We start from the raw sequence: 130,543 nt of genomic DNA on the forward strand, positions 1-130,543 counted from the left end.
CAAATCCCGGGAGTGATTCTGCTCCATTGGGCCTCTTGAGCAAGGCCCTTAACTCACAATGCACTCCAGTCACTGGAAAAAACTTCACACTGTTTCGCTCCATTTAAACTAGTGTGGGGCTGAGGTATCATCCACTGCGTGGCTGCACTTGGGTTCTCATCCATGAGTTGATTTGCTGTGTGATGGGTGCAGCAACATGCTGTATCACCGCATGCTACTTACCCTCTGCTTGCCAGGGGTGACCCTGACAGGAGATAAAAAAAACTTTATATAGCAATTTAGCCCTTACCCTCCCTGATGTGCCCAAGCCTTCTCACCTTTCTCAAGGCACTCTGCCATGAGGAGGGTGTGGTATTAATGTGGCATATTTGTTAGCTGCAGTAAATAAAGTGTATTTCAGGTATAAAACTGGAGCTGATGACAGATACCAAAAACCATGAGTGAGGAGGCCAGAGTGATTTTTATTGTTAGTAGAATACACCAGAAAACAGGTATGTAAATTGCAAGTGATTACTTAAGAAAAATATATACTTCGGGTTTTCTTCAGATGCCTTGGAATGATAAGCTACTGATCGTATCAGCCTTTCATCACAGTGAGTCAGCATGCCCTTTGCCCTCTGGCCTTCCTCTGCACACCACTGCCTTATCTCAGGCATGCGTTCGATCTGCCGTCCAGCCATCTCATGTGTTCAGCTCACGGATGGGCACTTATAATCATAGTCATGGAAAAACACTTCAGAAGACACCTGCAATGGAAAATGTACAGTAAACAGGCTCCGCTCCCCCTCCCTCAAAGGGGGCAGGGCATGGCATCAGTTTCTGTCTTTGTGAATGGGAAGCTGCACTTTTTAAGCAGTCATGACAAAAATACAGACCATTAAAAGCATAAAGCTTCTTAATAATAACTGCATGCTAACTCATTTTTAAAGCATATTTTAAAGCATTTAAAATATATATCTATTATAAATATCCAGGCTGTTTTCACAACTGGGATTTGTACTGTAAGCAAAGAGTAACTGTCAGGTAATTTACTCTTTTATCTGTCAAAAAATGCTCCCCAAAGATATCAGTGGGTCAGATCGGTGATGATGGCAGCATTTACAGGAAAGGCAGCAGACAATGTGCCCACAGTGTAACCTCGAGGCTTCGCCATCTGTGTCCTTCACTGCCCCCTGCAGTCATTGCTACTTATTTATGTGCTAATTATTTGTTCGAGTTCTGTTTTTCTGGGAATGCCATCAGAACAGTTTTATGATGTGGTTTTCAGAATTTCCCCAAAGCGATCTGTGGAGAAGCGAAGCACTTTTCTGAGAATGAGCGATAAGCTTGATCAGTGCCGCAGCAATACCGCGGAGACGATGCAACTGCACGTGTGCTCACTGAAGTCGAGGTTCTGTTTCTGATGACCAGTGAAGCTTCTGTCTCCTGCTTTGAAGCCTGAATGGCGTTTTTGGACAAAAAAGCAGCTGATAAATATATAGAGAGAAAGGGAGAGATATCAAAGCAACATGTTGAATATAATGCAGAATGTGGGAGTGTAGATTATTGGGTGAGGCTTTTAATTTTTAAAAGATAAGGTTGATTAAAAACAAAGTTTTGGTATAACACTATCAGTGGATTTTTTTTAAAGTAATTTGTGTATTTTTCTGTAATAGTTATTCGACATATTTTATGGCTATGCTATTGACTTGGGTCTATCTATAATGCCTACCATAGTCCCGTCCTTCATCAGATTGGGGTCAGAAACACCACAGCCTGCTTGAGCAGTTACTGAGAATTGATTGGTTGCATTTTCATCATCGCTGTTCTCTTTGTTAGATTTGTCACCCACTCCCTCTTGAAGTTCTGCGCTCTTGTTTAGCGAGTCGAGAAATACACCTATTATATCTTGTCTTTGCAGCTACAAAATGAATGAACCCTAAGTAAACCTGATTTTAAGTATGCCACACTGTACCGTTGCTTCCTTTTAGAGGAATGTATGTCTTGTGTTGCTGCAGGACTGGTTGTCAGTGAGACTCTGTGACTCACTCCTAGGCTCAGATAAGCCTGCATATCTCATTACTTTGTTGTTGCATTGCCGATTGAAATTTCAAACTATTATTTATGATACATCTCGGCATAACAACCTCCATATTAATATTCATTGTGCATAAGTAGCTCACAAATCTCACTACTGATTATGTGGTAAGAGGCAACAATGGCAATGAAGTGCCCTCAGAGAACTCTATAAAACTACCAGCAACAGTACTGCGGTAGGCTGTGATGGCCGGGCAGGGGCCGGCCAAGCTACAGGAAATGTGGGGTGAGCTGCAGAGGTAGCTGGGGAGGGCCTTGGCTTTAGCTCTGGCTACCAATACAATTTCCCTCTCTGCCAAGCTGTCCATGCCATGCCGGATGGAGACCTTTGTGGAAGAAGTCTATCTGGAAAGGGTGCACAGCTCATGCCTGCAGCCTAAATGTCTAGTGCATAATTCTCAGTGCCAGCGTGTATCGTGTAAGAAGTTCTGCACCAGGCAGTGTCCAAAGCTTTAAAAGATCTGGCAAGTGTGGAGTATTACTGACGTATGCACTTTCTACTAACGTGTAGATCAAAAGCTTGTGTGTGAGTGAAATCTGTTTGGAAACGCATATTAAATACCCCTGATGCAGGGTCCCAAATCTGTTTAATCTGATGGAAGGCATTATTCTTTCATTGCATGTCTTGTCCAGCTAAACAGAAAGTCCAGTCAAAATCTATTAAAACTAGGTCCCAGTTAAAATTCCCCAAGGTCTTTTCAGCAGAGCCAATGGCACTATGCAGCAGAAATGCCGTCTGCCCATGTGTGCGGCACTGGTGTGTCCTGGAGCGTATGGCCAGTCTCTGCTTCCTGGTACCTGTAATGTGTGTAATGAAGAGCTGGTGCCTGTACTACAAAGCGGGGTTACTGGCTTATCGGGGTAACTTGTCGGATTTAAGGTAGTCTGGGCAAAATGTAAGTGAACGAATATGAAGTCCATTTAAACTGTGGCACCTTAAATCTAACAAGTTAGCCTGATAAGCCAGTAACCCCGCTTCGTAGTACATGCCACTGGTGTGGCGTAAACAGAGAGGTGGCTGACGTTTGGTCAGTTTGCTTCTGGTCTTCTTATGACGTAGTCTGTATGGGGTGCAGGATGTTCACTTCTGCTGACTTCCATTACAAGGGCACCTGTACTACACGTCACAGTAAAAAGGATGACAGAAGTGACATATTCTTATGCAGGGCAACTTAACACAGCTTGGTTGACCTTGTAAAGACGCCGCATGACAGTGCTGGGCTTCTCGGGGCAGCTGAGTTTTCATGTGGGCGGCATGGTGGCTCAGTGGGCAGCATTGGCCTCACACTTCCAAGCAATTGTTTCATTTCCTGTCCCCAGCTCAGTGTGCGGGGACTGTGTGGTCTCCCAGAATTTGGATGGATTTCTTCTAGCTTCGTCTTGCAGTCCAAATATATGTGGCTCATGCCAAAGACATTGTGTACTTTAACTTCCCATAGCGTGTTTCCTGCGATGAACTTGAAGTGCTGTGAAGTGGTGAAATGATTATGGATAATTTCAGGGGAGCTACATGACACTGATGCCCTTTTTAGGTATTATCTGCAATTTGTTATGCTTCCTATGCATGAATGCAAAGCACCGAGTAAAAGCAATACATTGTGAATCCTTTTACGTTAAGGGAATTTTTGTAGCTTAGTGAGAAGTGGTGGACTTACTGTGTCAGCATAGCTTATTGGCTACATTTCAGTATATCGAGTTCTTGATTTTCAGAACAATGAATTTAGCCACAGCATTTTTCAGACTGCTAAAGGGAATAGTGAACAGCTGGCCAATGTTTTGCATTTTCTGCACTTCTAGCATAGAAGTATGGGTTTGCTTCCTCACTGACACATTCATGAATGTCAGTATAACGTTGTTTACTCCTTTACTGTCCATCTGAATACGTGGTTAATGGGCAATCAGAGTATTATATGCATTCAGAGTATTACCCTAAACATATAAAAGATGATATATCAGTAAGGCATCAAGCGTATGGGGCCGGGGGGGGGGAGCTGGGTTATCATGTGTCAAGCCCTATTCTAATAATGAATCATATTGTGTTAGTCGCTCACAGGATACACATTCACACATTATGGGCAGTTCAAGGTTTTTGTTTTTTTTTCTTTACTGCTAGAGCAAACACTGGAAAAACAAACACGTCCTACATACAGTGAACTAGGGCTGGGAACCAGATCTACCATCATAGAAGTGGAAGGATCTTCAAAACCCAGAGCTAGACTGTTTCCCAATCTATGTCATATTGACCTATTCCCTATCTTGTCTAAAGGAAGTCTTGTTAGCTAAGAACGTTTCAGAAGCAACAATACATAATTAATAATTCTCTCGCTATCCCATACATAGTGATGATGTATAACATATGTAATAGTACGACTGTTACTTTACTTAGTATTAGCTAAACATCTATGAAGGTTATTTAGTTTTCTGAGTTCAAAGTCTTGTGCTGCTGGCTTTGCAGTAGGATGACATCATCTCACAACACTTTATTATATGTTTGTGAGGGGGTTTTAGTGGGAAAAAAAATCGGCAACACGTCCACAGCATTAGAAGCTCAGCTCCACAAGCGTGTAAAAAGAGCAATCGGCCTGGCGAGATACTGACGGGAGGAACAGACACCCCTCACCTCTGAGACTTCCTGGCGGCTGTGGAGGTGTGTGTGTGTGTGTGGATATCGAGTAAACTGGAATAAGAATCCGAGGAAAGGAGAAACTAAGCACTGCATGAACACCTCCATGAATTTCCACTACATACCCTAGGATCTGCGTTGGAAGGCCATTTGGTGTGAGGGACTGCAGAAGGTTGACCTGCCATGTGCTACTCCTTCTAGGGAGGCTAGCGGTCGACGGAAGCCAAGGCTTCTGCGGCCTGGAGCGTGAATTCAAATACCATGAAAAACTGGAAAACATGAACAGAAAACATCCGGGGGCCTGTGCTATTTTGTAAACAACCTCTCTCTTGTTTTCTTCTTGGACACACAAGCGATGTAAGTAAAGGGTTACTCAACGTGCATTTAAGGTAAACTGGAGTGTACCTTCGACTGAATGTTCCCTTTATACATTTTTGTCAGTTGCGCAAATGATAGCAATTATCCAAAACAAGCTATGTAAATGAATCACAGTTTGCCGTTGTATGTGCAATCATCGACTGAATTCTACTTGATTTAAACATCGTCTCTTAAACACAATCTCTAAATGACCCCCCACCCCCACGCTATACTCCTCATACTTTCGCATGTTTGTTTGCACTCATGCCTGTGGTACAGCCGCTCTGCAGGGATGAGGCAGGCAAGCTTTCGGATAGCTCCAGCCAGGCCCTTTCTGATTCCGCACACCTCCCTCTCAATCCCTGCATTTGTCGGACCACCATGTTACCATGGAAACATCCAATGGTTATTTAGCTGCTGTAAAATAAATGCTAATATATTTTTTGTGCAAATGCTTTACTGTGTGTTTTCCTTTGAAATTATAAAGTAGGATGGAGGATTTTTTTTTTTCGTGAAGTGGCCTTTGTTTAAACATTAATCAATAACCCCCACAACCTTAGATGATGATTATCATAATGATGAGAATCTAGACACCACTTAGACATTGGGTATCAGTAAGTTTTTGGGGGTTTTGTAATATGAACTTTCAAATAGTGAAAATTAGTTTCTGCTAATTAAGTATACATTTGAACAAATAATCTGATAAAAGAGTAACTCTACTAATGCTGCATCCAACTGATATTAATCCAAAATTACTAGACTCCTGTCTAAAACCACACAAAGCACAGAACTTACCAATTTTCCATCACAACAAAATTGATTGTGTTATATGCCCACCCCCTTAGAGATAGACCTGTACAAAAATATAAAAAATCATTTCAACTGTGTTTATAAAATGTGCGTCAGTAGTTTGGAAATCGCTCGGGTCAGTTATTACCACAGTAGGCACCATGAGCCCGCAGATGAATGCAAAACCACTGCAGCAGGAAAACCACACCTTAATTGACTTTGAAATTCAATATCACTTACAAAAAAAATGCAAGATATCATTATCTTTATATTCATGACTGCATTCATGTGGAACAATCAGGATCATCAGGGTTTAATAAAGTGGGTGCTGGTGAAGCAACACCCATCACTATAAGTGATGAGCTGATGTGGAATTGAAGGGGACGCTTGGAATAAAGTCATAAAATGGAAGAACTAGTGCGTCTCCATTTTCCCTCAGTGGCCTTTCCTGGCACGTGGAACCACTGGAACAGAGGCCAGCAGGCAGCACCGTGCTTAAAGGCACTGGCCCCTTACCTCAAAGTTACTGGCTCGGTTGGCCAGAACGTTTGCCGCTGTAGTACTCTGGAGCAAGTTGCTCCACCTAAATTCTTCCAGTGGGATGTCCAGCACTGTATATGCCTAAAAATTTACAGACAGTTTAGGTAAACACTTTAATAAGAGTGCCAAATTAGATGTATCTAAACAGACGTTTGTCTGTATATTTGTTTAGATGTCGAACAATGATTACAGCGTTTGAAGGGTTATTTGAAACTTTATTCACAGTTAGATTATTTGGCCCACTTATACGTTGATTTTATGCATACATTATTAGTTTGGTATTGAATTGATCTTCAGTGGTTTGCTTATACGGCATACATTGATTTTACGACCTGATAGCATAAAATTGGGCGACGTATGGCAACTTCCCTGTATACAACCAACACTTATTTCTCAGCACCCTTGGAGGTGCATTTGGACAGCACTGTTATAAACACGAATTTATTTAATAGGCATTTTCCATAAATTCGACTGTGAGGAATGTAAATCATATGTGCCCTTCGACCACAGTAAAACCGTAGTTTATGTTTGAATCGTGATATCAGGTAGCAGTCAAATCCAGCTGAAGAAAGGTATTACTCCACAAATGTATTTGTACAGCTCTTTCCGCTGATTTTAGCCTTTGGTAATTGTGGCTTTTAGGGTCCCTGCAAGAATAATTAAGTAGGAAATATAAAATGCAGGGGATCTCTCCTCTAACTTATACAATATTGTCTGTAGTCCTACATGCATAATTTTTAAATGTAGTTTGTTTACGTAGCATCTACAAACATGGCGCATCGGTAGGGGACACTAAGACGCAATCAGTTATATTCTTAATATGTCCATGTCTAGGGCTTTGTCTTTGGACGTAACATTAACATGTTTGGCTTCATGCGATTCTGCATTCGGGGCATGAGGAAGACGGGCACGTTTCAGTGGGGTAACGGTATTTAACAAAATTTCGGGATAAAGTGCTGTCGTTCCAGCTGATTAAACGTCTCATGAACTGGCTCCGAAGCGGCGGACTGTAAAGCGCCGTTTTGACTTTCCGGCATCCACTCGCAATCGTGTGTGTAAATGTCCCAAAGGCCCAAGGACACACATGCTGGGTGTTACTGCTCTGAGCACCGTCCCCCTTCCCATCTGGAAGGCGCTCAGGTGTATTAACAGGCGTAGGGTGCCGCCAGTTAACGCTGGGCCCTTCTTCCTCACTCTGCGTTTTAAGACATAAACCGCTTTTCATATACTGTAGCTGTGTGAGCTTTTAAGATAAGTAAAGTAAAATATATGCTCATTAATCAAAAATGATTTTTTTTTATTAGAATCGTTAAGGGTTTTCTGAAACCACGGTTCAGTAAACTTTTTCTGAAGTATTCGTTGTGTATTGGTGTTTTCATTGCAGTTTACAAACATGTAAACATTTTACATGCCTTTTGAGTCATTTTGCACATTCGCTCTTTTGCACTTCCCAGTACATATACATTTTATTATGATTAGGGTTAGGAGTTTTAGCGAGTTTGAACGACAAAAAATTATGTAAAGTAGACTTCTGTGCTTTTGTATATCGTACCGCTTCCATCCTGATCGACCGCGCTGGATGTGGTTGATAACCAAACAGCTGTTTTATTAGAGAACTGTCTCTCCGCATGACGAATGCTGTGTCGCCTCAGATAAACAAATGCATCGCATGTTTGACAGCATAACAGAGTATTATAGTTGGGTACCGAAAGGAACCAACGCGACCACATTTTTTATGCATTGCAAATGTCTCTGGATAGCAATTCTATTAACACAGCTACATAAATTATGCCCACAGATGAGAATGTTAATTAGTTCTGTTCACTGCCCGGGACATTAACTGGGTTGCCAAACCTTCAGCCCTGCCATCTCCTCAGATCATAAACACTAACCTTTTCGCGTGTGTTAATGTTATCTAGCTGTGGTCAATGATACATTCGAGAATCCTGACCGTGAAGAAACATGAAAGTAACACAAAAACGTGCCCTGGGAAATTACGGTCGCGGGAACGGCATTGGGGTAACATTCAGCCAGCTTTTTAGGGAATGTGTTAATGGAAATAGCAGTATACAGTCTAATATTTTTCTATGGTATTATTTACATTGAGGACATCGATATAATTCACAAAACAGACTGTAGACGCTGTGGTGTGTGTGCTGTACATTATGATATAGAGACAGAGCTATGTATCAACCCCATTCAGCTCCCATGCCATAGAAAATATCATAATGGCAGCTGGGTCATCCTGGGATTGTACTGAACAGCCGCGGTATTATAGACACACATTACCCAAGAGAATTTCTCTTTGCACAGCATACGAGCCAATTTGGGAAATCCTGTAGAGAATTTTTAGGATGCAGATCACGAAATCGTTCCCGTCTGCTCACATCCCCACATGTGCACATTAAGGTAGACCTTCACATGGAGATGCATGTTTACCAAGTCCGTCAAGTTGAGCCATATATTTAGTTGTGCTCGTAACCGTGAAATGTATATGTTATGTAACTGTAAGGGGTTTATAATAGATTGACTGAAATAGGGCGATATTCAATGGACTTCATCATTTCCCTGTTATTTTTATTTTATTTTATTTTATTTTTGGTGTCTTTATTGAAACTTCATCTGGCCCTTTCTGAAATCTCTGGAAGTTGTACATGCCTAAGGCTATGTTAAGCAGGTGGTTTGAAAAAGTTACTGCCTTCAGATCCAGTCAAGACTGTTGTTTTTTCCACGTTCTGCTGCAGAAACACCACCCTCTCCCAAGTAACATTTCTTACTTGACTAGGATGGGCACCCAATCACACAAATTAGCTACATGAATTTTATGTACTTATCTGTCAGGGGAAAGCTCTCAGACCTCAAATGTGAAGGTTATTGCCCTGGATGAAACTGGTTTAGCTTGTGTGTACTGGATAGGTTCCTGGAGAATGGCCTGTTTTCTTTCTTAATAAAAAAAAATATATAGCAGTCCCTGCAGAATTTCATTCCAGTGTTTTGTCATTTTCAATTTTCAGATTCAGCAATCACCCACACCTCCATATCTGCAAGGAAGTGGGAGACAGTCTGGTTCACGGCTTCGCTGAACTGCTCCCTTAACAAATGCTGCCGACACAACATCTTCAGGAGAGCTTAGCATCGATCAAGGAACCTGGTGAACTCCTGCGTTGGTCACCACCAACTTGTGAGGGACATGTCCAGGAAACAACCTGGACACCCTGTATGATTTATACCTTCCCAGAGCAAAGCCCTGACACTGCCATTGTTTCTGTTCCGTTTACTGTGACTGGAGATAGAGGGATGGCCCTCGGGAACTGAAAGAGAACCTTGACTGTCCAAGTGACTCCCCAGAGCCAAAGTTTTGCTGTGAATTTTAAATAGCCACATCAAAACATACAGTCATGGCTGAAATTATGGGCAACCCTGGATTTTTTTCCTGAAAATGCACCATTTCTCCCAGAAAATTGTTGCAATTACAAATGTTTTGTTATACACGTGTTTATTTCCTTTATGTGCATGGATCAACACAAAAAAAAACAGAAAAAAGCCAAATTTGACATAATTTAACACAACTCCAAAAATGGGACGGACAAAGTTATTGCCACCGTTTCAAAATTTTGGGTAAATTGTTTTATTACAAGCATATGATGCTTGTTTGAACGCACCTGTGGCAAGAAACAGGTGCTGGCAATATAGCAATCACACCTGAAGCCAGTTAAAATGGAGAAAAGTTAACTCAACCTTTCTGTTATGTGTCTGTGTGTGCCACACTAGAACAGAAAGAAGAGCAGAGAATTGTCTGAGGATTTGAGAACAGAAATTGTGGAAAAACATCAACAATCTCAAGGCTACAAGTCCATCTCCAGAGATCTTCATGTTCCTCTGTCCACTGTGCGCAACATAATCAAGAAGTTCACAACACATGGCACTGTAGTTAATCTCCCTGGACATGGATGGAAGAGAAAAATTGATAAAGGACTGCAACGAAGGATAGTCTGAGTGGTGGATAAACAGCCCCAATCAACTTCTAAATAAATTCAAACTGTTCTGCAGACTCAGGGTGCAACAGTGTCAGCTCGAACTATCCGTCGACATCTGAACGAAATGAAACGCTATGGCAGGAGACCCAGGAGGACCCCACTGCTGACACAGAAACATAAAAAAGCCAGACTGGAGTTTGCCAAAATGTTTCTGGGAGAACATCTTGTGGACAGATGAGATCACGGTAGAGCTTTTTAGTAGAGCTCATCATTCTACTGTTTACAGAACACGGAATGAGGCCTACGAAGGAAAGAACATGGTACCTACAGTGAAACATGGTGGAGGTTCTAAGATGTTTTGGGGATGTTTTGCTGCCTCTGGCACTGGATACCTTGACTGTGTGCAAGGCATCATGAAATCTGAAGACTACCAAAAGATTTTAGGGCACAATGTAGGGCCCAGTTTCACAGCTGGGTCTGCGTTAGAAATCATGGGTGTTCCAGTAGGACAATGACCCCAAGCATACCTCTAAAAGCACCCAGAAATGGGTACGCTGGAGAGTTCTGAAGTAGACAGCAATGAGTCCGGATTTAAATCCGCAGTTATTTTTTCCAAAAGGCGTGCAACCAAATATTAAGTTGAGGGTGCCAATAATTTTGTCTGGCTTAGTTTTTGAGTTTTGTGTGAAATTATGTCAAATTTGGCTTTTTTCTTTGTTTTTTGTGTTGTTCCAATGCACATAAAGGACATAAATACATGTATACCAAAACATTTGTAATTGCAACAATTTTCTGGGAGAAATGGTGTATTTTCTGGAAAATTTCGGCCACGAAAATTATTATGTATCTCGCAAAACAAAAAGCAAATTGCGCCTCCTTAAAACAATGGTCATTGTAGGCAATTTAATGCAGTATTGATTTCATCCAGTTGCAATATCCTTGGAATGGGGTTCACAACGTTAATAAGCAACCCACGACTCAAACAAATGCGGTGGAGCATTTTAGGACATGAGGTCTTTGAGTGCCAATCTCACAGTCAATAAGTCATCTTTGCCAGATGAGTGGAGATAATAAAATGGAGGAAATATTGAACAGGACAAACTCATGTTTCTTCACGAGAAACCCTTAGACCAACCCAGGATTCCAGTGTGGATTTTGTGACCAAGACAATGGTTTAACTCAGTTACAGAAGACTACCAGTTAACCATAAAATAACCAATACCAATGTTTAATCCTAGGTGAGCTCAAGTTCTGGGTTAACCCTGGTACTGTGACTGACAGTTTAATGGAGATTAAGTAAAATCTGAGTGAACTGGTCCTAAGGGATTAACCTTAACTGATGCAAGACTAAGGGTTAACCAAATAAAAAGCACATTCCCATGCCAGTAAATTGAGAATAACGGTTCTTAAAATAGATTAAATATTAATAGCTACATGATAAACTGCAGTTATATATAGCAAAGGAACACAAACTTGAATAAATTAATTATGTTTGGCTATTGGCATTTTTAGAATACATTATCATGTAGATATTTTAAACTAGAGATTTGAATAATCTGTTGCAAAAACACCAGTAAAAACTTTAAAAAGCATGGGGGTGTGGCATTCCATTTTTCATTATTTTCATTATTCATTATTTAGGTGAACTGTGATTCTATGTCTTTGCCAAAGTTGTTCACGGTATTGTTGAAGTAATGTCTTCACTTTTCTGAAATCTATTGTGACTGTGTGATGTCCCCTAACAATAGGGTAATAATTATGTCTATGAGTCTGTTATTAGTTAATCAGGATGCAGCACAGTGGTCTTTTGCTGTCTCAGAACAGAAGATTAGGTGATTGTGAACTTTAGTTGGAGGTGCACTCCCTAGTCTACTGGGGAACCCGTAGTTCTCTTGAAGAGTCGTCAGTCCCACCCACAAACGGCCACGTCTGTGGCAACTGTTGGGTCCTGACAGGAATGAGGAACATGGACAAACCTAAAGTTAAGGAACGTGGAGGGCAGAAGTTCTGAGAGACCTAGAAGATGGAGAACCTTTAATGTAGGTGCAAACCCAGATGCTGTAGCAGTGAGAAGTGTTTTCAGCTGGCAAAAGTCACTTTGGGTATAAGTGTCTGTTAGGAAATGTAGAGATAGCAAAGAACAAGGAAGAGGTGCTTTGGTGTCACAAATGAAACTGCTGTGAGAAGTGTGAAGGTCTTTGGATTTATTCGTAAAAAATTCTGTGCCAAGGCCACATTACACTGCACTGCTGCCTTATAAGTAATGCGCGCTGTCAGTTTACGGCTGAGTGAGCAGATGGCAGAATGGTTAAGAACCTGGGTTTATCGGGAGGTTAAGGGATCGCATCTCGTGGTCTGGGGCCTGGATTTGTTTTCAGCCATAGCTTTATACAAGTTGTGATGTTAGTCATGATCCTAGTCGCTCTGACCTTGCCAGAAACATTATCCAGGTTGAAGATAAATAATAAAACAATTATTCAAGTAAGGAAAAAAGACAAGAAACCACACACATGTCATTGCACAATTCCATCTTTGGTTTAATGATTTTGGGTTAGTCTTGAATACCTTCATATCTTGTTGATGGTGATTTGTATTTATAATCTTTAAATAATGCTTCAATTCTGATAATTATAGGAAGATTCAGCTATTATACCATTTCCTAGAGATGGTCTATATTCAGGATACTGTATACTGAATCCAGTGGTCTTTCCTGTTGCCTTAACCACTGTGCCCCTGCTGTCCTGCTCATGAACATTTTTCTTCAGAGGCAGTAGTGGATTGTTTCCATAAAGTAAAAGGGAGTAGCGTCACAAGTGACTGGTCTGTTCTTCTTTCCAAATCCCATTAGATTTACTTGTGAGGCTTTAAAACAAATCAGAAAACTGTTCAGGCTTAAAGTTTGATGCACTTGTTTTTCTCTTTCAAATGACATCCTTAAAGCCACATTTGAAGGTCTTGGAATCGAAATCCCTTCCAGTATTGACTTGTTTTAATACTCAGTTTTTTGCTCTGCTTCTGGCTATGCAGTATCTGTTGTTTTTCCACATCCTGTATTCGGGAGTAATGGAAATGTATATCAATGGAACCGCGCTGACCACGAGTCCTCAGGGTGACCGCCACATTAGACAAACGTCTGATCTTGGAACATTGCCCAATGAGCGGTTTAGGGCAAATCCTGACATTTTCTTGTTTCACTTAACCCGTCTTGTTTGGTAAGCTCTGTCCTCTGCTGTTACTGAACAATTTAGATGGGCAGAAAAAATCAGAATGAATGACTTTTTTTTGGAGGGGGGGGGTGAAAGATCTGTGTTTTTTTTTTGTGTCTTGATGGATCGATGACCATGAGTCTTTTCTAGTGACAGACACACTGGCCTGCAGTAGTGGGAGCGCTGCTGATGGTCCAGTCCGGCCAGGATACGCAACTCCTGCTGAGCTGAGTTTGGGGGTGGTGCAGGGGTGGGGGGGCAGCTTTGTTGTTCTACAAAGCTCTTTCATTGGTCTTTTTCATGGTGTTATGAGGGTGTAACTGTGGAAAGGGCATAAACGGTGGGTAACCATTGTGTTCACATTCCAATCTAAAGGAGGCGCTGTTGTTCTTTCCATGAGATTAACTTTTAACATGAATATCTCCTGTAAAATATGCAGAAAGCTTTTTTTTCTAAAAACAAAACACTTTCTTAGTTGTATATTAAATTGTGATTTCTGTCTTAATAACGTAGTCTAAATAAAACCTTCACACAAATAGGTGTTTCGGCCCTGAGACGTCTCCTAGTTCCCCGATTTCTTGTCTACGCTCATCCTTAGACTGCGTGGGCCCACTGTGCCGTCTCTCTGCCTCCAGTCAAACGCTGGCAAGTTCTCCAGTCCTGTCATGTTCTGTCATGTACAGTCCTCACATCTCCAGCAAAACACGTGTTGTAGGTCTGTAAACGGGGGCGGGGGCTGACCTCAGACCCTCCCACCCCCACCCCAGGTAAGCACCACCTCGCGGCTGCCGGCGTTTCTCGTTTATTATTATTTTTTTATTCCTCAGCAGAAGGCAATCACTGCTGTAAAGCTGCGGAGGGTGTGACAAGTGCCTGGCTGGGAAGTATCTGGCAGTTTCAGGATCTTTGCGCTCGTGACTGAAGGAAGCTCACCCTGCGTCAACATTTATACTGACTGCTTATGAAAACTGAGGGGATCTGAAGCTGGACCCAGCAGACATTTTAGTGCTTACATACATCCACCCAGACCAAAAATAATTTAACATCACAAAATCAGCTGAGCTCCCTTTTGTATTATATTGGACTATGGGACACCTGGCAAACTGGTAGATATGCTACAGTAGGGAGCTCAGGTATTTTTCATAACTATTCAGATATATGCATTAGTTTCTGTGTGGTTCACTGGGAATTTGCGTGCTTGATATCAGGAAGCAAACAGACAAAACAGTGATTTGTGATTATTCACCCCCTGAGCTGGGCAGAGAGTTTAAAAGGCTTCACTCAAGATGATTGATTGATCTACTGACCTTCAGAGGTTTTATTTGTTTATTGGTGTACATACATACATACAGCGGGTTGTTCCCACAGGCCTGTGCTTTCAGTGTGGGACAAAGAAAAAATACTCAAAATATTCTGTTGACTTTTTTTGGTCCAGAATACATACACCAGCACAGACATAAGGGGAGCGTTACTTCCTTGATTTAATCATTTCTGTACAACATGACTGACCATGTCATTTTAATCAAGGCTGTATGGTCTCCGATTGAGCAGATGGAATCTCATAAAAGGCTCATTTTATTTTACCCCTTTAAATATAAGCATCTGATAAGAGTATCTGGGGGACAAATTGTAAGCAAGCACCGTAATGTACACCATTTAGCTTCTGAATGACACAGCCAGCTGTGCTGTGATGGTTATTATTATTACTGTGCTTTGTAACTTGAAGCGTGAGCACCACCTATGGGCGATGCTCCTCTTCCATCGTCTACTAGAGGATGATCACCAAAGTTCAAATTCCATAGACACACTCAACGCCGTCATGAAAGTCTGAGTACAACTGTATTCTTGGTGAACAGGTCGGAACTATTTACATAACCTTGAAAAAATCTATATATGCGATATCAGCTACCGAGTGCCTTAATCTGTTTTCATTTCCTCGTGAAGCAAATTGGAAATAGCTTATTTGAAGTTTTTCCCCACACATGAGTATCAGCAATGAGTCTGTTGAATTGAAATTTCTAAAACCATAATGCCTCTTTAATGGCTTTCTTGTTTTATATTCATCGTTATGAAGCGGTTTGGAAAATGGATGGATGGATGGACATTATAACTGTCTTTATTATCGTGATATTTACTGCAACTCTGCTTTTCTCAACGCAGTGTGGTTTATAAAAATTGGAAGTATATAAAGTTGCTTTTTAAAAGATTCATTTACACTTTTTTTAACAGGGTTGACTGCCAGGGGAGGTTTAACGCCGGGTCTTACCCAGGCTGAAGCTCAGGGGCATTTGATAAAAATGAGCCTCGGCTAAGTGTGTTTAAAATTCTTTAAACTGTCTCGTATTTTACAGGACAAATAAAGTGTGTCCTGTTTTGGACCAATACAGGGTGCAGTTTGTCCTTTTTAGTCCGGACAGAAAAACCGTTTAATCCAGAAAGTGCAACCAACGTGATCACCCCCAAGCATTTTTCAAAATCTTTTCATCCAGGGACCCCCCCCCCCCCCCTTCCGCCTCAGTTGACAGCCAGCTACCCCATAGTAGAAGGCCCTCTGATACTGTTAATGCACCTCTGTGATTAATATTGTCTGCAATCTGAAGCTAATGCTGTCTTTCCGTCTCTCTACAATGCAATACCAGTACAGAAAAGTGACCGTTTAGCCATGATGTGAGGAAAGATCGCCATCTTCTGGTAGACACTGCGAATAGCGACATGCCAATATTATTTAAATAAATGCGTGCATAAATGAAAAGAACCTTTGGCCTCCATCTTGGTTAGCATATTTTTCATAAAATAAAAGTATTAAGTATTGAAATATACATTTTTATATTGCCATAAAAAATAGAGCAGAGACAATGTGTTGACATTGAACTGCACCTATTGCCCTTTGGAAATATAATCGGGTATAAGAACAGCCATGGGCTGGATAGCCTATATAATTTATTAATAAAAATATGTATGATTATACATTTATAAATATTTTAAATTAATTTATTTGGGGAATCTGTGGGGAGTGGAATTCCACGGTAGGAATACTCCATTTTAAATAAGGGTTCAGATGCGTTTCTCTAACGGTCCCTTCACCTCCAGGTTCTACTTCATCCACGCAGTTGATGTTATCCACACCACATCCATGTATGGATATTCTTATTTTGGTCACTGACCTCTCTCCTTGCCTGCTACTTGCACTGGACATATTCGTTCTGTTATGGGGACTACGTCCATGTTTAAATATTTAAAATGTACTTTTTTATTCCAAGTGTCCTTACTAATGGCAAGTTGTACAGTATTAAATATATTGCGAATTGTCCATCCAGATAAATCAGTTTCAGGTTAAGTGCTTTCCTCAGCTTGACTTGCACCTGAAACCTTTATGTTATAGCATCTCTGCTCACTTTATTGCAGTACTGCTTTTTATGCATAAAACCAGATCACAAGGCAGTGTCCATACCTCTGTATTATCCTTAATTTGCAGGAGGACAAAGATACTGAGACAGAAATATGAAGATCATCTAGTTCCACATCGCTGCCCTCTTGGGTCCTGCTTGTCCTCCAGTTACGCATTTTGTGAAAGAGTGGGAGATTCACCCGCAGGTCATAAACATGTGACATCACGGGTTTTTCTTACTGTAGTATACTCTCCTCTTTTAGTATACCCAAAGTCCAAACGTTTAGGGGTTTAGGGCCCCTCCCTCTTGGCTAGGCCACCACCTTTAAAACCGGTCACAGTGAGATGTTTCGGCGTGAAACCTTCACATCCCCAGCGCTCATGTTTTCTCCTTGTGTCCCAGTTCGAAGCCTCGGCATTGAATTCCTTAAACTTGTCAATTCCTTCAGGGTATGGATATCACCATCAAGCCCATATGGAGCCTGAGGTCACAGGCAGCATCACACTTTTCATTTAACAGGAGTTGAAGTTGACTGATAAGTCAAAATTTTAAGTATTTGGTTCCAAAAGCTATGTATTTGTGAAATGTGACAGAATGAGTTTTGTATGTGTGGTTCTTCCTTTTAAGCCTGGTGGTGGCAGTCCCATCTATTAGGGTTGCTTTGCTGGTGACAGATCTTTGCGAAATTCATGGCTCTTTGTAGCGTACTTAAAAGGCATACCACTCCATCTGAATCACTGCTGCTTCTTCAGTACAAAAACGACCTCAAAAATTGTACAGGGAACTATCTTGCAAAGAAGGAATGTGACTGATCCTATGCACTAATGGCCATTCTGCCCAGTCTGCTTGGTCTCATAGAACTTGTGTGAGACAGATTGGACAGAAGAGGTGAAGCGAAGCATCCCACAATCACTCTTCAGCTCTGGGAATTGCTGCAGAGAAGTTTCCAGACTGTTAACAAGATAAATCTTCCTAGTCAACCATTTAGGCACAATTTTGTATATTGGCACAGATTTGTATATAGTGATAAATTCATAGAAAAATATGCAAATATATACAGTAACACCTTGGATTGCAAGTAACTTGGTTTGCGAGTGTTTTGCAAGACAACCAACATTTTAAAATAAATTTCAACTTGATAAACGAGCGAGGTCTTGCAATACGACTATTACGTATACGCTTTGTCAGTCGAGCATCACGTGATCACAACGGAGCTGCTCTCTCTCGCTGCGAGGTTGTGGGTAATCGTCTCCTTTGCTCAGTCTCAGTTGGCGTGCCTCACACGTGTAGTCAACGTTTAGTAGAAAAGCACCACCTGAATAAGGGTGTAGCAGTGCAAGCAATGAATTTGTTGAACGACAATGCAATGTCCACATTAAATCGAAAAGGAGGCAAAAGCAGCTGTCAATGGAAAAAGATTCCAGTGAGCCAACAGATAGCAGTGATTCCGTTAGTAATAGTGTCCTGCAGTGTAATAGTATTCCTATAAAATAACCCTCCTCTTCTCCTCTCTCTCGTCTCCCTCACACCATCCACGATTCTTTTCAAAGGTAAAGTGCAGGTTAATTTGTTTTATGTATTTTTATTTTTAATTGTGCACTAATCATATTCTTTGAATATTTTTGGGTTGTGGAATGAATCATCTGAGTTTCCATTATTTATAAAGAGAAATTTCGCTTTGATATACGAGTTCTTTGGATTACAAGCACGTTTCCGGAAAGAATTATGTTCGCAGTCCGAGGTTTTACTGTATAATATATAAGCAAGTGTACACGTTTCTGCAAGTTTCTGGTACAGTACATTGAAGCCTATATTTCCCTCCCCAAAATGTTCTTATTTCAGGAACAGAACCATTACCACACCTTCTCCAAAAAACGTATTCCGTTCCTTGAACACTCTTAGACTTTCTGGATTGTTTCTGCACAGAGCCTCAGTTTTCATGTCTCCTTGGTTTCCTTCCAGAACAGACCCAGGTTATCCACAAGAAGACCATGGTGGATGTATGTAAGCAGTAAAATGTCCGCTGGGTCCAGCTTCAGATCCCCTCACTGGCAGGGGGCTGAACTAGTTTGCTTTTGCTGCGTCTCTCGGGGTCACTCCTCTTCATCTATTCCATTTTCAAACAATCCGAATTACTTGTTCGGGTCAATAGTTCTGAGTGGTGAGAAGTTTCAGCTGGGTGCTCACTATTAGTTATAGCAAAGCTAACTTTGCGTACAGTATGATCCCAGTAACCTTTAACTGAGGCTTACTAAGAGGTGCCGTCACCTCACTGTGCTTTAACCTCATTGTAAGGGTGTCCTGATCACAGAAAATAAATGGCTGAAGGGTGGGGGGCATTGGTAGTGTGATGACCTATACAGGGAACCACTTGTATTTGTGACATTGCTCTAATAAGTGGCTAGACTCAGGACATTAATACTGTTTCACAGCATGAAATACTGGTTCAGCATCAGCACTGCAATGTTTTCTGGTTCAAAGCTATGAGGCCCTTAAACCTTTTTACATTGTTACCAAAATATGTAAAACTCTCTGTAGCTATCTGAGCCTACTGGTGAACTGCTAAGAAAAAAAAAAAAATAGTTATAGGGGGAATACTCTGTACAATATTACTATAAGTGAATAGTGGAGGCAGCCAGGCTGGGTACAAAAGAACAGGATCAAAAAATAGAGTGTAATGCTTTATTCATACACTATAACGCTCCGTTTATAACTTACATATGATATGCAGGTCTGGGTTTTTTGTAAAATCACACGGAATTGCACAGCACTAAAGCAAACCAAAGGAATAAGCACACTTTAAAATTTAGCACCAACAGGAATGATTCATGTAGCAGCCTTCAAGGTAACACACCTCAAAACTCCACTGCAGCTACATACACTCTTTGCTTGGTTTCCTCCAGCCCTGGCTCACGTTTAGTTCATCGTAGAAAGCAGCATTGGGATACACTGATGAGAAATACACAAATGCAATACACAGCAACACGCAAGCAACGCCGAATGCTTCCGTACAGACTAGCATCGTATGGATGGAGAGGCCGTGGAGGACCGAGGCGTCTCCGATAAAATGGCAAAGCATTTTCCCAGAGTCACGACGCGTGCCTCTCGTGTTTAAAGCTAGCTGGAAGAATTCTGAAATAGCGCATGGCGGCTCATAGCTGAAAAGCCCTCCAAAACCATACATACAAAATATAGGGGAAAAAAAAACAAACATTGCTACTGTTGATGTGTTGATAGTGTTCAACCCTGTGAGTTATTATGATTGTTTTTGGAGAAGTATGGAGGATGTCAAAGTAGCTACGTAGGTGCCCCAGGTGTACCAGAACGGCCCGCAATGAATTCAATTACAAAAAAAAAAAAACGCAGTTCACATAGGCGAATGTAGATATCGCACGGAAACATCTAACAGTTTAGGAGCGGTACCTGTTTTGTTTAAAGTTAGGCTTGTACCATATCTTTATGATTATACATTGTCAGTTTAAAATGGTGTTATATACAAGTGTACTTGGATACAAAGGAACATCAACCTCATATATACTGCATATGTTATAAAAAAAAACTAAAGTACGTTAAAAATGCTTTCCTCGCCATCTTCCTTGTCACCTGGAAGACAAGGAATACTCAAACATGAAATACTTAATATTTTTTTTTAAATGTATACCATTTTCAAAATTCAAAATATAGTAATAATAATAATTGTTATTATTATTATTATTAATAATAATAATAATAATAATAAACAGGTACCAGAACATTTTTGTGTCTAAAAACTACTCATCTTACAAATAAAATCATCCACTTCAGTGATTGTTTTCTTGAAATGGGCCGGCGTACCTGGACACTGTGGAGTCTGTGGCAAGCCTTGGGAGGCTTTTCACATACATCTATAGCCAGAGAAATGGCACAAGGTCCTAACAATGACCGCAGCGACGACTTTGATGTCATAAACCGCATCTCGCACTGGCTTCGCGATTCGTTATCTTTCACACGTCTTTATCTTCCTGTTTCCAAGAGAGGTCGCCTATGGGAAACCAAGCAGCTCAGAATAACTATATGTACATATCAGATCAGGTGTGTTCTTCCTGTAGCGGCTTTGTGAGCTTCCCAGCTGATTCCTGTGAATATATTTACCCATTTCTGCTACTGCTGGGCTGAGGCTAACTCATCTGTCGGACAGATCTCCTGGTAGGCCGTGTGCCGCCCTGTTACAAGTCTAGCTGCCTTACGACAGTGGTCCCTGCTGGTGAATACGAGAGGTGACCAGCTGCTGGTGAAAGAGGGACAGTGAGCCTGAGCAGTTATGGCTTACTGAGCCAGTAGGGGGTAGCAGAGAGGCAGAATAGGAAGCCTCTTGGAAAACATCCCAGATACAAGGGCAAGGAACATCTGTGTGAAGCTCCTCTGGATTCAGGCAGGAGGTCATTGCGTTAGTTTTGTGTATATTTAACAAACAGCTTCTTCTCTATATTGAAACTTCCTCTGAAAGTTGCCATTCGCTCTTACCCTCTTTTTAATCCCAGCCTTTTGTCATACTGTGATCCCATTGTGAACATGGTTCGTCACCACTGGCAGCACCATTGAAATCCCCACCCCAGGACATGGCGAGAGAATGTTTGTAAAATTCTGTGTGTTGTGTGACAGCCACCGAATTTACCATCTGCAGATTCTATAAATAAAAAGTACAACTTTTAAAAATGTTCTCCTTCCATAAAACATAAAAAAACAGTACATATGCATTTACTGCACCGTGAATTAATGCTAGCGATAGAGGATTTCTCCAGCACCGGGGGTAGACTCAGAACTTGGCCTGTTTTAACTTGTCGATGTGGTAGCACAGCTTCAGCGCCGGACCCAGCTTCAGCCCCAGATACTTCATGATCATGTCGCTCTTCAGGAGCAGCAGTGCGTAGCCGTCGATCTCCTGCCAGAGACACAGGGGCGGGTCACCGGACAGAAGGAGGAAACCAGAGGCAAGCCAGGAACACAGAGGAGGAACATCCAGGTGATCAAGCAGGAGCAGATGGAAATGGGGGGGTTAGAAGGGGCCCTCTCCAGGGTAAGGTGCTTAACATAGATGGTTCTAGCAGAAAATCCAGCTATATCAATGGATTAAAACATAATATGTTTTTCATAATTATTATTATTTTGATTATCGATTAATTGTGATGGGAACTACAATAGATTCGCTGCATTATAATTTAGAATCACAGATGGCGTCTTGGCGTCATACATGTTTTCTGAAGACCTCCACGTGTGGGCCTAGGGCGAGCGGGTCGGCATCCTTGACGAACCACACCACGTCCTCCACCGTCCAGGTGGAGGGGTCTTTACTGGGAGGGGGCTTGGACTCCTGGGACTCCGGGGAGGGGCTGTAGGCTGCAGAGAAGAGAAATGAGCCCATTGATTCATTCAGGGTCATGAAAGAATTCCTAGGATCCGAGATGAGCTTGGCTGCTGTGTTCAATCCCAGGAGAACAGAAGTGCTTTTGTACCTCAGTTTCTTAATAATGTGATAAAGATGGACAGTTTCTTCAATAAATAAGATTTACAAACACACAAGCAGTCAAAAGTTACCCATGGGAAGGTTTAACTGTACTATACTCTACATTTTAGAATAATCATAAAGACAATAAAACTATATCATAACATATATGGAATAATGCCCTTACCAAAAAAAGTATTTAAAAAAATGTATTTGTTGGGTGGGGGGGCTCTGTGGGTTCTGACTCAGAAGGCTGCTGGTTCAAATCCTGTGGTTGGCAGATTGATCCCACCTTTGGGCCCATGAGTAAAGCCCATAACTACAATTACTCCAGGGGCAACCAGTTTTATAAGGTGGCCTCCTGGGATGCTTTTCCAGTTGTCCTGAAGCAAGTCCATATATGCTGAGCACGCTTTGGCTGCTATTCCTCCCATCTCTAGTCAAAGGTCTCCAAAACCATTTCTACAATGTTTCGGCCAGTTGGCCAAGTCATGTGATGCAACATATCTCACTCACCTTTGTGTCTTGACGTTTCCAAACCTTTGACTGGTATTGTGTGTTGGTGTGTGTGTCTATACACAAAGCCGTAATCTATTAAAGTTGTGTGTATGGTAAGAGAAACAATGTTATATTTTATAAAATATTTAATTTTATTGTCCAGCAGGGGTCGCTATGAGACACAATGGCTCGATTGGCCTGTTCATCTCACCACTTCTGTTTCCTTCCTGGAAGGTGCTGGGGCTGGCCGTCTGTCTGCACAGGCCTGGGGGGGCGGATCCTCCTGGGAATGGCTGGCACACACGGTAGCTGTACGGCTTGGGCGGATACGGTGAATTCATGGTGTTGAAAGCAGAGTCGCTGGGGTCCACCGAATACCGCTTGGAGTCGATCGGGTCAACCAGGTAGTCCTCGGGCATAGAGGTGTCTGCTGTGCGTGAAACAAAATAGGGGAGGTATGAGGCGGGGTCTGTAAGGTCTGACCGTGTTTTCTAAGCCGGTCCTCAGAGACCCCCAGACAGAGCTAAAACATGGACTGTCAGGCTGAGAGCTGGGAGGGAGCAAAAACACGGACCATCTAGGGGTCCCTGAGGACCGGGTTGGGAAACACTAGTCTAACAAACATAAAGGCCTGGTCCTGCTGAGAAGAGCTGCCATTAAAACTAATAGTTTAGCCAGAGGACTCAAAATGCTATTAGGTTTTTAGCTATATAATTAGATTTTAGCTGTTATAGGATAAAGGATACAAAGAATGTAAGAGCCCAAACAGTCAATGGCTTTGCCGACATGGGTCATGCATATCCTGCTCGTTTTTTCTGTCTTGTATGGATATTAGAACTCGTGAATCAGGTGGTGTGTGCGCTGATTCATTTAATTTTACTAATAATCTTCGATTTACCTTTAGTTGCCCATCTTTTCAATGTGCTTCCCATATTTAGTTAACCGTATTTTGTGACGATGACCTTGATAACATTTTAAACAATTATGAACCAAGCAGATGTGTCTTAATTAACATAAACCATTTGCGGCACTAAAACCCTTTTGGCCTTGTGGAATGGTTTCGCTTATTACATTTTCCAGTAAATAGAAACATAGGTGTACGAGAGCTAATGATAGTTTTGTAACTACTATCCTCCGTACCATATTTAAATAATTTATGCTTAACCTACTTAACCTTTCTTTTCAAAACTCATTTAAAATTAAATGAATCATGTAAATGGGGGCAGTGTACGTGGTTAATTTTAAAAACATGCATGAGCAAGAAAGTTTCTATATTAAGCACATTAAGGCAGGCAGACAGTGCAGTTCAGGTACTTAAAGGCACAACAAAGGTCACATGCCCTCCCTACAAGTCTGGTCTTAAGGGTACATTTTTCAACAGAAGCCAGTGTTACTGAACTCAACACTATCGAGTGTTTTAAGCATTTCACATATGTGATGGACATAATTGTCACCTTCTGCATGGACAGGAGCTCCGCTTTTAATCCCACTGCCCACCTCGACCCAATAAACAAACGAATGGTTATGAGAATCAGCTTAGTCTTATATCCCTGGCCGCTGGACTTCAGTCACGCAGATGTCAGGTCATCAGCGCAGGTGGCCCACGGGGGCTATCTGCTCTCCCTGCATCACAAATAGTTTGACATCTCAGCGCCATTAAAATCCCCAAATATGTAGATAACACCGTCATGTGGCTCATCTCTGGTAATGAAGAAGCATAATACCATCTGGAAGTAGACAGAGCAGTCACCTGGTACGCTAACAGTGACCTCTAGCTCAGTGCAGTTAAAATACTCAAAATCGTAGTGGACTTCGGGCACCTGCAGAATACCAAATTCCCCATCTACATCAATGACCAACAAACAATCATGAATGACTCTTTTCAATTCCTGGGAACCAATATCTGCAGATCTCTAAAATGACTCAATTATCACTTCATCATGAAGGCTTATCAATGACTACAGCAAAGCATTGTAACAAAGGCCTCTAAGATAACTGGTACTGTCCTCCTCTCTGCTGAATCCCTGTGCACCCAGTGTAGCACCAAATGTGCCAATGGGAGGACCACAGACACATGTCAAGGGCTCTTTCAGCTAATTCTAGTAGATCTTTTAGATCATTCATGTCGAAAATTAAGAGCAGACCTCCTCCTGTGCTTTGTATTGTGTCCCTTGTCTTGTGGTAGAATTCATTTGCACCGATTATCCCTATTTTTACATTTACTGAGCACCTACTCCACAACTTATTCCATAACCAGTATTTGACTTTTTATTTGCACGTTTGAACCATACTACTGTGCATTCTATGTTGGGGATCGATTCTGCATTCCGTTTGATCTGTTTATGACACGTAGCCTTATTCTGAATCACATTTAAATTGTGGGGGAAAAGCATTCTTCTGAATTTTAATGATGTGCATGTGAGAAAAATAGTTATCTGTGATTGTCACTGAGAATTTTCCACAACCAAAATCAGTCACTCCCTCATTATTTCCGTTTTGTGTTTTATTTCGAAAATCAGGTTCCAAGTATAATTTAGCCACTCTTAATTTTCACCTAATATTTCTATTATGAAATGTATTAAATTCATATTGAATACAGCACTGAAGTCCTAATGTTGTTCCCGTACTTAATTACGAAGTGTTACCTTGTTTCTGCGTGCAACAAGGAAGCCATCTTTGTTCAACCGATCTGGTAAACACAGTAGCAATTATTTTATACACTGTATTTGGAAACTGCAGCATTTTGTGTATCACATTTACTGGAGCTGCAGGGATCTGCATTGCTGATAAAGAACCTAAGAATGTATTAAACACACCTTTGCTCTCCTAAACCTTCTTTTTTAGCCCACCGCTGCTTGAAACGGAAGTAACTATTTGTCAGCTTCACACTGTGCTGGGTGCAGTTAATCACGGGTACGCAGGAACACTTGTGGGTAAGAAAAGTGTTTAGTAGAATTTCCAGCAGAAACCAAAGATCAAACATGTGACCTATAAGTGAAAACCTCAAAGCAGGGTCCCATAGTCAGTCTGTAACACATGCAACATACCTCCGTATGTCTTTGAGCTCAGACAATCTTTGTCAATTATTTACTAACTCAGTCAATACTTTCCTGTCCATTTTATTCCAAGGAACAAAGTAGTAAGCTTGATTTTTCATTAATTATCATTGTTGGTATATCTCAGCGATTCTCTCATTGTTACAATACTATCTTAGCAGAGAAATAAAAAAAATTACAAGTAAAATGCTGTGTGCTATGGAAATCCATCCATCCATCCATTTTCCTAACTGCTTATCCTACTGGGTCACGGTGGATCCGGAGCCTATCCCGGAAGCAACGGGCACGAGGCAGGGAACAACCCAGGATGGGGGGCCAGCCCATCGCAGGGCACACTCACACACCATTCACTCACACATGCACACCTACGGGCAATTTAGCAACTCCAATTAGCCTCAGCATGTTTTTGGACTGTGGGGGGGAAACTGGAGTACCCAGAGGAAACCCCACGACGACATGGGGAGAACATGCAAACTCCACACACGTAACCCAGGCGGAGACTCGAACCCGGGTCCCAGAGGTGTGAGGCGACACTGCACCACCATGCCGTCTTGCTATGGAAATGATACAGAATAATTTAATTGTTTCATTGAAGGATGTTGTCTCCGTGCCTCTATTAACCCCACATACACACAGAACAGAACAGAGGCTGCAGTCACTAAGGTCCTCTCCCATGAGATCATCACTGCTGCACAAGCCAGACTTGATCTCCATGGAAACTGCTGCCAAGGCAACGAAACGGCAACAGGCTGCAGTCATCCAGGGTCATGCCTGGGTGCTGTCTACCCAAACAAACATGAACTTTAAGGGCATGGCTCTGTCCTCAAAAGTAGCTCTATCAAAATATAAAAAAAAATCTCTTGCTGCAAGTGAATTTCCACTATGAATTTTTAAGTCAAAAGATAGGATGCACAACCGGAAACATGCAGCTGCATGTCCTGATCTGAAAACATGCGTGGCACAGAGCTGCCTCCTGCATTTCACCCTGTTGCAAACCAAACAGTCTGAGACAGCAATTTTCTGACTTATGGAGTGACAGGTCTTACGGCCCCCCGAGTTCCACATCATGATTTCAACATCCCCAGAGAGCCGGCAAACTGATCAGAGAGTGCAGCAAGCCGCATGCAGGGTGCGGCGCATTTCAGCGGTGGAATGCAGACCACTCTCGTCGCGGTGCCTTCATTACGTGCTGCCGGCACCGCAGGGTTCGCCATTCCTCGGTGCATTAATTGCCGTTTCAGATTCAGCCCAGGAAGTTTTACTTAAGTCAAATACGAGGAAAAAGCATGGTAGCAAGGCTGAATCTCAGCTCAGGGTATACCGTGATGAACAGTACACGTTTAATGTCAATACTCCTCTTCAAACCTCCATTTAGCTTCAGGAGCCTCTAATGCAGAGCAAGGGCACAGGGAACAAGGCAGGAGACACCTGTACAATTTACTGACACTAGTTCACCCAAGCATATATTTTTGGACTGAGAACCCGGAGGAACCTACGATAAATGCAGGAAGAACATGCAAACACCACGTGTGCAATTGCTGGTGGGTATCGAACCCTAGTTCCTGGACTCCTAACAACCAAGCCACCATGCCGCTCTCCTGCAAACAGTTTTCATTACCCCCCCAGGACCCTCACAGACTCATAACCTGAACGGTTTATATAAATAAATAAGTAAATACAGGCACAGTGACACCGGGACAGTTATACACCCACGCATACGAACATCTTATGTCAAGGGCCATAATTCACCCAACTCAACCAAGAACACATGATGAGAAATAACCACAGACTGCAAGTCTAGGAACCAAACTAACAGTATTTTTTACAGCTGACAAAGGATCAACTCAGGTGACTACGTTCAGAGTGGGACGCAGCAAAACCACTGATGTTAGCAAGGCTAGTAAGACCGCTCTGTACACAAAGCTACATCATCACAGCTATGACCAGACCTACATCATTCCACAGCGCTGTCACTATGCTCAGAGAGCTAATACCACTTACAGAGCACAGTAACAGAAAACTCTCCAGCTACAGTTTTGCAGGAAAACATCTACAATAAATACATAATATAGTACTAGCTGATGGACTATTATGGCCAAAAAGTATTTATACTCTGAAATTAGGTATGTTACAGTATAAAGAATAGATGTATTTTTTAATGTGTATATATCAATGCGTTTATGGACGCTCCCTGGGCTACGTTCTGATACACCTATCGTAAGGCAAAAATCTAAGAAACATCATAGCCTAGCCTAGCCTAGCTTAAACATGCTTACGACACTTACATTAGCCTGCAGTTGGGCAGAATCGGTAACACAAAGCCTAATTTATAATAAAATGTTGCATATCTCATGTAATTTATGGAATAATGTACAATGGAAAACAGAATGGAATTAGAATATCCATCGTAAACTCAAAATATCGTAACAAGGACCATCGTAACCTGGGGAGCGTCTGTATATTTATGTACATGTTATGTTATTTTTAATTTTTTTTCTCTCTTCTTCTCCCCCCCCTGCAGGTGAACACGCGAGGGGGAGCGGGAGGCCGGAGCACGTACTGGAGGCCGCGTTGCCCTCACAGCCCTTGTCGGCATGGTGCCGCACGAACTGCTGGTCGCTGAAGAGGTTCTCGCAGTGCAAACTACGGCACAGCTTCTTCAGGAAGCGCAGCACATAGCCAACACTGTTCACCACGGGCAGACTGAGAAGGTGCTGCTTCCCATCAAATGTGGCTGGAAGCAGAACGACAAAATAAATGATGAAGTGAGTTTCGGGGGGGGGGGGGGTTACTGGAAAATACGCACAGAAAAGTGAACAGTTTCTCAAAAACATGATTTATGTACGCGTCCCTCGCCCCAAACTGGTAAACAATGCAACTTGTTTCTTGGCCAACAGGTGGTGTAGTAGTTAAGGACTGGAGCTGCACACCGTATATTGCAAACTCGTCTCTGCAGAGGATTGAAATGTCAGCTGTGAGATCGGTGATTAAGCATGGAATTAATATTGTGACAAAAAAGCAATTAACTGAACACTTAAACACAAAACACCGTTAAGAACAGAAGACCTCACAAGGTTCAGAAAGGGTGATATTCAGGCATCCATTCAACTTCAGTAACCGCATACAGCCCAGTTATCTACATGGTGGCTCAGATCCTCTCCCAGGAAGCACTGGGCGTGAGAAAGGGTCCATCAAAGTCAATGATTTGCAACTTTCAGCTTTATTTTAATAAACAATTCAACTAGTAATAAGAATTCAAATCAATTCAAGTTAGCATTTTATACCTGCTTATATCTACTCATTATATTTATTTTCAAAAATATTGGCAGTTACAGAATGTCAGCATTGACTGAACTTTTAATGTCAGGAGCCCATCAATACTGGATTATCAGGAGATAGCTATCATGCTTCTAAATATTCATAAGAAATCCCCTGTACTGAAATATTAACAAATACATCACATTAAATAAATATAGAACTGTTCATAATTACGTCAGGAACGACTGGCAGTTCTTAATAAGAAAATGTTATCATCGAGGCTTTAGTTGGCAAGGGTCTATGCTTATTGTCGTAAGATTCCCATGAAGCTAATCTTACAACCCAACCTTTACAGGATAAAACTGCTGCCTGACTCTTAAGACTCGCAGATTTATCTAAAACCGGCTTTGCAACGGAATTCTTGTGTTACGTGGGTGGATTGTTTTTAGCATAGCTACCAGTTGGCTGCCAGGTGCTTAGCTTACCCAGCGAACCTGCAGGATGCAGGAATGACCCTTTGGGATAGAAATATAAAAACACACAGCTCCTCCGTGCCTCCTGTAGATGGTCTCACGTATGGGATTCTAGTTTAATGGTTGTTTAATAATGGCCTCCATCACTGTAACCAATGAGTTTTATTTAACTACAAGTAGGGCTGTAACGGTACACATATTTGCTGTGTAGCATTCAGTACATCATTTTCGGTTCGGTACACACAATGAAATGAATGTTTACTGACATAGGTGAAACCTAAATTCACAATTAGATGTTCAACACAAAACAGCATGCTAATTGTCGCTATCAGTTGGCTACAGCTAATGTTTGTTACAGTCAGTCAAAAACCATTGATTTGGAAACGTACTGGTTTCCAAATGAATTACACCAACACTGGAGAAAGAGTAGTTAATAAGACCAAGACTGTCTGTCAGCTCTGTTATACCAAACTCAGATATGTGACTGGAAGCACATCCAATATACAAACACATTTGAGACGACGTCATCCAAGAGTGTGTACAACCAGAGCAAAGCAGAGACAGGTTCCTGTCCAGGTGGCATCTAATGCACCAGTGGCAGGAAGGGCTGTATATATATACACATATATATACACATATATATGTTTTAATGATGTACAAATAAGCATCTCATTTTTTATTCAGACACGTCGTACACACCTGCTTTTCACTGTGTTTGCAGTTTTACCAATAAATTTCAAAATAAATCTGGTTTCGCAGACGTACTGAAACTGCGCCGAAGCACGAACCCAAAAGTGAGGTTTGTACTGAACCGTGAATTTTATGTACCGTCACACCCCTTTTTACTAGGGTAAGAAAAATAGCCTAACATGAAAAACACATTAAAAAAATACTTTTGAAAAGTGCATATAAAAAGAGGCGATTGTGCCTTTGGCGGAGTAGCAGGGGGGGGCGGGTGCGTACCTGAAATTTTCTCGCCACCGTACCCCTGCGTGAGCAGCGAGAACACGGCTTTCTGCTGGAAAGCACTGTCAATGCAGCCCTGCACCGCCTGCTGCAGAACCACGGAGGGGCGGTCCGGCCCAAAGTGGTCTGGGAGCTGCTGCACTTTTTTCCTGTCAAGATTAGGACCTGTGTTGGCTTGCTTGTTTATATAAATGCAGACTGCGGACACAATACAAGGAGGGGAGAGAACGCAGAGGCATTAGAGGTCAGGCAATGGACAAGAAGCCACAGTAGCAGTAAAAATACTTAAGAATCACAAACGTGCTACCTTGCTTGTGCATGAAAAAATCACACATATTTTACAGATTTACTAGATTACCGCCAACAGACATCTCCACCAGGTTAGCAAAATTTAACAGCAGCCATACTAGGGTTTACAAAAGGACGAAATGCAATAAGAACGAAAAATTTGTGCAATTCCATTGGACAGAGTCCGCTTATAAAAATCACAAACAGAGTTTAGTCAGGACACCCGCAAACAAATCAGCAGTGGCTTGTCTTGCGTTTACAGCGGTATGAGCTTTGCCCCTGAAATTCACACATTTTCACAATTCAGTCGTCTTCTATAAGTATACACCAGCGTTTATTTTAACATCACCTCTGCATTCTACTTCAGCAACGTAGGAACTGCTCTTACGCAGGACAGAAATAAACAATCACATTTCACAGAGGTTCCCACAGACAGCAGGGCACTGCCTTGTGCTCCAGCTGGCCTCTTAAGTAATTAACCATTTGTTTTGTTAAAACTGCTGACTAAACCAAACAGAGAAAATCCTGCTTAACTGTGCAATGTGATTTCTCAATAATGCAAAAATCAAAAGTGTGTAATGGTGTAAAGATGAACGCATCATCTCAGTTAATAAGGGGTCCTCGGCCATTTTTAAACGAAGTTCAAAAGGTTAACTAGCCTGATCAAAGTCCGATTCCGGATCCAGAATCCAGGCGATTAGTCCAATCAGCAGCTCAATCAAACCAAAAGGCTTAATTATTGCAGTGGGTGCAGAGTAGCGAAAATATAACTAAGAAAGTGTACAAGAGTGCAGGAAGGGAAAAAAAACAGTTATCAAGGAAAGACCTCAGTTGGGCTGAAAACATGGACCATCAGCCTGTAAGGACTAGAGATGAATCCCTTTGTATTTCCACAAACCTCCTTGGGTACAAATTGCCTTTCATATAGACAGACTAACTAATAGGGCCTAAGAAGGCTATAGCAGAATGTTCCAGAGAGGCACCTTGGCACCCTCCAACAGAGAACACTCATAGCCATACGCAACATCAGAGCGAGATGAGAGGGTAGATGGGAAGGGTGTCGATGAGCTGAGACCCGGCAGCCCGAAAGCAGCGAAGGCTCAGGAGACCACAGCCCACCCCCATCGCGTTTACTGGGATGAGCGGCTCGGCAAGGTGGGGAGGATCTTAACAGACTGATGTCTATCGAGCGTGCTCCTGCCACTGCCACATGCTGTCTCTTTAAACGGTTACCCCCACCCCCCCCGCAGAGTGGCCTCCCCACGGCACAGATCAGCTGCCTTTAATGGCCCCCCTGGGATGGGATATGGTGACCTTGTGACCTGTAAACACTTAGCTTTGCGGGAAAATCACGTTTAAAGAACATGCATCGTATTACAGGGATTACGTTGCCATGTTTGGAGTCAGTGTGAGATCTAAAAAACGTGCACTGCTGGTATTTTTCTATACATTTTATTTATATACACACATACACACACACACACACACACACTGCAATGGGGTGGCCCCCCATCCTGGGTTGTTCCCTGCCTCGTGCCCATTACTTCCGAGATAGGCTCCAGGCCCCCCGCGACCCAGTAGGATAAGCGGTTTGGAAAATGGATGGATGGATATATATATACACACACACACACATTAGATATTTATATTTGTATATGACTTGCTGATACCACAATCAGTGAAGCCGATACTTATTTTATCATCTTTTGAAATCGGCACCCCCAATTAACAGTCCCACACTGACTAAGGCTTATAGGTTCAAAGCAGACGCCCAACGATTCAACGTGAATATGATGGTTCTGCATAGCAACCTGCTGGAAACAGCACGACATTATAACGGCATATCACCCTCAAGTCGGACAAGGTCAAAAGGTTACGACCTTCATCCAAGAAACGCGACGCTGTCAACTCATGAAAGCCATTCGATCCCTCAGGCTGATCTCCAGTTTTTTTTAAATGGTGTAAATTTCAGAAATGCACTTCAAACATGACATGTAAAATGAAACGGGGGGGAACCTAAGGCAGAATCTGTAGGACAGAGAAAGTATTTCTGCACCAGCTACATTTATACAATCTTCAAACATACTGCGATTCTGCCAAATTCTTTTATATTTCAGTCCCGCCTGCCTTAATAGGAGCCAAAAGGGAGTCTGCAGCATTATTTCAAAGGTCCGTAATTAATTTGCGAATGCTGGAAATTCCCCAGTTGTTATTTTAAATTCATTCCCAACTTCAAATATTTGTGACGGACATTCAAATATTTGAGCATTCATGACCGGTGCTCAGAAAATGCATTTTTCATGTCTGTAGCGCAGAGATGACTTCTGGTTTTGCAGCTTACAGCCCATGAGAGAAGGAGGCAAACAGACAGATGTGAAAGCGAATAGAGGATGGAACATTATCAGCCCAAACCGGGAGCGGAAAGCACAGCCTATCGGCACGCTACGGGCTGCTGAGGGACCGTGCCCATGGCGTAACACCGCTTCCCAGTATGTGCGATTTACCGGGACTCTTAATTTTAAATTCAAGCACATATTCCCGAGAAACAAAGCACCTTAACTAGCGCCAACAAAGACAATTAAACTGCAACCCCCATGGAGGAAAACGCAGACATCTGATTTATTAGTATTCAGACAAGAAAACAGGCCTTTTGTTAGGAACACAAGCGCAGCCCCTCCCCCAGGACAAACCACCCGGAGCGACTGAATCAATGCTACGGCGTAAAATTCCCGCTTGCACCCAAATGCCAGTTCCTGCATACATCTGGCACGCCGGCACTGGACTGAGAAGCTCAGGAGATGGAGAGCAGGAAGACGGGAATAAGGGCGACCGGCTGCCCCTCCCCCGTCAGGCCTCTCAGCATCTCGCCTTCAATGCTGATTTGTTCCTTCCATACTACTGTTCACTCAGCAGGACTTCCTCCTGCCTGTACTGATGCATGCAGCGGTTATGCAGGTGACCACAGGTGGCGCTGTGCCTAGCGACTACAGGGGCCCAAAAAGCAGCTACACAAGCAGACATCCTCAAGACACATATCAGACGACGGTCATTTGCGAGTGACAGGGCCGCTGTGTGTGGATTATGTTTATATTACATTGTGGAGACCAAATGTTCGCCACAGTGTGATTAAAGACCTGTTATTTTGACGTTGTGGGGACCATTCTTCAGGTCCCCACAAAGATCTGTGCATCCAATCAAAAAAGTAAAAATGCCAAATGTTTGGTTACTTATGGTTAAGGTTAGGGCTGGGTAGGGGTTACGGTCGTCATGTTGGGATTAGAGTTATCCCCATAGAAATGAATGGAGAGTCCCCACAAAGATATAATTACAAACCTGTGTGTGTGTGTGTGTGTGTGTGTGTGTGTGTGTGTACGTACGCCTTCCTGAGTATATGTACACGTTCCTCTTCTGGGACTGGGAGGAGGTTAGCTGCTCCCATGAGACAAAGACAAATTGTTTTACTTCTTGTTGGTGATATTTTCTGTCATTGCTCTACAGAGCTAAGCGGCCAGGTTTTGAAACCCAGGACCGGCCCGGAGTTCAGCATAAATGGTGCAATCGGGTCATGGGCCCCACGGTAGCGGAAAAACGAGGGGCGGAGCGTGAAGGCAGGAAACACGCTGCCTCGGCATCAGACGCTGCGCCCTCCTCACTCGGTCGCGGGACGGCAGCAGACTCCATTCCCTTGCCATAAGCAGCTGTGCAGCACTCCGCATCCTCCGGCATGACGCCGTCTCCAGAGTTACAGCTCTGCAGTAATAGTTGCATCAGGAGACGCCTCTCAGTCATGGACAGAGATCACTCGTCGTCGTCGTTTAGCTCCGCGTTTTAATTACTGTGCAGCACTACTGCTGCTGATCTCTGAACGGGCCTTTGTGCCCTTGATGGTAATTCATCCTAAAAACTTAATTATATCCTCCTGCGGATGGGGACGGGCGCTCAGCCTCCTTCGATATGACGGATAACAGCGGAGGGGAGCGACAGCCACTCTGACCTTGAGGTTGAAGTCTCTTGTAATCATTTGGTTGAGCTTTAATTAAGCCGACACCTTCTGGCTGTCCTTCATTTTAACAAACGGATGGACAATAACACATAACACCTCACCCTCGGCAAAATAGCAAAAAAAAAAGCCAATGTAACTCTTAACACTCAATGCCCTACGTGACGCCTTCTGTGTCTGCAGGGGCCAGACTTTTCTGAGACCGCGTAAGGCACGAGCAGGGCGAACAGCAGCCACGCCTAGTGGCAGGAAGGGCCCCCATCTAGATCTCAATGTGATGAGGCGCTTGAGAAAGCAGAAAATAAGCATCACGGAGACACACAATCGCCCATCACCGAGGCCAGGAGTCGACGCCTCTTTCAGCTTAATGCATTACTTCACGCCTCTCTTAATTTCGGATTTAAGGCTTGGCGACATAACCGTTGGTCCCACGCCAAGTCCAAAGTCAGACATCACAATATCATTTTTTTTCCCCAATGAACACAAATGAAACAGAGAAGTACTGATGTCCATAGTAATAACTAGAGAGAATGTCTTATAGCACTAGCAGTGTTTGTTTTGGAATGATTCAGAAATGAGATTTTTGCTGTCTGTGCACAACTTCTGTTCACAGTCCGGGCTTGAATGACTGCACAGTCGGAGGAGCGGAAATGGGAGGTGAAGGAGGACAGTATGAGCGCTAAAAGGTTTGCGGTAAATGACCAGCTAACTCAATATCTGCATTTACTGTATATACTGCATAGTTTAAGCATCTTTCCACTGCAGGCAGAAATAACCTACATGCTCCCATGCAGTGAAGCCCACTGTGACTTGACAGAACATGACAGCCGACGTCTGCCCTCTATTTCCGACCCTGGAAAATGACAGGCCTGATAAATGTGTGTTTTTCTCAGTTCCTCTCAGCACCCTCCATTTTCCAAATATAAAACTGGGTTGAAGGTCAGGCGATTAAATTTAATCTCCATGCCGGACGACAGGATGGATGGCGGTCAAATCCAATATGGGGGTGAGTTCAAAACCCCTGCTAGGGGTTTTTAAAGCCTACCCCCTAGAAGGGAATCTCACTGTAAGACAGAGGCGGGGTTGTCATGCTGACATCACACTGAAGTCACAGGGCTTCAACGGGTCGCTGGGTGGGCGGAGTCAGGCGATCGGGGGCGTATCCTACCTGTGAGCACCTGGGGTGTGGCTGAGTGGGGCACTGTGGCAGCATCCTGGGGGATGGAGCTCATGTCCGGCTCCGGCGTGCTGCTGGGCGGGGAAATGGCCAACGGCGTCATCACCATGCGAGACTTCAGCTGCGGGTGGGAGCACATAGGAGCTGCCTGGTCAAACCAGTCCCACCAGTGGAACCGGTGATGGCAATGGAAACTACCCGCGTAGGAATTAAAGGCCGGACAGTGAGGCTGGGAGATTAAAGAGGGGATTGAAGCAGGAGACCATCCAGAGCTGAATAAGTGAGTCCGCTAAATCTGGGCGTCAAAAGTAGGACAGTGAGTCGAGAGACTAATTAGAACGTTTGACTGCCGCTTCTCAACTTCCCTCATTTTAAAGAAAAGAGAAAAAAAAATGGAAAAGAAGCTAGCAGCCGTTCTCGACTTTTGTCAGAAATGACACAAGCTTGTGCGGACCAGGAGAAGCTGCTCTGTAACAGCTGGGGGGGGCGGGGGTAGCCGGCACACAGTCATCTCTCCCCGGCTGCATATCGACGGCAAACGAAAAGCAAAACTGGAAGACACACGATGGTCGCGTGCCCTCGGCGCCTTTCCGCTCCAGCGCACCGCGCCTGCTTCCTTTCGGTCGACCGCCAGCGTGGGGGTAGGGAGGGCTGACGCTGAAGCCGAACTGTTTCAGGATGTGTCGACCTTTCGCTGCGAGTAATGAGCTGCCAAACTACGGCGTGGAGAAAAGAGGTTTCGTTTCTGTGTGCCACACCAATTAACTCGAAGAGGGAAATGAATAAACACAGAGAAAGTGTGCACACTGTCGCCTGCGTGCTGAAAAATGCCCTCTCAGGGCTACACAGCCCACCACAGACAAAGGAGTGCGATTCCAGAATCCTAAGGTGTGTGTGCTCAGTATGAATAACATTTCCAGGTTTGGTCACCCAAAGGAATCAGTTTTAGATATATAGTATAAAAATACAGCAGACCAAAACTACCACAACTATTTAAATTCGCCTTGTATCTACAGGTACCACACAGCACCATACTGTTAGGGTATCTCAGGGCACAAGCACTGGGAAACTGACACCGGTTTCCAGGTAGCAGTTGCTATGGCACTTCCACCCCACCTAGGTTACTAGGGGGTTGTAACTGTACCCAGTTTTATTGGGTTTCATAAAGAGTATACTCTACATCAGCAGGCCAAGTGTTTCCCTGCATATCGGACCATCGATTAATGTCGCCTGAACGGCCTTTGGCTGGAGAAACACAAACACACTGCGAGTGATTCAATGATAAATGTGCCCAACGACGTAAACAGGAACGGAGATTCTAAATACGACGATGTCACAAAAAGAGAAAAATAAACAACACCCGCTGGCAGGTGGGGGCCAGGGGGAGCTCCGTCTGCTGCGATCGGTGTCTGCCTGCCGCCAGCCCAGGGGAAACACAACACTCCAGCCCCCCCAGTGCCCCCCGATCATAAGCTCCCCCAGCCTCACACTGACCTTAAATCCTGGCTTGCGTCCCCTCTTCTTCGGCACTTTTAGGGGTGACAGCGACTCTGTGTACCGGTTGGGAAAATCCATTTTGGGGACATTGCGTAGGGGGGGCCTCCCCCGCTTCCTGCCTGGTATCTTCCCCCTCTGGCCGGGGATGAAGGAGGGACCCACTGCCGGCGCCTGCATGTCACCGCCGTCAGCTTTCTGCATGGAGGCTGCGGGAATGCTCATCGAACCTGGAGAGAGAGGCGGGGGCGGGACACCTGCGTAAGTGAACCCAGAGCGCAGGGGGAGGGACGGGAGGGGGGGGGGGGGCTGACATCAAATCGCAGACCCTATGGGTTGAGACAGGAGAGTGACAAACACCCAGCAGCAGCCAGGGAAGCGGCTGCATCGATGCATGGCCCCCGTGCATGTCGCAGCTTTACGGGCGGAGAAACGGCAGCCTTCACGTCTGCAGAGAGCTTTAACGGAAATGGCGAGAGAGACAGCAAAAGAAGGAGCATGCAGGCGAGGGTGAGAAAACGCACACACACACACACACACACACACACACACACACACACACACACACACACACACACACACACACAGAAACACAAACCCTAAGCATGCCATAGCCACGTTTCAGCAACACCGCACGTATAACCGTGAATCAGTCTGAAAGCAGCCGATACGGTGATGTGGCACAGAGCACAGAATCATCCCAGAGTCACAAAGAGAGGTTTGCAGACCAACCCATCAAAGGCGACCCCCTTAGCCAGACTAAAATCTCTAGAAGCTGCCTGCCAAATCTATCTGAGCACCCCCCAGCGCTGCCACTGTCCAAGCTGGTGTGTAAAGGCAGCCCCCCCCCACCCCCCAGCAGGGGGCTGAGTGAGGGCTCGTCTCGGGCTCCTTACCGCCGTGCAGACCTTCACCTTCCCCTTCTGATGCCTGTACTCGGGGGGGGGGGGGGGGGGGGGTCTCCCAAGCCCAAGCTTGGTCTCCTGTTAGCCAACCCTTAAACCCCCCACCCCCACCAGGCCCGTGACTCTAAACCCAACCCCCCTCCCCGGCTTCCTGCAGCTCTCATTAGGCTAATGCATTCAACACAGGAGGAGGGGGGTTGGGGTTGGGGTGGGGGTGGGGGGGGGGGATTCCATTTACCATAGTTACATCCATGAATTTCCATTACGGCGACAGCTTTGACCGCATCGCGTCTGGAAAGGCGGCCAACAGCGGGCTCTTGGCGACCCGATGCGCGACATCGACGGAGCAATTTTAATAAAAGCGTCTACATGAAAGAGTGCCTATGTGTGTGCGTGCGTGCATGCGTGTGTGTGAGTGTGTGTGCCCGTGCGTGAGAAAGAATGTTTACATGCGGCGCTGCATAATACAAGGCCATTTCCTTCCCTTTAAATGTGCTGGAGAAAAGCCTAAATTCTAGATCTTAAAATGGAAAGCAAAAACAAACACATACCATTTAAAAACGAGAGCCCGAGGAGAAAAGGAGGACCGTAAATCCCGCTTGAGGTCCCTTCTGCGTGAATCCCTTGACGATCGCCGTGGAGCACGCGTCGATGCTCGTCCCGGCCTCAGCTCTGCACAGTGGGGTCTAGAGCAAGCCAGCTTCCTCTGTCGCCGCCGCGAGCGTTCTGAGAGCTGTCCCTCTTCCGTCGTCATGGCAACAAGCCTCCAACATCCTACCGCCGCTCGTATCCCGCTACAGTGTGGTCTCGTATGCAATTTTGCACACAGCACTGAGGAGATAATTACACTCGGAGACGAGGTCCAGGGCCAGCTCAACAACACAGGATCAATCAAAAAAAAAAAATCAAGATTTTTTTTTTTTTTTTTTTAAGTTTTGTTCTATTTTCTTTGTCAGTAATTTTTCAGATGATCAGCATTGGTTATAATTAGCTGTAAAGCTTTCGGTGGCATTAGATCAGAGCAGCCCTATAAAATGCACATATTTATCTCATATTTATATGGGCCACTAGGAGGCTTCTGTCCTCAGCTGAAGGTAGCGATGTTAACAAAACAAAATGTCTACGTCGCCGGTTTCCGCTGTCTTTCTGTGTGCCGAATGAGGGTGAGAATGCTACTATTGTCAGGAGCAGGGGCAGCATCCTGCTACCCGACGAGCACAGCGCACTCCTGCCACAATCCATCTTCTTTTGTTGCGGCTCAGATAACGATCAGTTGTTTGAATGAGGGGGAAAAAAGAGAAAGGATATCACTCAAATCGATGATTAACTCCCCCCTGTAAACCACTAACAAAAAAAAAAATCGCACATATTCACCAACCCCCGACCCTCTCTGCACCCCCATATTCACAAAATAATTTTTGCATGGCAGCTTATGCAGCAAATGACAGCGAAATGACAAAGGATCTGCTCTTCGGCAACAGTGAATCTCCGTCGAGACAAGATGGCCGAAACAAGACCTTTAAACAAAACAAAAAACATTTTACAGGCAATTTCTACAAATGCTGTCATTATCTGAATCATAGATTAGACAAATTCGGGGGAATTACCATAAAATCAAAGATAATGCTATGACCGTATGCTATGTTGGACTAAAATTCATTTAAAAATCAATTTTCACGAAAACTATAAATGCGCAGACATATTTTTGGCCGTATTTTTCCTTATGTCTATTTATATAACTTTGAAGGATGAGAAAATAATCACAATGATTCTTCAAAGCAGGCACATGTCTGGTGAAAAAATAAGCCGGTTTCTGCCAAACAATAAAATTTAACTCCGGGTCAGCTGGTCTCTAAACCTCTTTGAACATCCTCGCCAAACTGAGCCCAGGAAACTACACAGTATGAGCCGTTTCATTTCAGACTAGAACGTCTGTGTGTTTTTTGAAGCGTCACTTGACTTTATATGTAAACACTGAGCAGCGACACAAAACCTTTATAAATAAGCGGCAATTCAGAATCAGTGATTCAAGTAAAGTGTGGAAGGAAGGAAGAGTCAGACCACATCTGCCATCTGGAGAATTTAGCACACGTGACAAACTAAAAATAAAGCACGTCAAGCGTTGCGGGTGCATGTGTATTTTGCTTTTAGCGATTCTGTCCTTGCTTCAAGTGGGATAGCAAAACAGGAATGGAATGGGAGTCTCACAGTTGTGAAGATTTGTTGTTGTTTCCAGTACTGTCTGGGTACATTTTCTAGGACTACAATGGGGCACTCGCCTATCCAGTACTCTCTGGGTACATTTTCTAGGACTACAATGGGGCACTCGCCTATCCAGTACTCTCTGGGTACATTTTCTAGGACTACAATGGGGCACTCGCCTATCCAGTACTCTCTGGGTACATTTTCTAGGACTACAATGGGGCACTCTCCTATCCAGTACTCTCTGGGTACATTTTCTAGGACTACAATGGGTCACTCGCCTATCCAGTACTCTCTGGGTACATTTTCTAGGACTACAATGTGGCACTCGCCTATCCAGTACTCTCTGGGTACATTTTCTAGGACTACAATGGGGCACTCGCCTATCCAGTACTCTCTGGGTACATTTTCTAGGACTACAATGGGGCACTCTCCTATCCAGTACTCTCTGGGTACATTTTCTAGGACTACAATGGGGCACTCGCCTATCCAGTATTCTCTGGGTACATTTTCTAGGACTACAATGGGGCACTCTCCTATCCAGTACTCTCTGGGTACATTTTCTAGGACTACAATGGGGCACTCACCTATCTAGTACTCTCTGGGTACATTTTCTAGGGCCACAGCAGAACTCAGTCTTACAGGATGGATGATAAGACACAGGTGGAGAACATGAATGTGCTGATTACTTGACTCCGTCCTGCCCCAGGACATCCACACGCAGCCCCATCTAGGCTTACAGATATTTAGAATAACCCTCATTCTGGTTGATTATCCCAATTTACTCTCCCTCTGTCACCCAGTAAAATCACACATCTGGGATCTCCTTACACTGCTAATGGCTTGAAGCACAGAACCATTTTCTGCATCAAGCATTACAGGCCGGGCAAAACATAAAACCTCTTTTAAATGACCTGTCTAGAGATCAGCTGCTACTAGAAGCTTTTGATTAATTAACCAAGTAGGAAATTAAGTTTTTTATTTTCTTTTTGCACATTTGCCAATAAAACTGTTTCGACTAACAACACATGTGATGATACTGCATAGTCGACGCTCTAAGAAAACATTTAGTTTAGCTCTTTTTGTCCTGAAGCCCTTATAAAGATTGTGGCTAATTTATTTTAAAAGCCTATCCGATAAATAAAATATTCCAATTTAGTTTCATTCATTAAATGGATATATGTAAAACAAAGTGCTGAACAAACATGCTGGGGACAGTATTAGCTTAATTTGATAGGGGATTCTGGTTGAAACCATCGCTAAAGCTGTTTATAAAGGCACGTGTGCATTCTTCATAAAAACCGCTACACATGGGAAGGCATCAAGTTCTAAGGATAGAATAACGTGAAATTAAATTATAAAGATTAGATTTCACGGAATAGCGCCGAAATCCTCCTGTCTGAAGGGTGCTGACAACAGCCAGGGGAAATAATGTCTCTGCTTAAGATTATCATGTTAAATTAACGTTGCCTTTTGCTTATTTGTCTGTTTAATCTATTCAGGTTGCTGTAAGATCTATATAGCATTCAGTTACTTGAAAAGAAAAAAAATTAAATTAAAAGATTCATAGATTACTCAAAATATGTATCTCTGTCTATATATATATATAAAACATCTATTGTGTTTTTCTCTAATCTGATTAAGACAGATCTTTCAGAACACCATATTCACATATTCCAGAACCAGATGTCCTCAACTGAATGGATCACAACTGACGTTCAGTCTGTGTTCCACAGATGAACCTCTGTTTACTTTAACAGACACCCCTCCTCCCCAAATATCTGTCTAATTACCAGCGATGGGAACATCACAGTTTACTCAGCTGTGCGATCATAATGAAAATGTCACTCCCTTCATGCTAATTGAGTAGTTTTGCATGTATTCGTATTTTCTGAGTAGTTTTGCATGTATTCGTATTTTTTGAATAGTTTTGCATGTATTCGTATTTTCTGAGTAGTTTTGCATGTATTCATATTTTCTGAGTAAATTCTCGCTTCTTCTGCAGAAAGTGAACACAAATAATTTCCCTCTTCAACCTCACCTCAACTCCCAACTCCTATATATTTCCACCTTGGTAATTAAATCACTCAAAAGGACAATTCTTCTTCATCAGGGACTGCTGTCTCTGCCATTTTAAACAGGACAGTTTTCCACTTTCAAAACCGCTCAGAATTACGAGACTGGACTATAAAGGAACAGGTCACAGTGTCACATCCCAGGGGGCCTCCTGATTTTGTACTGTAGACAACAGCACACATCTAAACTCCATTTGTGAAATACCCTGCTCCACCATTAATGACAGATAAATGTACCTTTTAAAGTGCCTTTCAAAACACCCATGACTCCCCCAGGGAACAGATGAAGATGTGGAGCCGAACTGCAAAGGAATCGAAATAGAAAAGTATAAAGTACCAAACGAAAGGGGTTCAAAAAGAAACAAAATCCAGAACGGTTGGTAACTGGTTGGAGGTACAAAGAGTCAGATTAATGGTGTCGGCAAAAGGGAGACCAAGGAGCAGTTAGGAAGAGCAAGGTGGACAGTGACACCAACCGGACATGCAAACGGTAACCAGAAAGGGACAGAAGGAGAGGTGAAGGAATCGCATTGTGTAATCTGAGTAAGTGGCGACATGGTGTAATAATAACGATGTAAGCATGCCCCCTAAATAATACATAAACAATAAAATGAAATTCCACTGAAAGTTACTACAAGGTTACTTTAGTCCATCTAGGAATAAGTAAAGACCTCCTCCCGTTGAGGTTAGGGGGGGGGGGGGGGGGGGGGGGGCGCTCACCAACAATCAAGCGCTGGTCAGCCGTTTGTCTGGGAAGGACGAAGGATCTGGGAACAGCTTTAAAGGGTTTCACTGACTAGCTTTATGTTCACCACGAAGACACTGAATATAACAAACCTCTTCCAAACAAAAAAAACAAAAGAGATTCAAAACCAAACAATTACACACTCTAATTTCAACATCATTAATAGGAAACCCTGCAACTCAATGATAACTGTTGCCTAGGAACCTCCAACAATAAATTACCCAAAATAGCAGGTAGAAAAAAACGAATTACTATTAGTCCCATGTGCAAAAGGACAGCTAACAGAATTAGCCAATCACATTCAACCACTGACAGTAACCCAGAAAAATGCAAAAGGGGCAAAAATGTAATAACAAGGACATCCATTCAAACTCATTTAAATATAAACATCTGCCAACAAATCGATGCTATTTAAAATATGTATTTCATAGCAGATACTCCTGCAGTCTGCATGACAAGATGTAACCAGGGTGAGGGGAAGGATCATGCTCTCTGAGGTATTAAACACGCAACGTAAGGTTTAAAAAAACAGCATTAGCAAGCTTATTTATATCACACATTTTCAAACATAGAGGTCATTCGGAGTCCTTTACGTAATACGATCAAATATAAGCAATCATTAAATGGAGTAGAGTGAAGTGAATGTCAAAAAAAGAGTCATTAAAACCAAAAATAAAAAGACAATTAAAACAAGAGTAAAAGAAAAAGCATCGACACTAATTAGCAGTGCTAATCAAAGGCGCTGAAATAAAAATGTTTCACGCCTGGTTTTAAACGTGGCTGAATGGCACCCTTAGCTGACCAGCTAAGATCTTAGGTTCTCTGTTAGGTTACATATTCAGTCAGAAGGTCTGTAATTTGGACTGAGAACATTGAGTTGCTTGTAAACAATCAGCAGCATCATCCAATCTGGGAACTCTAATTAGCTGTAGTATGTTTGGACTGTGGGAGGAAACTGGAAGAAACCCCATGATTACAGGGGAAGAACATGCAAGCACACATGGATCCATGGCAGAGACTCAAACCCAGGTCCCAGAGGTGTGAGGAAAACAGTGCTAACCACTGCGCCACCCCAGCAACAGCACAGTGAAATGGATTATAAAGGCAACTGGAAATCAGTATAACGATTAAAAGAATGGAATAATGTGTTCACTCTGCTTGTTCCCAGTTAACATTCTAGCAGCAGCATTTTGAATAAGCTTGAGGTGTCTAATGGATTTTTTTTTTTGTCCATACAGGACAGTGTTGAAAATATCCAAGTGACTGGAGATGAATAAGACGTGAAGGCATGAATAAGTATTGCAAGGTCATTGGTCATTACGCCTCTGATTTTAGAGATCTACTGTATGGCCTTGATATGGAAATTGAATATGCAAATATACACTCTGAAATCCCACGAAAACTAGTAGGAGAAGGAGACCCTGGGGGGACTGATGGCATGTGCCTGAATACCTTTACGTACGCTCCACGCGGTCACCATATCGGGCTCAGGGTAGCTCTGCAGAATCACACATCTCACCTGAACACGCAGCACACCTTTACGTACGCTCCACGCGGTCACCATATCGGGCTTATCATGTATCTCGCCGGTCTTTAATTCCCTTTCTTACTCGATTACAATCATGTAAATTATGAAAATGCCCATTAAGTGGTCATTAAGCCTTAATTACAGGAAGCATGCAAATAGGTACAGGAAATGGCAGGTGCCAGAGGGCATAATCTAGGGTGGATGGGGGTCGTGTACCCTCCCAGTATTGAATTTGGCTTCACTCACCCATTATACAGACCTTTTCGTTTACATTATGAGGTTGTGTAACCCCCCCCCCCCCCCCCCCCCCCCCATAGCAACAAACTCTCTCCTAAGCCATCGGAAGAAGGGGAAGGAATGTCTTAAGTTAAAGTGACAAGAAAGCTGCAGATAAAAATGTTAACAAAATAAATATCTACACAGTTAATTGAAGATCCGCCGGCCCCCCACAACAACTGTATATATCACCATGTGCCAATCAATAGGCCCACTAACAAGATATAGTGTACAGTAGAGAAATGGTCAGATATCAGGTTTTATTATTTATAATGCTTTTGAAGTCAGGGAAGCAGAACATGCCCAAATAAAAACAGAGACCTTTTAATGCTGGACTATAAAACCCAAAGCAAACTATATTTCAAATTATATTCAATATTTCAAATCAATAATTCAAATAATTTTCCACCGACCTCCCAATCCTTCTACCAGGCTAATATACTTTCACCTACAAGTTTAAGTTGGCATTTACAGTGGAGATTTAAGTTTTGCTTTGACCGCTCTCTTCTATAAATATATAAATGATGAATAATGGCTTGATTCTAGTAATTGACCAAATTTAAATTCAATACAATAAGGCATAGCCTTGTTAGCATCAGCAGCTCACACACACAAACCAAACAAAATACACACAGAATTCCAGCAACGATGTTTTTCATCTTGTTATTTCAAAACCAGGTTGCCAGGTACAGAGCCATATTTGCATTTCTTCTACTGCAAAAACATGTGAAACCAAAAGATATCCCCCCCCTTCGCCAAAGTGGTCTCTTCCTGCCGGGTCCCACCACACGATTGGCTGGCACTTCTCCATCTTTATACCTGTGCTTGCTGTAGTAGTAGGGTTCAGCCTGACCACCTGCTCAGTAGGGAGGCATAAAGAGCCACAGCTACTGCTGGACATCACACAAAGGCCTAAAAAAAAACAGGCAGCTCAAAGGGGTAAAAGGCACATGAAATATTAAGACAGCCGCCCTTAAGAGAGTGTTTACTGAACAAGCACAGCGTAGGTAACGGGCTACCTGCTATCGGCTTGCATTGTGCTCCATTCTGAGCAGCATTCTGGACTCTTCTGGTCTTTTTTCTCCTCCCATTACAATGAAAATGATTATTTCTGCCCATTTTCCATGCTAATTTATTTCAGAGGGGCAGTCGTGCTGTACATTTAATTGCACAACCCCCCCCCCCTCCACCAAATGCAACGTCAATCGCCAAGACTCCAGAGGAGCAGCCTCACGGCTATCTCCACTGGGTCCATCGCAAGGAGGCATTTTGCCGTTTGGTGTGGGGGCCGCACCCCCTCCCCCTTAATGTTGATTGACACTGCGGTTGCGTAGCACTTTAGAGCAGAGCGCTCTGGAGTTGCCGGCTCAGAGGGTCGTCCCGGGGGGGGGGCGGGAGGGATTCCGATTAACATGCAATAGCCAAAAATATATTCACATATTTGATTATGCCGTAGATGAATTCAAGCTGTATTAATTCAGACACGACGGGAACGTAAATTACCCAGAAAGTCACACATACAAAGGTTTGCCTCACACAATCTAATTCCCTCTTCAAGCGACAATGTCTTAGAGATAAGACTTTAGTATGCGCTGCATCGGTTTAAAACGAGCAATGCAACTACATTTGGAGTATCCACAAAAGGTCAATATTTCATTTAATGTGCAGGCTGATCCATAACGAGCGGTAAATGTCAAATCCACAGCCCCATTCCATGTCTGTTTTTATTAATCCTGCTTTTGGAAGAGACATCTAACCCCAGACTGAATCTTTAAAGAGAATAACAAACGCTTCACATTAAATAAACTAAAATGAACTACAATGTTCTAATTTCAGTCCTCTGAACACGTCGCATCTGGCTGATGCTGGTTTGCTCCTCAGCTCTGTGGATGTCTATTTTTTAAGTTTAAACCTTAAATTTTAGTCGTTCAAAGTAAACGTGCGCATCAAACCACCAATATCCCAAGTGCATTGTTTGTTCGGCCTTTTTTTTTATATAAAAAAAAGGAGAATAGAAAAAACCCAAAAGTAACGTAAGAATAATACTCTGTAGAATAAAAAGAACATATTTACAACTCAGACCGTGTCACCATGGCAACAGACAGATAATCCAATACAGCAACAGACCGCACTGCCAGGTGATAGAAAAACGCACCGTGTGTGGACTCAAATCACATGGATCGAAGAGAAGCTTTTTCTCAGAAATCCTGAACTTCATTACATCGTCTGCTGCCTGTCACATTCGATTTTCAGATTTGCGATGAGATACGACTGAACATACAATAAATTTGACCCCAGTTAATGAAATGTGAAAACAGGGAGGTGCACTTCAAAGACCAGGCATTTCTGTGAAACGGTACTGTGGTCATCTTTTCCATTTTGTAACACAGGTGCCCTAATTCACCTGTATTTTAATGCATTAATTCTGATTATCCATTCATTACATGCATGAAAATTCACCTCTGAGGGAATCCCCTATCTCACTTGTATTATATGCGATTCATTTTTTTTTTTATTGAATCCCTACTGAATAATTCACTTTACTGAATTAATCATTCACAGAAACTTAATTATACCCCACGCAGATAAACTCTCGCACATGATCTTTGCTTTTACAGCAATAGCAGGATTAAGGACATTCCTGGTGTCCAAAGCAGAAACACACCACACAGGCAGCAAAGTGCGTCCTCAGCTGGAAGCATTAAGGCAGTACAAAGCCAAACTAAAGATGCGCGTGACCTTCTCCCAGAGTACCAGACTTCTACAAAGACAGACTGCACACATAACACATGCAGCCTAAGATATCTGATTACACCCGACTGCCTATGATCCCTCCAAATGTATCTGCAGGTCCTCTGAGGCTGCTTCCCGCAAACAGGTTTATAAACGTCTCGATTATTTGAAGTAGGTGCTTTATGTTGTGAAAACTGTGAAAAAAGGAACTCACTTCTTTAAAAAAACGTTATAGTAACACGAGCTTATCTACAACAACAACAAAGTGCTACAGTAATGAGCCAAACTAAATACTGTCCTCAAAAGAGACAGGGGGAATGGAGGGGGAGAGGATATAAAATATTGAGGCGGCTAGCATCACGCAGTCCGGGAATCCATGAATACTCTGTTCTGGTTACTGCTGTTACCCTAATGACAGTCAGTAACTACAGGTCCTGGATCCTACAATCTAATAAAGCCAAACAGGGTAGAGGACAAGATTCATCCCATGTCAGAAATTTCCATCATGTCAGTTTACATAAGGGCTTTCCGGACATCTGGCTCTGAATGTAATATACCATTTATTTGCTGAACCAGCCCCGGACTTTCTCTTCTGTGCAGTTCCCGCCTTTTTCAGACGCAAAATGCCAGCAGATTCGACAAGGGAGTTTCCTTTCCCCTGGAAACACACTCACATCCGAAGACACTACAGGGAATTCCTACCTAAAGGTCATGGAAGAAGGACTCCATGACCATAAGGAAAGGGAGTGTCTTTAGGTGGTGGGGGGTGGAGGGCAAAATGGCCACACATCACAGGCCAAGAGCTACACTAGGGCTGCGTTTCATTTACAACCGAGTTAATAAACATGTTCCAGTCCAAGTCAGAAAGCCATGCAGCAGTAAAAGGGACCTGTTTCAAAAAGCTGTTTCTTGCTTAGGACAACTTCTCAGATTGTCCAGACAACTTGTCAGATTTAACTTATCCCAGTTTAAATGGCCTTTATCTTCCAATTCCACTTGAAATTTCTGCCTAGAAACCAGTCATTTCTGAGTTGGAAGGCAGCATAAGCAGACATTATCTTACCCAAACTAAATTTTCACTTGCATGACCGTGTTAAGCGTGCACCCAGAGAAGATCGCACCTGTCCGTCACCAAGCAGGGAGTCTAGCAGTAGAGGCCTTCAATGCTCACTCCTGCATTGATCCATGAGTCACGCAAAGAGACGTCTGCGGATCCCAGGGACAGATAAGCCTTCTAAGCCACAAAGAAGAGCATGAATTTATCTGAAATTATTCCTCTTAGTTTGCTATGTGAAGAATTACTCTCCGCTTGGATAAAAAGTGCTTTAAAAGGAATTGTTAACAGCTCTAATTTGAATAATTTGTTTCCTGTTAACAGACATTCTGTGCGTCTGCAGACATGGGGTGCAATAATTCAACCGTCATATAGCATTAGTTGTGCATTTCCACTAATGGAACCATGTTGCTTAACAGGTGAAAGGTCTGTTTGTGAGGCTTCTATTTGTAGTGCATATCGTTGTTAAGGACGTGTGAAGTGCCGGCCCATTAACACCGAACGAGGTGTCGCTACATCCACTCCAGTGCATGTTCTGTGGTTTTTTAAAAAATTAACTTAAAAAAATGCATGCAGCTCTCTTTCGACAGACTGTCCATCACACTTCCGCATGCCTGCACAGCTCAAAGCTCAAGTTGCAATTAGAACTTTTCTTCTGGTATTTGCGTTCTTCACTGAAGACCGAGCGTTTATACAACAGACCGGTTTCTGCTTCTAATGGCTAAAAGTTAAAGCCAAGAAAGTTAATTTATAAAACAGCAGAACTTCTCCCCAAAAACAAGACTGTCCAGGAGCAGAGCATGTATGCAACACAAATATGTTTTGCATACCCAACTAACAGGGAAGGTTCCTAGTACTTTAGCTGACGTTCTTACGGTAACATTAGTGAAATGTTATTGCCACGTTTTAATTTTTAACAAAGGTGCTGTCAAAGTCAGCACGGTAAAATTATTACCTGAACATCCTTTAGTGACACTGTTACCCACTGCCCCACAATGAGCTTCATGGGCTTGAGTCCTAGCTGTAGTAGTGGGCCATTGCTCAGGACCATGAGGAAACCAGGACACTGAATTTTTCCACACATTAATCAATGCTCCTATAACAAAAAATTGTGGTAACACTTTACTTAAGGCTATGTTTTTAGTCATTTATAAACACATTCATAACAAATAATAATACATTCATAAAACATTATAAACATGGCTACATGCTTTTATATTGCATTATAAAGGTATCTTTAGTGCATTATTAATGAGAGCTTCACAAGGCATTATAATAATGGCTATAAATATATATAAAAAAGCATAACACATTATAACCATGTTTATTATGCATTATGGCTGCCTTATGAATCCCTCATCTATAATGCACTACAGATACCTTTATAATGTAGTATAAAAGCATCCTTAATGCTTATACTGACCATTATAATGCATTATAAAGGTCTGTATACTACATTATAGATAAGAGTGATTTCATGGTAATTATCCTCCAGGTCCAAACGCAGAAGACCAGCTCCACAGAACGATGCACACACCACAATACTGTACATGCTGAGTTACGTACACTGATCAGCTGCAATACACCAGCAAGGAAGTGCTTCTTAGATGTGAACCTGTGTTTCCTTCGAACAACTAGAACCACTTCTCTCAGTGGGAGTTTTCACGGTGTTAAATTCCCTCCGTTAGTACAATGTTCATTTTAAAGTCAATTGACAAACACTAGCATCCTGCAATACTTCAAAACCTTCTCCAGTTCGCTAAGCATTCACAGCACTCTTCCTGTATCCTTCTGAGGTCTTTCCAGGTATTATTTGGTATCCTAGAAGTCCAAAGTGACTTAAAGTTCCTTACGCTTGTTATATCTTCACAAATATTGGCTATTTCAAATGGAAAATGTCGTCTTGAGGGTTCACAAATCTTCCAGCAAATCTAATTGGTTATATAAAAATGATGCCAACCATGCAATTAAAAAACAACAACTGCTCATCACAAAAAAAGGCCACCAAACATGAAAACAATCGCACAACACATCGAGAAACATGACTGGTTACACACCCCTGTCAGTGCATTGTAGCGATGTGTTTCCGTAAAGCTTATTTTTGTGAATGGGGTTAAAATGAAGAGAGAGAAACGCTAGGCAGTAAGACTAAACAGATCTCCACGGCACAGGAGTGGACTGGCCAAGCGTGGGCCGCAGCGAAAAGAATCGGAACTGGAATTCTGGGCCTGTGTTATCAGAACAGAAGATACTGCAGCCTGCCATTGTATGCGGTGGCAAGGTGCGAGCGCAAAGCTTCAAAGAAAGCCGCAAAAAGCTTCAAAAAGCCCCTTTGCTGATATCACAAATTCTGGAAGCTGATAAATGTATTAAAGGCAAGAGAACCAGAGTTCAGTGAATCCCTTCAATTTCAGCCATTTCTATAACGTTCAAGCCACTCCCACACTGGGGATCCACGCTGTTCCTTAATGCCTGTCGTCTCCAGATTACCATATGAATCATATTTTAAACCAAGGTTCGACGTTGTGTGTGTGTGTGTGTGTGTGTGGGGGGGGGGGGGGGAGGGGGGGGGTTACTGCTCACTCAGAATTACATTCGATAGAGGCATTTATCTTTCATCTGACAGCAAATCTCCTCCTGCACCTGTACTCGACTTATGACAGCGAATTTGTCTGCTTGGTGTTTTGGTTTCATCTCCCGCCGTTTGATCTCCTGGGAAAACGAAACATGCAGTGGCGTCACTGTGTCTGCAGCAGCGCCCCAAACGGATTAAAGCGTAAAGTGTGTTTACTCCCTCGGGTCTGCAGACGGACGGGCACAAGAAAATAACACGTTTTGGAGGGAAATAAAACTAGCTGTGAACAGAGGGGAAGCGCTCCTTCTTACTCTGCGAGAACGGCTCCGTCACCTCCCCGCATGGATTGCTCCCGTCCTTATCGCCGCCCAGGTCGACCAGCTGCCAGCAGCCCCGGCCCTTGTCGTCACGGCGATCCAGTCTCAAGCGCAGCCTTACACTCTGCACGCCCAGGATGCTGGATATCCAGGACACTGTGGGGTCTTGAATGTCCCGGCCTCTGAGTCTCATTCCAACGGCGTGTAGTATGGAGAGTGAAGCATTCCACTGCAACACAGACGGTGAGAGAGAGGGGGCCAAGCCCTTATCTGGGGAAATCGCTGGGGAAGGTCGCAGATAAAGTACACAGATAAACGTAAATAAAAAACTATACATTAATCAAACTACAAAAACCTAAGCACACATTCCACAGTTTAACTGTTCAACTGTGCATGCAAATCTGGGCACAAATTCAAATTAAATGAGATTATTTTGTGATTGCATGGTTGTGAAATTCCACAGTCCAAAACACTCAGTGCTCATCTGGATCCTGCAGAATGAATCCAGAACAATCTGTCTGTGCTGAAAAGACTCCAACAAGCAGGTGTCTGTCAAGACACCCTTACAGGGCCTATTCGATATGATGTGAAAACATTTGGCACGTCATGAAACGGAAAATACCACAAAGGAGACCACGAATGGCTGAGCAGTTAAAATCAGGCAAGAATGAGAGAACATTCCACTTTCAAAACTCCAGCAACTGGTCTCCTCAGTTCCCAAACGCTTACAGAGTGTGGATAAAATCGGTTAAGCGACACAGTAGTAAACAAACCCCAGGCCCAACTTTTTTGAAATGTGTTTGTGTGATTGAGCATATATTTGTCATAAAACAATAAAAGTTTCTGACTTTAACATTTGACACATTCTTTGTTCTATTGTTATGGATTGATATGATTTAAAAATTATTGCATTACATTTTTATTAACAGTTCACACAGCATCTCAGATTTTTTTTAAACAAGGTTGTATACTAAATTACATTGTGCGATACAATACAATAAAATACAATAGAATGTGGTACAACACTGCACTATATTATACCACACTAAATGAAAATGACCATACAGCCCTTCAAAGCAACAGGCAGACAGGATATGATTCCAACAGGGTGTTTTCACAATATGAATAAAACCACATCTATCACCATAAAAAGGCCCGTTATAGCCAAGAAAGCTCAACAATTATACAAATAATAAGTGAAAAGATTAAAGGGGGGAAATTGCTCAAATTTTCCTGAGGAAACAAATCAAGTGAGGCATTCTCAATCATTTCAGTTTAGCGTTCTTTCGATCTGCAAGCCTTTCACGTCACTCTTCACTGAACAAAGAAACTACAGACGTTCTGTAAAATAAATTTCCCAGCGAGTCCTTTTATGATTCCAGCTGAAATAATCCAAACGTGTTGGCACGTTCCCATCTCAGTCAGTCACAGGGCTCAGCCACTTTAAATATAATACGAATGTAATACCACTGTGGCTTAGAAATCCCACAACAGATTTTGTCACGTTCATAAATTACGCACAACTCAGAAAAAAATCAAGGCACATTTCTTTTAGTACTCGGAGGCAGATAAAGAAGCTCGACGGGGGATGAAGTCCCGGTGTCTCATCACCTGTCAGTGTCTTGTGGTCAGGACACACAGGTCTCGGCGGATGGCGGCAGATCCCAGGGGATCCCGGAAGATCCTGACAGATCCCTGAAGTTACCAGAGACTGTCCAAGCATTGAAGGGTGATTACATTATACAGAGTGACATTCTAAAGACGGCCATCAGTGCAGTGATCTACCAAGAGCTAGGGGCGTGAAAAATGTACTAAACAAACACCAACATTATGTTTAACAAAACTGTCATGGAAATAGATATTTTTCATACATGTGGATAATTCCTCTTTCGATTTATTTTAAATAAATTCAGCAGATTTTACTCTTACAAACCTCAACTCAGCTGACCTTCCCAATCAAGTGATACCAGTTCCTCAATCACCAATTACCGGAAACAAAAAGCATCAATGTTTGATTTCGGCAATGTACTAAATCAGCGTTCAGACAAACCAGTCTTTAATGGCACTGGCAGAGGAGTGATCGGCACTCAAGTTTCAGTGGTTCAGCTTTTGGTCATTTTCATAATATATTTCGTTCTACCAGATTTGCAACATTCCTATGAAAAACTGATCAAAAAACAGACAAAGGCACAGGCAGTTTTATCACCACAATTGCATGAAAATAGCATTTTCAAGTTTTTCGAAACATTTGCAAACCATGTGCTAGACCTCATAATCTAGTCCTTTTCCAACTTCCCTTAAAAACAGAGATAGTCAGCCTAAACCTACACAGACAAACCTGTTTGCTGCCAGACTCATCTGTGTCCAAATCTATGGCAAAATATTTTGATTGAGAACAAAAAACTGTGTAGGCTATGTTTTTTAATACCATGTCTGTGGTAAAAATTGCATTTTGATCAAAATGTCAGTAAGAATTCAACTGTGGTGCTGAATTTCGCTTAAAAGCCCTGAGTGTTAGCCAGTTAACAACATTCTCTGTAACCCACGTATGTAGATAACATGCTGGTCTGAAGCGACTCCACAACTTCCTGTTTATAGAATACCAACCAGGTGCAAAGCCATTCTAAGGCACTGAAACTTCCTGTTTATGGGCCGGTTGTAGCCACTTCTGTGACCTTCTTTACTCATCCTGATCCACAAACACATTGCTATCTCGTTTCGTGTGTCTCTAGCTTGGAGATCATTCTAAGGTAACAAAACACAGTTTTCAGTCTGTTTGGGGGGAGAGGGCAGGTCTGACAGGCACGTTGCACCTTTCTTGCACTCCAGCGTAACCACTACCACATGTATTCTTCATACACTGGGTAGAATAATTGGCAGGCCAATCAACCCTCAGCTTTCATCAACACCATCATCCGTGATTTAATTGGTGTAGGAAAGAAAAACGCTACACAATCTAATTTTCATAATCATTCTGATTGGTGACTGTTTGGCACATGAAATTAGTGTTAGGCAACACTGCACAACACAAAGCAGAGAAGCAAAAATACAAATTAGACATATGAATAGAAAATTAATAGCTAAAATATGAAAGCCTGTTTTAAAGGTTTAAGCACAGAAGTTCCTAAAAGCATGAAAATATAAAAGTCACCTGTGCAAACCCAATTTCCTGACGTTACAGCACAAAAGAGGTACAACGATTGAGATTAACCTGAGGCGGCCTTGCGGTCTGGCCATCCATCGTTATTAGTAATATGGGAAAACTGCTCACAAAATATGGACTGGAATGCAGAAAGACATTTCTGTAAAATTTGAAAGTATTCCTGGGATGCCATTAAAAGTAGGTACCTCCAAAATTTTGCAAAAGGATATTCACAACATAGTGCAGAAGACTGTACTACTGTACTACGAGTAACACAAGAATGAGTGTAACAGAAATCAATCCAATCCAATCACTTCCGTTCACATAGACGGCTCACGTATCTGTGACGAGTGATACGACAGACATGCATAGCAAGCGGAAGGAAGGTTACAGTATTTCAGCGTGGTGAAACATTTATAAACTCTTGGAGAGCTGTCTGTAGGATCGCCACATTTAACAGATAGCCGTTTCGCATGAAAGAAAAGGCAAGCGGAGGCCAACGCAATGAAGAAGGCGTTCAGGCTTTTAAAATATTCACGTAAATAATATAAAACCCGCCACGCGTAGCGCACAGGTACGGCTGCGGATTCTGGATCAGGGGCTTTCAGACACTGCCGTGAAGGTGTAATTAAGCATTTCTTGTTTATCACCAAGCGCTGAAGGAGTAAAATCCACAGGCTCCCTACAGTTTAAAAGGGAAAACGTGCAAATCAAAAGGAGCGGCTAAGTCAATACAGGACGGCGACTTTGAATTCGAGTATCTCTGAGAATTTACTTGACCAATTTAGGTCAAGGTGGACAATAATCCGACCATTTTCTGGAGAAGCTCATCCATTGCAGGATTATGGTGAGCCTGCACCACCCCCCCCCCCAAGGAAGACAGTGGTTCATATCACAGCCAATTTATAGACATCAATTCACCACATTTTGTCATTTAAATTGAGCAAAGAAACTGGTAGATGAAATCCAGAATGAACACTGAGAGAACATGGCAGGAATGTAAATAATAATAATAATAATAATAATAATAAAGCAACAATCAACAATGATGATGTTGCACACAGTAACCCATCTGCAACAAATTTCCAGAATAATGATTATTTCACTCCCAAGACTGTAACTGCGTTTAGAGCAGCAAACATAATCTCAATATTGTAATATTATTATTTTGGCTTTACAGTGCAGAAAACGTTTTGGTTTATTGGTTTGCATTTCATTATTTTCAAATCCATTCTATTTTTGTAAAATAAAACGTTTAATCACCATTTTAATTAAAATATACGCCATGAATTCTAATCTCTAGATTAATATAGATTTATTAAATTATATTTTAATGCGACGCTTTCCATGAAGTACTCAGATAAGAGGGCGCGGGCTGAATCTTGTTAGCTAAATGAAATGCATTTTCAGCTTTTACGTATTTGAATTTGAAATGCTTTCCCCTCTCTGTGCTCATCCCACGACGAATGCAAACTGACAACGACGGGAAACTGTGAGCTCTGTCAGTCATATTTGATGCATACAGATTCACACAGATGAAAACGCCAGGCTCCATCCTGCCTGGCCATTCGGGAACTGAATTCCCGCTGCTCCCAGCCACAAGAAAGAGGAGCCGCTGTCCTCCTGACCCAAGGGCGGACGGAGTCATCTTTAACCCCGAGGTTTTAATAAACATTGTCGCTTGGCATCCTGTCGGTTTTTTTTTCTTTTGCCTTTCCTTTTCACCATATGATGTCATGGTAATACCCCCTAACAGGAACTGGGCCCCCAGGGGTGATGCAATTAGACATGCACTTGGGCTGGTGCCCCTGTGTACCCTCCCATTAAGTCCCTCCTCCTTTGCCATAGCAACAGCTTTGAATGACAGCTAAGTCTTCAGACAGCACTGAACAAAAAGGGAGGGGAAAAGATGCACGGTGACACTGTAACGACCTGTGACAATGACCTGCCGTGTTTATTCATTTGGTGCCTCTCATTCTTTGTACGGTTAAAAGAAGAGACGAGTTAAATGCCTACCGTGTCGTTTCAGGGTTCTCAGACTGCAGCGAGCATCGCTCCTCCTTCACTGAGGGCCGGCCATCCTGATACATCTCCTCATGCCTGCGAGACAGAATTAAGAAGACGTCAGGCGAAACAATTAACGGCACTCATGTGACTAAGAAAAAGTCTACAGAAATACTGCGATCTGGCGGACGCTCGCAAATTATACAGACACAAGTGCTTGCTTTAGAAATAATCTATAATAAATAACATCTTGTGTTGTGTGTGTGTGACTTACGTATATATTACATTGTGAGGACAGTCCTGTGACAGACTGTGTTCCAGACTCATTCTGATCCTGAACTGGATAAGAACATGGAACATCAATGGATGCCTGTAGTTTTTCCTACTGCTTAAAGTAACCGAATGCAAAAAATGATAAATATTTATCACTGCCAACCATGATCGGGTATCAAAGGGCCTATCTTGACATGCTTCTCTGAAACATCTGGAGCCTTTTACAAAAAGAGGTGAAGCTTCTCATGCTAATTTCATGGCGCTGTTTGAGTGATTATACATGCTGGGCTCGTCAGCATGCAAACAAGTCATAAAGAAAATGATGAATCTAACAGCATCACGGGAAAAGGTACCGGGAAAAGAAATGTAGCACAGAGAAATTTTCTGTCGAGTTTACTGCACCCACAATTAAAAATTCCGCATCCTTCAAAATTATCTTAAAAACTCAATGGAGCCAGTGCACAGGATAGCCTTTTATAATTCAATTATCATTAATCTCTATTTATTTGCCGCTAACTTATAACACTTTCAAATATTACACAATTCAAACACAGAGCCACATATTTAGAGAGATAAAGGGTTAAATGTTTTTCTCAAAGGTACAACAGCAGGATCCACACAAAAAAAATAAAAAATTAAACAGGTCACCAACCGGACCATTTTTTTTTGTTTTTTTTAATTAAATAGACGCTTTGCTAAATAACAAGCTCTTGCATATGTAGCAGACACATTTATCCACAGCAATATTGCGAGAGAAGGTTCGGCCAGCTCCTGGACCAACTGAGGTGAAGGGTCCTGCTCAAGGACCCAACTGGGGAATCACTCCACCGGCCATGGTATTCAAACCGGCAACCTAGCGTTCACAGGCACAAAGCCCTGACCCACAGAGCCACACCACACTGACATTTATTAAACATTTATTTTACTTAAAATTCACATTATGCCGATTCTTTTTTTTTCCATTGGAGCCTGGAGATTAACGCAGGAAAATCTGCTTTTGAGCCACGGATGAGGGGCGAGAGGACGACCTGCTCCGAACCCAGATTTCACCTTCTAATCACACGGCGGGTGACAGAGATCCCGGCTAAAGTTCTCGGTTCAGAAAGGGCCCAGGACTAACCCCCCCCCCCCCCCCCCCCCCCCACACACACACACACACACACACACCACACACACACACACACACACACACACACACACACACACACACACACACACACACGGTTGAAGAGGATAAGGCATGTGTGGGTCACTCCTTCAGCGACAGGACCACGGATTTCATGGGAGGACCAGCAGGTCGGGAGGCAGTTAAGAAGATGGACTTACAACTGCTATTCCCAGACTGGCAGTTTTAATTCCAGGAACAGAACGGCTGCCATATCGAAAGGTTCTTAACAGCTTCAGCAAATATATCCAGCTGAATAAACAAAAACTGCGAAACTGTAAGCCGCGTAAGTCACTCCGGCTGAAGACGGCAGCTAGGGAGCCGACAGAAGAGACAAGTGATTCTGCAGAATCTGAAAAGTGCCGGGCTACCCCTTCGAAGGACACACAAAGGACCCATAGCACACCGCCATCCCAAGATCTGTCACGTCACAGCCGAGATTAACCCTTGAAGGAAAAACGTTCCTCAAAAAAACATCTGTCCCTACATAAATACACCATATTCCCGTACAGAGGTCACAGTGTCCTCAAAAACATACTTTTCATTATTCAGTGGAATAAGATACATGAAATTAAACTAACAGGGGTTGCAAAAAAAGAACAGAAATGAAAAAAAAAGTGACCGAATAGGACACTGGAAAGACGAACTATACATTACGCAGGTCAGGTATCATTTGGCACTGAAATTGCTTAAGCTAAAACTTTTTTTTGACAAATTCTACACAGTATAGTTTTTACATCTTTTGTCTCTGTCATAGATAATATATCAACGTATTCAAGAAAAGGCTACATTTACAACGGTCTGGCAATATACCAGCAATCTCGGATAAGACAGCAATGCATTGTGGTATTGCGGCCATTTCCTCAAACCTCTGGCAAAGTGTTCCCAAAACGCTGCCTGCACCAGCACTTACTGAATTATTAAAACACTCATCATCGGCTGTGATTTCGATTGCCTCTTTCAAAATAGATTTAATGTGGTACACAGGTTGCAGCCAGAGAAGTTCAGTTCGGAAACATAGTGGAGCAGGGTCGCTATTCCCATGTCGCCGACATAAACATAAGAGAGCATGGAATGGTGAGATTACCTACAGGTGATATGCAACACACGACACTTCAGCCCAATTTACAGAAGTAGGCCTACATGTAGAATAAAAAAAACAATGAAAAATTTTAATCTTGGGAACAGTCACGGGAATTAACTCTAAAGATTTAATCACAATACGGTTTAAAGTAAGAAGTTCGTTGCTTTATTAATTATTTTATATGCACTATATACTTAGCAGAAATGTATTCAGCAATACATGCTACTGAAAACCATAGTGCCTAGAGGATAATTGTGAAATCCGAGACAGGGTTTTGGTTCCGTTAGAAATAGGCCGTGTCAGATACATGGAACTGCTGACGCCTATTGATCACTTGAGCCAAAGTGTCTAAAAGCAATGCAACGATGGTATTCTTAGTCAGGAAAAAACTGTGCTTGAAAATGAGATTCAATATTAAAAACAACACATGTTCAATACGTCTTATTCCAATCTTTGCAATATTACGTTATTTTAATTATAGCATGTAGAGAAAAGTACTATTGTTCTGTTAACGGATAACTGAAACGATGCAATTTTAGTTTTTGCTAATGCAACCAACACATCCTTCACCTCCATATTTCCTATAAAACAACTCAATTCCGCAAACTACGGACATCCGCAAAAAGCGCACATCAGCGTCTCGGGTGTCACGCGCTCAGATGCAGACTAGAAAACGTGCCTGTACTAAACCAGACCTGTTTGTAGGGATAACATTTTAAAAATTGCATCACTGGAAATAAACGTTAGAGTATGAATAATAATTATTACAGCTGCATCGCCATTAGAGCAGTTACTGAAAGACATTTTGCCACCATTGCAGGCGAAGGGAGGAAGAGCGCAATGGCCGTATCCTTCAGCAATATACGAAGACGCTCAGAGTATTAAACCATAATCGTATATAACCATCTTAGTCTCCCTACAAATAGATGCATATGTATAAGAGGTTATTAAACTAAAACGACACGATTAAATGGACGCCCAAAACGAGACGCTTAAATGGATGCCCAAAGAAACTAATCTGAAAAAGGCAGATATATGCAAAAACTGAAACTCCAATCCGCAACTTAACAAAGAACTTCAAAAAATAAAGGGGGCATAACAGCAAAACGAGATAAGAGAAAAGGCGGGCCGACCGCAAGGCATATACATACACAACTATACGCCATGGGCAATTTACATATAACAATTAACTAACTTCTTGACGCCGGGAAACACGCTAACTCACACCCACCCATAGCAGGGATTCGAACCCTTGACTTTTGAGGCAGAAGGCAACAGGGCTGTCAGCTCTCAAGCATCTGGCATCAAGCTCACGCACTAAATCTTTCGGGAAATCTTTATATTCCATTACAAACCTAAAATTAGCTGCATCAAAAGCGTTGGTGTAGTTTACAAGCCTTACAGACTATTTACAATGTAATAAAACTTACATACATGTAAATGGGCGTGCATGTATGTGCAGACTGGTCTTGAAGTGAAGATCTCACTCCAGCCAGCTGACCAAAGTTGGCAACCCGGTCGATGTAGTATAACGGCTTTGATATTAAAATGAGATATTACCATATAATCAGATCATATAAACTACACATGAACATTTGAACATCCAGAAAACGTGTTTCATAATCCTTTCTCTGGATCATGACAGGGGTTTATTCCAGAAAACCGATCACCGAAAACCTAAATGTACGTGTCTTATTTATGGTTTTACCTGTGTACGTGAAAGCATCCTTCAGAACAGCAACTGTTTCTTAAAAATAATAAAACCACCACCCTGTTATTTTCTTCTATTAACTTCACAGAAATTAGCCTGCATTTAAGTACTACCCTATCATTTCTTGATAGGTTAGGCCTACATTCTTCTCCTTAATGGATTAAAAATAAATGAAAACACTTTAAAATATTGACAGCAAATCCCAATCTTCTCCCAAAGGCAAAATAAAAACGGTATGAACATTAGATATATTGGCTTGTTTTCATATGAATAATGGCCCATATCCATCAGTAAAAAATGTTTGCAAAGCACTTTCCTCATCTATATTTAATTAACAAAACAATTAAGGCATTACAAATATCAACCAAGCTAAGAAAAAAACATTATTTGCCTTATCACTTCTTAATTAAAAAAAAAAACCGTCGGATCGAAAGTATTAAATTGAGATTAGTGTGTTTGGGAACGTTACCCGCTTATTTAAAGGCTTCTATTGCAATTAATAAAGTTGTACTAATGTGATTTTTTTTAAAACGAAGTATCTCGTATAAAACAATAAATGTATGAATAAATAACGCAGGCGTTTCCCCAAACATGTGTCAGGTAATCGTAGCAGCTATTCCGATGGGTCTCAGTAAGGTGTGGTGCCAGAATCCCGCAGGAGGAGGACACCCAAGAAGAAATCGTGCAACGTTTGAGAGCCAACTGTTACATGACCATGAAATCGATCCAAGGCTACATAACACGTCCGATCGGACCGTATATTATGGCAGCAAATTATTATTTAAGCCCGTAACCCGACCCCGTTAAGCAGCCCATCTATCCGTAACTGGTAAACAGCATAAGGAAAGTGATACCCCAGCACTGTGAGGATAACAGCGCACTTCGTTTAATCAAGACTAAGTACACATGTTCTGGGTGCCTTAGACCATTAAGATAATGTTAAAAGAATTTACACAACGCATGACTATACTGGACGTGTGGAGGGAAACTAACCTAAGGTTCGGCTTGGACGAACATTGTAGGGATGAACCACCAACGGCACCTGAACAAAACGCGCATGCATTTAAAAATAACGATCTGCTGTGAATTAATACAGCTTAATATGGGTAATACCTTATAGATATGGAACATGACTGCTTTGCACTGCCGCGTTTTCCCCTCAAGTTGTGCAGCCTAACGCTAATAATGAATAAGATTAGGAACAAGATTGATGAAGCATGGACTGAATGTGAGAGGTATTACCTGTGCCGCGGTAGGTTGATCGCGAAAAGACGTTTCCTTGATTGCTTTTATTTAGATTATTATTCCGCTCCTTTACCTGCAGACCCCGTTTATCTCCCGGAGCGGCAGCTGGACTGCGGGCTCGATTTTGCCTGTATCCCCGAAAAGCAGATGCCGCGGCGGAGCACAAGCGGCCCGGCTGAAATGCGGCGGAGTTCAGATGCGACAGGATGTGTCTCCAAGTTGCCTGGCACTCGGGGGAGCTAATTAGACGGCGGTGCTTTGAGGGGTGTAAAAAACACTCACATTTTGATGTTCCTCAGATGCAAATATACCTCAGCAATGAACTCGTGGATTTTTCCAACTGTCTAAAACTATTTGCGGCGCACCTGCGAGGCTCAGAAGAAACGCCGTGTGCGCAAGGGAGGCAGCAGGGCGGGGGGGTGCCCACAACCGTGTTTGACCAGCGATCAATAGTGCAACCTATTTTCCTACAAACAATGTACAGCTTAGGCTTCCCAGAGGGGAATGTGAATGTTGTGGCGCCATTGAATGTGATAGCCATTAATGCTGATCCCATAAGTTTTTTACGTGACAGCCGCAAGATCGAGGCCGATAGGTAGACATTGGGAAAATAAGAAATGTATTTCATTGGAAATTTTCCCATAAAATATTTCCAGATTCCTTTCAGCAGTGGCAGCCTAACTAAAATGGAAGACAAAATTTCAATCCGTTATTTTTTTGTAATCTGAGATGTGCAGCGCAAAATATACGGACAAAAAGATGCATGTGACGATCCCACTATGCTACTATAATATAGGTTAGTGGTAGGAAGAATAGTATAGTGCAATCGTTGTTCTATAATTAGGTACATAGACATCTAAAAATAAGTTAAATATCCCACACAATTTCAAAAATCTGTTTTTGATTATACAATGTGTACACAACAGGTTTCATTCAGTGCAAGAGATTAATCTGAGACATATAACAGCGATACACATAAAGATGATAACAGTAAGACTGGAAATTTAAGCCTTATGTAATTATTTGTCTTACCTATGGAAGACGACTGTACAGATTTACCTATACCGAAATATATAATTAAGAATTAATTAGGTTATCACATCTCCCAAATACAATTCCTTTTAGAAATATGAACTGTTTGTGTAAGGTAATATGCGCGTTCATACATTGCAATGCACGGCCTTCCAAGTATATATTTTAAAGCCATTGAATCCCTTTAGGCCTAGTTTAGTTCTTTTTGGCACTGGCCGCCATTAAAAAGGTTTATTTAAGAAGTACACCGTATTCTTTATTAAAATGTAGAAAATATTTTAGACACAGACTGCACAAATCGTGGTTTTAATGAGCAGTTGATCTCAGAGTAAGTATATGCAGTGTACCCTTGAACATTTTCATGGTCTATTAAGTTTCTTCGTCCGCAATTTCCAGCAGCTTCATTAGGGACAAATTTATTGGAAGAGCGTTATTATGATGCACAGTAACCTACCGAGATTAAAACAATAATGAACTAATTGGATTACATTAGTAAGGTTTCTAAAAAATTAAAAGGGAAATTGGTGTTGATGCAATGGCAGCAATGTGTCATGAATTCAGGTGGTCTTTAGAGGGATTTTCCCCCGGACATTGGCCATCGTTGCCTACATAACTGGCAAAAATGAGCATTTTCGTAATACGGGCTACAATATCGGCCGATGAAATTGGACATCATTAATCGCCCAGCTCTGGTTTTATAACAAAAAACTGAAACTGTTTAAGTAAAAGCATTTGTTTCCCACATACTCCCGCATCTAATATTTTAGGCCTATATGTTATCACGAATCCTTTTCATATGCGCTTGCAGCTCGTCTGTGTCACGCACAAAATTTGAATTTCATATAAATAGATAAAACATAAGAACAAAAATCTATCTTCGAAACCGCTATATATATGTACATGTATTTACGACAATGAAAAAGCGAAATGAACGATCTAAAATTAACTTTGGTGAATAATTGCGTAGGAACCAGATGTAGGAGGATTCACTACTGAAATGCCATACGTACGGCGCCGCCTACGGTGATGGTGACGGATACACCACTGGGTAAGTACCACATGCGGAAAAGCCTTGCAGAATAAGGAATTTTAAGGACCTTCCAAAATTAACTAAAAGCATAAGAAACAATGGCGAGGAGATATTTTTTGTATTCTCAGGTAAGCTTTCATGTTCTTTCCTACCGGTTACACTTGGGAAATAATTTTAAAAAAATCAAATTTAAAAGGTATTATTTTATTTGAAATGATTTAAATACAAATAATATATTTTCAATTTACAATGACAGTTTCTTGTAAACAAATGTTGCAAATACTAATATCGGGTATTTGTTTTTTTTTTTTCCTATTTGGCCAGTGAGGATTTAAAGATTGTATTTATATAGATGATATATCGAATGTACTGCGGTTTAAACAGCGTGTCAACTAAGGCTACACTTCCGTAGATCAATAATACTTGAGTACAATATTCTAGATGCGGGTCCTGTTTCAAATTTGATGTACAGTTTGGTTCTTGCTGAATAGAACATGCAGCCTTTCTAGAACCCTTTTCATCCAAAAGCACAATTGTAGTCTAAATAAAAAGAACTATCCGTATTATCACTACAAAAGTTTAGTATTTTCTACATAGAAAATACATACATGGTCAGCTCGATCTATAGGGAAACAATGTACAGTTTGTTTTAAAAACATTATAAACAGCACACAAATAGGTATACATTTTTTTCAACAACATCCAATCACTTTGAATAGCAAATTTCCATCAATCAGGTGAGGCAGCTGGAAGCTGTTGACAAAAATGCCCATTCTCCTTTACTCTTATTGGGTGGAAATGTAACCCTTGTCAGAATACCTCCATTCCCATAGGCCGCTTGGATCTGAAGAAGGTTCGGGGGGGGGGGGGGGGGTCTACATTATTGGAGAAGCCTTGCATATGAAGGTGCATATGTGGGGGGGGGGGGGGGTGACTTCAATCTCCTGCAAAAGCTCCCCGGCATACTGTACGCCTACCACTATACTTCATTCTCCTGGGGCCTTCTCCATACCTCTAACCATCTTGGGTTTCACATTTTACGGTGAGGTTTAGCGGAGCATTAATCCGCATTCTTGGGGGTACAGACTATGTCTACCGCATGGGTAACAATCATCAGGTATTTACTTCAGAGACTAAATTATCCTCCTTAAAATCTGAATTAAGAAAAAAAAACTGATATGGGAAGAGATTTTGTGAGATTTTATAAGGCGATTCAGCTGAAAAGGGCCAATAGGAATGTATCAGTACACAAACACACACCTCCCAAAAGCACGGTGTGGCAACAGCTAGGCAGCTAACACCGCTTCAGCATAATTACTCAAAAAAGCAACTTTTAAACATAAAAATTCTCAATTTATTTGATGAAATCATACAAATACTACTTATGAAACCGCAAAGTCAATCACCCCTTTGAATCGCTATACCGTCGGGCCTGGTTGAGGACCATGTCGGCTTGACCCAGAACCCAAAGTCAAATCCACCAACAGGAATGATGGTATTTTTAATCTCAATGTTTCACTAGGGCCAGTAACTGGGGACACGATAGATCAAAAATAAGAGCAGCCAGTTGTCTGTAAATCTTCACACAGCCTTGCTGGACTGAGACTATACAAGGCTGAGGGAGTCAGCTTAAAATTACAGTCCACCGACCCAAGGACTGCCAACACAAGAGAGGAGCAGACAGCAAAAAAAAAAAAAGAAAAGTCAACATCCAGTGCACCCTATAGTTCGGACAGGGCTCATTTTGCTCAGGTATCTTTTTGGTGATTAGCTATTTCCCCCCCCCCCCAGGATTAACGGACTTACCCTGCACAAAAAGCTATAACTTAAATAGTGTCACGTTAGTCTTGGGTTTTAGTTTCCAGGGTTTTTTTCTGTGTTGCGATGGAGAGGGGCTCTTTATTGCTCACCCAGCAGACCCACAAGACACGCGCTCTCCCCACCGTCTCAGAGGTGGGGGGGGGGGGGGGTATGGGGGGGGGGGGATTCTGCAATAGTGTCGCACCCTAAAGCTCCTGACAAATCTAATAAGCAAGACTTTCAGACCAACTGTGGCCTGGATTTTAAAGTGTTTCACTTTTTTATTTTGTAAAAAAAAAAAAAAACAGAGAATAGGTGGGAGAGGTCAGTTTGGACCTCTGAAAACCAGTCGGTTTCTCCTCAGTGGCTGCCAGGGGGTGGTGGTGGAGAAGTGTGAATCCATGCTGCTGGAAGCTAGTCGTTGTCCTCCTCCTCGTCCTCACTCTCCTCTATGCCATCGCTGTCCTCCTGGTCCTCCTCTTCCTCCTCCGTCTCCGGGATGTCCCACTGCGGGTGGTTGTCCAGTACCTGTTTTGCCTCTAGGACCTCCAGCTGCATCACCATGACGACAGAAGACCATGTGACCACACCAGTAAATCACAGACTGCACCATTTACCAACAAACAGTTTACACGGATTCAACTACTTGCCTTCAACGGCTTTATCTGATCCAAGCCCAGGTAGGAGTCTGATCGCAGAATTACAGAATACTGATAGTTTCCAGTTTTGGATGGGGCTGGGAATTTCAGTTCCACCTGTATTAAAGAAAAGCATCAGTCAACATGCAGGATAGCAAGAAATTAGTAAACACTGCTGTACTATACTAACATACCAAGCCATCCAACACATATTTACTCGATATAGTAAGACAGCAGAGCTACATAAATATCGAACCCCAATCAATGGAGGGGAAAAAAAAAGAAAGGCTACACATCACGTCTTAAACATCATAAACCAGCAATTTTCCCACTGATCCACATAAAGCAAGCTTTAGCTAATTAGTCACTGGAGCTCAGGACTGTTGAGCACAGCTTCAGAAGCCCTCTGGGTCTTGCCCCCCAGACCCTTAGCAGACAGACAGCCCTATCCAAGAGAGAAAATGTGAGGACTCAATAAAAAAAAAAAGAAAAGCCAGCGATTGCATTGCTATCTCCAAAACGATGTCCGTTACAGATTCAATTAGAGCAGCATGTCAGTGCGCATCCACATTCAAAATAACAGATTACTGCTGCTGATGGTTTATTGCCAATTAGCTGCAACCGCAATTTACCCTCGAGACACTACTCCTCTAGCTGTGCATTCCCCCCGTTTAATGGCGATGGCTGTGGACAATTTAAACTGTTTATAGCGCTGCTGTCAATGAAAGCTGAGGGAAGGCGCGGCGTCAGGGTGCCAGCGTGCGTCCGCTTGGGCACGGCACGCCTCCAGCACGAGCCGCCAATCGCCGGTCGAGGCCGCAGCGGCTATCAAAACAAATCTGCGCCGAAGGCGAGCCGCCCCTTTAAGAGTTTTACGCAGCAACTCGGGGGTTGCCTAGCAACTAATTATGGAAGGGTGCCACAGAAGAGGAAAGAGCCGTCTCGCCTCTTCTCCCCCGTCTACGACAGACACGCTAAATTCAGACGGGGAGATGGCAGAATCACCAGGTATGCAGGCATCCTTGTATAGACATGAGTCTTAACATACAGGCAACATGCTTCTGTAGACGGGGAAATTAAAGGGCAGACGCACTTTAAAACAGGGGTGGGGAACCTGTTCCATGGAGAGCTGGTGTGTGGGTGCTGGTTACTGGGATGACCTCTCAGCCAGTAACAGTGGGTCCTCAGGACTGCAGGTGAGAACCACTGCTTTATTATTGGCTGACTGAGAGGCCATCCCAAAAACCTGCACCGGATCTCCATGGATCAGGTTCCCCACACCAGCTTTCAACTCCAAAATTGAGGGCTGTGTGGACATGCAGAGGGTTCTCTGTCCTCCACCTTCTGACCAATGAGAAGAAGTGGACTCACCTCCTCGCTGTCTTTGAGTGTGCAGACATGATAAGGCATGGATACCAGCGTCTGGTCCTTCCTGTCCGCGATGTACAGCCACCACCACTCCTGCTTCTCCTGCAAGTGGGGCGTGGGACACAGAATTACCATCACAGTATTACCACTCCCTACGTGACACCTCCCCACCAGGACTGCACGCCACCCCACCTCAGGGAAGTACAGGTTGTACACAGGATGCGTGATCTTGGACTTGGTTTCCAGGAGAGCCCGGTCTCTGCGCTGAATGCTTTGCTGCAAAGCTTTCCATTCCTGCAGAGATACGGCTGTCGGTGAGAGGTGTGCCCTGTGTGAGGACTGCCAGGCAGGTCCACCCCTCGCCAGGGCCCGGCCGTGACCCACACTCACCTCTTCATCATCGGCTGCGATCTCATCCACCTCTGTGTCACTCTGCTTGTCGCTCTCCTCGTCCCGCTCGCTGGGAGTGTCCTTGTTGGCTTCGGCTTCGTCCGAGTCACTGCCTCTATCAGAGGCGTTATCCTCGTCCTCTTTCAGCGTGGGAGTGACCTCCTAAGAGGCGGGGACAAGACACTCAACACGTGGTGCTCCTACGCAACATTACTGACTGTCTGCTAACAGCAGAGAGCTCGTAATCACATTATTAATAGACAATGTCAAAAAAAAAGCAATTATAAAACGTAATGAGAGTTCATACAAGGCCACACATCGCAATAAGCGACTACTTAATTGTTCTGCTTACATTTCCGGCGACATTCCCATTGGCCTGCTTCTGCTTCTCGGCCTTAGCCTGCTGGACGATGGGCTTCTTCTTTATCAGCTTCTTCTTTTTGGACTTGGCTGCCTTCTTGGGCCCTTTATTCTTGTTCTGCCAAACCTTAGTCTTGGCCTTGCTGGCATCACCCTGCTTTGATGGCACCAGGCGAGACAGGAGCATGGGAATCCCTTTCAGATGCTTTCAATGTATTCAGATTAATCAGTAAACGAACAAGTAAACAAAACGGCAAACGAATGCATCACCTGGACCAAAGTGGCCAGAAAGCAAGTTAAAATATAACCTGCAGGGTCTGAGGATGACGGCAATAATCTGATAGCTCCTTACCACTTCCTCGGCAGGCTGCTCCTCCCCGGTACACTGTGGATCTTGCTCCTTCTCAAACACCTCCTTTTGCCAACGGAAAGGGAAAATAAAGAGCAGGAGTCTGAAAACTCATTAGCCTTCGGCTGGAGCGAAGGACTTAAGGGCTACAAATCGCAGGAGCCTGTCGTGCCTGCAGACAGCTGCAGGTGCGAAGGATCCTGAACTATAAATGCAAGACGGGCTGCTTTCACAAGACATCACATCTTAACAATAGCCTCCCTGCATTAGCACAAACGAGCTGTGCATAGGCACGGCCAAACACTGGTACTAGACACTGGAAATTCATCTGCATAAACAAACCGTGCGTGGACACAAGGGCGTTGGCATATATAGACAGAGCTAATCATGGAGGGGTTTATAAACAAGACAGCATTCCTACTATCTTCCAACTGATAATTGTTAAAAGCAGCTATGGTTGCCATATCTTGGTACTGGATCTAAGATTTACTCGATAACCACCTGATGTGTCTGAAAAATACTTGTGAATCATAGTTCCGCATTAAAACTGGGAAGTATGCGCAACACTTCCGCACATTCTCTTATCAGCCTAAAAACATGACCAGGAGGCTAAGTGGTCTGACCTTCAGAGCACGGTTTTGCGAAGAGCTATCGCCCTCTAGTGGGCATATCTGCAGCTGCATGTGCAGAGGCCCACAAGCTGTAAGGCACTTCCTAGGAGACAGCGTGTTGAGGTTGACTGAAGGCTAACCAGTGATGTCAAACCGCTGCACACGTGCTAGATTTGCAGGGTCAGCTCACATTACACCAGCTTACCGCCATTCTTTTCCTGGTCAGTGTTACAGTGACTGTTACTATGGACCCAGCTGTGATATTATTGCTGTCTTCGTCATCAAGCACTGGGGGAAGAAAAACATTTTTTAGATAGTCTCCAAACATCTACTCTGATTTGGGTTAATCATGTAAAAGGGTTTGAATGAACGTGGCAGGGAACAAAAATGCGGACCGTCTGAGTCCCCAAGCACCGGATCGGAAACGCTGCTATAAAGACACAAACTCCAGCGCATGCGGTCTACCTTGCAGCTTGGTATCCATGGTGATATGCGGGAAGCTGCCCAGCACACCCATGACCTCGTCGTATTTCTCCTCGCCCAGAAAGCGAAGCATGCTCCTGCGATCCGAGTCCTTCAGGCTCACCAGGTCTTGGATGCTCCTCACCTTATACTGGGCGATGGGGGAGCGTGGTTACGGCCTTGGGCCGGGAAAAACGGCCCAGAAAGACTTGACTCGAAGGTGCGGAGAGCCCGATTTACCTTCTTGGAGATGCAGTAGCGGAGATGCTCTTCCTCGAAGTGAGGGAGCTGGAGCAGAGGTGACTTGGTCTCCTGGAGGCCCTGAATCACCATTTGGCTCAGCTTCATGCAGTTCTCTATGGATATCAGCCGGGGAGCGTGGAACCCTGGTTGGGGACGGGCAGGGGGTCAGAAAGAGTCACGTATTGAAGTAGTGCAAGTACTGAACCAGATAACGGAAAATGAACTCACCGCTACTGAAAAACGTTAAATACACAATCTCTCCGATTTAAGATCAGAGCATTCAAGGTTGACTCTTCAGGGTTCCCCAGGTCCAGCCCTGAGGGACCAGAACCCATCGCAGTTAGCAGATTTCCCTGCTCAAAACACAGCTAACTACCAGGTTTATTAGGTGTGTTTGGACAGAGAAATCTGCATATTGGATTCTGGCCCTCCAGGACAGGAATTGGAGAACCCGGTTCTAGATCATCAGAAAATTACCATGGGGTTTTTCCCCATAATCATTTAAGGATGGGGTACATACACTGGGTAACTAGGAAGTCCAACAAAAACGCATTTGGAAGTGGTGCAGAATTAAAGATTTGGATAGTCAGAACAGATTAACACCAAGGAATGTCGTAAACAGTGTACATAGTTATGGAGTGGGGTGTAGTTATCTTGACCTGGGCTGTTCCTGAAGGCATCTTCCCCTCCTGTGCACTACCACCAATAAAACAAGCCTGCTGCCTGTACTACTGCGTTGTGAGCCCCTTTCCTTTCGGGCCTGACCTAGACCTAGAACGTAGCAGGTAATTGTACAGCAGGTCTGTAAGGCAGAACACATCGAACAACCTGAGCTTAAGTATCACAGGTGATGATCCAGTTATCCATAATTCAAGGCGAGATATTTGAGGGCCACAGAGATGGCTGGGCGGGCGGGGACACGGAGGCAGCGGGGCGGGCGGGGACACGGAGGCAGCGGGGCGGGCGGGGACACGGAGGCAGCGGGGCGGGCGGGGACACGGAGGCAGCGGGGCGGGCGGGGACACGGAGGCAGCGGGGCGGGCGGGGACACGGAGGCAGCGGGGCGGGCGGGGACACGGAGGCAGCGGGGCGGGCGGGGACACGGAGGCAGCGGGGCGGGCGGGGACACGGAGGCAGCGGGGCGGGCGGGGACACGGAGGCAGCGGGGCGGGCGGAGCTCACCTCCGCGGCTGTTAGCCATCATTGTGAGTTGACAGCCCACGTTCACCATCTCCTGGAGCAGCGCTGGGCTTTTTCTCACCACAAATTGTCGATCTGATTCAATGAAATGGAAGCAGGGTCGGTCAGACATCCTGGGAGGCCTCAGACCAACAGCTTCAGTGCGTCGAGGATTAAAAAAAAAAAAACGACTTGAGTGGAGGTACAGGACTCACCTTCCTCGATGTCCTCGGAAACCTCCATACGGGCGAGGTGAGACAGCAGCAGCACTCGGGCCTTCAGGCTGTACGGGTAGCAGAACGGCGGCTCCTTCTTCTTCACGTTGATGTTGCCCAGCTCACGGATCAGCTTTGGGATCGAGTGGCCAGTGATCAAAGGCCAGCAAGACCACGGGACAAGGCAACACGGGATTCCTGAAGACGTGCTCTCCATACCTGTGGCACTTCTATGTTGTCCGTGGGTCTGATCGTGGCCTCCTTGTTGCTGCGTGGGTCGAACTCAAAAGCAGCAGTCAACACCATCGTCAGTCCTAGGACGAGAGGAGGAGACTGCCCATGTGACCAAATATATCACTTGACCTGAGACACCAATCACAGCTATGCAGTCTTCCTTAAACAAGACCTTAGGAAGGCAGAGGATACATACTCTTCATGTTCATATTGGGAGTTTTGTACATAAAATGCATGAAGAGCTGAGTGGTGTTGATGAGGATCTGATCGCCGCTGTACCGTATGGATCGATACCACCAAGTTCCCTGAAGATCAAATTAAAACAAAGCAAGCAGGATCTCACTGCCACGGGTAACTCTGGGTACAGATCAACAACCTTGACTTTACACTGCCAGTTAAAACATCACTGTAGCTGCGAACAGCCTTTCCTTATAGGAAGCAGAAGTGAAAGGTAACGTACCACCACAACAGGTAGGATGACCATGAAGGCCAAGCCGTAGACAAGCAACACCTGGGGAAAACACACAAAAGCAGGAGCTCATTTGCATGAATCGGCTTGCTGCAGACACCTCTGAAATTCATGTGGAAAAAACTCTGGACCCAGCAGAACGATGAGCCCCCCCGCAGCCCACCGCCGAGTTTTATCACTCCAAACTTAAGTATATAATAATTTAAAAGATCATTTCTATTTAGAGAGAAGGTAGCAGCTGGGTCCCCATTCACTTGTCAGTCACAGTTATCCTGCCAGCGCCCAGCAAGGCTATGCAGCCCAAAAAGTTAGCATCCTCTTCAATGGCACACTGAGGAACATACCAGCATGGAGTTCTTCTGGTCCACGATCCAAGCGGGCAGCGCGATGCCAAAGCTCGTGGCTGCATGGTGACAGACACACACACCATGTCTGAGGACTCCGTTTTGCTCCACTCAAAGTGGTGGTCATGGTTACGAATTCTAGATTAATTTTAACCATGATTCACAAAAACACTGTCGTTCTCATTTACTGCTGTAAAGATTACATGTGTTCAAACTGTCAATGATTTAAGCTCATTTTACACCAGTGTTGCTTAAGACTCAGTATTTAGGAGCATTTAGGGATTTGGCAGATGTCATTGCCATAAATTATAACCAGCTGGTATAAACGGACTTCAGTTTCAATCTCCTGAGAGAATGAAGTGTATTAAACCAGTGAACTGCACATTGAAATACGAATTTAGATGTTACTGAAAAAATATTGTGCATCAAAATGACAACTCTTGCAACCAATTAGATTTATGTTTCAGTAAATAATAAACACAGATCATAATATCAAGCACCTCTCATTTCAGAATTGAAACATACATTAGTCTTGAATTTTCTGCGGTACTTTTCCAAATAATGGGCAAGCTATGTTACAATGACTTAAGTGTGTTACAAGTTAAGAGTTAAGGTGTGAGGTGACAGTGCTCAAAACTGCACCACCGTGCTGTTTAATGATACATCAACATTAATTCTGAATATATGAATTTTGCCGATTGTCCTTAAATGGAATCGTTCCATTGTTACTATTCTGCATCCAAGCACGGGCCCAATCAGAAGACTGCTTTTACTGGTGTTTGTTAGCCACTAGAACACCAGATGAACCTTTTAAAGGAAAGGAGTAAACTAAAAAAGGCGAAAGACACGAAGCTACATTGAGAGCAACAAAACACTGCGAGGCATCCACAGTTCCATTGACTACCCATCAAACGACAGCCGATGTCATCCTACCTCTTGGGCCATCTGGGTTGCCATGATTCTCCCAATTTCGGCGAGATTCCTCATCAGTTAATCTGCGAACACACACGAGCATGGCGTTCGGTAAGAAAGAGAACCCATTGCAAGCTCCAAGGTAGCGAGATGCGGCTGGCCGAAGCCCTCTTACGCCAAGTAGGCCTTGGAAATCTTCATGAATGTGGCCTCATCTCCTCGTTTGTCGGGGTGGTACTTCAGAGACAGCAGACGGTACTGCTTCTTGATCTCTGCAATGGACACACCCTACAAACAAGCAGGAGGACAAAAATGCTGCCCGTCATACACTCATTATCCATAAATCGTTTTAATTCTCAATGCCGTCAACCCCGAAAACTACGGGAAGCCTGCTGCTCAGCCGAACACCGTCCTCAGCATAAACAAACGCTAGGGCCGCGCAGAACTGCTTACCGGATCGAGATTGAGAACCTCGTATGGATTGTATTCTTGGTATTCCCTGTCTAGTTTTGAAACCTTGTAGGCAAGGAAGAGAAACACTGCCCATCCAAAGAGCAAGGCAGCTTTTCTGTGAGAGAGAGAAAAAAAAATCATTTGATTTTGAAGCACAAGGTTAAGATATTGAAGACAAGGATGAAAGCTCAGAGACGGACCATGTAACAAGAAACATTTCAAAGTTAAACTCAAGCCTCCCCCCAGTCTATTGAACTTCCATTGATGACGGACTGTTCCTTATTGCTTTCCTGAAGACACAGCCATCACCTTAAACAGGAATTCCGTCTGGACTCAGAAGGCTCCGGTTTAATTAGGAAAATACTTAGACCCGAGTGCTTAAGTGGGACCGCTGGTGGGGATGGAGAGCAACACCTCGGCTGCTCGAAAGCTAGTTGGACCGCAGTGGCACGTGTCGAGAGAGGCGTGGACTGAGCTAAGGCCAACAGCTGAAACGCTCCACCAAAAACTGGTGGTTAGCAAAGCAAAGGAGCAAACAAGCAGCCTGCTGGCTCATTTCCTTAACGTGCCGTTTTTAAGAACGACAGCCTCGATTAACATTCCCCTGTTTGGGAAGGCAGCCCGCAAGCTGAAAAGCCATACTGCATAGAAAACATTGCCATGGCAACCAGCTCACCTCCTTGCGTGCTGGGGCAAGGAGGAGAAATTATTGATTTCCCAAAAAGTGGCTTCATGTATTCATTAAAAGCCTAAATGGATTCACAACAAAATGGAGGGGACGGAAAGTTCTGTCCTTTCACGTTCCAGACCAAAGGCCTCCCAAAAATTCATGCAACCTAAGGACAGCAGGTGCTGCGCTGATAAAAAGCCATCAAAAGTGCACCTTTAGCTACAGAAACAGCAAATACAAATGGCGAAGGCTTGGTGATGAACAAAGAGGACAGTAACCTGCTCACTCCAGCAAAGCACATTTTCTGAGTAGCCAAAATCTTATGAGCAAATAAGCCGGAACAGGCAGGAATAAGATACATGGAGGACTGAGAGGAACAGAAATGAGAGAAGCCAGGAGATTGCAAGCTGTGGGATGTGAAACAGTCCTACATGCAGACAAGGGCAGGTTTGTCGTTTCTGGGAACCTACTCAAAGAGTTACTTTGGGGCCTCCTACACCACTAGTGTAATGAATATTTCTGGCCAACAGGGGCCCAAGCCTTGGGAGCCACACCGCTGCATGCAGAGACAGCAGACCAACTTGAATTGTTTCCATTCCACAGTCGGCAAAGGTTAAACATTGCAACATATTGTATTTTTTTTTCCTTTAAGCTACGTCAGATCAAAAGACTCAGGCAGCACAGTCGGTTCATTTGCGGAACATAAGGTAATCAGGGAAGTCTTAACCATTGCAGTACCTGCTGCCCCCACTCTTCGAAAACACTCCAAAATAAGAAAAATAACATCACATATTTAAACATGAAAAATGAAAGACTTACTTTAATAGGGGAATGATGCTCTGTTGCGATTTTATCAATCGCAAGCGATACCAGAGGCACCTTCCATGCACCCTCCTCAGGGACTTCAAACGCAGTTGCTCTGGAGAAACAGAACAGAAGATGGGAAATGAGTGCTGCTGTTCACAAGCGCCATGGCTTCTCCGGGACGCCTTGGGGCCAGGCGCGGGAAAGCTGCCGCGGGCCACCAGAGTTTCACATCTCCCAGGTTGGGCGACCGCCTACCGGCGGGCTACCAGATTTGACCGCGGGGTTCTCATGGACGGCAGCCAGGTGAGGAGCTCCGGCCTGCTTAGGTACTGCTCGCTTGGGAACACCACCATTCGGAAAGCGCTAGGACTCCAGCCTACAGAGAGGCCACCATGTCACCAGCAACAGCATTCTCATAAGCAAAGAACGACCCCCCCCCCCCCCCCCCAATTACTAAACTGTCAACCAGCTCATCTTAGCCAGAACGTTTTAAAAAGCTGGTCTTCTGGAACTCAGAGAATAAATCCAAAGCCCCCCATTTCTAAATAATTCGCTGACTCGCCATTTGCCGATTTACAAACAGAAATGCCATACTTTCAAACCTCAGCAAATACATATGCTAGGATTCTTGTGAAATAAAAATACGACTGTATTAGCTGAGCAAACATGATGCCCCCCATTTCTATCCAATCTTTACTCATGTTGACCTGAGCAAACAACAGCATGCTAAAATAAACAAAAAGTTCATTTCTAAGGATTTTTTGAAGTTGGCAACTATTGGCTTCCAACAGTCAGTGACTGCATCAAAATTCCACTCAATAATGTGATTCAGACTTCAAATCACCCCTTAGTGCTGCAAATTATTCCCTCAAAATGCTATAACTCGTACCATCGGCACCCTTTGCCAACTCTGAATGGTGTGCAGGCAGCCGCACAGCACATGTTCAGCTATTAACGCGTGTGAATCCGTGTCTGGTCTCCACAGCATCGACGCTTCAGCACTGTTGAAGCTGTCGAAATGCAGAGCAAGACAAGGGGACAAAAAAAAAAAGAGGGGAAAAAAATGTACACAGATGCCTCATGCATGCCGAGTTACGGTTCACCAAACCCATTCCACAAATAGCAGCCGTCAAGAATCAGGGAGAGATGCTCAGACAGACAATCAGACAGAGTGCCGCTGAAATCCCCCAGGACTAACTTGGAAATTTATCAGAAACCGCTCAAAAAAAAATCCGGAACGAAGCATCTCTCTGATAAGAACTTGGTTCAGAATCCACCGTGTTGGAAAAATATGCATGAAACCACTGCTGTCAGTTCTGCTCTGCTACACGTGCAGTTTGACACCAATCCAAGCCAAGCAAGACTTGACAACAGTAAAACGGGTTTTCGTTGCCAAGGTTCTTCCCATACAATAATCATTTCACCTCCATCACCAATCCACTTGACAAGTGTCAAGACGGCATAGCATGATATATTCAGGCTCAAAGTTCAAAATAAAATGCAAAAATATTAAACCTGCTAGGGAAAATAAGGGCTGAATGTATACTACTGTACAGAGTGAAGGTTTAAACAAATCCCTGGATAGCCTGGACAACCGGTGCAGCACCAAGTAATATAGTGCGTTAAGCACTATGGAATGATGGAGTATAAACTACAACGGCAAGACCATCAAGATAGGATCGACGTGGACCACCCAGCATGCTTAAACTCTAAAAACAAATTAAGCAACAACGAGACCAAAAAGGCACATGGAGGGAAATAGTACATTGAGTGGCAGATTTTTCTGGGGGATCTAGGGGCTGCTTCTCGACCTTATTAGCCTGACATTCAAGTGGGCATTTCTTACAGCCCCGTGGTCACTGACAGTATCAGGGAACCAATAAATATTTCAGTTCATCACAGAAATACTCCAATCATACTGCCACCCCAAACTACTCCATTGTTACTCATTGACAATAGCCAGACATTATACTGTACGAACCATATTAGTCTGACTAAGCATAGTAAACGTGGCCATATTGCTAAAAGACAATAGATAACCCGAGATAAACTTTCGTTCGTTCTGATTCCACCTGCTGTCCACAACTGGCTGACATAAATGTGACGCCACAGGGTTGGTCAGCAGGATGAATTATGCAATTTCCGGCATGCTTTGGACAGCACTGCACACGCAACTGTGAAAATGTAACTAATTTTGCCGCAGAATGAGTATGTTGTTAGTGTGCAACCATGAATGTCATATAAATTGCTGTCTTCCCAGTCTGTGCTGCTGCTAATATTAAATTAACAGTGGCTGTCAGGAGAGAGAACAACTTCCATTTTAAAGAGCTATTGTCTCCTTTATAAAATGACTCGCACTCCCCACAATGCGTTTATTTGCCCTTGGTATGTGGGTCGGCTGCATCGAAAACATCCTGCACCCACTAAGGTTGTGGGTGTGACATAACAAGGTGTTGGTGGCGTTTTAAGTAGGCGACGGATCGTTTGCTCCAATCTGTTCAATTTCGTTCTGTGCAGATGTCGTTTGAAGTATACGGCCACCTTCAGGCACGTGACACTGCTGCCTCACACCTCCAGGGATGGGGGGTTTCAAAGCCACCACTGCGCTGTGTGTGGAGCTATTGTGCAGGTATTCCCACTGCTGTTTCTAAATGGCCCTTGACATGGGCTGACATTGTACCCCCTTCTCCCTGTGATTGACTCTAGGTCCCCTTACAACCCTGTCCAGGATAGGTGGCTAGAAGGAGGACGGATTTAAGCATTGTAAATTTGGTTCGCATGAAATAAACAGTTCACATTCCCCTGCCTGTGATTGGCTTACCTTCTCCAGTGAGTGCTGCTCACACTCTTTTGAACTATAATTATAATTCCTGGGTACACAGACTGGGCCATGAGGCACGCAACAGGGAGTTAGGACAAACAAACATAGTACAGGTGTGCTTGACGGCTCCGTTACAAGACGAAAATCTTCCAGGATTGACTCACTTCCCAAACAAAGTGAATAGATCCTGCTGGTTCTTTAAAAAGATACGGTTCTCAGTTAAATACACCAGAAGACATTTCATGCTTGAGGCCACCGGGGCTTCACAGAACCTACATGGTTTACAGAAATGACCTGCACTGCTGGGGTGTATACTGAACCCAAGGAAGACTGCAAAGCCTGCGGCTTTCTGCAGTGCTCAATTCATTATTTAAAAGGAATCTAGAGAGAATATATTACTTTGTTTCTTCAGGTGGAAAACAAATACTACCAGCAGCTGGAAACCATTTTCGGGTGTGACTTATTGGTTAATTATTCCATCCCAGAGATACAATGCATCAGTCTTTACTGTGCCATCAAATCCCACCAGGTGGTCCAAACACAGTCGCATTCATCGAGTTCCCAGGTCAATGTCCTTCATTTTTGACTAACAGGGGCCTCTTTATAGCTTACACTGGCGGCATGCACTGACGGTGCAAGACATCAACCAGGTCACAAAGTGAAAACTTGGCAGAAATATAAAAAGCATTTCTATATTCCAAATTGCATACAATTCATTTTTTTTTGGAACTGGACAAAGCAGATAAACCACATTTTATTTTGGTGACTAGACCCAATATTACTTACAAGGCCCTGAATAGAATGTCCTGAGGTGGTCAAGATTTTCCAAGTGTAAAATACAATTTTAGTCCTTTGTTTATTCTTGATAGTTTGCCTTTCTGGAACAAACAAGTTTAAGAAACAATGGACCTCGAGAAACAATCTGAATTTTGATGTGGGGAAATAACCACAAGCAAATCAATTTCTGATAAATCCAACCATCTATTACAACCCTGTCAATGTCCATAGATGATTTCTACCCATTTTAAGCTTAAATGAAACCAATGCAGTACCCTTGGCCTGAAACAATGGTACATTACCCAGTACAATACTCTGCAACTTACGACTTGTAAACTGACTCCAACCTGGAGCCGGAACTAGAATATGACCATCATCCCAGAATGGATAAAATTTCAAAGTTCAACATAATAAAAGTTGCAACAATGTAATATATACTACAAGATAAAAAGAATCACTTTTGGCAGAAGAATCATTCCACACAGTCTCTGATTTAACTAAACAAAAATCACCGGTGTTTTGTGAAGCTGTAAATGACTTCAGGCCACTTGTGGTCATGGGTCGCATGCAAGGACGCTGCAATCTCCAGCACCAATTAAAGACATGGACTCATAAGGTGAAGGTTACAAAACCCAAAAGGAAGCCACCAGTTGTACTGGCGCCCAGTGCAACACCAATCCGCATTCTTTCACACCCATCTTTACGGCATAGTAATTAATAGTACAGGCTTCAGTCAAGAACAGCCCCAAACAACCATTTCACAGAACTTTGCAGATGAATAATAACTTTTTCATGGTTTTCAAATATCCCTTACTGCCAATGATGAGACTCACCGTGCATGGCGAAACAACTCAACGCCTAATTCTAACCATCACTACCTGCCAATCACTTCAAAAGCTTACTCAAATGATGGGATAAATGAAAGCGTCGCACGTTTTAGGCAGCCTGTCAGACTTAACCGGCTACTTAGTGGATGCTGAACAAATACTCTGCCGCCTGATATTTCAGGTATGACAGTAACACTGAACAACCCTGATGTGCAGCCGCACGGCTTTCTGCTCCGTAAGACTCAGCGTCAGTTACACGGCGCTGCCCCGCCGCGATGCTGCAAGCTGTGAGGGCTTTAGGGCTTCAGCCGCCGGGGCACCCGTGGCGTGCAAGTAGAAAGATAAGCACGAGCTACTTTTAAAACTCTTATCCACCCCTCCATACCAAACCTTACTTCATCTCACTTTTCCAAGGAAATGAAGAATGAAGGGGGGACATTATTTAATCTCCTTATCGGCCGGATCTTCAGGACATGCCTGTACTCCACCACAATGTCCTTAACCCGGAAAGCCAGTGATTTAGCTTGCCACACGGCGGAGAAGAACGCGTTTATTACCGCACGTTTATCGCTCCTCATTTCGAAGATAATGCAGCAGTAATCAGAACATCGACTTACACAGAGGATGACTATCAGGGTTAGCAGCTAATGTCATCCCAGGCAGCCCTCACGCACCAGCCCCCCAAAAAAGCACCTGTCAGTGTTTACATTTTCCGATGAATATTCTCCTAAATTCTTTCGCGACAATCCCAAAACAGCAGCATACGCGCAGCAAACTTTCGGCCCACAAAAACTCTGGCCCTCCGGTTCGTCAGCGCCGCTCGTTGCTCGGTATACTGGTTAGCTTCCCCGCAGACACACGGCTCTCTCATCTCGGGCCTTACCCGCATTTTGATCCCGGGGCCAGAGGTAATAGGTGGCTGGGATAACAATAAGCCCGACGAAGGACGTAAGAAAATAGAAGAACGTGTTGCCACTGTCATCATACTGGAACTGTTGCCCCATTTCGAGGCGGCGCTGAGGTGCCCCGTCGTCTCCGCCGCTTAGCTACTCGCTCCCCCCTGGCAGCTACGGTGGTCTAAACCTCCCGACACAGCCAAACGAAGCCCGCAGATCGGAGTACGTGTTCTACGCATGCGCGTTGTTCTCACGCTTAAGCATCGAATTGAAAAAAACTTTATTAACAGCACACTAATTTGTGGCAAAATGACAAGACGAAGGTCAGTTACAGTTATAGATGTAGACGAACAACGGAACGATAAATATGTTTGGAGTTTAATGCTCATCTGTACAATTTCAGGTGTCAATGCTTTTTTCACGACGTTTCCCAGAGGTACATTTTTTGTGCTGCGAAGTCCACCGCTGAATGTTTTCGTATTCGCTGTTGACCATGTAGAACTTCACTTCCCATAAAGTTCAGCGAGATCTTAAGTAGTCGATTTGTGCTTCCTGGTGCGATTAAACATTACTACACTATATATGTTAATAATAAGACATCTAGCTTTCTTGTTCGGCTTTCGGGAGTTTTCCTAAATAAAGGCTGTTACAACGCGGTTCATATCAAGTAGACAAAAACATAGGTTTATAAATAAACCCTAATTAAATTGTAGTTTTTTTGTAGTTACATTATATTAATATGTTGTGTACTTTGTTTGGTATAAAACGAATTATTATTTTGGAACTGGTTGCCTACGGAAAACAACTGGGATTTTCATCAGAAAATCGGTGATTTGAATGATAGATGGGAATCCCAGGAGAGAATTTGCTTTATCCCTAACAGCGGTACACACAATCACACTTAAGACTCAGAAATAGTTCTAAGTGTTGGGTATCACCCAAGGGTGACTGTAGCTTGGAGCATGTATAACACCATGATACAATACCTGGGGGAAAGTATCATGGTGGCACTTGCCGAACAGCGAGGACGTGAGTTACTGTGAAGAGCATGTCGCACTTCAGTCACCTGAAAAATCCTCAGGATCAAGTCTCTGCGCCACCTTGCTTGTCTAGATAACATTATGGAGGAGCCAAAGAAGTTACAATTTAAATGTTCTAAAAGTCCAATTAATTCTTGCAGACATAGCCTATAGGGAGGATAAATTATATTCCAAAACACGAATTACAATAAATCAATGTTGTAATTGTCTGTTTAACCACCAACACATCCCATGTTATATAGATTCTTTAGATCTATTAAGACTGGATTAAAAATACGGATTTCGTCGGTAATTCCTTCAATTATGTTTTGTCCCCAGGTAAAACTAATCCCATTCAAATAAGGCGTTAGAGTGAATTATGTAATGCTTTGCAGGCTAACATGCACACAGTTTTTTCTTAGTTTACCACAACATTTTGATTTAATTAAATCTGCTCTTTGGCCGCTTTTAGAATAAGAGATGCCATTGCATTACTAAATCTTGGATGAAGGTTAAAAGTAAAGTTACGTGGTTCTGCCTGTAGATGGCGCCTTAAGAACACAAGAAGGTACGTCTTTAATGGCTGTTCCGCCCTGAAACGCCGTGCTAAAATAATTCATTTTTGTTTGTTTATGATTAAGTAATGGTGTATTACATCCATCTTCCAAAATTACTGATCCAGAACAGGGTTATGTTGAGTCTGAATCCTATCCAGCATATCCCAGGAAGGATAGGGCACAGGTTACAGACTCATTCACTCATTCTTACACATTCAATTAATATAATACAATGCAATGTTAATATTAATACAATATTGATATAATCCTGAAAGTTCTGATAGTTGCTGAATAATTAGCATTTTAAGTGGTAATTCACTCCAACTTCTAAAATAATTTGACCACTATTCTGTAAAATGTAAACATTGTAAACCGAATAAAAGATAATAAAAAATATTGTGTTGCACACAAGAAATATAAATGACATAATTGAATGTAGCAATAAAGAGAGAAACTACTTACCAAAGTTCCTGTTTATTGGGAAACAATTAACAAAATTAATTTTTTACATAAGTCTGCAGGGCATACTTGCAGACCAGTAGCAATGTCATCTCTTGACCCCAGTCCAGTCACGAAATACTTACAAGTGTCTTGTTTTGTTTTTATTAGATGATGAATGCATGTTTAAAACATATATAATCAAAATGTGTACAACCTAAAAATTCATGTTGTTTTAAATAGAGATTTTTTAGGCTAATGTCTCAGCTTTGCCTAAGTGTCGATTAAAACTGTCATGCTGTCCTCTTAAAGGCACATTTCAGTCAGTAATGTCTCCATTCTTAAGAGATTATGAAGATGGTAAAAGGAATGTAAGTACAGTCAAAAAGAGAATTAAAAAAATCTGCTACAAATGATCCTTGTTTAGTATTGCTTTCTTTTAATAAGCTATTGAGCAGACCTGCTAATACAGGCTGCTAATATGCAGAAGTCTCTGTTGATCGCCCCCTTTCAAGCAAAAGGCTTCTAACATATCGAACGAAGCTGTTCAGCACTGAACAAATCGGCAGGCGTGACCCTCCTTGTCCGGCACAGGCCTGGCACAGATCCGGCAGCACACCAAAGGGCGCGGGGTCTCCTTTGACCGCCTGTCACTGAGAAGGCCCCCGAAAACGTCTCCCCCAGCTGATGGCTCCTCCAGTCCGAGGGGGGGGGGGGGGGGAGGGGGAGCTTCATCCTGAGTGGGGTCAGATGTTCTCGTACAAAAAAAGGCTGGGCACCCCCCCGTGGGGCCCCGATCGGGCCCGGGCCGCCGCCAGGGAAGTCAGGCATCCGGAGGTTGTGACATATGATCCTGCAGTGGTGATGTCACCAACAGCTGACCTGTCATAAGACCTCAGATTCGGGGCCTCCAGTGGCAGCCGTGCTCTTAATGGCCCTCAAGTAGCTTCTAATTGCGAGGGTCTGATTACTAACTGAATGACTACCATAATAGAGTGATTCTATAATCTATCATAATAGCATAAGCTCCAGATCTACAGACTTTGACCCCGCAGGTATAATAAGCCCCTTTATTCAGCTGCACATGCTCTCTCCTGGGGGGTTTCTCCTGATTATATATCTTAGGTGTATGTTTTTCCCTGTAACAAAGCACCATATTCATTACAGCAAGGTCCTGGGCTAGCTTAGCTCTCTTAGCGGTTAGCTTATTTACAGCTTAAGCGGGGTTTACATAACAACTTCAGTTTTAACTCACCGTTTCTTAATGTCAGCATGAAAGCAGGAAACATTGGCCTCTTCATAACGTATCAAGAGTGGATTTAAAGGAATTAGCTGCTGTGCAAAGTGTAACTTTGGAAAGGAGGGGAAGCAGCAATTATTAGCATGAAGACCAAGGGAAATGCAGTACTGGCACTAATAATCACCATCACAGAGAATGTAGTGCAGTCCAGCAGGCCCTTAAAGTGTGTCTACAGAATCACGTGGACCAAGGATCAAGCCGGCATGACAGCAGTATGGAATTCTGCTGTCTTTAGGATGTTTCTATTCAGGTAATCTACAGCAAATGTCATTGAATAGTTAACTAAATAGCCATGCAGAAATAAACAGAAAACAAAAGGAAAGTTAGCACTGCGGCTAAGGGGTGTGATTCGACCCCCAGATATTATTATCCTGTGATCTGGCCCAAGGATAATTCAGGACACCTTGAGTCACTTTACCAAATCTTTTCCTTCCTCACTTATGACAGAATTATTTCACAGTCAATTCCCCTTTAAATCCCCTGAAACCTTATAATCAAAGGAGGATGGATGGACATCCTACTATCTCATAAAAGACAATAGTAACTCATGGAAAGGTTCTCATTATAATTTCTATCGCATAACTACATGCATGCACTTGTATCTCACACACTTATCCTGGGGTCAGATTCACCCCAAAAACACGTCATGTGATTTCATAACTACATGCACACACATATGCATCTGCCATGCCTACTGTGGGGTCAAATTGACCCCAAGGGCCCGTGTCAAGCAACACCGCATCGTAACATAATTATTGTAGGAGTGTGTAAGAGATGTGAATGTGTTTCTAAACTAATCAAGTCAATAATTCTGAAGTTATGTTTAGGTTATTGAGGGGTGGGCATGTCATACCCAGGCGCAGTGATGTATAAATGATGGCAAGTTACTGGATCTTTCATAAGTTCAGAGGCTCACGGCAGTTTGGAGATAGGAATTCTTGTTCGTTCCGGTTCATCATGTTGGAATCAGGACAGCATGTTCATTGACTAGCCAAGTTCTCTCTAAGCTGACTTTCAAAGACACCATGTTGCAATACAAACAAAGAACCTTCATTAAGAAACAATTACCATGGTGGAAAAGTATTTCCTAACAGTAGCTCAAGCTACAAAATCAGATGGTGATTATTTCTTGTCAGGCATGTGCCTAACCTGCTATCAACTTTTTGACTTTTTCCCTTGAAGTCCCCACTATACTTCTACACACACTATGTGCTAATCTGGGCCCCCAAGTGCAAAATCATTAGTGTAAATACCCACAAGCCTCTTTTTGCTGGCTTTTGGTGGGAGGGACAGAAGAAGCACGAGGCAGGAACTGAAAGCACAACACAGGGCAAAGTGACCCAGTTTTCAGAGCAAATGACTTTTTAGCCCTTCTGTATTGCTCAGTGCGCCCAGAAAGCCATGGATTTACGAATCCCAAAGCAGAAGCCCCTCCCGCACACACCAGGGTCACGCCATTATGATTGGCTGCGATGCACATGTCATATGATTCAGCAAATCGGCACTAATGCTATTAAGAAGTGACTCAATGGGCAGGAGGGCTGCACGCCATAAGACCAAAAAGGCAAGGAATTGGTACAGTTATTCAGCTAAGTAACTTTAGCACACATACTACTGAACAGGAGACTGCAGTTTAACACAACCACCAAAGAAATCAATAAAGCAACCTGAATACATGAACTATATCACAATAACCCAGTTACAAACTTTGCACGCAAACACACACGCGCACACACACACAGGATGTGGCCAAAAGGGGAAAAAGAGAGATTTTATTCTTACTGAATTAAAATTTCATGGCAATGGTCATCATCTGTACAAATTCCAATAAGTGCAATATTTCGTGAACATCTACAAGACAAAATGAAAAGCTGAATGCTGCTCTAGACAGTGCCTGACAGTGCTGCTGAAATGATTATCTTAGTGTTCAAAAAGGGATGAGATCACAGGCAGAGCACCAATATATGGTGAAGTGACTAAGAGGAGGAAGCGTAGGACTAAAGTGATCTTAAGGGATAGGCTTAGTATTGCCGGTGAGCCACAAAATCTTTTTCATATTACACCAGTAAGAATAAAATTAGTAAACAAGATGCCATTTAAATGTATTAATTTATTAATCTGATTTTATTTTGAACTTCCCCCTATCAGCCATCTTCAACAAAATGTGACAACGGTACATGTAATGGCCCCTGCTGAGGTCATGTTAGTCTCATCATCAATATCATTATAACCACCAATAACTGAAGCAGGAAATGTGTGCACCGCAAGCTCAAAGTTATAAATAACGTAACAAGGTCCAAGAAAATGATTTTATACTCCATATCATACACAATCTCCATACTTAATTCTCACACAGAGGAACACATCGCAGAATAAAATATTTCTAAATGTGAAATTACAAAGAAATCCAGTGTTAGGTACAAATATAAAACAATAATAAAACAATGATATATTTGAAGGAATACTGGCTGCAATGTTTCTCTTGCAGCTGCAAAATTCTAAAAACTGAAAAGGGAAAAGTACCAACAGTCACTCCTGCTGAGTCAGTGCAAGAAAAAGGATGAACATTAAAATGAGGTGGAATCCCAGTCATCCTAGCATTTAATGCTAAACAATCAACCAAACACTGTTCATGGAAGGGGAAATGTTTGTATGACTATGTAAAGATGAACACGTGCTCACCGAAGCTGCTCAAACCTGCTGTAAATCTTGGCAAAGAACTAAAATTTTGGATCCCGTCACCTGGAATAAGGGTCAGCATTGCTTGAGCTCTGGTTTTTCTGTTCAAGCAGTTTACGGGTCAACTGGTAGCCAGTATGCTGTAGGTTCAAGTGCCATATTCATACAGTGCAGCACCTTCTGAATCAGGTGAATAATCTGAATTGCTTCTGCATTTTTAAACAGGAATAATACAAAACAAACCACAAGTCAACAGTAATTTGGCCAATAGTAATCATAATTGTCGATTGGTAAGAATTTAAGAAGCGAGCATTACAGCATTGTCTTTGTTCAACAGAAGTTAAATCGATTAATCAAACCAGGTGTCTGCTTCCTTTAGTAGCCCATTTCCACTGTGATTCATCCAACGTCATCGGATCATGTGACCTCGTACCACCGTCGTGGTGCACTTCCTGGTTCCTTTGTGTCAGCCCCAATGTGCTTTCAGCTGTGCTTGTCTTGGATGTTCATCAGGCTGTTGCTTGATTTCACACGCTTGGCTATGGAGCAAGAACAATTTGAGGACTTACAAAGAGCTCAATCACTCAACAATTAGCTGTCATTCATGGCTGGCATGTGGAGCATCGCTACTGCAAGACTCCTGCTCAATATCATAGAGAGAACGGACATCTGTTTAGGGATTAGGGGACTGTTCCCTTCTCTCTCCTCAACATGCCTTTTTAAAACCGCACCAGCCGTCAATGCACCACGTCTTCTCATGACTCCTGCTGAACACTTCTTGACTTGATCTCTGGTCAAGTCGCTCCTGACTCTGAGTGACTCGCGCGGCAATTTGACAATGAGCCAGAGAGATTCTCGGCAACATTCACGGGCACTTGTGATGCAGGAGAAAGACAATGGGCCACAGTCACTATTACGGCCCTTCTGATGAATAAGCTGCCCTTTCTAGTTTAGGAAGATCCTGCTAATGTACTACTGAGACTAGCTCAAGGATTCACAGAAAACCAAGAAGACTCCCGCAATTATGCCTTTTTAACATACATTTTTGCCAATTTCACCGTGTGAAAAAATAAATTCTATTTAATAAATAATGTGATATGTAATAATCACGGCATACAGGTTGCTTTATTTATATACATATGTATTGTAAGCACCCATATTTAATTTATGTAATTAAATGTAATGTACAATATCAGTCAAGTGTTTTGCATACACAGAGTTTAACATTTGCATGCTACTCACTTAACACTTACTAAAAATACACTCAATACTCTTTGCCAGCAAATAAATTTACAGTATGTTCACCATTTGAGTACCTTTATTAACAAGGAAATGTCATATCTTTGATTCAAAGTAACCTCCTCTAGCAGTTATAACAGCAGAGAAATTTTGAGGCATTCCTTCTACATGGGATACTAAATAATGCTCTGTTTCACAGGATTAAACAGCTAACTAGTGCATTTAAAGTTAAAGGACAGCCTAGAATTTGACTTTGCCATCAGCACACAACCAGTTAATATGACGTCGGACATGCACTGTTACAAACTCTTTCCTTATTATAAAGGAAACTTGTTTCGTTTGACTTGTACTTTCATTTACAGTTGCTCACTTAACTTTCCGATGCTTAACAAGAATAAAAAATATCTGTAGTTTATGAAATAAATGGCAAAAATCTGTGGTATGCAAGACCTTTTGCCTGGTAGTGTACAAATCGAAGTATTGGACCAAAAACTAAACTAAACTCAAACGATGTAGATGCAGATTCCTGTTAACATGCGCCGGCTTCCCATGTCATTAAATGAAACTCACTGACTGGAAATTAAAATAATGCAACAATGGGCACATCACGGCGGTTACTCACGGTGTATGAGTTTACGCTTCTTTTGTTCCGAGTGAAGGAAGCTGCTCAAGTAGAAGATGATAGGCAGGAAGAGCATGAAGCTGGACACGGCGATGACGGGCACGGTCTCCTCCCGCGGGATGGAGCAATTGAAGCTCTTGCTCCACAATATACGGGTCATATTCATCTGGAAGAGAGAAAAAAAAAAAAATTAATCACTGTGGGCACTAATGGAAAAACAAAAGCGTAACCTCTCTGTCCCATGCCCCCCCCCCACAATGCAGGATGACAGTGACAGCTGCATTCGGCTGGACTAATTTTTGGGAGGTGGCTTGGTTGTCTGAGGGAAACGTGAAGGGATTGTGGGCACAGCAGTTAGCTCTTATTAACAGCAACTAACGAACCAGTGATATAACAGCTTATATGTATTTTATATACACAATACTGTGCAAAAGTCTTAGGTGGTCAAAAAAAAAAAAGTGTTTGGGCTATTTATCTGGGTAGTAAATGCATATTTGATCAGGAAAAAAAACTGAATTTAGCAAAAAATGTTATATTAATCACTATGGGCAACTGAAAATTCAACATATGAAAATGAACAGTAATGCAATAAAAAAAATATAATAAATTCTGATTAACTTTCTGATATCTTGCTGGATGGCTAGATGAACACAAATCCTTCTTCTGGGGCACTTCAGTGATTCCATATACTCTTTAAATTTCATAACCAATTCAATTAATTAATTAACTAAATTATTTAAATAACTCAATGAAGCATTGATTTGCCGGATGAGGCGGGGTAGTGGTGAAGTGGAAAAAGCACACTGGTATACTGGACGCTTCCTGCAAATTCTGGGGTGACTTTGAAAAGGCTAAACTGACACACTTGGACAGACAACATGTTTTATCATGTTTTACACCAACATGAATAACATTTAAACATCATTTTCATCGACTGTGTAAGACTTTTGCTCAATACTGTATGCCATACATAATATAGTATGTATAGTATGTGAGAGACTGGAATTCCATCCAGTGTATACCCCAGCCTCATGCAGTGTTGGCTTGCATAGGTTTTACGCCCCTCCCCCCATGACCCCAACCCCGGTAAGCAGACAGAAAACAAACACATACACACATCTTCGCATGGACCATCACTTGATCTAGAATTCCTACAGACCATCTTGGTTAAAGCCAATTACCGACAGCTGCTCAGCAGCGGTCTACTGGTGACCTCTAGGGGGTGCCGTTTTCCTGCTTTCAGCTAGTTCCTGACAATGTTTTCTTTTAAGCCAGTGGCTCCCATCAGCTCTTTATAACATTACTGCTGTGTTTCCACTTCGTATTTAATATTGAATAAATCCAGGCTTTTCTGTATCATACCATGAGAAGGCAAGAGGAAGACTGGAGTCCCTCGTAAAGACCAGCACTTACTGCGTCTTCAATATCGATGCACAGGCTCTTGTTCTTCTCCATCCGGCCATAGAGATCATTCAGCAATTTGTAGGATGTTTTGCACTCTTTACAAAGCTCAGAGTGGTTACTCTTCTGATATTATAAAAAAAAAAAAAAAAACATGAAACATTTTCAATTGCAACTAAAATGAAATGCAGGGAAAAACCGCTGCTGAAAGTTGAAAAATCTGACCTATTTAGTAGTACCCCTTCATATGTCTTCTTTCCCCCCTTACTGTTTATTAAGCATTTCCAGCTGCTTATTCAGGGTCATTACATGGACCAACAGCCCGTTTCCCTTCCTCATCTAAGGCCTTACGAACCTGACTCTCAAAGCAGCGCAGTGACTCATTCAGCTTGGTCATGTAGTGCAGTGTGTCACTGGACAGGCTGTCATTGAATAGGCAATCTGCAGAAGTGGGGAAGCGCAGAACGGAGTTAGAGGAGGACCATCATTACTGTCCTCAGACAAGGCCGTCAGACTCTCAGCCGCTTGCCAACAGCACCCAAAGGTGCCATCTTTCCCTTCACCCAAAAGACTGCAGGTGGTAGCAGCAAGTGCTGACGTGGCTTGATGAGCACTAGCTCAAACTCTAGATGCTATAACACTCCGGCAAAGCTATCAATTTGTAAAAAGCAGACGTAGCTACATTAATCAGCAAGCTGCACATGTCAGGGTGACAACAATAAGGAAGCACAATTCAATAATACGTTTATCGCTATAATACCCACTAGAGCAGTGAGAGGTTGTCCAAATCTCCGTTATTTTCTCATACAGCTCATAGAGTAGCATCAGCCTGTCTGAGCGGAGGAGAGTGACTTGGCAGCTCTCATTGCCAGGGCCGACCTAGGACAAACCAGTCAAGTAAAAAGTTAAATCAATATCCCTTTGAGACCTTTACATTCTTCTGAAGTGAGGTTATTCTCACATAACTGAATGTGTTATTTCATGATGACATAGATAGTAAAGAAATGCCTGTACTGGAGTATAAAAACACATTGCAACTTGTTTGAAATTGGAATTTCTTATATTAATACTATTACTACGTTCCCATGTACTTGCACAACTGTGTCAACACGTGACAACACGTGACCACCAAAGAGCAAGAAATATATCGTCATTTTAAAGATTGCTTGGGGGGCGGCGGGGTCACTTAACGAAACAACAGATCTGTATTGTACTGTAACCTGTTAGCTATGGAAACATAAATTACGGCTGGATGTTATGTGGTAAATTGACTAGGAAGATACCGATAATAGAGAGTTCGGCTGTCCCGCTGGGCATCTGGGCTCATTTACCTGGGATATGTTGCTGTAGATTTCAGTCAACCCGTCATACAGCATGAAGCAGTTCAGGCAGACCTTGACCGGACGAGCAGACGAAACGAGGCAGGCCACGTAGGACACATATCGCTGCCCAAAGAGATGAAGCAATTCGCGGCAGTAGTCGCTGATCTCCGGATCTCCGTGAAAGGAGGACAGCAGCAACTCAGAAGAGGAATGGAAACTGGGCTCCTGTGAAGGCGACACAGTCAGAATAGACGGGAGAGCGGAAAGTCTATTTGCAACGCCATTCCAGGTAAAAGCCGACGGCAAGACTGTGAGGTTCACCTCAAATGACGACGCCTGAGCTCGACTGCAGTGAAGCAATGCGACGAAACACGCAACGACTTTGAGAAGCAGCTCCATGTCTGAACGCGGCGATACGGCGAGCTGAAGCTCACGCGGCACTTCCTGTTTTCCCCGTGTCATCACGTGACAGGCTGCAGATCTCGAGAGAGAAAAAGAGAACGGGCGATGAAAGAATAGAGAGAAAAAGAAGAGACAGAAGGACATTTGTGGTATCGTTTATGTGGTTATGTGCTATCAACCTATTATCAAACGCTTCTAATGTTTCTGACCATCTAGACATTGGTTCGCAATTAATTTTACTAACCACGATGAAAACGCCTGATTTGCTTAATATTTTGCGTGTTTTGTTTGATTTTAGTCTTTAACATCAGCTGCATTTGTTGCTTGAATTCATACTTAAAAGAAAGAAATATTAAATTGTACTCTGAAACAATTCAAGAAATGTTTAATATTCAAAGTGAACCTGTTAATATTAATTTTATGTTAATGATGTGATCTGAATATGTGAATGTGTTTAAAATTATTTGTGTTTCTTGTCTATTTCATTTAATCATTCTGTATTTTATGGAAGGTGCTACTTTTCTTCTTACAGATGTTGTACAAAAAATTCTAAACGTTTAATAAATATTTGTAGATTGTTTCGATTTTATTTTGTTTTAATTTTCCTTCTCGCTGAACTCCGTATAAATTATTTTTCCTCGAAATGAAACATAAATGTGAAAGTCAATGAATTTGCACGACAGAAATCGCTTTCATTCAGATCTCACTTTAAGAGACTGAACAGTCGAAGTTTTTACGCAGCCCTCATTTTTTCGTTATAGGCACTGGGAAGCTCTGCTGGGTCTTAACCTCGCTGCTATCGCCTTTTTGTTTTCTGATGTATAAATGTCTAAGGTCAACACAGGCCCAGGCTTTGGTTTTCTCAATGGGCCTTTCAGCACTCGGCTGTAACATTCAAGATGACTTATCCAAAGCCATTGTAATGTTTCTGGTTTAACAGCAATTCTATGGCATCGAGGCCTTCCATCTTACGATTGTCATCAGAAGAGAACATCGTGCCGTCGAGTAATGTTCCTTCGTGAAATCAACAAATAAAGTCAAGCGAATCAGCCTTACTTATTTCCACGTTGGTCCATTATGTGTGTGATGTTTGTTGCTGTGGAATCAGTCCATCTTAACTTCTTCAGATGCATACTCACACAACCACACACACAGACACCATTACTCCATACGCTTTGTGTGAAGGTATAATTTGGTGTTCTGTTCTTAACAGAGTTCTTGTTTAACACACACATTCAAGAGGTGTGTTACTTGAGAACCCTTTTGTACAAAATGGCACAAAGGACTTTCACAACAGGTATTATTTAGTCATGCACATAATTGGAAGGTTTCAAGAATGTGGATGTAATGACTTCTCATACGTTGTTGAAATGTGCACTTAAATGCACACAAAACTGCAAGAAATACCAAAAACAAGTATTTATAATAAAAGAATTGGTTTTATATTTTTCTCCCATTCTGCCTTGCACAGTTTTATTGCTATTTATAATTTACAAAAAAAATAACGTGATTTAAATAACATTGTTCATAACTATATATTTTCTTTTAAGTTAATTTTCTCATGCAGCCATTTTATTACATTTTAGTGTTAAACAAAAACAATGGACTTCGAACTGACCAAGTAAGGGTAAACTTTGAGAATGAAATGGAAGACAGCATCCTGACAGATACCTCTTTGTCAAGGTCTTACATTGTGCAGTTTTTTAAAGACGTGACTTGGGACATTTCTCCGGCTGAAAACATCTGAAGAGAATCACGGCACATGGTCAGACGCTGCGTTTCATATAAAGAAGTTAATAATTATCGGTCTGACTTGGCGAAGAATGAGCTGTTAAGTGCGGTGGATGGAGTCATCTGGACCATTCAATTGCATTTACCTCTCATATTTACAGCTAGTTGACACCATGCAATTTTTAAATGTGCGAGTGAGTAAAATAATTACAGAGTCAAGGTAAATGATCTGGGCTCAAATTCTGATTGTGTTAATTGTCGAAAACCCTTGAATCAACCCGTCACAGTCAATGGTCTTTAATGTGAAATTAGTAGCTCTTGATAACTTGCGGTCCACCGCAATTCCACTGCCATCAAGCCTAATGAAAATTAAAGGGACACGCGTGTGTTACATTAGGACTATTCTAATGCATGCATAAGTTGCATCTGTGTAAGAGTATTGGCCATTGTTGAACCTAGCCCCTGGTGTTCTCCTCACTGTGGACATAAAAAAAAAAACCTTTTCAGAAGTGTCCTTGGCCAGGATACTGTATTCACATTTCAGAGGTGCCCGGTAAACATGTGTGGTATAAATATAGAAGCAAACTTGAAACAAATCTTCATCAAAATGACCTGAAACAACTTTATTACACAAGAATTGCCAAACAGTTAATAATGATATCAAGCATGTAGGAAATCATGTAAATAGTATATATAGTATATATCGCATATTACCTATAGTCATACTGTATATCTAGTTATATTACATGCCACCAGAATTATACGAATATTTCTTATGCTGCGATTATTATTATTATTATTATTATTATTATTATTATTATTATTATTATTATTACACTCTTGTTTGTGCAGTTGTAATCTGCACATCCGTAAAATAAGTGATCATACCGTGAAAACTTTTTGCCCTAAAAGCTAAAAATCCAGAATAAATGTATAAAAATCTTTGCATTATTATTCATTGGAGCAATCAAGCCAGACTAGGTTAAGAGAAGATCGGCATATCATTGAATAAAACTGCTAGCTAATTCTGGTAATGGTGATGGTCGTGAAGGGTGTCATTTGCATAAAACGCAGAGTCCTTCGACAAGGGGACAAAAATCACTAATTAGGATAGCGGAGTGTCTCCATCGTTTCAAGTACTCTTTAGCAAGGTGATGAAGCAAAAGCTTCACTATAAAATAAATCTGGGGAGGGCAGGATAATTCCGAATGTTCCAAAGGAGTGATTATATTAATAAAATGACAACCAAGAAAACAGGGTTAGACTTAGACTTAGACATCAGTACTCTAATTGATTAGCCCCGGCAAAGCGACGCTGAGAACAGACCTTTGAACCACAAAAAAATTCATGGCTAATATATGTGTAGCAGTCGCATCTGTGTTTAAACTCTTCCCGTTTCACTAAGTTTGGGGGGAAAAAGTTAACAGGAAACTTATTCCGCGTTTGCCTAATATTGGATTTTACTTTTAATGAACGAAAAAATTAGGGAGAAAAAAATCTAATATTCCTACAAACAATATAATCTGTGGCGACACCTCTCGAGTCATGTAAAATTAAGCATAGTGCATGCGTAGCAAATGTAAATGAATTGTGACAATAATTTGCAGTTTGTCTTTTAAGTTGTTTACTGGTGCCAACATTAAGCAAATGTCCACTATTAGAATCAACAACTGAGTATTTGGGATAACTTACATGCCATCTATAACTTCTTCCATACATTAGTGCACGCAGGCTAAATGAATGGCGAACATTAAATTCTAACAGTGAGCTACATAATGTGTGGGTCTATTGTATTTCTAAAAATCTTTCAGTGAATTTCATTATAATACCCGAAGCGTGAAGAATCTCAGCGTTGAACTGAATCGGAATATTAAAAAGAACGAAAAAGAAAGCTCTTCAAATGGTTAACTTAAAACCTTTCTGGTTTAGCGTATACTTGGCTCATACAGGCGAGAGAAAAAATACTTGTAAAGCTATGCAGAAGTTATTCTGCATCATTCGGGCCAGCCCTAATCCCCCAAAACCTCATTCTTTTATACGAGAACTGTGCCTCTTTTCTTGTTTTTTGCTTTCTATACAAAATAAAGTCAGTCTGTATTTAATGGTTATGTCGGGATGTGAGGGGGATTTTGCAAATGCGGGGCCTTTTCACCGAAATATTGCTCTCTACGTCGTGTGAGTCTAACAACCCACCGCGACCCCATATTCTTCTCCGGGTGTCTGACTCGAATGACAAACTAGCTGATTTTCACTACGTAGCTGGGAAATGTAGAGGGTGATAATAGAGATTTCGCTTTCATTTTTTACGCTTGACTTGGTTATTGTTGCTTTTCTTTGCCCGTGATTCCATCAGGGGATTAGTCCTGACTTCCCCACTACTGACGGTCAAAGTGGCCCAAATTCTGGATGACAATTGATGAGGATCAAGGGATTGCTATTCTCTGTCTAAGAACTGATTTGTGCCAGAGAAACTCATCAAGCCAGCTGGATAATAAAGCCAATGGAGAGAAGAAACGCGCATTCACTTAAAGTGGATTCGCCTCAAGTTTCCCCCCCCTTTAACCAAGAGAATAACTACCTTCCGACTAATGGATGTGAACCCTTTGGGTATATTTTAGGAATTGCTGTTTTACTTTAGACGTTTGGATTTATTTATTTAAATGTTAATAAATCACACCCTGGTTTTCATATAAAACGTGTATTTTATATAATATCAAGACCAGCGATCACTTTCTTACCTATGGATAAAATAACGATATTATGACGATAAAAGCACGGTAGCATCGGAACTAATTGCTTTGTTCAGGGCTGACTGATTTCAGTCAATTAGTTCTATGGACTTTTCATTCTGAGACAGTCTGCGTACTTATACAGAAGTGATGCTCCACTGATCATTGAGGAAATTTCTAATCACAGGGGAAAACGTTAAATAACATTTCAGAGAAGTTAAATATCCGCTGATCGAAAGCTGTGAGACCCACAAATCGGCGGGCTCTGAGGGGTTGGGTCTACGGCTGCGGCTGGGACGATTAACGAGCGCGCAGACGACAGGAGCCGCACAAAGACCGCTTTGACTTCCTCACTGCTGGTCGCCTCCGGGGGATGGCACGGTGCGGATAACCGCTGGCCCAGCCTGCCATCATCACTTCTCATTTTGCGGCGCAGATCGGAGCCAGGGACGTCTTGTTTCATAACAAGACGCGAAGCTGACTTCTTTCAGCTCTACTGAACTGGACATAAACTGGCTGACAACTTCCCAAACAGAGAGGGAGAGCGGGAGGGAGTTGGGTGCTCTGAGCCCCGTGGGCGTCTCGCTGGGAAATTAAGTTATTACTCGCGGTAATATTTTGATGGAAAATGGGATATTCAAGGACTCCTCGTTAGCTTCACACAAATTAAACTACTCACGACCGGTCAAGAGATTGGACCATCGCACACTTTAGTATAGTTACACCGGTGATGTTAAATTATGGAGCATGCTGCCCCTCACTGAGACAGAAAATTAAATTTTAAAAGTTAAGTTCACGCATGGGTATTTGTTATTCTAGTTGTTTCCTAACTATTCTCATGGTATTTCGAGTTATTCTCTTAGGGCCAATACCATAGGACAACACTTAAGGCCAAACATAGAGTTTAAGCATAAAGCTTTGTTTGGGACTGTCTTTACCGTGGTATCCCCTTTTTGAAAGACCCCTATACCTCCTTGTTAGTGGCCAGCTCTGAACTTTTTGAAGAGCAGTTTTGTGCGAGTCCGGGTTCATTCACTCGCTCCCCTTTATGGGCCGTTCCTCCATTCATTTCTTAGTGTGTTACACCAATTAAAGTAGGACGTGCTGTAAATGTAATGGCCCGAGGAGTGATTGTTTTCGACAAGCAACAAAACACATAGATCCACCCCTTAGATTAGACTGCTGAAGGGGAGGTTCATGGCGGTCAGTAGCCTGAATGGTTCATGGACTGTAATTCGGGGAGTGTGTGAAAGAAGGGCTACCCGCCTGAAAGCGGAGACAGGCGGCTTCTAACGGGCCGCGGCTCGGGGATGGAGTCGCCTTGCGAGGGGCGGAACGTAAGCGGCAATTTCGCCACCAGCCTGTATCATAATAATCACGTGCTCTGTCAAGTCAGCCTCCATAATATCTTGAATTTAGATTTAAAATAACGTGTTTGTTATCACCGGTTAATTTGTACACTATTACGTGCAATATATGCAAAATTATTTAGGAAAACGAAGTTTAATAAAACTCCGATATTTCGAATAAATGTAAATGAACTCTTGCATTTTAGTTCAAACTATAAATTGACAAGTTTTTGTATACTTAAACATAAAAATAAATGCATTTATTTGCATAACTATATACCACTAAATTACACTTTGTTCGAAGACTGTATATTCTTCGAGAGTTTTGTAAGACCTGTAAAGTGCAAACATGGAATGAAACATGTCATTTAATCAACGCGATAATTAACTCTTCTTTTAATAATAATTTAATATTGCATAGGATTATCAGTGTTACAAATATAGGCATATAGGCTAAGTATTTCAAGTTATGGCCACAAATACATTTCACTAGGCGTACTTATTGTAAAATAACTTTACGTCAATCCCAGTTAATACATTAATGTTTTATATTTATTGTACAATTTCTTTTTGGAAAAAATTAGCATACTGGGTACAAAAATACGTAATAAAGGCTAGTAAAATCACCACGTGCTTTGTGCATATGTGTTACCAAATTTTCATGTAAATTACCAAAACAAATAACTAAAAGAGAAATTACATTAAAAACTCGGGAATTTACATAAGCACTGTTCTGAAAAGTTTTCACTGCACTGAACTGAGAAGATGTGAATTTTAATGACCCAGGTAAATCTTTGGCATCAGAGATGGTCTTGGGGGTTTAGGAGAATTTGCCTTTCCCACTTTAGCCACCAGCTACAGCGAACTTTCGTAGGTTTTAATAGCGTCAGCCATTAAGCATCTGCGATCGCTTTTGAATGCACATTATTGTAATCAAAGAGTTTGTGTTGTGGCGGTGTCAAAATTCTCCGAGGGCAACTTCAACAGGAACGTGGCAAATGAAGTGGCCGGAGTTGCGAGCGCCAGGAGCTTAGTGCGCCATTCCGTGGCTTATTTCAAATCATGTGACTTGGCGTTTCAAAGCCTGGACGGCTTATAATTACCACATGACACATTTTGATATTCTCTTATGAGGTCATGCATAATGTCTGCTCCCTCGAAGGGACAAAGCAGGAAAATCCCATCCTGTAATAATTTATTAATTTACATTAATTTATGATGCTACTTCCTAATAGCTTCATAGTGTAATCAATTACACTGCTGTGTTACAATTCCACAGCTTATTAAGATTTGCAAATAAAATGCATACGTGTTCTGAAATCAGAATAATAGTGTATTTTCACACCAGCAGGGCCGCTACCTTTGTTAATCATTGTCTCAGTAGTTTATTATTGATATATTCTCAGACTTCTCTAATTAATAACACGCTTTTAGACGTAGTTCTTTACGGTCATTGCTCTCAGGCAATCTGTTGTTTCCAAATTCTGCGCTATTTGCAAAATGCTTTTGTTTTTATCACAGAAGCAATAATGCTAATAATAGTAATATTTCCGGGGGGGGGGGGGGGGGGGCTGCTGGGGCACATTTTCCTGTCACACATAAAGGCGGGTTTACAGTTTTAAAAGGGGGCTGATTTGTGGGCAGACCACCTTTAGGCCCCCAGGAAGAAGAAAGGCACAGGGAGGATTTGGGCCCAGATGGAGTGATGTTAACTGTGAATGGCTCCTGTAGCTTTACCTCCGTGTGCCGCTACTCCTCCCAGAGCCCCCGGGTTGCCCCCGCGCATGACATCATTCGAAAAGCATGCCCCCTATACCCTGAGAATCGGAGCCGTCACAATTGGCGGTCACTCCATTAAACTGTACGGCTCTGAAACCCATACGTTTCTTTTTTTTTTCGGCCAATCCCCTCCTTCTGCTAGGGGGACATTGTTTGGAGGGCCTGATCAAAACTGTCCCCCACCAGCCATGGGCTTTCTGTAAATTCAATAAGGCCACCTTAAAGATTTTCCTAATTAATGGATGACATCTTTGGCTGGAGGAGAGGCGAGGTATTTTGCTCAGAGTTGTTCTTTGTTAGTCTCCTAATTAACTTTCGTAGGTCAGCTAGGTCCCCGCAACCTTAAAGTGAAGAGGCCCATTGTGATGGGAGTTGTAAACTTACTTTTCTGCCTCAGCACTTAAAAGGGAAAGCAACTATAGGAACAGAAAATATCCTATTTAGGTTCCTTTGTGGCTGAACTGCTTGCACATGCTCCAATAAAGGAATTCTTGTAAATAAGCATTTATGCTCCCCGTTCCTACAGCTGCAAAGGCTATTAGTCACGGCTTTTAAGGAAATATTTTGTCTCTATCCATATTAAAAATAACTTAAAATTCTTCAGTTAAAGTTATGTTTGCAGTAAAGTGGGAAAACGGTATCATTGCAAATATTTGGATTATAGGGTTATTTTGGTTTGAATAAAATGATGAATATGCTAGCAGTAAGTTATTGGATGTTAATACAAGACATATTGCATGGGTGGTTAGGTAGACTTTGCAGGCTCTCGGCAGTTAAAAATTAACATTTCTAGTGTAAAAATTGGAACAGAAATGTGACCAGAACCAGCAGTCTGTCTCCCCCATACGCTTCTGACTCGAGGAGGTTGGTCTTGGATAATTTCCGGTGATTCAGATCCTATGATCATGCAAAAGACTGGGCTGCGGTCGCTGGTTTTTACATCACCTGTCACTTAAATCTCTCAGGAAGGAAAACGATTTCAGAAATAAGCCATGATGACGATACCGCTGTACGTATCATTAGAAGATTTATGTATTGTGACAGCCAGTCGTAAAAATAGAATGTAGTGGGAATGCGAGCACCTGACGTCATGGGAAGATGCAGCGTGTCACTGGAATCTCGTCAACTATGCAGGACCTGCACAATCTCCAGGTATGAGGTACACCATCATTATCACCATAGGAGAGGTGTATTGGAGAGGCTAGTTCATTATAACCAAAAACAAAGAAATATCATGTGTACAGTAGTAGTTATGTTCTAGTTTTTTGGGAGCAAAAATGTGAACAGTCTGGCAGGGAGCAGAAACATGGACTGTCTGGGGTTTCCAAGGACCAGGTTGCGAAAAGCTTTTCTAATACACACATATCCCAGATCTGTAAGCTGCATTTCATCTCACCATCCCATTCAAATAGCGGCTAAGGGCTGGCAGCGTTGGTTAATGAATAATACGAATTGTCCTACGCTGAGACGGGACTAGGTTCAAATCTCCAGGAAGAGACGTAGATCATCCAGGCTGACCATCAGGAGCATGAGGGAACATTTGGGGTAAACCCTTTTCTTATCGTATTTTTTATGTAAACTAAGGTTTGCTGAAATACAAATGAACTGCGTGTAGTAATGTCCTTATTTACTGCATCCACAATTCCAGTTGTAGATTGATTGCAAGTTGTGAATGGATTTGCATTGTGCTATAAATGCTTGTACTTGCTGTAATAATACTGCTTGTACTTGGACTGTAGTTGCATCACTCTGGACAAAAGAAAACACCACCCGGCTCATGGGGCAATGAATCGGTCTTGAACCCAGGACCTTTTTTTAAGCACTTTAATACTTTTCTGTGGAAGTGTGACAGTTTTGGTAGCCATTTTGTTTTTTGTTCTCTTCCTCATAAACTGCTTGAGCAAACCAGACATTCTTGACATGATCCTGTCTTGTGCTGACAGAACAAAAATTACAGTATAAAATAAAATACATGAAGTTACTCTAAAAAGGAGTAACTTTCCTCATAACTGCACATTATTCTTAAATATTTCAAATATGTACTTAAGTAATGGATCCTGTTTTACGCAATATTTTGAGTTGTTTAAAAAGGCATCACATTCACATCTTGGTATATTCTGTGTTTTTATTAAAATATATGCATAAACAATATCGTTTACAAGATTATTTTGTCTTTTGCCATTACATTTTAAATCCTAAATAAGATTTTTTTACAGCATCCCTCCAGGTTTTATTCAGTATTACTGATGCCTGCTGATCAAAAACTTTTTACATGCCATGGCAAACTGATACTGTAACTTCAAATGCTACCACAAACTCTCATCAAATATTAATACCTCGCAAACACATTATTGTTCCATTTCTTTGCTATTTAAATTATGTTTTACGTGAAAGCGCAAAATTGCAACAGTGTTTCAGTTGTTGATTGACTCTAGAATCTTGATTTAATTTTTCTAAGTCGGTTTGTCATATTATAATTGTAGATTAAACCCGCCCCCCCCACAAACATTCTTATTGAAAACTCAGTAACTTTGCATTGAGGTGAAAACAGTCACGTGGATTAATTTAAGTCATGCAAATCAATAGCGTAAACCTTGAACATAGCTAAATGAAACCCATCATTTGCTTTAAATTGTTAGTCTTTTTAGTGGTTTGAATGGGTAGGCTCCCCTTGTCAGCTGTCATAATTTGTTAACAAGCCTTTTCAAGAAACCCTCTTCACAATAACTGAAAGCAGTGGCCTGTCCCAAAGGAACCCGGGGCTACATCAGACCGATTTCAGACCACAAGATGATGGCATTCCTGTATATTTTAATATTAATGGACCCCGTTTCAAAAGTTGGCCTAAGCTTGCAACAGGTGCCCAATGGCTTCTGTCCGTTTGAATGGTGGCATTTATTATTAGTACGGTTATTATTATCGACATCATCTCCCATTAGGAACAATATATCAAAACTGGAAAAACAAAGAAAATAAGTTGTCCCTTAAATTTGAGTCACTTAGCTGAGCTAAAGCACGGGTCGATATTTTTTTTTTCCCCCTTAAAAAAAATTTGACTTTTGTTTGGAGTTTGTGAAAAGTGGGAATCAGAGGCTGGACAATGGGACTCCCTACCGAGTGCGCTGAGTGGACCCATCTCGGATCAGTCAGCCAAGGCACCAATTAATCCGCTCTTTGTCGAGCTGAACCCACCAGCAGCACATCAACCCATTTGGCCATTGTTCAGGTCCTCATGAGGCGGGATTTACTCTTTCCAACAGCCAGTTTTGTCCACGGTAGCTCAAGCGGAAGTTTCTCACTGACAATTTGCCCCAAATAGATTTGTCAGCGGCAGGTCCCTGAGGCTCAAGCTTTCGCGGACACGGCCGCAGGTACGAGCCCGGCGGTGTAGGTGACTGCGGACGGCTGGGGGGAGGTTGGACTTTCACTCCCATGGACACAGCTGGGATTCTGGGACCACAGGCCAGGCAGGATGGCGCTGTGCCGGAGCGTCCGGCGGTACCGGTGTCAAACTAGGTCACGGAAGTCTCAGCATCCACCGGGAATCTGTAAAAACCAACTATACCTGCGTCCAGCAAGCGCAGGATTAATCAGAAATAATAAAATACAATGAACTATTACTGTCTAAAGGGGCACAAAAGCTCATATCCCTAGGATTTAAAAGACAAGATGAAAACAAATGATACAATAGTGCCCAATCGCAGGCACAACCTAGACAGTCCCAAGGCCTACCAGGAAAAAGACACATGACTTAGACATATTCAAACTCACGGTGTCCAAAAATGGGTTTTTATAAACCCTTGTAACCATGGTGTGTAAACATAGAACAGTGGGTTTTCAGTGAAATTGTTTCACTTTTAATACACTCAGAATGTATAAACTGTTCTGTCTAATCTATCGCTTAATTAATCTGTCACTGAAATGACTGTAATACTGAAGACGAGGTGAAAGTGACCGTACTGGAACAAAAATGTTCAGCTACCTAATGCCAACATTTACCCTGAGTTTATTAAAAGTGGCAGAACCAGTCCGACCACCAGACAAACTAATCCTTTTAAATTCAGTTATTCACTCCTTAGATCGATGTTTTTTTTTTTTATCACCAACTATCAAATGTATTTTCCTTCTCTATCCTCTGAAAAAGTTTAAATAAACAAAGAGTAACATATTGTGCAAGCAAAATAAATTGTACTCAAATTCAATCATGCAACACATTATGTATAAAATAATTTCTACTCCCAAACTGCAATACAAATTGTATATATATCACAACAGTCTTTCATTAGCTTGGAACTACACTTTTTTTTCGTATGTGCGAAACACGGAAAAGTTTCACGTGTAGAAACTGTTCAGCCAAGTAAAATTAATTTCTTTTGACATATTCTCTGTAATCCTTGAAAACCAAACACAATCTCTGTGGGTCTAAATCACACCTCATTCCCTGTCATTATTCGGGAGCATTAGTAGAGTCTGTCCATTAGATTGCAGACCTCCAAATTATAAACATGCGCATTCGTGACTTTCATCGTGCTTCCATAATCTCATCAGCATATTTTAATATTTTCATAAATTCTGTGTGGTGCAGGGTGAATGTCCCCCTTGATAGATTTCGTTGATCGGGAGGAGGGGGGTTAGATTTTGCTGGAACCCCCGTCTTTCGGTCTGGGACCCCTTCCAATGATCAGAACCTTATCAGCAGCCTAGTTTTCCGATGCCTAGACTCAGTCCCGATTTGTAAAGTGCATTCAAGCAAGTTAGTGGACACATTAGACCTGGAAAATGGGCAGATGGTTCCAAAATATCCTGTTAAATTTAGCCATAAGGGGCGGGCACCGACTCTGGAGAGACACCGAATATAAAAGAGACCAAAAGCAGCTACACATGACATGGACATACAGGAAGAGCAGGACTTGTGTCACAATGAGAGACGTATCCCGCTCTCAGGGGAGTGTAAACACTAAACGGGGGGAAGGGGACGCCAGGACTGGCCACAAAGTAAACATCTGATTGCACACCAGAACATCTGAGACTGGGTCATTTGCATGACACTATGAGTCACGTTGTTTTCCTGAGTGTCCCTCATGTGCAGTACAAAGATACTCCAATCAGCAGTGGGGGAACCTTAATCAGCAGGGCCTTTTTCTAAATAAAATCCCAGAGGGCACAAATATGCACATCAGTTAAGAATGACCTATTAAAACACTGTACACACATTACATGGAATACATCCAACAAGGAGAAAACTTCTCTCAAACTTTCACTCTTGGGGATGATGTCATAATAGAAGAATTGGCTATTGACTAAGTATGACGATGATGTCATAATAGAAGAATTGGCTATTGACCAAGTATGACGATGATGTCATAATAGAAGAATTGGCTATTGACCAAGTATGACGATGATGTCATAATAGAAGAATTGGCTATTGACTAAGTATGATGATGATGTCATAAATACTGTAACGTGATGAAATGAGACCTTATACCATAAGATGAGTCATGTACCATAAAGGGAATTGTAGCATTGAAGACAAGCGCAGAGTGTAACTTTCTACATGTAGATCACATACAAGCACACAATACAGATGCTCCTTGCTTTACAATGTGTTTGACGGCAGCATCCACCCAGCCACGTTTCCGGCCACTGTAGTGACTGTGAGTGTAAACATCTCATACAGTGTTTAACTCCAATTACATCTATTAAACGCCCAAGTGTGTCCTACAAATTCATAATCGACTTACAATATTTTCAATTCACGATGGGTTCATCGGAACGTAACCCCATCGTAAGTCGAGGAGCATCAGTACTCACGTTACGTTACATTTATTTCACAAGAATAAAGTTCTCTCACCCTGTCACTCCTACGTCACTTCAGAGTTTCCTTGGGCAGCCTGTGTGCCACCAAGGTTTATGTTAGGTCTGAATTTGCACTGAAATTCTAATGCAAAAAGCCTTAAAATCAGAAATATCGTGCATGTACAAAAAGTAAAATACATATATTCTAATATCTATACATGATATATTTAATCCAATAAAAAGTTTTTCAAATGAAGAGTTGAGAAAGGAAACATCATTGACTATTTTTCAAGGGATTAGAGTAGAAAGTGCAGATTCTGCTCCATGGGAGGTTTAATCTTTACCCATCTGATAGCCCCCTCTCTGCAGCCCCTCCCATGAGGAAAATTTTCACATCGCTGGAGAGGGCTTAAGCTGAGGAGATGAAGCATAAAGGTCCCCACCCACACATAGCAGGAGAGCGAGGAACGTGGCATGCAGATATCCCGCACTTCAGCGCGTCCCATAAAGTTCTAAATCATGACTTTATTGCATCACCACCAAAATGTCTTGAAGCAGTTTGTAGATGGGAGGTCTGAGAACCAAAATGGCCCTTTGTAGCAACCCTGTTACTAGAAAATATTACATTGTTTATGCAGTTTTTAAATTACTATTATTATCATTAGTAGAAGTTGTACTAGTACTTTTGTGTAAAGCGACTTTTTTTATTAATGCAAATTATCGATGTGATAGACATTATATACCTTCTTCGAGGGAGTAATGCCATGTGTCCTTAGTCGCACCACCTTGAACCGGTGAACTTGAAGGTCATTTCCTATCATCACTATCAGTAGCTCAGCGTTCATAAAGATGACTTGTGAATCGCCACTCTTAGAAGCCCTTAAGATTTCCCACACCAGGGCCAGAGATATCCGACACCCTGCAACGCTGGAGAACTATGCAGACCTGACCGTGCCGTTTGCTCAGACTTGTTTGATGGAGAGCAAGACGTTCATTTCTCATTCTTTGGGCATGAGCACCTTTCTCAGCTTGCTGGGCATCAATTCCCCCCCCCCCCCCCCAAAAAAAAAAAAAATACAAATGTTCTGGTGCCTTTACAGGTAGCACAGTGGTAAACAGACAGACCAGTGCTGCGACCAGAGTAAATCTGACAACCGTGCCCAAGACTCTTCTGGAAGGCATCAGTGTCAACTTTGGGGGGTGGGGGGGAGTGAAAATTGTGGACTGGGGGGGATGTGCTGGGAGGACAGACGAATTATGCCCACCTGTACCCACACCCCGGGCTAATAGGCCAATCTCTTTTTAGCATCTTTAGGCATTTCTTTTGTTTTTTATTTTAGATTGAAACGCTGCCTTTCTACACTAAATATCTGCACTATAAATTACTCAACTAAATATATGTCGGCATACTAATTACAAAATGCATGCCTGAACTCAATTTACCAAGGTCAGGACAGGGTAGGTTGGGGAGCATGCACTGGTGCAGTGCATTGCTGCATGCTCCTCACTATGAAACACCTCAGGATCCTGGCTGACAACCCCCCCAGACCGACACGCAGCCCAGTCCCACCCTCTGGAAATGGCCAGGTGTTATGTGAGAATCCCATTAGCTTGGTCCAGCAGCTCGGGTCCTCAGCAATGAAGATCCTGCCACTGCCAGACCATCTTCAGGGAATCATACTGTAGTGCTGTAACCGACGCTCTCACGCATGCAGGCAATGTGCCTCATTTAGGACTCCCTGAGAAACTGCTCATTCGACACAAAATCAAGCCAGCGGTACCCAAGGATTCTCCGAAGAGGTTCAGCACCAAAGGAGTCCAGTCTTCATCTCGGCTGACTGGACGGCATTCATGTCTCGCAGCCATAAAGCGAAACAGAGAGTAGCAGGGGTGTATAGACGTGGACCTTCGTCCTCTTGCGAAGATATTGGGAGCGCCACGCACCCCTCTCCAGCGACTTTATGACCCCCCCATGCTCTCTTAATCTGTCCACTGACTTTTTAGGAAGAGTCACCAGAGACATGAATGTTGCTGTCGAAAGTGAACCTCTTGACACGGTCAACATTCTCTCCGCAGATAGACACACTGCTGATGTGCAAAAGAGGTCATTAAAGGCCTGGATCTTGGTTTTTATCCGGACGCTTGTAATCCCAGACACTCAGACTCCTTGCTCAGCCTCTCGAGAGCCCCAATTAGAACCTCCATCAACTCCACAAAGACCACAGCATCATTGGTAAAGTTAAGATCAGTATATCTTTCTTCACCGATGGATGCCCCACAGCCGCTGGACCCCACGACCCTGCCCAGCACCCAGTCCATGCAAACACTGAACAGAGTAGGAGCAAGAACACACCCCTGACGAACCCAAGAGTCAACTGAGAGGAACGCAGAGGGTCTGTCTCCATTCTGCACAACACTCACAGTATTGGTGTACAGGCCAACCATGATGCCCAGCAACTTCAGGGGGATCCCGTGAAGTCTTAGGACGTCCCACAGGGCAGCTCAATCAACTGAGTTGAAAACTTCATGAAAATCGACTAAGGCTGCAAAGAAACACTGCCGAGATCTGCATTTGTGTACGATGAGAAGCCTCACTGCCAGGTTGCATTTGATGGTAGACTTCTTAGGCGTAAAACTAGACTGCTAACTTGGCGGTGAGATTAGTGTTACCCTTTTGTAGTTGCCACAATCCAGACAATCACCCTTCCCTTTCCAGACAGGGACAATAAGTCTCATTTTCTTGTTAGTTGGGATAACACCTGTCTCCCAAATGGAAGATTACTTGCAATGCCAGGAGAACAGCCCTACCACCAGCTGGTTCGCGAGGATCAACAGTCGTACACAGGCCTGCAAGTCCCTCACACAAACTGTGTGCAAACTCATTAGAAACAGCCTGATCTTGGAGTCTGGCCAGGCCTAGCTTAATTCTCCTAGTAGGTGGTAACCTATGGGACCTAAGCCGAATCTTAAGAGTAGCAACGACAAGTCTGTGGCCAGAAATCACAATCTGTGCACTTCTGTAGAACTGCCAGTTCTATAGGAGCCTCCACTGTCTGCCTACAAGGATGTGCTCGATCAATCTTCACCACACCACCAGTATTGGAATACCAAATCCAACGATGTGGCTGAGAGCACTGGACCCCAGGATCCAGTGACCCACAGCTCTTGACCCTTTGCAAAAAAGTCAAGGAACATGGAGCCACATTCACCAGTCGCCCAACCCGACTTAGCCTGAGCCTCAGAATGTGCTCATTGAAAGGAATGACATCAAACACCATCAGGAGGATCAGCCACACCAACAGCTACCCCTCGTATGGCAGCTATAAGCGCAACCAGACCAAAAGTAGGTGTATACACCTACATCTGACCACCTCCTGGTCTGCGTAGCTCAGAGAGTACCGCCACTGAAAAGCGGAGTTTATGACACTCCCTCGACAGCAGAGGAAGATGGTCATCTGGGAGAGACAAGACGTCCTATATGCCTACTTGGATAGACTGCCTCAGATTAGGACTGCGGTGCAGCAGGTGATGCCTTGGCACCACACCAGCTCCTATCCCCAACAGGCCTGACCCCATTGGTTCACAGGTGGTTTAGACTCCTCATTGGACGAGGCTTCTGACAGCTTTCTCTCGTCCCCTTCATAGCGCATACAGCCTTCCTGTGGGAGGCTGCAGCACAGCTACTCCCGCGAAGAGCAGAAAAGAGACGTGTCTACTTTGTCGGAGTCCTGTGGAGTTCTTTACAGTGGCTAGAGTACCAATCCTGCTACCAAGCCCCCAATTTTTTTCCCTGCTTTCAGGACTGGATGCAGTTTAACATCTTACCCACGGCAATGCTAAAAATGCAACGCTAAAAATGCACACATAATACTCCATCTGTGGCAAATTGTAACAGTGGGATGATCTTGCCAGGTAGTTTCTTGCACTTCTAGGACAGGGTTTGATCTTTCTCCACCTCCTAGTGTCTTCTCTGCACCATAATTGCAGGTGTAAGATGTCATATGTGCCTTAAAGACTATTGTACTTTAAGTCTGGATTAAAGACCGTTATAGGTGAAGCATTTGAGCTTAGAAGCCTAGGCATTTTGTGTGAGTGTTGTCCTGCTGTAGATCTAGAGGATTGTTATGTGCTGGGTGGCGTACTGACACAGTTAATCCCGCAGGCGGTGAGACTTCACAGTGTTATATGTCGCTTAATCTTTTCCAGAATTTGAAGTCCAGGTGTAAAATATGCCACACGCTCTAATATTTCTGGGCGTCGGACTACATTTAAAAACAACTTTACCCAAATAGCACAAGAACAGTGATTGTGAGCAATGGCAAAACAAAAATTGTCCAATAATTGTAATCAGTTAGGTCAGTTCTTCTGGACATATGCTACTACCATTGGTTTGTGATTCTCCTGTGTCATTAATTACTTTAAAAACATTCTAATATATATATATATATATATATATATATATATATATATATATATATATATATATATATATATATATATATATATATATGAACAATGTTCTAGCATAAAAGAAAATGAGTAACAACCAACAGTAAAAATTACAGTAAACCCAAAGTGATGCTGCTGGATAAATAAAAATAATATAATAACATAAAAATGAAGAGCAGTTTAAATGAATAGCAGAGTAATGCTGACAAGTACACATGAATCAAACACCTCTCACATTGTTTCACATGGCCGAAGTACAACAAAACCAGGCTGGAGGTAAAAATGAGCGACTACAACATGTAATCTTAGCACTGGGTTTGCTGGGTGACTAGAGGCCAGTGAGCAATGCAGTGGACACCTGATCAGAGAAGTGGGCGTGCTGCATGGGGGGTGCAGCATGGGGGGGTGGTGCAAGAGAGCTCAAGTACCTGAAGAGGTCTTGCTTTGGCACCCGTAAAAGGAGCCTTACTTGAATTACTGCAGTAGCAAACGCTACAGAAGAGTCTCAAGACAGTTAACTACATAAATTAGGTTGGGGGGGAAGGCAACTTTTGCAACCGATTGATAAAATAATAAAATAAGAGGAATTAAACTTGTAAATAGCACGTATCAATATGTATTCTTTCAACTATATTAGTAACCAAGTTTAAATTTCAAACGGGACAGTTAGCCAATTAGACAAACTTAATGAGAAACTGAGTGCAGGCCTCACAACAAGGAAATTATTTTCACGTTACTGTAATGTACCATAGTAAACAACGTTTAAAGGGTGTCCGTTTTCCCTGCAATATTTTTGATCGGCTTAAATGAAAGCTAATGTTAGCTACTTATAGTTGGACCCATTCAGCTCCATGTCCTCAGCTATGTAAGTCGCTAACGTGGTTAGCATCGGCGCTTTTGGGAAACGCGCCCCCGGTCGATTGTTTTATTCAATTGTACTGGAACTTTAAGAGCTGTCCGCGGTACTGAACATATTTCACCCTACATCGATAATGACACTTACAAGCAGATTAATTATAAATTGATTATAAAGTAAGCCTGACTTAGTGGTTAACTGAATCGGTCCAAGTTAAAATCAGTTTAAAGAAAATGATTCCTAAACAAACCAACCCTTGCATATAATATATATGCTAAATTATACTTATATATTATAACCAGTTTTATGGCAGCTAGGCAGCGTTACGTCCCTACTCACAGATTGACTATTCATATTTTAATTGCCCATTTACTAAAACCATTTAACGTAATAGCTTTCTCGCTCTTAGATCATACTCACGTTAATCAATTTATACTAAAACATGTATACGACTAACGCGGTTTGAGCTCTTACTGAAATTCAAGAATTTGTTACAAACGTTTGTATACACAAATACATGTCTGTATATTTTTGTATGTCTTTCTATATACAATACATATATAATATATGAGAATAATGGTCATCAGCAATATCTAATAAGTTCTTAATTTTATTTTCACATTGAAATTTCTACCCATCTTGTCTTGTGTCACAGAACACACACATTCAGGTTATATCTATACAAATCCACGTTCCCCTCTTACTGGGGGTGTGTCAAAATGCCCCCGCTGTTTTCACTGATATATGTCTATACCCGATTAAACTGGTTCAGGTAAGGTCATGTGATCAGGATAAACGAAATCTGGCCCTGTCATTTATTTATTTGTTTTTAAATAGATATAGTTATCCATGTCTCGTTTTCATTTTACTAATAATGGTAATGAATTAAGTTCCAAATCTTAATGGATGTTCTACAATGACTATCTAATTTTCTGCGAGTTTTTCCTCACTGATCATATAACCAAAACGGTTGAAGCAAAGTGCGTTTGATGTAATCGATGTATTATTTTAAACGCCGGTGTCATTTGCGGTAATAGGTCAATTGTATATTTTTATATTTATGTGATTTAATTGTTGCACTAAACTGCATCTAAAGCAGGTTGGTATAAACTAGCCTATAAGATGTCCTGTGTGAAAAAAGGAAAAGTTTTGTTCAATTTAAACAGCAAGTGTTACATAACAATATAAAGAGACTTTATATTATCTACTTAAGCAAATAACATCTGCAATTACTGTTCAATGTAGCAATAATATTCAATGAATATTACAGGGATTTTCATAGCAACGAGCAAGGATTAAGCTCATTAGTAAGACGTGTACAGACACGACCAATGCCTGCATTCCATCCAGACATCGCCTGAAATCCAGACTCAGAAATAAATTAAAAACATAAAAGGAAACATATAACAAAATAAATAATTACAATCAGTGAGATGTGCCCGCCGTCATTGTCGATTATATGACCGTTGGACCCCGGGTGCGTGAGAATGAACCTAATTAAAGAGAAATATGATTTTTTTTTCTTATACGTAAAAATTCACCAAGCTATCAAGGTCAATGTGTCATTGAGCAAGCTTCGGGTGAGTTCCCCGCACCACACATTTCCACCCCAGCGAACAATTAGCAAAAGGCAGAATTTTAGCGAATTGGTGTATGGTAGCCTATTTTCCCGGTTTGAACCTCCTGTTTAAGACCAACTACCAAAAAGCAACATTTTCTGCGACTTGAGGAGGCTGTTCAAACGATTTACTCTAACCACTTGCATAAATTGATGACCTCTTCATTCCGTCGATGTTTCACTGTCAAAAATAACTTGCAGTTAAATCTTTAAAATAACTACGATAACAACGGTTAATAACCTATTCGTTGTATTTTCTGTACTAGATACGGTCCATCCCATTGGATGAGATGCATGAGGTGTGCACGGCATTACACTGGATCAAATATCACACTCTCGCAAGAGAGTAAAGCCGACAAGCGCATTCACTGAGCGGAACGTAACGCGGATCACCTGTGACTTGATTATAAACCAGAGGACCCCATTTGAAAAGGGAAGGATTTGTGCGCAATCCCACAGACTAAGTCAAATTTGGCAAATTAATTTAAGAAGGCTAAGGGCTTAGATTCCACTTGTTTTGTCGTTTATAACAGTGGCGGATCTAATTAGGATCTAATCGTCACCCACTGTGAAACGTCGCTCCCAGGGTGAAAAGTGAATTTCCTCCAAAAAAAAAAAAAAAAACCTTCACGTCACATGTTAGGTATGGATCAACTATTCACTCAGATAAGGACAAAAATCCAGCAAATATGTAGAATGACTGCAGAACATATTCTTCTGAATATGTGCTGGTCTTATTTTTATAATCGCAAAGCCAGAGATACTTTCAGGCACTAATTTTAAAGTTAAAACGCAATTTAGCTTAAATGTATTCTTAAAACGCAACAGCATCGGTATTTGAAAGCGTATGAACAAGCAAAATATACTATAGCATAAATTCGGAGGATTGTCGTTGCAACTGTGCGGAAAGCTTTTTTGGCACCGTAATGTCGCTCCAGTGTGCGCTCCGTGCAGTTAAAGCCCCCGAGAGCTTCTGAAATATCAGCGGCATCTGAACTACCGGAGGGAGGACGGTGACGTCATGCTTAAACTGGAGTAAGGGGAGAAAGCAGAGGGAAGCTAAGTGGACAAGCAAGTTTAGTTCTCCTCCCTCTGCTTTCTCAACACTTCTCATAAATATTACTAAGCTTTAATCTGGCTGCTTACAGCACGAAGTCACCGCGGCTACAGGGCAGCGAAATTCTTCGCCATTGTATCAATCGATTTAATGCGTTTTCTGCTTCCTGTGCTTATCTGGGACTCGCCAGATTAGATCTACCTCTACGGCGCACTGCTCCGCCAGTGTCTCCAACTTTCTGGGGACTGTGTTTTCCCATCGAAGGTGTCAGCTTCTCTACAACCGCGTCGAGCTCCGTATTCAGCCGTTTCTGTCGCAGTTTTAGATTCACAAATTGTCTGAATAACAGGAATTTGCCAACTGGAGAAAGAACTGGACGCAACGGGACATTTCATAACCCTATGACTATTTTAATCCGGGACAAAGCGGAATATTTTTTTTTTTCTTCAGTCATTGTTACAAATCAACTTCTTCAGCGCTTATATAAACATTTATATGTAAATATTATATATAAGACCTATAAGAAGCAGATCGTCCAAGATGAGCAAACCTGCCGGATCAACAAGTGGGTGTTTAGATATTTTAAATGTCAAATCCAGTAAGTGGCAGTTATACCGTCGTATGGCAATGTAATAGTATGGCTTTGCTTGACTTGTTGTTAACCGGTTAACTGAAAGGTAGCGCCAATAATGATACATTCCAGATTGGATAGGAGACATGCAGTTTCTCACTTTATCTACTTCCTGTGACTTATGACTGTTATTAACTATGTATTAAACAGGGAAAATGCAGTGGCACACTTTATAAGAAATAAGAATCGTAACATACAATTTTATTTTAGACTAGCTAATAGGTAATTAATGACAACCATCCTTCTGCTATTATTAATATGACAACTCTATAGTTGGTGCTCTACGCCTTATTTGTGTCATCGATGTGTCGTAAGGAAATAATGTGCACATGTAGTGATTTGCAAATATCAACATACCAACATACATGCTACTTTGCGAGGTTTTATAACAAAAAACACCATGAGAATTGGCCATTTGAGTAATTAATTAAGCTGTAGTTAGCCTAAGATCGGAAACTGGCGCAAACAAAATGGTTTTCCATTAAAGCTGCTGGTTTGAGAGAAATACACGCGCATAAATGCGTAATGTAGATTAATAAAGCAATCGTCCAGTAATTAGAACTTAAAACTTGAATTTGTTTCATTTCGTGGTTTCTGTCTCGTTCTGTTTTAGGAGTTAAACAAGTAAATTGCACACAATGTATTAAACTTCTTATAAGAAATTGTGAGCAACGTGCACTGTCAAGTTCCAGTTTTTCATTTAAATTTACCTGTCCAGTCAATAACAAGTACATGTTATATTGCTTAATACGTTCAACAATCTCTATACTTTTAAAAATTCAGCACTTTTAGTAGGGTCTTATTCATGTGATCACAAACTGACAGACATGCGCCTAACTCTTCCATTAAACTTGAAATACTATCTGGCTCTTCACTATACTTCCTATATGGAAGTATTCAGAATATAATGTGGAAAAACAGTACAAATGCAACTCAGCAAAACACAGCCAGAGAGACACACGCGCGTGCAAAAGTATAACCCAATATTAATAGACGCATGTTATGTTTTCTGTAAACGCTGATTATTACTGACAATCAGGATATTTTGTCTAAATATGTTCTATAGTTACCGTTGTATGTCGAAATTAGCTGTGAAACCTGTTGTCGCGCTGATATAATTTTGTGGCTTCAAAATGCGCCATTAGTTACTTCGTTTATAGCAGCCTTCTTTTACTTATTCTTAGGAAACCCACAAGTATTATTTCTACTTTCAGGGTGATACGAAAGCTTGTTCCTTCGAATCACTGCACTCGTTTTTTTCAGCAGTGTGTCAGGTGGATGATAATTACGGTAAAAACATGCCATGCAGCCTTCGTGTGCTTATAATACAGCAGGCCGCCTCAAGGGACACTTGTTGAGAAAATCTAAATACGGTTTTCGGCGCTACATAAAAGTGTTTCCATTTTAATTACATGAGTGTGTTTCTTTCTCTCTCTCTTTCTTTCTTTCTTTCTTTCTTTCTCTTTCTTTCTTTATTTCTTTCTAATAATAATAATAATAATAATAAATAACAATAATTATTATTATCTTAAATCTCAAATGAGATTTTAATTAAGTTGTACTCACAGCAACGATACAATTATCAAAAATATTATTGTAATTCGAAATATTTCACATTATTTAAACAATTCACGATTACACAAAATCGTCATATGAAATCTTATTTTACCATTAGCCTATAATTTAAATTTATTAACCGGAAATAAAGAAAATATTAAATGATTCCTTGCTTCCGTTACAAATATGTATAAATGTAAATGCAATGGGCTATCACCAATATAGCCTATCGCCAATGAGTAAAATAAAACGTACAATTTTTCAAGTTTTTCTATTCAAAAACAAGCACAACGAACTTTCGACACTGAATGTTATTTCGTTCTCAGACTGCAATTTCTTGTAAACTTCACAGAACTTCGCTTTGAAATAGTCTCCACGAGGCTTAAAATACATATCCTGAATACTCCAAGGTATCCAACCCCTAGTTCCACAGATAACGTCGAAGTCTTTCCTTCGCTACCGTGCTGTATTCAAATTCCCATGCTGATAAGACGCTGAGCGAATCAAAGCGCAGGTGGTAGCATGTCGCTGTAATTACATAGCCGTTCTTTAATGTGCAATATACACATTTTCAGCTTGCATATTTCAATAAAGAACGAAAAACAGTTTTGATTTACTCCAGGGATGATTTACATAGACTTCATTTCAGGTTCCAGAGCGAGATCGTTTGTATTATTTCTATTGCTATGTAGCCCTAATCCTCTAGCCTATAGACCTGTTGTATAAAGCAGCTGTCGAGTTTCATTATAAAGAGAGTTGACAGCTTGTCGAGATCGAGGCAGTCGGACGAGTTTCAATGGGAAAATCATTAAGTTAAAACTTTCTCTAATGTCTCCATTGTCTGCCCTGAAACATTGTCTTAGAGTTCTCCAATATGATGCTTCCCATTAAATAGGGCATAAACCCACAGATTCCCATGGACAGCAAATTAAAATGCAAAATGCTAAACTTTTTTTCCCTTTGGCGTTTTTTTTTTTTTTTTTTTTTTTTTTTTTTGGGGGGGGGGGGGCGACCTGGATACTTGGGCCTTCCCGAAGAATTTACAGAAAGCTCATTTGGTCGATCTACTCAGCATGGTCCCTGCACATATACACACCGCTGTGGATATATTTAAATAAATCAATGTAGTGTATTCTCCTGTAAATATTTTTCTGCATAATTGTATTTTGCAGCAGTGTCTTGCAAAGTGCAGGGAGACAAATAAAATGCTTCTTATTGGTGATTTTCTTAAAGGTCGCATTTTGGATATTCCATGCAAAGTTTGCGGCGACCGCAGCTCCGGGAAACATTACGGAGTTTACGCCTGCGATGGCTGTTCGGGATTTTTCAAGAGAAGCATCCGAAGAAATAGGTCCTACGTCTGTAAATCCGGTAACCAGGTAAATAACTGATCGATATTTCGCTTAATATCTCATGTTGGGAGATTTAACCGCGCCCTTTTTCGTGTTACTGCTTAATAACCAATTCTGACCGCAACTTCATCACATCTAAAAATTATACACTCTATATCCTTAAGTTTAAAATCGACCTAAATCAAACTATTTAAATATACCACTAAGTATTTTCATGGCGTGCTTTAAGGACATAAATATATTAAGGAAATACAAGGGGCCTTAAAGGTATTTCGGTAAAGAGAACGAATATATCCTGCATATTAGCAGCACGCTGATGTCTAATTGTATGAATGAAAACGAGATTAACACACACCATCAATTACCAACAGGGAGGCTGTCCAGTAGATAAAACGCACAGAAACCAGTGTCGAGCTTGTCGCCTGAAAAAGTGCCTGGAAGTAAACATGAATAAAGACGGTAACTTGTTATACAACTTTCTAAAATTTTTTCTCTTCTTAAAATTTTTGTATCACGCATCTTTGCTTTTTCTGTTGAATACCTTTTGGAAATATAAAAAATCCAACAGTTTTGATCAGTAATTCAAAATGATCGTTTAACCAAAGTCCATAATATGTGGAATAGGTCTATTTAGTTCTGTTATATTTACCTGTATCACTGATGCACTTTTAATTTAGCGGTGCAGCATGAGAGAGGACCAAGGACCTCCACCATACGGAAGCAAGTTGCTCTCTACTTCCGAGGGCACAAGGAGGTGAACGGCTCCACGAACCACTTTCCGGCCTCGTCTATCCCGGGCCCGCCGTTCTTCACCGCTGTCACTCAGCTGGAGCCTCACAACCTGGAGCTGAGTACGGTGTCCGGCACCCCGGAGCGGCAGGCTATCGTGGGCCTCGCGCAGCCCACCCCTAAGGTACAGCCTCTATATTCCTAAGTGAACGCGCGACTTCGAATTAACAAAACGGCACTTAAAATCTCCACAATAGTTATTTTAAGGTCTTCAGAGGGCATTTTTACACATTATTATAACACAGAAAAGGTTTTTTATTCAAGACGACAAGTTTATACGCGCTTGTCAGTTTACTACAATATAGCGTGGGTTATATATAGTTGCAATAACTTATAGTCATTCTTCTCATGTACACTGCACAATTAGGTAGTGAACGTTTTCATGAACGCTGACTGCAGGACTGTCTCTACATAGATCGACGCCGTAACCAACATCCCGATCGCTCGCACAGAGTATGGTTTTGCCGTTTCTTTCCAGTACCCACATGAGGTCAGCGGAACGCCCATGTATCTTTACGAGGTGGCGACGGAGTCCGTGTGTGAGTCAGCGGCTCGACTGCTTTTCATGAGCATCAAATGGGCCAAGAGCGTCCCGGCCTTTTCCACACTCCCTCTACCTGACCAGGTGAGAAAACAGGGATAATTAAAAGCCGACTATTTAAAAGATATTTTTTTTGGTTGGTAGGTACATATGTGTATAACTCCAAGAACATCATTGACCTGCCATTGATAATTCTTTTTTATATTCATATGTGTATGTGTATACGCAATAAATTTCTCTAATCCAATCCAGACTTAAACCCTATATGTAGCACTCTTTATTGGTACTAACCTTATAATCTGTATTACAGTTAATCCTATTAGAAGATGCCTGGCGAGAACTGTTTGTTCTTGGTATCGCACAGTGGGCCATTCCAGTAGATTCCAACACCCTTCTTGCCGTTTCTGGTATGTAAAAGCAAAATACTGTTATACTATCACAGATTTACAGAAAATAAAATTTCCCGCAAATCTCAAATAAAGTACGGCAAATCGTACCGGGAGTCACACAGATGGTAAAATAAGTGTTGTATCTGCATTGTATTCAAAGGCATAAACACAGAAAATACGGAATCTCAGCGGCTTAATAAAATAATTTCGGAAATTCAAGCTCTTCAAGAAGTTGTAACCCGATTCCGGCAGCTTCGACTTGACGCCACTGAATTCGCTTGTTTGAAGTGCATTGTGACATTTAAAGCAGGTGAGCAGCCGATGGTGAGAGATTTAATGCCACAAACTAACTCTTAAAAAGAGTAAAGAAATGTAGACATAGATGTGCATGTAAAAGATGAATTAGGCCTACATGTGTTAGGCGCAGGGGCGGAGTATGGGGGGAGGGGGCGTATACCGCTCAATATTTAATTCGTCTTCACCGCCCCCCCCCCTCCAAACAGACAGACATTTATAGGCTATTTCAATTGTTAAGTTGTTCCCCCCAGTTTCAAACTTTCTATTACGCCGTTGGTTAGGTGCCAGAAGAAAAAGGTGTAGAGTAAAAGAAACTGTTTTCATTAGGCATATATTAATAATATTAAAATCTTAATTACCTTAATTTCACACAGCCATTCTAGAAAAGGCAGTACAATGAATGTGCGTCTTCTTGCGTTAATAGAGGATTTTCTCCAAGAAGTACGCGTCAGGTTTAAAGCATTAATTATCATAATGCTGCGCGTTGCTGTATTATATACACAAGTCGTCACACTAAGAGCGCTTCGTGTTTACCGTTTTCCCCCCAAATCAATGCTTTTTTTTTTGTTAGTACCCACTCACAGCGGATCAGAGTTGAGAAACTTCCGCAATGCTACCGCCATAGCTGCATTACAGGACGAGGCGCAGCTCACGCTGAACAGTTACATACATACAAGGTAAGCTGGTGTGCAGGGCAAGTGAACCATAAAAGCTTTCATAATGTTCTTAAACGTTGTTAAATACAAGTAAAACACATCTACACTTCATTCACTTGAAAGATTTAGCAATTATTTATACTTTAATAATACTCTTCTTTTCCATTTATTCTACAGCAGGATATTTTACGGAAGCAATTTAGCTTAAGTGTTTGCCCAAGTGCATGACGGGGGTACCTCTCCGTGGTGTTATACTGGCAGCCTTGTGGCTACTTTATCTCCTTGATTACAATCCTACCTGTTGAAATATGCTTTCTTGGTCTCTGTCGTTAATAGGTATCCCACGCAACCATGTCGCTTTGGTAAGCTGCTCCTGCTTCTGCCGGCGCTGCGCTCCGTGAGCCCTTCGACAATAGAAGAGGTGTTCTTCAAGAAAACTATTGGCAATGTTCCCATCACCAGGCTTCTCTCAGATATGTACAAATCCAGTGACATATAAAAGCATACGGATGATGATCCAAGACGCTTACAATTGGCTAACCCCTTACATGACCGCGTGACAAAGTGCCAAGTCGAGATGCCCAAAGAATTGCAATCCTGGCTTTTAATAAAAAAAAAAGAAAGCCTACACAAGAGGAGATGCGGACGGACGAGGAAAACAAGGCGATAAGGAAAAGTACGAAATCACTCCCCAAAAGCAGGTTCCATCAGAAATTTGATTTTGTTTGTATAAAGGCAATTATAATTTATGGTTTAAATGCGCCACCAGTTTACACGCGAGCGAATAAGTATACCCAGAAATCGATTTCACATTAAAGTGCTCTATCAGAGATCCAGTGCTTCAGTGATCAATGAGCTTTATGATTGATGTCTCTTTGCGACGAGTAGTTGCAGCAGAGGTAACCAAAAAAAGGAAAAAAAATAAAAATAAAATTACGTGAAGCTGCGGCCGGGAGAAGCGGTCGCTGTCCTTGACGCAGTGCTGAAACCAAAGGCCACGGCATCTTCCTGCTGTAACCCACGGTAGAAGCGACCGACCCAGGCGAGACACGACTAAGCCTCCTTGGTGCCAAGGGCACGTCTGGCATGACTTTTGAGCTTAGGAAAGCTTTGTTTTTATTTTCGTCAAAGCTGTTGGTTTTAAAAAAGTTGTAAACAAACTTTTAGGCTGCTATGGGAAATGCATAGAAGCAATTTTCATATTAAGCATAGCATTTTATGTTTTGTGCGTGTGTGAGTGGCAACGCTATAAAAAAAATTACGTTGTGAAGTAGACACTAACACAACTTTAAGCACTTGGGTTTCTTTTTTGTAGGGTGTAAATATTTTTTCGGTGTACAGAGTGGAGTGTAAATTTGTGAAAGTTGTACTGATATATATTATTAGAATAAATCATATTGGAATACCCATCTGACCTCACTGTCCATGCTCTGCAAATGTCTAAAATGACTGATGTTAGTCGTTTCTATCGGTGTTAATACAGATGTAATGTATTTGAAATTGTCAGACGATCCAAAGATTTACTGAAACTCTTCTAAGCACCGATGTCCAAGGCTTGTTTGCCTGAAAGGCATATTGCGGCATCTCCAACTCAATAACTTGGGCCTTGGAGGGGGGACGTTCTGCCCTTCCCTCTCCAGGTGGTTTCAAGTACGCGCATGTTTTAATAAATCAAGGACTTCGCTCAAATTGTATTTTCACAATCTTTAGTTTGACGGAACAGCAACCGGGGGAGCGAGCGAGCATGTTGGCTCAAGAGGATGACTGTTCAGTTTCGAAGGCAATTGATCGGAAGTGCGCAACATTGAACCAGATAAAACACAAATTAGCCTATACAGCACATAGCAACATGTAAAGAAGCGGCTGCCCGACGCGCTAACAGGTTAGAAACGAACCAGGCACCTATCAGCGCAATAATAAAGCGAAGTGGCCGGTCCGTTCAGAATTGTCATACTAGAGATTTTTTTCTGGAAACGGCATTGTAGCAATGCAAAATTGGTTACAAATACTAGATAGCGGGGATTTTTTAAAAATGTTGGGAGGTATATCAAGGCCAATTACTGAAGCACACAACATGCTACAGTCAAAATGGTACCATCGACTAGGCTACGTGTGAATTTGATTTTGACAAGAGTCGAATTCACCTGAATTGTCTGTCCAGTAGCAAAGTACGCGGTTTCACCTTTGCCTTACTTATCTAAACCGAACCCCGTCATCCCTCGCGAAATGCCGAACACCATTATTCTCCAACGGGCCCCTCTGGCTATACGGTACACACCGAAACAGTCCGCTGATTAAAATAAAAGCATCGCATAGCCACACATTCCTCATGCATACAAGTGTATTTGACTATTTTATTGGAAATTTAAGTAAACAAAACAGCGTAGCAGTATACAAACTGTAAATGTACATGGTATAAATGCTATTCCCCTTTACTGTGATAACAAAATAGATTCAAGCTTTAAGGAAGTTCTGGGCAACTTTTACACATTTGAGAAGTCAGATGCAAGATTATTAACTGTGCATTTGGGTTTTCATACCATATTGCATTCTGCTTAATCTTAATTTTTATATAATTAGTTGGCATGATTTTATGTAATGGACAGATTCAGAAACACATGTTACAGACACCTCACCAACTAATCAAAAACAAAGATAAGAACAATGTTAATTGCTATTAATAGTTGTAGGGTTTTCTCCAAATCCAAAGATTGGGGGGGGGGGAATCAAATGTTGTTAATAAAGCAAAAGTGATTAAAAAAAAAATAGATGATCAAGTAAAAACTTTTGGCAGAAGCTTAAAATTAACCTGTGGAGCTGAACTTGGGGTGACAAAATCAGGGGTTGCGACATCTGCCTGGGCACCGCATTCAAGCTTGTCTGACTTTGGAAGGGGTGTAGCTTTTGTCAAGAGTCTCCTCTTGTAAGAACATGTGAAGGCAGCGCTCATTTTGGGCCAGGGGGTGTCCTGCCACTCTGCAAAGAACAATGAATGAATACACCTCTACATGGGATATTCATACATACATATACATACACACACACACTGGGCCCCTGTATGACCATCATCATGCCATAATATATGATCCTAGCAGAAAGGTACAAACTCAATGGAGCATTCAGTGTGTGCACAACTTATGGAGCTGCACAGGAACCCATACACTGCAACACACATTCACACTATTTTTACATATCTATAAAAAATAAAAAACACTAATTCAGCTTTCCAAAAACATACTATAAATGATCATTACTTAGTGTATTTCAAACAAACAAACAAGAGTTTAAAAAAACAATCATGAGGTAGGATCAAGAGGTCAGAGGCTGGAAGATTAACAGAACTGGGTCTGGTTCTCCACAACCCAGTAAGTTTTAGAGAACACATTCTAATTATCGACACGCTTAAACGCTGACAATTCACTTACCATCTCCTTCAAATGGCACAATTAACGTTTGAGACTGATCAGAGGCTCGGAATTACATATGCATAATTTACACAATAAAAGCACACGCTTCGGGCTGAAGTCAAATACAAAATGTTTTCCTACGACGCATGTTTTGAAAATGCAGATTTACTCCAAAGCGATTGATTTATTATGGAAAAATGACAGTATAGTGCAATTTTCACGGTCGTTTATGTGCAGAATGAGGAACACACCACCCAGCTGCATAAACCTGCATAGACGTCCAGGGAGAGCACACAATTACTGTATCAGCCCACCATGTGCGTTATCCTATGTTTATTTGGCTATTCATCCACATCTCACTTTTATAATAAAAAAAGCTCATTTAACACCCTCAAAACATGAGTAAATGTCCTTTTTGTCCATTACTTTTTTTTTTGACTGCTTTGCGCCTAAACCCATTTTTCCCTTAATCCCTTGTTGCTATAGTGCCAGTTTACTGAACTGGAGTTTTTTCAGGAACACCACTATTGAGTTATAGAAGTACATATTGTACTGTATGGTTGGAAAAACTCCCTTCCATGCTTTTTAAGTCTTCAGCCCTATCTAGGATCACCGGTCACATACAAGTCACTAAGCAGCCGAATCCCTGGGGAAGGTGGAGGAGCATAATTGCCAGTCAATAATTAACGAACAAAAATCATTCCTTTTTTTATCTTGCCATCAGGAATAGCCACCCATATGACAGATGGCCAGCTCCGCAAGACCACTGCGGTGAGAGGATTACAGATAAACATGGTTCCTTCTACCTGAACGCTAGGGCGAATCTCAACACCAAGAACGCAAAGACCGTACTTGTGGTCTTGGCAAGACCGGTCTTGCGAACTTGCCTCCCAAGAATAAACTTGGCACGCAATGACTCATGGGACTGGTCTCGTTCGGCGAGGATACACCCACGTACCCTTGATCGTTGGGGTGGAGCAAGACTGACATTCGGGGATTTTCACCATCCTCTGTACTTCCGTCTTCAGCGATGGAAGATTACGTAAAACGGTGAAGCACAAATATCGAGATTCACCCACGGTCTTTCTTTTTTTTTTTTTTTCCTGAAGTTTAGTCTTACTTTGATTGTTAGAATATTGCCTTCATCCACAAAGTTGTATGTGCGTATCATCCCCCAAAGGTGAGCGCAGACACTCAAGTTGGACAGACAACATAAAGGAAAACCTTCTATGAAATATTTAATCACACCTTTAGAGAGACAAACTTGTAGACTTACCTGCTATTAAGTCTGAACAATGACAGAATCAAGAGCACCATTTAATGCAGAATTTTAAGTCTTAATTACTAACATATCTCCCAGTTCTTTCTGCCAGTTTATCAAGTTTCCTGTATTAAAATTCAAATGTGTGGCTTGGCCACATTTGCACATGAAACAAAGATAATAATATCTGCAATCAAAGCAAATAATTACAATTACACTGTAACTTTTATTGTTCCACCAGGAGGGGAACAGCACCCCGGATCAAAAATAAGCAGGGGAGCATACAACATTCTTCAAAGAAATTTGTTCAGTAATTTGAGTAGTAATTTGCATAAATTACACATGCAAAATAAAACAAATGTAGAACTCAAGGTACAATGCACTCGTGGCCTTTCCATCTGTTTTAATCTTCCTCCAGGCAATTATAAGGAAGGAATCTGACATGACATGAATGTGCTGTTTGTTGGTTTGGTTATTAGAAGGTGTCCAGGTGCACGCAGCTCAGATACGTTCCTGTTATATACTCCGGAAAGCAAACGGCACAAAAGGACACAAAATGTGTCATGGAATTTTAAATATATATATGCTACATATATGTGCGTATGGAAAATAAAAATATATACATGAAATACAAAAGTGTGTGTGTGTAAATACTTCACTCATACAGTAGTACAAGGAGCACACTGGGATCCTGTATTCAGTGGCAGTTCTAAACCATTTCAACTGGAAGGGTGGGGGGGGGGGCAGACTGGGACCAGTTGCACTGCTAGGGGGGCCAGTCACATTTCACCTTAATGTCCTCCAAGCATTATTTACCTTAGTTGGCCAGCATTAAGAAGCAGAAGAATTCTGAAAGCTGGTAAGTTATTTAACCAATGCTTTGCAGCTACATTTTACAGTTTACAAATATGTAACTCACTCTGATTTCTTGTTTAGACAAGCTTGACTACTTTATTTCTGTCTTTAACTTTTCAGTAGAGTTGCACCGATCTGATACTCGGATCGGTATCGGCGCCGATCCAGGCATATTTGACAGATCTTGTATCAGCCACAGCTGTCCGATCCACATCCTATACTTGCTTATTTAGTTGTTGGCTGTTTCACGTTAAGTGTATTTGTACAATCAATCACACTACAGCTCCTTCCCATTTTAGATGCGTTTTGTTGTGGCATTCAAGCTGAACGATAACGCTGCCGTTCAGTGGGTGTGAGCGCAGTGACTTCCACCTCTGTGACATCATGTGCATATCCTTCGCAGTAGGGGGAGAGCAAGAATAACAATAATGCATTTATTTCAGGCGCAAGTAGCATACGTATTTAGGGGGGCCACGGATGCCAAACTGAGGACACACCCTAAAAAGCCCCCACCCTTCTGAAGCCCGCCGGAGAATACATACTCTAAGTGAAACAGTACTGAATAGTTGTACTACTCTCTCATAGGCAAATTGAGTAGATTTCCAATATTCAATCTCGACATCTTCAATCTCTGTTATTACTGTTAAGGTGACTGCAAGTTTTGAGGTCAGAATATAGGGATATAGCCAATAACCTTTTGGATACAACCACAGACCCACTCAGTTACACACTGCAAAAATACTATATTTTTCATTCACCTAAGGCTCTCAGGGACTGAATCTTAACTGCCAGTCGCATATAAGCTGGACCTTCTTGGTAGGGCTTCCTGGATGAGTACCTTAATCACTAGGCCACCTGCTGACGGCGCAGACTTACTTATTCAGAAACAGCTCGAGGCCCTGCCTCCGCTCCTCGATGAAGGAGTCGTCGAATATCCCGTCGTCTCCGCGAAATGGAAGCTGCCGAAAGAAAGCCTTGCCCGGCAGAGGGGGGACGACAACCTGGAAGCACCAATGAGATGAGAAGAGGAAGAACAGAAACAGAAGGTGTGTAAAAGCAGTGCGTGCCGCATCACCGGCGGCAAGGCTCACAGAGCAGCAGTAGGGCGGCGCCAGGCCCACATATGAGGTACGCATCCAGTCAAATGCACCCACTAGTTAATTAAAAGTCCTCCAGTATAGGGGGGCGCGTTCTTCAATCAGACCAATGTGCCCCCTGGCCCCTAAAGGAGGAGACGTATCAGAAAGCAGGCCCATCACCCCTGGCCGGCCTCCCACCTTGCTCTCCCTCTCCAGTTCACTCCTGAGCCACTCGAAGTCACTGTACCTCCTCCTTACACAGGACTCCTTCAGCTTGAAAATGGGAAGGTTGGTCTGAAAGAGAGGAAACAGGAGATCTGTGCACCCCTGCCACATGGAAGCAGGGACGGGCAGTCGCCCCACTCAGCCGGGGAAAAAGGGAGCGGTGGGTGCGTCTCGTCCGCCCTTGGTGTGTGCAGTTTCAAGAGGAACAGAAACAGTAACGATTCAAAGAACTACACAGGAGAAACGAAAGCACTAATAATATATATACACACACACATACAGACCCACACACCTACATCATGTTATCGGAATATAACTGGTTCCTACAAACTGCTCACGCAGCGCAAACTTGTCTAATGAGGAAAATTATTTGTTCCAGGTACATTCAAGAAACCCCAGTTAACCTCCCCAAAATATCACAAACACTCAAAAATACTAATTTCACCATGATTAAGCACAGTTTAGACACCAATTACCTAATTACCAAACTGTTAATGAGGTAATACATATGGATTTGTGTGTTTATATGCAGTCATTTTGTTGCAGTACCATCAATTTTACAGTAATGGCAACGAATATTTAAAATTAACTGACTGCTACTATAACGATTCATTTTTCACATTAGTTTTAAATATTTGTTGTCATGTCTTGGCTGTGTTCCAATGGCATTTGCTTTTCCAGGATTCTTTACTCAGATACCAGGTATGGATATTATTATACAGTATATAACTCGCATTTCAAATATCAGGGTGCAGTGCATGGGCGCGTTATGACCTTATCAGGGTGCAGTGCATGGGCGCGTTATGACCTTATCAGGGTGTAGTGCATGGGCGCGTTATCACCTTATCAGGGTGTAGTGCATGGGCGCGTTATCACCTAATCAGGGTGTAGTTCATGGGCGCGTTATGACCTTATCAGGGTGTAGTGCATGGGCGCGTTATGACCATATTTTCCTAGTTTTGTTTTTATACTTGAATATTCAAAAATGTGCAAAAGTTCAAATGCAGAGGGACCTTCTGGAAGAGGAGAGCAGTGTTGGAGATCTTCATTCCCAGCATGCACATGCCAAAGTCATTGCAACAAAACAAGGTAACAGGAGCAGCAGCACAGGTGAAAATTGATCTGTACAAGCCCACTGCTATGTTTTATTACATGTACATAACTTAGTAAATGTATAAGAAAGCCAACTGAATGAACATGACAGAAAAGGGAGATAAATACAGCAAACAAGGGATGTGACCACCACAGCGAGGAAGCCAACTGAATAAACATGACAGAAAAGGGAGATAAATACAGCAAACAAGGGATGTGACCACCACAGCGAGGAAGCCAACTGAATAAACATGACAGAAAAGGGAGATAAATACAGCAAACAAGGGATGTGACCACCACAGCGAGGAAGCCAACTGAATAAACATGACAGAAAAGGGAGATAAATACAGCAAACAAGGGATGTGACCACCACAGCGAGGAAGCCAACTGAATAAACATGACAGAAAAGGGAGATAAATACAGCAAACAAGGGATGTGACCACCACAGCGAGGAAGCCAACTGAATAAACATGACAGAAAAGGGAGATAAATACAGCAAACAAGGGATGTGACCACCACAGCGAGGAAGCCAACTGAATAAACATGACAGAAAAGGGAGATAAATACAGCAAACAAGGGATGTGACCACCACAGCGAGGAAGCCAACTGAATAAACATGACAGAAAAGGGAGATAAATACAGCAAACAAGGGATGTGACCACCACAGCGAGGAAGCTAATTGAAGTGGTTTCACAAGTGGCCTGCAAGATATATACTTATTATATTCAATATAATAAGTCAGTCCTCTGTCCTTGAGATGGGTCTGTCAAAGAAACTATTTCCTTTCACTCTGAAGAACACGGAGCACAAACCCTTCCCAAAAAAATAATAATACACAATTTAAAACTGATTTCAGGAGTACGAGTGCAGAAATTCCTAGCTCTAGCTTCATAATCGAATTACCGTTATTTTCAAAACTCCACAATCAATCAATTTGAAGTCATGCCTACTAAGGGGGCAAGGGGGGGCACAGGAATGAATAAATAACAATATGTCCAGACTACGGGCAAACCTGCTAACCCCCTCAAATACATTTTTTAAATAGCTTCTTACTAAGATTGTAAAGAAACCCTCCAGCGAAGGACAAAGCGACTGCTTGCAAATCCAGTAGCCTTGGGCATATCTCGTGCTATTTTAATTTTAAATTTTTAATAGATAAATAAAAGACGGCTTGGCTTCAGGTCCCTGTTCCGCTCCTCAGAAGTGCAGGAGGCACGTGAAAGACACCAACGTCATCACGTGCGTGGTCACCGGACCGGCGCTGCCGCGGCCGATGTTCAGGTGAGGCTCGGCGTTAGACCTCCCTTCTGACTCCGGTTACAGGAGAGGAGGATTAGAGCGCGAGCCTTTGTGGGGCCCTGTGAACGGCCCCCCCTCCTCCCCGAATTCTGTTACCTCTCAGCACGGAAGCGGGAGGAGTTAATCCTTGTGACAGCGGATCAGGGTTACAGGTAATCGGCCACCGACGAGCCACTGAATACACCCTGCCTGGTCCCTCTGCCCCTCCCACTTTGACTCTGGGGAGGGGGGACACAGGATCAAGCAGTAGAGAAACAAAGCAGAACTCACCCCCCCCACACACACACACATTGGAAAGCGCTCAGCCTGAGGAGGCGAGACAGCAAAGCCAGAACCATAAAAAAAAGTCAAAGCTTTTCACGGAGCAGCGAATTCCAGAGCTACAGAAGGGCAGTGGATCTGCCCTTACATTTTTTTTTTTCTTAAAGATCACTTCCCAACCAATCAGAAAAGCAATCATGAAAAACTGACCAATCAGGTTTCTGCATTTGTATCTCGACGAGTTTGAAGGAACCGCATGAAGGAGCTGGAATGAAGTGTGGTCAGTCCCGTGCACACATGGCGGGTATGATAGAGGAACCAAAAATGGACCAGGAAGCTACATAAAATCTGTGCTTTGTTTTCCCACATCTTCAGGCGGACAAGCATGAGGTGTTTCATTTTAGCATCCTTGCAGCTGCCCCAGGTCGCGAGAACCCCTGACTGTCCCATTAGTACATACTGCGTATGAGCCAAAGGGATGCGTGGGGAGCAGAGACTGGGGGCAACAGGACCGCCACTCTCTAAGGGCCTAACCCAGGGCAATGCCAGTGAAAATGCTGCTCTACAGCGCCATCTGTCAGCTGGGCAAACAACAGGCGGGGGTCAGAACCTGAACGGCCAGCGTCTTCCAGCGGGCATCCAATCAGAGGGCGGAGGGAGAGGGGCTGCCACATCACATCCAACATATTCATCGCCTTTGCTGGCTTGACTGAGGGGGGGTGACCATTTCTGATTGAGGTGAACAGAACCCAGCAAATCACAGTAATCTCACACACGACCCCCCCCCCGCCCAAACGCTGCCCATTTTAATTTTATGTGGCTGAAACATGGAAATTACCATGCCAGGGGCACTTCCCCATCGACGCCTGGTATCATCTGCTCCGCATAATAACTTGTCATGACTTTCGGTTTCGGCAGCCATTGTAAGGAATGTCAGGA

The 130,543-nt window shown here is 42.4% G+C and overlaps 5 protein-coding genes across 14 annotated transcripts in view; 1 reads left to right on the forward strand and 4 right to left on the reverse strand.

The window, feature by feature from the left end:
* Positions 1-19,625: 19,625 nt before the first annotated feature.
* On the reverse strand, positions 19,626-63,014 carry scml4 (Scm polycomb group protein like 4). Of its 7 annotated transcripts, none has more exons than XM_049002305.1 (10): positions 62,966-63,014; positions 57,218-57,301; positions 52,054-52,288; positions 37,650-37,879; positions 36,147-36,276; positions 30,688-30,888; positions 28,554-28,727; positions 23,149-23,367; positions 22,188-22,333; positions 19,626-21,878 (listed from the first exon to the last, which is right to left on the reverse strand). In XM_049002305.1, the coding sequence occupies exons 3-10, from the start codon at positions 52,250-52,252 to the stop codon at positions 21,753-21,755; spliced, it is 1,425 nt and encodes a 474-aa protein (XP_048858262.1). In that variant the 5' UTR covers positions 52,253-52,288; positions 57,218-57,301; positions 62,966-63,014; the 3' UTR covers positions 19,626-21,752. The 7 variants fall into 7 exon arrangements, with proteins under 7 accessions (XP_048858262.1, XP_048858264.1, XP_048858260.1 ...); XM_049002307.1 differs by lacking the exon at positions 62,966-63,014 and adding an exon at positions 62,681-62,895 and having other exon boundaries at positions 23,149-23,364; XM_049002303.1 differs by lacking the exon at positions 62,966-63,014 and adding an exon at positions 62,681-62,894.
* A 3,701-nt stretch (positions 63,015-66,715) lies between these two features.
* Positions 66,716-81,816, reverse strand: sec63 (SEC63 homolog, protein translocation regulator). The gene is made up of 21 exons (XM_049002296.1): positions 81,558-81,816; positions 76,262-76,361; positions 74,773-74,887; positions 74,495-74,607; positions 74,341-74,402; positions 73,408-73,466; positions 73,055-73,105; positions 72,791-72,899; positions 72,580-72,674; positions 72,361-72,493; positions 72,149-72,241; positions 70,964-71,109; positions 70,727-70,874; positions 70,467-70,549; positions 69,654-69,716; positions 69,294-69,458; positions 68,942-69,103; positions 68,744-68,845; positions 68,555-68,653; positions 67,196-67,300; positions 66,716-67,097 (listed from the first exon to the last, which is right to left on the reverse strand). The coding sequence occupies exons 1-21, from the start codon at positions 81,676-81,678 to the stop codon at positions 66,960-66,962; spliced, it is 2,262 nt and encodes a 753-aa protein (XP_048858253.1). The 5' UTR covers positions 81,679-81,816; the 3' UTR covers positions 66,716-66,959.
* A 4,821-nt stretch (positions 81,817-86,637) lies between these two features.
* ostm1 (osteoclastogenesis associated transmembrane protein 1) lies at positions 86,638-93,737 on the reverse strand. Of its 3 annotated transcripts, XM_049002314.1 has the most exons (8): positions 93,606-93,732; positions 92,469-92,628; positions 92,157-92,372; positions 91,590-91,704; positions 91,181-91,266; positions 90,838-90,951; positions 89,425-89,590; positions 86,638-88,102 (listed from the first exon to the last, which is right to left on the reverse strand). In XM_049002314.1, exons 1-8 carry the CDS (start codon positions 93,680-93,682, stop codon positions 88,047-88,049), a joined length of 990 nt encoding a protein of 329 aa, XP_048858271.1. In that variant the 5' UTR covers positions 93,683-93,732; the 3' UTR covers positions 86,638-88,046. The 3 variants fall into 3 exon arrangements, with proteins under 3 accessions (XP_048858271.1, XP_048858270.1, XP_048858272.1); XM_049002313.1 differs by having other exon boundaries at positions 92,157-92,628; positions 93,606-93,737; XM_049002315.1 differs by lacking the exon at positions 93,606-93,732 and having other exon boundaries at positions 92,157-92,772.
* Positions 93,738-114,255: 20,518 nt separating this feature from the next.
* nr2e1 (nuclear receptor subfamily 2, group E, member 1) lies at positions 114,256-121,534 on the forward strand. Of its 2 annotated transcripts, none has more exons than XM_049002311.1 (9): positions 114,256-114,511; positions 117,335-117,480; positions 117,825-117,912; positions 118,131-118,366; positions 118,721-118,867; positions 119,094-119,190; positions 119,333-119,482; positions 120,041-120,146; positions 120,462-121,534. In XM_049002311.1, the coding sequence occupies exons 1-9, from the start codon at positions 114,454-114,456 to the stop codon at positions 120,622-120,624; spliced, it is 1,191 nt and encodes a 396-aa protein (XP_048858268.1). In that variant the 5' UTR covers positions 114,256-114,453; the 3' UTR covers positions 120,625-121,534. The 2 variants fall into 2 exon arrangements, with proteins under 2 accessions (XP_048858268.1, XP_048858269.1); XM_049002312.1 differs by having other exon boundaries at positions 114,256-114,478.
* Positions 121,535-122,465: 931 nt separating this feature from the next.
* Positions 122,466-130,543, reverse strand: part of snx3 (sorting nexin 3) — a 13,696-nt gene continuing 5,618 nt past the window's right edge. The window contains exons 2-4 of the mRNA XM_049002317.1: positions 126,926-127,021; positions 126,525-126,649; positions 122,466-123,101 (exon numbers count right to left, since the gene is read on the reverse strand). Coding sequence (XP_048858274.1) covers positions 122,996-123,101; positions 126,525-126,649; positions 126,926-127,021 — 327 coding nt within the window. The 3' untranslated portion in view covers positions 122,466-122,995. The remainder of the gene's footprint in view (positions 123,102-126,524; positions 126,650-126,925; positions 127,022-130,543) is intronic.

Source organism: Brienomyrus brachyistius, unplaced genomic scaffold (assembly GCF_023856365.1).
Source record: "Brienomyrus brachyistius isolate T26 unplaced genomic scaffold, BBRACH_0.4 scaffold66, whole genome shotgun sequence".
Lineage (NCBI taxonomy): Eukaryota > Metazoa > Chordata > Actinopteri > Osteoglossiformes > Mormyridae > Brienomyrus > Brienomyrus brachyistius.

What these genes read in the sequence shown, in the direction of transcription:
- scml4 (XM_049002305.1), bottom strand. Translation starts at nt 52,252, where the DNA reads ATGAGACTCAGAGGCCGGGACATTCAAGACCCCACAGTGTCCTGGATA. An exon ending in GACGGAGCCGTTCTCGCAGA is followed by an intron (nt 37,880 to 52,053) that starts GTAAGAAGGAGC and finishes CTCTCTCTCCAG; the next exon opens with GTTCGATGAGCATTCCCGCA. An exon ending in CGGTGGCGAGAAAATTTCAG is followed by an intron (nt 28,728 to 30,687) that starts GTACGCACCCGC and finishes TTCTGCTTCCAG; the next exon opens with CCACATTTGATGGGAAGCAG.
- sec63 (XM_049002296.1), bottom strand. Translation starts at nt 81,678, where the DNA reads ATGGGGCAACAGTTCCAGTATGATGACAGTGGCAACACGTTCTTCTAT. An exon ending in ACAACATAGAAGTGCCACAG is followed by an intron (nt 72,494 to 72,579) that starts GTATGGAGAGCA and finishes TCGATCCCAAAG; the next exon opens with CTGATCCGTGAGCTGGGCAA. An exon ending in ACAACCTGTACTTCCCTGAG is followed by an intron (nt 68,654 to 68,743) that starts GTGGGGTGGCGT and finishes CCCCACTTGCAG; the next exon opens with GAGAAGCAGGAGTGGTGGTG.
- ostm1 (XM_049002313.1), bottom strand. Translation starts at nt 93,682, where the DNA reads ATGCATCTGAAGAAGTTAAGATGGACTGATTCCACAGCAACAAACATC. An exon ending in GACAACCTCTCACTGCTCTA is followed by an intron (nt 91,267 to 91,589) that starts GTGGGTATTATA and finishes CCACTTCTGCAG; the next exon opens with ATTGCCTATTCAATGACAGC. An exon ending in TGCGCTGCTTTGAGAGTCAG is followed by an intron (nt 90,952 to 91,180) that starts GTTCGTAAGGCC and finishes TTATAATATCAG; the next exon opens with AAGAGTAACCACTCTGAGCT.
- nr2e1 (XM_049002311.1), top strand. Translation starts at nt 114,454, where the DNA reads ATGAGCAAACCTGCCGGATCAACAAGTGGGTGTTTAGATATTTTAAAT. An exon ending in TATTTTAAATGTCAAATCCA is followed by an intron (nt 114,512 to 117,334) that starts GTAAGTGGCAGT and finishes ATTTTCTTAAAG; the next exon opens with GTCGCATTTTGGATATTCCA. An exon ending in AACAGTTACATACATACAAG is followed by an intron (nt 120,147 to 120,461) that starts GTAAGCTGGTGT and finishes TGTCGTTAATAG; the next exon opens with GTATCCCACGCAACCATGTC.